The sequence below is a fragment of the Lynx canadensis genome, chromosome D3, assembly GCF_007474595.2.
Source record: "Lynx canadensis isolate LIC74 chromosome D3, mLynCan4.pri.v2, whole genome shotgun sequence".
Taxonomy (NCBI): Eukaryota; Metazoa; Chordata; class Mammalia; order Carnivora; family Felidae; genus Lynx; species Lynx canadensis.
In genome coordinates, this window is record NC_044314.2 from 18,174,596 (window position 1) to 18,301,579 (window position 126,984).

General features: G+C 43.9%; 1 protein-coding gene across 2 annotated transcripts; it reads right to left on the minus strand.

Annotated features, from left to right (window-relative positions):
- Positions 1-7,191: 7,191 nt before the first annotated feature.
- Positions 7,192-76,802, minus strand: ONECUT2 (one cut homeobox 2). Of its 2 annotated transcripts, none has more exons than XR_003973163.1 (2): positions 75,575-75,632; positions 7,192-7,343 (listed from the first exon to the last, which is right to left on the minus strand). XR_003973163.1 is itself a non-coding variant. In XM_030336063.1 (2 exons), the coding sequence occupies exons 1-2, from the start codon at positions 76,800-76,802 to the stop codon at positions 32,029-32,031; spliced, it is 1,515 nt and encodes a 504-aa protein (XP_030191923.1). In that variant the 3' UTR covers positions 31,388-32,028. The 2 variants fall into 2 exon arrangements, 1 of the variants encoding a protein (XP_030191923.1); XM_030336063.1 differs by lacking the exon at positions 7,192-7,343 and adding an exon at positions 31,388-32,315 and having other exon boundaries at positions 75,575-76,802.
- Between the last annotated feature and the right edge of the window lie 50,182 nt (positions 76,803-126,984).

Genomic DNA, 126,984 nt, shown 5'->3' on the forward strand with positions numbered 1-126,984 from the left:
GAAGATTGGAAGGCATGTGCCTGGGCTCAGCTTAAAATTTTTTAATTTATTTTTGAGCGAGAGAGCACAAGCAGGGGAGAGACAGAGAGAGAGGGGGACATGGAATATGAAGCAGGCTTCAGGCTCTGAGCTAGCTGTCAGCATAGAGCCCGACGCAGGGCTCGAACCCATGAACTGTGAGATCATGACCTGAGCCAAAGTCAGACACTTAACTGAGCCACCCAGGCGCCGCTGCCTGGGCTCAGTTTAGACTTCCATTGGGTCAGATCGTCATTTGTCAGTGTAAAAACCTATGCTTTGCCTAACAAAAGTTCCACCATGAAAATCAAATTCAAAAGTCAAACCTTTGCTCATTATCTTTTGGGCAACAGTGGCTTTGGAAGAGGAGGGATATTTCCCTTAAAGATAATTGGTCTTTTTATTCAAGATGGCAGCTGAACACAACATCCCAGCATAATGACAGTGAAGATGTCCAAAAATGAATAAATCCCATAACGGCACTGAGAATGGAAGTGGGGAAGGTACCAGCAGCCCCGAGATTCTAATTTCTGTCAGAGATTCAATTAATACACCAAAACAGAGATATATGCAGAAATGATCTGAGCTGTCTGGAGAAGGCTAGGGCTCCTCATGTGTATGCTGGTGCTTTATAATAAGACCCTTTAAAAACATTGGTGGTGAGTGGGGAAGGGGTATAGGGAGGTGCCAGCTCTCAAGAACTGAGCTCAGCATCAGCTGCCACCATTGCCCTGATTCAGGTGAGAGGCCAGGTCATGTGTGGAAGTGCACGCCTTCTTAGAGGAAACCCATCACCCTCCTGTATCAGTCAACTGAGCATTTTGTGCATAAATATGAGTGGGCAATCCAAGACTGTGAAGGAAAGAAACAAGCACTACACAAGAGAAGACAGACATGAAGAAAAAGGAAAAAAAATACATTTGGAATGAAAACAATTTTTTTAATTGAAGTATAATTGATGAGAGAAATTTTAAGACTCTCATGAGAGTCCTTAGAGAGATACAAGATCTCGTACCCATAAAGAAAGAACAGGCTGCTACGAAAAAAGCCTACAGAAAACAAAAAGAATTCGTAGAAATGAAAAATATGACTGCCAACAGAAAAATCAAATAAAATGGCTGCAGATGAGTTTCATGAACTCTCTCAGAGCCCTGAGTAATATGGTGAAAAGATGAAAAATAATAGAGGAAAATGAAGAGATAAAATATCAGTCTAAGAGCACTAATTTCAAGTAATGAGAGGTCTGGGAAGAAAGAACAGGAGAGAGGAAATTATGACATAAATTATAGCCCGAGCATTCTAACAATTAAAGAAAAACACGAGTTTTAAAATTTAAAAGTCATACTGATTTCTGAGCAGGAAAGTGAAAAAATACTCATATCTTTTTTTTAATGTTTATTTATTTTGGGGGGGAGAGAGAGAGAGATTGATTGTGAGCAGGGAAGGAGCAGAGAGAGAGAGAGAGAGAGAGAGAGAGAGAGAGAGAGAGACAGAATCTCTCTGGAGCAGGCTCCAGGCTCTAAGCTGTCAGCACATAGCCCGACGTGGAGCCCAAACTCAACCCGTTAGATAGTGACCTGAGCTGAAGTCCGACCCTTAACCGACTGAGCCACCCAGGCACCCCACTCATATCTTTAGGTGAAGCAATAAAGCACAAAGATAAAGAGAAGGTTCTAGACCTGCACTGTCCAATAGAGTAGCCAGATGCCATATGTGGCTATTGAGCACTTGAAATGTAGCTAGTCTAGGTTGAGATGTGCCATAGTTATAAAATATACGCTAGATTTCAAAGACTTAGTATGAGAAAAGTAATGTGAAATATCGAATTAATAACTTTAACTTTTTTAATGTGGCTCCTAGAAAAATTTTAAATTATATATGTATGAAGGTAAAATAAACACTTTTCCAGCCGTCTGGGTTCAGAATGAATCAGAATCTTTTATCTACCAAGAAAACTTTCTTTAATACATTTATTTGAGGATGTCCTCTACCATGAGTACAGGAGAGAGATAAGCAGCTAAGGGCCCAGGAAACAGTGATAAAATTCTAGGTTTGAAATGGAAGCCATCCCAGGGTGATACCTCTGCAGCAGACCTAAAAGCCCAGCTCATATTAAAACATAAAGAGAACCCTAAAAAACTGCTCCAAGAATAGAATGGGGATCATTTAATAGGCAGCACGATTAAGAAGCTGGGAGCTGTTGACCTCATGAGGAAGAGTTAGATGGTTTGTTTTGTTTTGTTTTTTTGTTTTTTGTTTGTTTGTTTCTTCTCTCAGCAAGATAAAAGCACGGTTAGAAATGCCAAGAAAACGACTGGGAAACTAGAGAAGAAACTTTTAGTTCAAATACAAATGAGCAAAAATGTGGCCTGATCTTGAGCACTTGATGGAATACAAGAGAATCCATTTGACCTTAACCCTTGGACCATCCTCCTTTGAGGAGAATCAGTGACAATCATATTTCTTTTTCAATGGATGTAATCACACGACTTCTGCAGTGACTAATAGTCATATAATCACATTCATATAATTGTAGTTAAATGGTTACTAATTTTAATTTTTATTATCAAAACAGAAGTCTCAACTACAATTATAGAAAAGCACGTATGCACAATCATTGACCCGGTAAAGGTAATGCTCCAGCTGACAGAGGTCAACTTGTCAAAGGGGGAGGGAAGGTGAGTGCAGGGGTGGAGCCTTTCTCATTATATTTGGGGATGAGGCGAGAGATACTGTGTAGGGAAGGTGGAGCAAACAGAGGATCAGTTAAAAGTGTAAAAGCGCTTTAATACGCCTGCGTGACTGACCAAACTCAGAAAAGGGAGAATCCAGTGGAAACGTAAGCTAAATTCTTCCTCTCTCAAAGAGAAAGGAGATAACTTGTTGTTGTTTACCACCGCTAAATCAAGACATTGAGATCTGTGCATACTGTTTAGAATTATGGCAGTTAACGTAGAAGAATGAAAAACAAAAGATTGACAGGGGTTGCCTCCAGAGTGTGGGACTTGGGTTGGGGATGGGGGAGAGAGATGGAGAGATGTACTTTTCTTTTTTTTTTTCTTAATTTTTTAAATGTTTATTTATTTGAGAATGAGAGAGAGACGGCGGGGGGGGGGGGATGGAGGGGCAGAGAGAGAAGAGGACAGAGGATCGGGAGCAGGCTTTGTGCTGACAGCAGGGAGCCCGATGTGAGGCTTGAACGCATAAACTGTGAGATCGTGACTTGAGCCGAAGTTGGGCGCTTAACCAGCTGAGCCACCCAGGCGTCCCTATACTTTTCATTTAATGCCAGCCTGTGCTGTTGAAAGTTTCAAACTTTATGCTTGTATTATTTTATAATACTTTATATCTATCTATCATCTATCTATCATCTATCTATCTATCTATCTATCTATCTATCTATCTATAAAACATTGGTGTTAACAATAGGTGTAAAGAAAGCCCTAATTAAAGAATTGCTTTTCCCTGCTGGTGACATTTGCTAGCTTGAGTCTTTAGGTAATGATGTATCTACTTGTCCTTTGGGGGGGTCCCTACTCTGGCTGAGTTCCTGTTCTTTGCGTGGACACTCTCCATCATTCTAAATCAACTCATGCACTTAACAGTGCTCTTTAAGCCTTAGTAAATATTGTATTAGTATTCACAGGGGATGGTATGGAAAGATGGGAGTTCATGAGAGAGGGGCTCTTGTCATGGCCATTGTGTGTGTATTTGGCACAGAGAGGAAACAGATTTTCCCCGAGACTCTGGAAAACCTGACAGAGAAACTTACAGGGTCCTTATACATTTCCTCGGGATTGGCAGAAGAACCAAGGGCTCTTTGGGCTGCCCAAGGCTCATTCTCCTGGCCCCAAGGAAATGTGCCTTAATCTGTCTCTTCCATCTGGCTTGTAGGCCCTGAATGTTCTGGTAGTGTGGTCATCAGAGGCCGTCGTATCTGGGCACTTCCCACGGGAAGTGGAGCCCCTGGGCTTCCAGGCTACTCTGGTACTCGCCTGAGCCATGGAATCGTGTGCTCCCCTAGCAGCTGGCGCTTCATTGGCTCCAATCTGAGGCACAGGGCCCTACCTCTCAACAGAGCACTGCTCGTGCCTGCTCTCTGCTTCCATCAGTCCTCTACCAATCAGTGTGCTGCTAACACTCAGCTGGTTCTTGACCTCACTTCTCTTGCTTTGTTGGTTGGCTCTTGGCTCCTCTCCCCACGTGGCCTGACCCTTCCCATTCTTACCATTACCCACCGGCCTCTAGATCTCATGTCCCACCATGTAAAGGATAAGATACTGGTGATACAAAAATGAGTAAGAGTCAGCCTTACTGCCAAGCACCTAAGGATAGGGGCTAATTGCCAGAAGAAGCAATCATGAATAGAGGGTTGAACTTTGATTTCCACCCCCAGACCTCCTGGGAGGTAAGAGGAGCTGGAGAGTAACTTCAGTCACCAGCAGATGGTGATTTAGTCAATCATGGCTGTGTAATGAAGCCTCCATAAAAACCCACAAGGAGAGAGTTCAGAGAGTTTCCATGTTGCTGAACACAGGAGATTCAGGGAGAGTGGCTTGCTTGGAGAGGGCACTGATGCTCCACGCCCTTTCCCCATACCTCGCCCTGTGTACCTCTTCTGCAGAAGTTCTAGGAAGTAAAAAGTTTCTCTGAGTTCTGTGAGCCGCTCTAACAAATTAATCAAACCTGAGGAGGGAGTTGGGGGAACGTCCCGTCGATGGCTAGTTGGTTAGAAGCACAGGTGGAAACTGGCGTCTGAAGGGAGGGCAGTCATATAGGACTGAGCCCTTCATCTGGGGGGTCTGATGCTGCCTTTGGGATGATAGTGTCAGAAATTAGTTTAATTGTAGGATGCCCAGCTGGTGTGCAAGATTTGCTTGCTTTTGGATGTGTGGGGACCCCCCACCACCGCATTGGAATTTGGGCATAGAAGCCCATTAGTACATCTTAGAGCATTTGTTTAAAACACATTCACCTTACTTTATAATGTTATTTAACCATGTTATGTACATACCTTGACTTTCAATTGGATTATGAACTTCTGGAGGGAAATGGACCATTTTACACTTTGTGTATGCTGTGGTTACTAACACAAATGCTGGGCCCAAATAAAGAGTGTTCCTACTTATTCGTAAAAGGAATAAGGAGACGGTGTACTTGTGAGAGTAAATAGACAGTAAATGCTGTGTTGTCTGGACTTTTACAAGCAGGAGATCTCCGGGAATAGGCATTTTTGATATCCTCTCTTGTAAATCACTGAACACGATCATTGAAATTCAGCTATAGTGCCAGCACATTTGAAAGATGTCTGATCAAAATGCAAAGTCTATGTGGTCTCCAATGACTTCAGCTAAGTAAAAATAAGCCTAGAGGGGGAAATAAACCTTTTCCTGAAACTTCACACAGTGAGAAAGCAGAAAGTTTCCCAAGTTTCTGAGAAATGACTAGTATATTCAAAGTGGGGTTTGGTTAGGAACGTAACAAAGCCAAAGGTGGTTTCGAGCAATAAGGGAGCAATTGGGAAGCGTTGGTACCTGAGTCAGGCTTGGGGAGGGAGTGATAGAAATGCAAATCCGATGCTGCTCCCGGATCCCCTGTGACATAGAAACACCTGGAGGCAGAATCAATTTCTCACCCTTAAATGATGCCTGCGCTTTCTGTAGGTTGAGAGCACACAGATAGGTAACTTTCAAAAGTTCTCAGGAAATGACAGTTAATTGACTTAAAAATCATTGCTTCTGCCAAATCATTCTCTCCTGGCCTCTTTCCTCTCCTGGAGAAGGTTTGGTATCTCTATCTATCCTTCCTGTCCGGGCTCCAGTTTTGCAAGCCCAACTATTGGTTTGTGATGGAGTCCTGGCTTAGGAGAGAGGGGGTCGCCAGAGATCTAGGGCCAGTGGGGAGCAGGTCTGGAGGGAGCTCTCAGTGTGAGGACCCCGGCAACCTCCTGGAAGAGACTGAAAAAGCAGAGAAAACTGCATCTGCTTTAGAATTTAGCTGGAGGCCTGGGGCGGTTGGGTGGCTCAGTCGGTTGAGCATCAACTCTTGATTTTGGCTCAGGTCATGAGCTCACGGTTCGTGAGTTCGAGCCCTGCATTGGGTTTAGTACTGAACGCGTGGAGCCTGGTTGGGATTCTCTCCCTCTCTTTCTGCCCCTCCTCCCCCTCTCTGTCTCTCTCTCTCTAAATAACTTAAAAAAAAAAAAGAATTCTGCTGAAGGCTTGCTGTGCATACACAATGTGTGTGTGTGTGTGTGTGTGTGTGTGTGTGTGTGTATGTGTGTGTGTGTTATTGATCCGATGAATGTTTTCTGTTTGCTTGTTTGTTTTTTCGTGCGTTGAGAACTAAAGCATATTTAGGGGATGCTGTGCCAAACTGCTAAGATTGGAGCTTTGTAGGCCCATCGTAGTGGTTTATGTGTGCGAGTTTTTGCTTATTGAACATGGAGCACAGTACCTGCCTCTGACCTGGACTCCTATGGGCTGCCCATCAGGATCTCCAGGGCTCAGTTCAGTTGTCTAAAGACATGTGGGAGCGGATAAAAAGGGATAGTCTATTGGTTATCCCTTATTTTGAGGGAAAAACTCACTAGAAAGTAATTTGAAGTTTTCACAAAATCCTTTCTCTTACCTGAAGGGGCTATTATTCTAAAGAAGATTTTGTCCCTACCCACTTTTGAGAACATTTGGCACTCAAGAGCACTGCTGTTGGGGGCGTAATCCCCTCTTGGGGGCTCTCTGCTGTCTGGCCAGCCCCTCTGACACCACTAGGTGTCCTTCTGGGCTGCTTAGTCCTGTCTGTTTGGCAGTCAGGGCCCATTGTCCACTACTCATGAACTCTGCAGGAATGGACTTTAGCTTTAGGACATTGGAGATGGCCATCTTCAGTGTGGAATGTTACTGAATCTTCTTTATTTAAAATTTTTTAATATTTATTTTTGAGAGAGAGAGAGCATGAGTGGGGGAGGACAGAGAGAGACACACACAGAATCCGAAGCAGGCTCCAGGCTCTGAGCTGTCAGCACAGAGCCTGATGTGGGGCTTGAGCCCACGAACTGTGGAATCATGACCCGAGCCGAAGTGGGACGCTTAACTGACTGAACTACCCAGGTGCCCCTGAATCTTCTTTAAAAGTTTCCTCTTATACCACTGATAGGCATCTGTTATTTGTGGTTATATTGCTTTATTGATCTCCATGTCCCATGAGCAAACCGAATGACTTAAGCATGAGTAATATCACAAAGGAGCACAAGCACCTCTCAGAAGAGTCTGGTCTCCAACACGCTTCTGTTTCTCTAGGTGGTTCCTCTTGATTTATGCTTGAAGCTGTTTTTGGAAAAAGGAAACATCCTTCAAGTTAAAATTATCTTAGAAGTTAAGAAAACAAATTTAATAGAAAGTGACACCCAACGGCCCACCCAAATGGATGGTAGCCCATTATAAGTGAAGGAAATTCTCCTGGGTAGAAGTCTATCTTTGGGTTCCCCCCCACCATCTCCTCTTTTTGCTTTGAGCCATTTCATTCATGGCACTCAGGCCAGTGAAGTTACCTCCTGTAAGGAAGATGGCCTGCTGAAATGAGTTCATCCTGAATGTGATGGTGATTTAATATGCTAATCTTAACATGGGTGTGTTTTCAAAGAGAATACCTTTCAAATGAAGGGCTCTGAGAAGACCCACATGCTGCTGATGTGAGTGTAGACGGGGGTAGCCCTTCTGGAGAGTAGTCTGTCATACTCAGTCTAATGAACTGTATACACCTACCTTATGCCCGGCAATTCCACTCCTGGTATTGACCCCACAGACATTCTCACATGGGCAGTATGCGGCCATTCCCAAGGATACTCCCTGAAGTAGTGTTTATGGTGGCTGGGAGTGGGAATCAATCTGGGGGGGGGGGCGGTGGATGGGTAAAATGTGGTGATGCCCTCTGCGGGTTACCATGTAACAAAGCCAGTGGATCGGAGTATACACAGCAACATAAATGACCTTAAAAATTGGGTGATGAATGAAAACTATAAGAAACAGAACAAGAGCTCTAATGCAGTATCATTTACATAAATTGAAAATGCATGCCCCCAAAATACACATTTTTTGAGACAGAGAGAGAGAGAGAGAGAAAGGGAGAGAATCCCACAAGGAGCGAGTGGGAGAGGGAGAGAAGTGGGGCTCACCCAGGGCTCACCCAGCACAAGTGGGCCTTGTGCTCACCAGAAGTGGCGCTCAGGCTCACCCAGTGTGGGACTCGAACTCATGAACTATGAGATCATGACCTGAGCCAAAGTCAGATGCTTAATGACTGAGCCACCCAGGCGCCCAACAGTACACATTTTATATGAACAACTACCAACAACAACAACAAAAAAAATCAAAAAACAAAAAACCCACATAGTGTTGCTATGGGAACAGACTGGAGTGTGTCCCTCTTGACACTGCTGACATTTCAGACTGGAGGATTCTTTGCTGTGCAGGGCTGCCTGGTAACTCGTAGGATGTTTCGCCGCATCCCTGGCCTCCCCGCTGGATGCCAGTAGCGAGACCCGACAACGTTCCTGGACGTTGCCAAATGCCTCCTGGTGGGGAAAACCACCCAGGCTGAGAACCACTGGCACAGCGAGCAAAGATAAATGAATGAAAGAATATATGCAGGACATGGGCTTTATGGGAAAAGTGAATAAACTCAAATTGAGGATGCAAAGAGGGCAATAGTTAACGCAAAAGAGGACCTTGGGCACGGTGGGGTTTCAGGCATTGGCATCAGAGTGGTTAGCACTTCCCGGTCACGCACCACAGAGGCATCTGTCCACTCCACTGTGCATGCAGGAGGGACAGACGTGTTCTTTGCTTCGTAGACCCTCAGCTTGACTTAATCCTGAGTTCTACGTGACTAGATTTGTTCTGGAAGATACGGCTACTTCTCTGAGGGGAGAGCGGCGGTGCCTCTGGTACAGTGGGTCATGGAGGACATGCCTTTCCTCAGCTCATGGAGGACAAGGACCCGGGGCCTCTTGTCTTCTGCTCTGCTCTGCTCTGCCCTGTCGGTGGATGCGGGCCACTCTCACCCCGTGGAGCAGAAGTGCCACAAGACCTACACTCTTGACCTTCCTCTCGCTGTAGGATGCTGAGCAGGCCGAGGTCCGGCTAGGAGAGAGGCAGCGGAGGGGTGGTGGCCAGCCATGAGTAAGTGTGGGCAGAAAATGGTTTTGGAAGCTGCCCATGGCTCTGGATTTGACCTCACAGCGGATCGTAGAGAACACCGATATTTTACCTTGGGCGATTTTTCAAGGAAAGCAGTGTCTCTAATTGTAGATGGGGCAGGTTGGGGGGGAAAGAGGCCTGTTCAGCCTTCATTTGCCATAAAACCCACGGGCAGAGTATTTTAGATCTTGTGAAATTTAGCTCTTGACAAACATATAATGTCATACAATTTAATCCATATGGGATCCAGGCCCTACAGTATTACAGCAAGTGACACCCTATCCCTCTCCTCACTCGCTTCTCTTTTTCCCTTCCTCCTTCTCCTTCCTCGCTTCCTGTTTCTCCTCTTATCTTTCTCCTTTCTTCTCTTTCTGCAAAATGTTAAGAGCAAATTACAATATCTAAACTGAAGCAGAAAAAGTATAAATGACTAATTAATTAACCATGGAACCAAGAGGTCTTGATCAAAGTTCAGCTGTCAAATGACTCATACTGAGTGTTAGGGGTTGAATTGTATCCTCCAAAAAGTCATATGTTGAAGCCCTAAATACTGGTACCCCACATATGACCTTATTGGGAAATAGAGTCATTGCAGATGCAATTAGTTAAGATCAGTTCATACAAGAATAAGGTAGGCAGGCCCCTAATGCAATATGACTGGTGTCCTTATAAGAAAAGGGGGTTTTTGGACCCATACACACAGAGATAACATCCTGGGAACATGTGAAAGTAGATATTACAGCCATGTGTGTCTAAAAACCAAGAAATGAAAAGATTGCCCCAAACCGCCAGAAGCTAAGAGAGCAGCCTGGAACAGGTCCTTTCCTAGCACCATCCAAGGGAACATGGCCCTGCCTATACCTTTGGACTGCTGGCCTCCGGAAGATAATAAGTGTTGTTTTAAGCTGCTAAGTTTGCCCTAATTAGTTATGCAGCAGTAGAATACTAATTCACACCCCAAATCTCCACTCCCAGGGGACCGGTCATATTCCAACAGCCGGGTGAGGAGGGAGCAAGGCTAAGCAGGATGGGGTGGCCTGAGCCATTATCATTGGGAGTGTGAGCATGTGAAAAGGGGGCTACTTCCTTTGCTGATGTTGTCTCTTGTTTCATGATTTGCTTTCACGCTACTTTTAACATCTGTTCATTGCGGTCATAACCATCGTGTTAACGTATTGCCTTAGAAAATTATTGGAAAGATACTAGTTTTGTAAGATATGCTCAAGAACAGCAACGATTTCCCAACTTTCTCTCCACCGTCAGCAGTTCATACGCTGTTTCCATCCCCAACATCCGCACACAGGCTGAGGACAGCTGTGTCCTTCTCTTGGGAGATGTCCTGGCCCACAGCAATGCCTCCCACGCTGCTAGGTGGCCTCAAGCACCCAGAACCTTCAGCCTTTGTCCAATTTGGATCCCCCTTCAGTTTTAGTTCAGCTTACATCTTACATGTTTAAAAAGGATAGAGCCTCTTAATTTTCTATTTCTAATCTTCAGGAGCCCTTTCCAGTTGTTTTGGGGAACATGTTAGGAACTTAGTTTTACCATTTCATAATATCTCAGTCTCTTGTTTAAACAGTCTGCTTTAGGAAATAGTTGAGTCTCTTAGATTTCCTCCCCTTTCCTTCCTCCTCGCCAAGTTTGTGTGTTTTATTTAGGGGAGGGGAGGGGAGGGGAGGGGAGGGGAGGGGAGGGGAGGGGAGAGTGGAGTGAAGGAAGGCATATAAGCAGGTGTGTTCGATTAGGTTCTCTGGGAGGTAGACCCAGAGACCCAAGATCCACATGCAGGTTTACCGGGAGGTGCTTTGGGGAGCAACCCCCATGAGGAGTGAGGAAAGCGGGACTGAAAAGAGGGAAAGGTTGGCCGGCAGTTTGGGGGGGTAAGTTCAGTTCAGGAGGATTACATTAGGAAACCCCTTTGGTCACAAATCCAATGCATGTTCTCCAATCCATATCTACCAATGAAATGGATTTTTAAAAAAGACTTTAATTTCTATGTCTCTTTCTCAATCCGTTCCGAATTCGGGAGAAGACGGGAGGATTTTTTACTGGTCTGAAAATCGAGCCAGAGTGGTACAGGTGAAGGTAGTGGTGACAATATCAATGATGGTAACGGTGAGGACCATTGAAAGCTCAGACGAGGTGATTCCAAAATAGTTCTGGTAGGAGATGTATTTGTAGCCACTGCTTCATCCCAACGCCAGCTGCTTTCTTTGTGGTTTCAGTTTTGCAGCTCTATTAGTATCCTTTAAAAATTCGCTCTCGTGGGTTCTCCGTGTACCCACAGCCGAGAGTGAACTCTTATTCCCGCTCTGTCTGCTTGTCGGTGGTTGGGAAGTCCCACATCATCGGCGTCAGCTCCCCAGAGTTCTAGACACATGTTCTGGATGGAGTTCCCCAAGGGTGAAGTGAAGACACAGAAATGGGAGCAGAAATGGGAACAGCTTCTGAATGGCCATCAACTATAACATCAAGCTGCGAACACATTTTGTAGAGATGTTGGAAGGGCGTTTGAACTACCTTCACTTCTACAGACGTCTGCTTCTTAGCAATCAGGATTTCCTGTGGAAAGAACGCGGGAGTAGGAGTCCCCAGCTGTGAGTACTAATCTAAGTTCTGCTCGAAACTGAAGGAAACTACAGGGATAAGAGCTTAGCCCTGGAGTCAGGCTGCTTCGCGGTGACCTGTAGCAAGTTACTTCATCTCTATGCACCAGTTCCTTCATCTGTGATGTAGGAGATAATTACAGTACTTGCCTCATAAGTAGTTGGGAGAACAAAAGACAAACCATGTAAAGTGTTCAGCACAATGTCCAGCACATAGTAAATATTCGTCCACCTCAACTGTGATTAGATGAGTGTGAAGAAGGTGATTTAAACTCTTGGCACCTAATTATTCAATGGGGATAATAATATGCGTGCTCCAGGTTGTGGAGGAAAATGAGATGAATAAATGCGATATAAAGGATTGTAACTTATATTGAAATTAACGTATGCTCTCCAGTCTTTTCTAACATAGGATGTGGATAAAACCTGGACTTTGGGGGGCGCCTGGGTGGCTCAGTTGGTTAAGCGTCCAACTTCAGCTCAGGTCATGATCTCACGGTTCGTGGGTTCGAGCCCCGCGTCGGGCTCTGTGTGGACAGCTCGGAGCCTGGAGCCTGCTTGGGATTCTGTGTCTCCCTCTCTCTCTGCCCCTCCCCCACTCACGCTCTGTCTCTCTCTGTCTCAAAAATAAATAAAAACATTAAAAATTAAAAAAAAAAACATGGACTTTGGTTGTAATGACTGTGACTCATTTTAAGAGACATTAGCACGGATAGTTCAGTAATGTGTGTCAGCTTGTTCACGCTTCAGTCTGGGGGCAGTAAATCGTCCTCGTCAAGGGTGCGCAGCCTTGGATGGTGAGTGACCAGCGTTTCTGAAGGGCAGGACAGCCACCACTCACACCAGTACTCTTCAGCCACCATCTCAGTCAGCACCCGTTCTGCTCATTAGCATAATGAATGCAGAGGTGGCGTTTTAATGGTGAAAATAGTAGACCATTGATTATCATGAGAAGTGTGACAAATGGACCCTGGTGTGAGAGATTAAAGGTATTTAAGGTAATTGGGTTGGAGAGCCCCTCCCACCCTCCTTTGCGTGCATAGGGTGTAAGAGTCCAGTGGCACCTTCAGCGTGCACTGTTGGGGAATATGCAGGAGGTCTGATGCCTAGAAGACCTGTGTTCCATCCTTGGTTGAGGAAGTTGCTTTTTGTCTGATGCTGCCCAAGGGCTAATGAAAGCCTGCCTCTGGAATGTTGCTGGGTCTGTCTAGAATATGGATAGAGGTCCCTGTAGGACAGAGAACTCAGACTTCATTGAGGTTATACAGCAGGTAATATACGTAGCGTAGTGACTAATTTGCTCAATAGAATTGGTTAAATTCTCCTATGTGGCAGTATTTGGTCTTAGACTCACTTTCTTTACAATCTGACAGGGAGTTTGGGGGATGTAGATAACTTTTGCCCATCTCAGAGACTTTGGGTGGCTATGATTAGCAACCACAAAGAACCCAAATTTTGTATAGGACCAAATTGGCTTAGTCAATTCATGACAATTTTTATGAATAGTTCTTGCAGGGCAGAACAAGTGAGTTTAGGGGCTCAGTCAAGTGTCCAACTCGTGGTTTCGGCTCAGGTCAGGATTTTGTGAGTTCAAGCCCCGTGTTGGGCTCTGAGCCAGCAGGGCGGAGCTTGCTTGGGATTCTCTGTCTCCCTCTCTCTCTGCCCTCCCCCACTTGCACCATCTCTGTCTTTCTCAAAAAAAAAAAAAAAAAAAAAAAACCGAATGTATTCTTCTACCAGTTACACTTCTATTGTCGGGGCTAATTGTTAAGTAACATCTTATGACATGGTATTTACAGGTATGCACTTGTACAGATGCCACAACATGGCTCTCCTTTCCTTGGGGAATCTACGTTTAAATAGGCATTTTCAGGTGGGCTTTGAAACGGATAGTCCTGGGCTCAAATATCCTAGCTCCACTAGTGTTGTCCAGGGCAAGTTACCTAACCTCTCTGAGCCTCAGACTTCTATTTTTATGAAATGATAGCTATCTTCAATAGCTCACATCCATACCTATCACGCTGCCTGATGTTTGCAATAACTTTGCCAACTAGGCAGGACAGTAGCATATTGTCATATTCTTATGCCCAGTAGATAGGAAAATTGAAGATCAGAGAATTTAAGTGACTTGCCTATGTTAGCAAGAGGTGGACCTGGCGCCTAAGTTCAGATCTTCTGACTCAAAACCCTGGTTTCCCTCCCATGCGAGAGCTAAAGTAAAAATGGAAACATGATGCAGACATCTAAATATTAATCATGTGAAGAACATACTGTGCATTTGAGGTTGGTTATGTGGGGAGAGGGATGTTATCTCTTCCTCCAAATCCAGATTACTTGGCCACGCTTGAGTGGTGCTCAGCTGAATGTGTTAAGAAAATGTAGTACTTAGAAACCTACATGAGGCGAGAGAGGCCTTTTTTTGAGCGGCCCAGTTTGGGGTGATCCCCATTTCTTCTGAATTCTGGGCAGTTTTTGATTGTTTGTGCCATTTATTTGGCATCTAGCAGAGATGACTCCATAGACATAGTGATTTCATGGCTGCAACCAGAGAAAGCGTGCCACGCGAATCTCCGGTCCCTGTGGTACATACGACACTGAATGACTAGGTCCAAGGGGGTCAGTTCTGACGTCTGGGTCCGAATGCTGGTGTTACCACTTACTCTGGTTCTACCCATGTAGCCTCATGTAGCATGACGGTCCCTGCCCCAGCCTACTGCACAAGGTTGCCATGTACTGCAAGGAAGGAGGGTTATGGAGGTGACGGCATAGTGAGTGCTTCCAGGGTTGGCTGCCACCATTATTTTTACTTCCAGAAATAATTATTCTCCATGAACAGTTGTGGACTGACCAGTGTTTCCTCCTGCTTGATAGGTCTCCAGAAATTTGTTCCTGCTTTTTCTTTTCCTTTCACAAGTACTTTCCCTTCTTAAAAATCGCCCCATTAAAGAGTCCAGGGAACAGATAAAAGTAAGAGAAGGGATTTGTAAGGACTGTGGCTAATACTTTTGGGTATTTTGGCGGCCCCTGGGTGGTTCATTCGGGGTTTTGGCTCAGGTCATGATCTCACAGTTTCGTGGGTTCAAGCCCCGTATTGGGCTCGGCACTGACAGTGTGGAGCTTGCTTGGGATTCTCTCTCTCTCCCTCTCTCTCTGCCCCTCCCTTGCTTGCACTGTCTCTGTCTCTTTCAAAAATAAATAAACTTAAAAAAATAATTTTGGGTATTTGACTTAAGGATACCCTTTCCCATCAAATGACTCCAACCAAAGTCTCGACAGATGGCCTCATGTCAACAAGCTTCCCAAAACAGAAAGTATTTCCCTCCAATGAGTCCAATCCAAAGGGTCAATCAAAGGGTCCACCTACATTACAAATTTCTTTTGTTTCTGTTGTCCTGATGAGGCTAAAGTGAGACCAGACATCTCTGAGACTTGAAACTTTCCAGCTTTAGCCACTGTTTAACTTTCTGAGTAACAGTGATGGATTATTCAAGGCAGAAGATAGCAGAGGTAGAAGAGGTTTTGGTGATCATCTAGTTTAGACATGTTTATTGTTCTCTAAGATGGTCTTCTTTGTCCAGAAGCCTGAATAAATAAGGACATGCCATTTGGGGAAGAAAGATGCCGATAGCAGATAGGAAGGATTCCATCTTAGAACCAAAGGCCATGCTATTTCAAGATCTCCATGATTGGCCCCAAGGTCGTGCTTGGCCCAGTGCTCTTCCCTGCATGTGCCTGAGGTAGCCCAGAATTCCTCCAGAGTATTCTAGCAGGAAGAGCTCCGTGCACAGCTCCTGCCTTCCCAGGGCCTCCCACCAGCCCTGCACATGGAATAGTGGGCAGATACCAGTAGCTGAGGCTGGTAGTTCATTTACCAACAAAACAAGCATCTAAATCATTGTGTTTGGGCAGATTTTTTCAATCCTGTAAAGTCAGCCTACAGGTGATAACCTGCACTACAAGTTTGGAAGTTGTAAATAGTTTTCTTATAAAATGAGTCCAAGCTATACAGTAAAGGTATTTGAAAGAGTGGGCACAGATTAGGGTTGGAGTTGTGAAAAAATAAAAAAAAAGGAGAACCAGTAGGCTTTACAGTAGTGTTTTACAAATTTGGCTGGGCCTTCGTTTAGAGTCTCTAGGAGAACTTTAAAACGTATAGGTTATAGAAGATTGCAAAAAAAAAAAAAAAAAGTGCATGTTTTTCACTCCTCCTTTGGCAATGTGATTGTGCACCTCTTCCCATCAAGATCTAGAGTCTCTTTTCACTCTTCTCCCTGTGAATCTGGGCGGGACCGAGCCGGTCCCCCTGGGGAGCTGACGGGCAGATACATGAGCCAGCCAAGACAAGAAGAGACACCCAGTTGAGACCAGTCCAAATTGACAGCCAACATGGTGGCTTCTTTGAGTGTGTATGTGTGTTTGAACATGTTTTGTTTTTTTTTTTTTAATTTTTTAAAATGTTTATTCTTGAGAGAGAAAGAGAAACAGAGCATGAGTGGGGGAGGGGCAGAGAGAGAGAGAGAGAGACAGAGAGACAGAGAGAGCCAGAATCTGAAGCCGGCTTCAGGCTCCAAGCTGTCAGCACAAAACCCGATGCAGGTCTCAGACCCACAAATGGCCAGATCATGACCTGAGCCAAAGTCAGACGCTTAACCAGCTGAGCTACCCAGGCGTCCCATGAACGTGGTTGTTTTTTTTTTTTTTTTTTTTTTTTAAGTCATTGTGTTTCAGAGCGGTTTGTTATATGACAAAAGCTAACTGATACATAAGTATTTGGGGTCCACCCCATCAAATCTGATTGGTCTGGGATGAACCTCAGTATCAGTATATTTTAAAAGTTCTCTAGGTCATTCTAATGTATCCAGAATTAAAAACCACTAGCCTAGATAAAGGCACTAACTGCTTCATGGGCTGGGTTATAAGTGGGTTTTTCATTTAGACCAAAGGTCCAGTGGAACTCCTTTGCCACTTGGGGATATTTAAGTTTAAAATGGATTAAAGAACTCTGTAACTCATTAAATTTAAAAAATAATATGCCAAGATATGACCTATGCCAAAAATATAAATATCTTCAAAAGCTCTTGACAGAGATGTAAAGGGCTTCAGATATAACCTATCCTAACCTTAACCTTGTTGGAGAAATTGAAGCCCAGAGAGTGTAAGTGACTTCCTGAAAACTATATAATTTATGTCAGAGCCTAAATTCCATATGAGGTCTCTGGCTCCAAATTTGTTTGTTTTCATTCTTCCATATGGTGACAATAAAGGGATCCCCTTTTTAATTCACCACATGCAACCTCAAATGCAATCTGTATAAGGACAGGGTTAGGATAGGTCATCTGTAATGTTTTAATGGGTTAAGAATAAGACAGTCTTTACAGGGCATCCCCAAACCTTTATGGTTGATAACACGGTTGGCAGATTTGTTAATTCTGAAATGTGTCTTGCGTCCTGTCAGAGGTAAAGAAGTTGCAATCTTTAAAGCAGAGCAACTTTACTGTTCTTTATGAAACCATGATGGGATGCAATAGGGGAAGGATGCTTAATCCTTTCCATGGAAAGAGAAAGAAGCCAACTGAGCCATGGTCAATGAATGAAAGCAGTTTATTTGACATTAATTGCAGAATTTACAGCACTACCATTTAATGATAGGAATAAAAATAGAAAGAATCCAGTGTAAGCAATGTCGTGGACAAAACATCAGAGTGGGAAATGAGCAAAATTGAAAATGCAGTTAACATTCAAAGAAATCTTTCAAAGGATTGGGAGCTTATCAAGGGGTGAGCAGCCCCTCGATAATGGTGTGTGATCCTCACCCCCACCAGGATTTCAGGGCAGCCACTGAACATATACCCTGTTGACCATCCCTGGAAAATCTTGCAGCACATTCCGACTTAACATGTCTGAGATGGGGCAAAATCGGGGATAGAATATGCTTTGGAAATATAGCTCAGGGTGTAAAGAAAATAAGAATGTGGATTAACTAGTGTGTGGGTTTTCTTTTTCAAAATAAAAAGGAGTGCAAGTTTTAGGGGTATGTTTTACCGATTTTAAATCTGAGAAGCGATGTCAAAAGGATTGACCAATAAAGTGTAAAGCTTTCCTCTGTGATTTTCTTGGAGATAATATCTGAAAAATCAGGAAAACAGAACAAGAGGTGTGCACATGACTCTTTGATTTCTTGTCATCTTGGATCTGGATAGAGGTCTATGAAAGGTAGCTGGGTTTCTACAACAAGGCTGGATTTCTAGAAGAGCTGACCTGTGAGTCGTGTGGCAGAACACGGCTCCGAATAAGGGAGGGGAGTGTTAACCCTCTACAGCCATTTTCCCATGGCTTAACAAGTCTCTTTACATTTTAAAACTTTAAATAGAGCTGGGGCAAATTCTTCTCTCTTTTCCTCTTCCTCCCTTCCCTCATCTTAGTCACCTTTAAAACCACAAAGCAACCAACAGATTGCAAGAAAGGATTCAAGCTCCACAGGCCAGCATGTGATACTAAGACGTGTTTTTAGTACCCAAAATAAACACATTTGAGATCAGGGCCTAAAGTGAGAAAACAGCCAGGACTCACTCAATCCTGAGAACAAAAGCCCATGAAATAAAAGACATTGGAACTTGTTCTCAGTCACTTTGGGGGAAGGATAGCTTCTCTAATAAGAATTCATTGACCAAGAAAGAATCTATTGTACCTGTACTAATAAAATGTTAATTTGGGTAGAAATATGCGAATAGGAAAGATGAAAAAAATTGGCCAGGCTCTTTCTCGGCAGTCCAGGAAAACACTTTCTTGGAGAAAAGCAAAGGATGAAGTCTCAAGAGAACTAATTGAAACGTTGGTCAGTCCCTATTATTGTTGCCCATAAAATTATTTGGCATCCTAGACTGGGAGAGAAAAGCCTGAACTGCTCCAGGATGAAGGGGGGAAAATAAGATCTGGATGTTGGCGATCTAGATTAGAAGAAAACCCAGCACCAAGAATGTGCCTGCATTATCTCAGTCCTTGCCTGCCAAACTTAGATGTTCTTTACCATTTCGTTAATGTGAAAGTTGTCTTCTTTTTTCAGGAATTCCAATTTGGCAGACGTCTTACAACCTTGTGTGGTGAAAAGCTTGCCTGCCGGCACCATTTAGACACAAAGTGGCATAGTCAAGAAAGGAAATAATATTCTGTCTTCAAGGAAGTATCTGTTCCGGGTATGACTCCCTACCCAATAGCTAGCTAGCCTTTGAATACTTCACCTCTCTTCCTAGGTAGCAGGCTCCCTGTCGTAATCTGAAAAAAACTTCCCTAGAGAGCAAACTGACTCTGAAACTAAATGCCAAACTGAGTCAAAGCAAGGAAGATGGAGGAAACTCCAAGCTGTACAGCTTCTTAAATAGGACTTCCAAGCAGAGATAAACTACGTGTTGGCGGGCCGTGTCCTGGTTGGTTTGACTGCTGTGGTTCCGCCGGCCCCTTAAGAAAGATCAATAGCACAGGGCATGTGCATGGCCCCCTCAGAGAGCAGCAAGGCACAAAGAGGCAGTGAGGGGTTCTTTTCTCTCTGGTATTTTTCCAGATCAAAGAACTGGGACTAGCTGAAGTACGAATTAGAAACAAAATGACAGAAAAACCCATTCATACCTTTCTTTGTTTTCCACATAACTGTCGGCAAGTGGACAAAAGTGGATGGCATAACTAAACCAGGACGCGGAGGAAGAGTGGTAAGGGGGATTCTAGTTGGAAAGAGCCCGACTGGACTGTGGGACCTGTATGCTTTGCAGTAGTTAAGGTGGGGAAGCCAACCAGATGGGCCACCCACATCCTTGGCTGGCAGAGCCCCACCTGGGGAAAGATGGGTGCTTGGTGAGCCATTGAAGATTGGGGATTGCTATTCTTTCTTCCTTGCCTTTCCTGTAAGAATTGGGGTCTGCTTTCATGCTGGCATGTGCTCAAGGACAAGGGATCTCAGAGAAGTGCTGGCATTGAGAGAGAGAGAGAGAGAGAAAGAGAGAGTATAAAGTTAGCAAGCTTGGCCCAGCTCTCTTTAAAGTGACACTCAAGGAGATCTCTTCCTAGAGCCCAAATCTACCTTCTTGCCCAGGACCTTAATTTTCCAGGCCATGGCCTCGTTCCCCCATGAGAGCAGGAGCAGAATCCAGGCCAAGCTGAGGAAATTCCATAGTTCTGTGTCTCCAAGGAAAGGACGTCCACGGGCACAAAGCATTGAGTAAAAACCTTTTAATAACAAAATAACATTCACGATGTAGCTACTTCAGTTGTCTGGAAAACTCAGCTTACACTTGATTCAACATATCACTTTCCACAAAGTTTTTTTTTTTTTTTTAAAAAAAAAGGACATAAAATGGCATAACAAAATATACCTCGAGTTTCGTAAGACAAGTCTTCTTGGCAAATCCTAGTGAGCAAGACCCATGCGTTGCTTGTAATACAAAGGGCTGGGCACGCTCATGTCTCAGACACTCCTCTGTTTACTTTGGATCGAAAATGCATTTGAACTTTGTAGATGTTACAAAATCTGCACCAAGATATCTGTGGGTTTGCGCATGTGAGGAGAACTTCACTGAAACAAACAATTGATTCGGTTTATTGCAGAAGAACATATAAAGCTTTCTGGAAGGTTGAACACTATTACAATCATTAACTGTCTTACAAAAGCCAACTGAAAATTCTTCTATCCATTCCCATCTTTGGCAAATTAATACGGGGAAAAAATTAAAAAGACTATATATTACAAAGCTTTTATTATCACAAGCTACTTTATAAGGCCAAATAAAAAATATGCTTGTTTCTATTGGTGATGAAAGCGCGTTCCCCCAAATTCTCGTTGACCAATAATAGGAATGTTCCACTGTTGGTGATTTCCGATATTTTGCATAGCAGATGGCTGTTTTCCCACCACTGTTTCCCTAACTGCACTCTCCTACGCAGAATAAAGTGTGCTTGGCAGTTGGTTTGGCTTTATGTCAAGCATACTGATTTGGGAAATAGGTATGAAACTTGAGAATGAGTTTCAGACCCCAAATGTAAGGAAGAACAAGTCTGCCCGACCCACTGCAACTGTAAAATACTTTTTGAGATACAGCGGCCTCAGATAATTGGGGAGTTTAAACCAAGATGGTTTCCCAAAACTGTGTTTCAAAACTTCTTATACTCCCTTTAGGACAAACATAAAATTGTTGGGCAGGAAACAGAGTCACCTCTGACTCTTGGGAGCAAGAAGCATGATTTGGCTGCACAGGTGGTGTTTTGAGAAATGGCCATTTTGGCCTAAATCACTGGAACAGTTGGTGGGGTTGTCCGGGAGAATGGACAACAAAGCCAGAGAGTAATTGCCGATATTGACTCCATTTGAGTTGCTACTGAGAACTGACCTGACCACAAAATACCAGAAGAAACCAAGCAGAAAGTGGCCATTCCCAGGCAGAGATCTAGGAGAGGCGAGGGCTGGATGAATTCACATCTCCAAATACACAGGCCAGTTAGGTCCGAGGTCATGAACATAAAGCCAAAGTGACTCCTTTCCGAGGACATTAAAAATGCAGAGTTGTTTTTCAGCGCTTGTTTCCAGACCCCTCTCAAATACAGTGATACTGCTGGGTCATGAGGATCCCAATTTGTGGAATGCAAGTTGGTAACTCAAACTTGGAATGACCTTTCTCGCAAAATTGGAACTTGATTCCATCTGACTCATTTTGAAATCCCAACAGATGTAAGTGTATTTTTGAGGTGAGACATCTCCCAATAAAAGCAATATTACCAATGTCTGAGGCTGAACTGTGTACATTTTCACAGTTTAATGTATACACAACTGTTCCACAATTGCTAACAAACGATGGGCGCCCATGCATAAAAAAAGTCCATTGAACCAAAGGGGAAGATCTAGTTCAAAATGAAAAATGTTGCTATTAAGACCACAATGCATCACACTGCTAAAGTTTTAGCCTCATGCATAAAATTATAGCACTGATTGGCAGTTGCTAATTATAATACTACACTGTTAACACAGAACAATTAATTGTTCAGACCAAGTAGCACAAATGTAGAAAATAATTTTTTTTTTCAACAGAGCAAATGAACACAGATTGTTTCTTCAGCAAAATATGAAACTGTAAACTTTGGGCTCATTCTGCAACTTTCCCCAATCCAGAATAAATAAAATCCAAAGGGGGAACAAAAAAGAACATACATTTTTTTTAAGCGCACCTTTTTGTCTATTACAAAAGCACAACCTAAAACGTATAAAGCTTTTTTTTCTTTTTTTCTTTTTTTAAATCACAGTTACCAAAAGAAACAGTGAATAATTTATTACATACGCTATAATAACATTACTCTAAACACTATTATCTATGAGGTATATCTGAGAAAATTCGGTAAGGAATTGCGCGGTCTGCATTGCCAACATGCCCAGGTTCATAGTAAAGCTTTGGAACCATGAAGGACTAGAAAAGGGACAAGAACGGGGGAGGCAGAAGGAGGAGACAGAGAGAAAGAACCTTTGGTATTAGTACAAATCGTGTTCTTTGCAGGGTTGCGTTGCAAAGCACCACAGTACAATAAGCCCACCAATTTACCGTATGGAGGCCCAGTTGAAGCTGAGGTATTCACAGGAAGGATTAAAAAAAGCACAGAGAGGTCCAGACTGGCTAAATCGTTGCTTTGGTTCAAGCAAGGCACTCGTCCCGTGGTTATGTCACACTTTGCAAGTGAAGAATGAGGCTGGGGTTGGGGGCGGGGGCGGGGGTGTTGCTGAGGAGGGGTCTGCCAATCGAGGGATGTTTTCTGTGTTCAGGCTGCAGTCGCTCTCTCTAGGTTCCCTCTTGTGGGGTTTGGTGGTAGGAAGGCTGGGGAAGAAGGTGTTTGCTTCTAGGGGAGCACCCTTGCTCAACCGTCGGATCTTCTTTCTTAGGTCTCCCCGGTATTCTGAGGATTCTATTTTTAATAGGAATTGGGGAAGAAAACCAAATGGAAGGAAGGCCTTACGAGTTTGCCTTGTATGGGGGAAGATGGAGCTTGGAGCTTGTCTGGACGGGAGAGGACTTTCGAATAGATCTGTATTGGAAACTGCAGAAAGGGGTAAGCGGCTCCTAGCCTGCCAGTCTGCTTTCTACTAGCTACAGTCTTTTGATGCATGGGACACATGAGCCGATCGGTCTTTTCCCTTCTTAGCTTCTTTGCCTAGTGGTCTTTTTAAAAGCTCAAAGATAACTCTATTATGTGAAGTGGGAAATACTAGTACTCAATAAAGAGCCATAAAGACTAGAGGGGGATCTTTGCCTATGTCTAAAACCCATTTGGTCAAAAGCTGCGAATGATTCATTGGCTAACATACAAATCACTCTGATGAATGGATCTTAATGGTGATTTAATCATTGAATGGACCCAAAAGAAAATTTAAAAAGACCAATTCATTTTATGAGTAAGAAGGGAAGAGAGAAGCAACTTCAAGTCAATTGTTTCTTAAAGTGGCCTGTCTATTCCTGTGAACTTTTAGGGTCATCTTTCATTTACAATGAATAATCCTTAAGGATCCAAGGATGTGAGGCTTAAACTTCTCAGAAATACAGAGCTGGCCTAGAAACAAAGTATACACACCTACAAATCAAGAGGAAGAGGCCAAAAGCCGAACCCCTTCCGTGTCACACGTGTACTGCTCAAATTCCCTTTCCTGATAAATATGACCTAAAAATATCCATAATCATTAAACTCAGCAGACCAAGAATGAACTTTCTCTTCTCGCTGAATTCAATGCTTATATATACAACATTTTGTAACGCAGAGGTTCAACGGTGGTCACCCGGATCAACGCACACTGCCAGGGTGAAAACCCCTCTGTGAGCTTTAATATCGCAAGACCGACCACCTTTACAAGCGACTGATCATAGGTGACGTCACGTTGAGATTTTAACTGGACAAACGCTGTAATACCTGTGGCTTCTTCCACAGCGTGAAAACATTAAGTGACAAGCCCCAGGCTCCGCTCGTGGCTACGGGATTGCCACCTTCCTCTCTGCTGCCATGTGGCCCGTCTCATGCAGAGGTGGCACTGAGCCGGGGGTGCAGCTCTGGAACAGGAGGGCGGGAGGCCCGTCTGGGCTTTGCCTCCAGACAGCTGTTGGACTTGGGTAAATATTTCACTCCTCCAGGCCCCTGGGGGTTGGACCACGTGATTTCTAAGGTCCCTTCCAGCTCTTCCCCTCAATGATTAGAATTTCTATGGTTCAGGAATTAGAAATCTTTACTGTGACAGCTCCAAAGCGGGGACAGAGGTCGTGGCTAGCACTGAAGGCCACTTCCATCCAGCCTTCTTCACCAATTTGAAACTGGGATTTAAGGAATCCAATTACAGCAGCATCTGAACATGTGCAGGGGACAGCGAACAAATGAGAGAAACACAGAAAATATCCCTTTCCAAATTAGCAGCCACCGTCACATAGATAATTATTTCTTTGGGGTATCTGAGCCGCTGTAAATACCATATGTCAGAGAGAATAGTTAAAATTATAAAAGAGCACAAGCAAAATGCAGACCGCACAGAGAAAGAAATCTTTGGTATCTTTGGTGTCTTCAACACGATTAAAATTACAAATGGAAAAAGTCAGTGAGGTAGCCTTCTTTGGTTCTCACTAGAAATAGAAAGTTTTTCCTTTTTTTTTTCCTTTTTTTTCTGCTTTTTTTTTTCCCTTTTTTGTTTTGTTGTTTTACACACACACACACACACACACACAGAGTTCATTCTTGGAAGCAGCTAGTGTAAGGGTTTTCTCTCTTTTTGCTGTTACGACCTTTTCAATTTATTTTTTCCAGTTTCTGTGAAGCCGCCCTGAAATCCAGGCTGGTGAAGCAGGGTCTGAATGTACAGGTTCGGGTTGAATAGTCATCTGCTTGTCCACACACTTTGCTCTGTTGTTCTGACAGCAAACAAGCTGCAGTGCTCTCTATTGTTTTAAATAAAAAATATAAACTATACGGCGCACCTTTTGTAGATGCTGAATAAGTTAAATAAATAAGTTACGATAGGAAGGCTCTGAGGGCCCCAATAATTAAAAGGTGAAGTTTGCCTGCTACCAGGTGGGGCTGCAAACTTAAATTAAATAATTTAATAATCACTATTTAAACTATTTCCAGAGTTAATTCAAGAAGGAAAAATACCTTGATTTTTTTTTTCTTTCTTTCCTTTTTTTTTTTTTTTTTTTTTTTGGTAACCTGTATTTCTTCCCTGTCTGTAACAGAATTTCACTGCTTTATAAAGCAAACTACCTTTCAAGAGAATTCTAAATGAAAGCTTGCATCTCTGATGCACCGTTGGTCTATAGTTTGATAAATAAGTACAAGGAGTAAAATCAAAGTAAGACGATTAAATAATTACCCAAATCCTACACGTTTGTGTGCTAGAAACTAATTTAAATAAATTAATTACATGAATGGTACATAGCTTGTTGGGTCATAACCCAAAGAGACAAGGGGGAGAAAAAAGTTTCTTTTAACTGTCTTCATTCTCTTGATGGACAAAATGTATAGCCTCTTTCGAAAGTCTAAATGAAAATAAAGCAGGAAATCATAACCTCTCAAGCTTTCTCATGTTCATAAAGACCACTGAGATGTGACAAGCACAAAGAAAAAAATCCCCGCTTTCCCCCTGTAGCTGGTGCAGCCCCCACAACACCACAGCACATTGTCTCAACCCTGGAAACCAGAGCTCATTTTTCTCCTATTAGTTTGCACTTTGTTTTGCTATTTTTTTTCTTTTTGTTTTTTTTTTCTTTTTTTTTTCTTTCTTGTCTTTTTCCAGGTCTTTGGATTTAGCCGTAGTTATGAGAGATCCAGAATAAAGCTATTCAACCGAAGTCATCAAGCATATGTGTCATTCTTCCTCAGATGATTAAACAATATCCAAGGTTTCTTGAAAGTTGAGTTTATCTTGGATGTGCCCAAATGAAAGTAATTCCGAGTGTACACCACGAGGATGCTGGGATACTTTTCTTTCCTGCACTTCAGTTTTTTTCAACGTTATAATAAATACAGCAAGGTACATCGTAGAAGGCTCACGTAGATGTTAAATGATCACTTAAATTCATTTATTGTAACAGATGACAGAAGCTATGTATGGAGATGTCTGTGCACACATGTCTGCACAGTATGGACACCCACAGGTAATATGTGCTGCTACGGGGATACATAGGGATGTCGAGAGACATCCCTAAATCCGTATACATCCACGCCGACGGACTGTATAAGCTTTAGGCAAACTGATCTACCAAGGTTTATGTTCTGTGAAGTGTCTGTGAAATGGAAGGCTTCCATGGAATGAACACCCCTGTAGCAATCTGTTTTTTCCTATACACATTTTCTCTGCTACAAAGGTCTTAGCTGATTAATTCCAGTCAACCAAATTCAAAACCCTATAAGGAATTCTGGGGTTGTAGCTTTAACTTGCCTCAGACTGTCAGAGTCATTTTGGTATCTGAGAACCATGAGCCTTTCTGGTCCCGGTGGGATTCATGCGATAGCCCATCGGCCTCAATTACAGGCTTTGTGTCTACCCATATGTAAGGCCTTATATTATTTTAATAATTATTTTTGTATTTTATAACACATTCTGAGGCTTTCTAAAACAACCACCCCTCCCTACCCCCCCCCCCCTTGGAAGGAAATAAATCATGGATGGAAAATAAGCTTTGGAACGTCCTTATTTAAAGCCAATGTCATTAATTTATGGGACTTCTTCCTTTAGGAAGGATTTTGTGGCCTTACTTGAAAGCTAGAATCTCCTGTTGTTTTTACAGGTGACTTGGTCTTAGCTAAGTGTACAAAATTATGAAGCTACCAGTCTTGCACGTGAATATTAGAAAGTTCTAGGCACACCACCTCCATCTATCATTGCGTACTCACTCCCCCCGGTTAGGCTAACAGGTCTGAATCACACAGCATCAGCAGCAACAACAACAAAAAACCATCTCTGATCCGTTAAGAATCATGACTGTTATTTTCACAGTATTCATGTTGGGGCCTTCGGGTCGACCTTAACCACATGATCATCTCTTTTTCTCTGCTTTTTAATATAGTCCATTATTCTTCAACAATATTGGGGCTCAGGCTGTTCTTTTTATATTTTTAAAAATTCCTACTGTACAACCTCCTGAAAATCAGAGTTCACCACCAAGGTATATTCTTATGACACTTTGGTAATGGTAATCAGACACTTCAGTAATTCTGCCAGCATTTTCAAAAGTGGGAAAGTGTCCCCGCCTGTACCGGGTGGTAGTGATTTTTTTAAATATTTGTTCAGCTTTAATGGATTGGCATTAAAAGGTAGGTGCCTGGCATAGGTAAGATTAAGTGATTGATTATATTTGGCTTTGAAATACACTGTTGGAATTACAAAAATGAATATGAATATATATATATGTGTGTGTGTGTGTGTGTGTGTGAGAGAGAGTCAGGTTTACCTTCCTAGTTTTGATTTCCTTTTAGCTAGAATGAAAAATTGCTTAAATTCCCTAAGCCCACAATTGCCAAGAGCCTGTGGGAAAAAACGCAGAGGTGATGCTCTGATGTATCCGGAGACAGAGTCATGCTGGGTCCTTCATTTCTTTTTCTCTCCTCTACCTTCAAGGGGTACAACCTACCATTTTACATTTTGGAAAAGTCTTTAAATATCAGGGTTGAGCTTTTATTGTTGTTGCTGTTTTCCTTTAAGAAAGAAATGAGCTGGCTCTGTTAAACAATTCCCTGAAATGAAAGACTTATATCCCCAGTACCAAAATCACGTTAAAAACAAAAGAGTGAGCCAATTTCCCTACAGGAATAAAGAAAAGTAGTTTTCCACTCAATAGCCTTTAGGTTTCTGTTGCCTCAAGAATGTGAATTTTGGTTCAGAACTGTCCCTTCATACTGTCCCCTTTGTTGCTAATGGCTGAGGCATGCTTGGAATTTTTCTTGTCTTGAAGAAACAGACGCTAAAGTAGAAGTCCAAGCCCAAATGGTTATGTTCTCTGAGATCATTAACTTAAAGTAAATTTTAAAATGCTTGAGGAAACCCACTGAGTCAAATTCCATTACCTTTCAATTAGCAGGGTTGTTTTTTTTTTTTTTCTTTCAGAACTTTTACAAGTTGAAATTCTGTCGGGCTTAAAATTTTGATACATAAATATATGAATACGCTCATGTATTTATATATGTATGTAACTCGTTTCTTAAGGCAAGCGCTTCTCTCCGGTATGACATTATCCAGTAGGGGACACTTAACAGAAGTCCTTGGAGGGAAGTTCTTGCCTTTTTTACATGATGACATCTTCCTCAGGTCACCAGGAACACTGAGGGGGTGTATGTGGCTACACCAGATTTTACCAGTATGGAAATCTCAGGCCTCAGAGGCAGCCTCTTTTGGTCTTGACCTCTTCAGAGGATGCCAGAACCCAAACAGTGAGGTTAGCCTGCCAAGGATCACTAACCAAACCGAGCAGGCTTGGTCCCCAATCCAGTCTCCAGAACGTTGGCCGCAAGTCACAAGGATTTCATTCAGAAATAGCCAAGTTGAAATTCATTTTTCTCAACCCATACGGAGCATTCCCCTGCTGAAATACACTCTTTCCTAGGTCATTTGACAAAGGGGAAATGGGGTATGAGCAAGAGACAAAAGGATACAGGGGAAAGTCCCGGAACATCCGAGGTAGGAGGAAGTACAAAAGCCTTGGAGGGTCGCGTTCCTTCACGGCTCCGTGGCGGCTGCCCCTGCAAAGGGAGACTCACATGGCGGGAGCAAGGAGGTGGCACAACGGATGGTGGGGCTCCCAGGGGCAGGACTCTGGGATCCTCCCTGCACCCTGCTTTGCATTTTCTCTCCGGGATCAAGACAAGCCCCCAGTCAGCACCACTGCCTCACTCCAGCGCCCGCTGTGGTTGCACACAGGCTTGTCAATACAAATTGGTAATTACCACCCTGAGGAAACTGATCAACCCATTGCAACAGGAGTTGGACCTCCCCTTTGAGAATTCCCTTTGGTGAATCTGCTCACTGAGGGGATCTGGAACACCCTGACGGGACAGAGTAGCTCCTGGAGAACAGATTTCTGGGCTGGCCTCATCTCCATAGCCAGTGGGAATGGCCCACTGAGCCTTCCCAGCAGTTACAGAAGATGAGCGCCCCACTGGCCCTGCCCCACTTGCGCACTGGGTCTCACGGACAGACCTCACTCGCCACCTTGATCGTGGTTGAGGCGTAGAATAGAGACGACCCCAAGTACAAGTAAAACTCATTTGCACCATGAATCCATTGATCAACAGGTTAAATGTTGAAATGCTTGAATTGGACTTTCAACCCTTCCTGGGAATTTCCACAGAAATCTGAATACTCCAAATCACCCACAGTGGAAGATGGACTCTGGGATGTCATGAGAGATGAGCAAAATTCTGAACCGAATGCTTAATAAATGAAGCACTTGACCAAAACAAGACATGGATTTGGACGGCAATAATTTTGGGTTATCACCAAATGTCAAGTTGAATCTATATATGTATTCATATATTATATATATATATCTTTCTTTAGAAATGCAACTTTACAGCTGATTTTTAAAAAGCTAATAGAAAAGTAGAAACTGGCAATTATTTTTACATGTTTCCCCCCACCCCCAAATGAAGCCATTATGATGTAGCAATCACATGAACATGAGGCTGTTGATTCCTCTATAAACTCTTTGGTTCTGTGGTTCAGGAGAGGATGTGTCACCAAGACCCCTAACCCTGACCCTCACTCCCCTTCCCTCCCCTGATGCTGAGACTCTGAACATAGAAGGAGCCAAGTCTAAGGGATAAGCAAAGAACATTCAAGTGACATTATTCCCCGTACTCTGAGGAGTAGAGAGAATAGTTCAGTATCCCAACATCTTAAACTTGGAGTCCATGGAAGCTTTTGAGAGATTCCATGTTGGGGTAGAAAAGCCATAAAACAAAATTAAAGGGAAACAATCAAATCAAATCAATGACCCTTTCCTTTTGTTGCTCAGAAACAAAATTGATTACCTTTACACAGATCAATGACGCTATTAGTATTTTAGCCAGACAAGAGGAGATAATGAATTGAAACAAAAGATGTGAGAAATCCTCATCTTTGGTATTGTAGCTGTTGAGGTTTCTGTTGCTCTGTTCCGTGTTCTTTTGAAAAACTGCATAGGCACAAATTAAAGACAATCTTCAACTTTAAGATTACCGCGTGAGTTGTCAAATGAAGCAGCAGCCGCTGAGGCTTTTCCTTAGATCTGTTCTTGTCTCAACCCTTTCTTTACAATCTGCTTCCAAAAAATGTCCCAAGAGGTCTGTTTAAACACAGTGTGTCTCGCTCTTTTTTTTTTGTTTTTGTTTTTGTTTTTTTTCTGGCGTGCTTCCTTCTTGGTGGTGGTGATTTTCATTGATTTACGTATTTATTTATTTATTCATTTTAATGGAACAGTCTTGTTTGTTGCAGAAGTAGGTGCAGAAAAAGTTTCTTTGGTTTCGATTAAGTAATTCATAAAAAAGTCAGTCTCAAGTGTCTGTAAAGAATCATTGCAGCGTTTGGCTTGCTTTGAACACCCCCATGGTGCCCCCCTGGGGCCATTCACTGGTAAGTATGCACATCGTGACCTTCGCAATCTCCCAGAGTTCTGTGGGCGCTCTTCCCCTCGCTGTGGGAAGGTGACAGCCGGGAACCAGAGCTGGCTCGGCAAAGCCGCTCCCTGGGTGGCTTGGCTAGCCGCTTCGCTGAGCCCGATGGTGAGCCAGATGCAAGAGCTGAATGCCATTCGGAGTCGCAGAGGTTTTCTGATTTCTAAAAGTAATCACAGTATTTTTAGGCTAGAAAATGGCAAGTAATAAATGTCTTTGGTTTGCAGTATTCTGCTTCTTTGGTGTGCTGTGTTTTCTCCAGATTTACTCAGCTGTTTTGCGAGGATGATTCGACAATGGAAGAGGTTTGGGACTAGATGACCCTCATGAGTAACACGTACGGTGGTTTGAATTACTTCTTTTTTTTTTTCTTGCTAGAAAACACTGAAAAACGTCCCTACCAATGGGATGGATGTGGAAATAACTGAAGTCTGAAAGAGTGAGAATGAATTACGTGGTGGTTACAATGCACAATAGGAGGAACCAGGTGACTGATAACTGAGAAGGAACATTAATGATCTAAAAAAATCTAGATCTTTTAAAATGCTGCATTTGCTCCATGTACCGTAACAGTTAAATTGGCCTCCTGAGTGTGCGTGTCTGCATTATGTACAAACAGAATTTGTAGCAAACTGCAAAATGTGCTTGAAGCCATATTCCCAACGGTTCCCTCATGACTTCACAATCAGCGTCTTGAAAATCCAGATGTGGTGAATCCAGAACCTTCCTTACTTCTCTGTTTATCTACGTTGTGCTTGATACGTTGAGCTCGAGAGAACTGATTTTTTTTTTTTTTGATGGATCCAAGACCACGTGAGATTTCCAGGAGGTAAGGAAAAGAAAATTGTAAACTGGATCAACTTAAAGCTCTCTAAACCATTCAATGGAACGATGCCTGAGTTGGAAAAACAGGTCCTTGGATTTTTTTTTTTTAATTTCCATATTTAAAAGTTGTGCTCAGTAATTATCATTCTGATGTTTTGGGGGTTTTTTGCCTTTTTTTTTTTTTTTTCTATGTTATGGCTGTGAACTTTGGTGTACTGTGGTGTGATGAGGCCAAGCACTCAGAAAGCAAATGAGGTCATTCTTGTTGCCAGAAGAATCTCTCATAGTAGCGTCTTGGGAGCCCAATCTCAGAATCCTTCCACAGGCCGAATTCCCACTGTGACACGGGGGAACCCTGACTGAAACGGGCCCCAAAGCGAGATCGTTGACACTGGAAGTGATCCTGAGCTTGGCTGACACCACACTGAAACTAACTCGCTCCAGGAAGGCCCCATTTGGGTTTCTGGGACGCTTAGCATGCTCGGAGGACAATGTCCGGTTCAAAGAGATGAATTTTCAGCTTGCACTTGGACTCCATCGCCATTACAAAAGAAAACAAAAAAAGAACACCTGGCCTATGATTACAGCTAGAATAGTTTCTTTTCGAGAGAATTGTGCTTTCAAATCACCAGTGAAGGGCCCCAGCTAAGAATCCGGTGTCTTTTTCCTTTGCGTTCTCTTTTGGTGTCGGTTGTCCTCATCCGGAGGCGACCTGTGCCCGCCCGAGAGTCCTTCCATCACGCTTTGGTACAAGTGCTGGAGGTGGACGAGGAGGCCCCTGTGCTCAGATCATCCTGCCACTTCTCCAGGCTGCGGCGCCGGGCGTTCATGAAGAAGTTACTGACGGTCGTCAGCTCCAGGCCCAGCTGCTGGGAAATGGTGATCTGCATCTCTTTGGACGGGCGTTTGTTCTCCTTGAAGATGGCGAAGAGCGTTCGGCGTTGGAGGTCGGTGAACACCAGGCGCGATTTCTTCTGGGAATTGTTCCTGTCTTTGTTTGGTTCTTGCTCTTTGCGTTTGCACGCTTGAAGGGAAAGAGAAGAAGGAGCGAGTCAGTACGAGCGTGAGAACCAGCACCTGAGAAGATGATCCGTTGAAAACATTGACAGAGTCCTACAAGGGGATGTAAGCCGTTAAACTTTATTGTGCAAATTGCCCAGCTGTCAATAACCAGCCTTCCCGGTTCATCTCCCGGTGATGGAAGGCACCAGTTAGTGGCAGAAGGGAGGAACGAGAGAACGCCAGGACTGTTCTGCACTGTGTGGTTTTAAACCAACTGCAGTTGCTTTCTTTTTTACCCCCTGCCTCCCGGCACACCCTTAAACTTCCTGATCTCTGGAAATCAGGCACCGTGAAGGGGGCGATGCCTCCAGCTCCCCAGGGGAAGCCTGGGCAGGCAGTTCCTCTTTCAGATTCAGCTTCTAGAAGTGTTTACAGCTGAGCTGACATGACTTTCTGGAATCAAAACTTGAAAGTGCGTAATTTCTCAACCTCAAAGCTTCTACTCACGTGATTCAAAAAATTGTTAACGAAATTAGAAGTAACAGAATGGGAGTACCATCCCCATTCCTGCAGCCTTTTGAAAAACTAAGGAAACACAAAACAACAACACAACAAGGAGGGAAAGACTGAAACAAGAGAAGTTGGTTTGGCCCACTCCACTTTGGGTAGTTTGAAGTGAAGCAAGTACAAAAAGACCAGGGCTGAGGGTGTCAAGCAGCCCAGACTTAGGGGGACATTAACGTATGTCACCCTGTCTGCCTTACCCTATACAACTTCCTAGAAGGCAGGGAGCAAGTCTGCGTAATCTTCCCGACTGGCTCTTTTTGGAGCCATGGGTGTAAATGAATGGTCGGCACGCCAATGACACATGGTGCCCAGACACTTCCGGGGGATTTGTGCATTTCACAGATGGACTTGGTCTCAGAAAAGTGACTTGTAAGGGGTAAACAACACAGTGAATACAAATCAGGAATTGAAACGTGAGATCTGGCCCAGGTTGAGAATTTCTGTGTACTGGACTGACACTCCCCCAAAGCTAGCAGCTTCGGAGGCTGCATGGAGGTTTTCCCACATTCCTCAAAGCCCAGGTTTGCCAGTTTCGCTTCTGAGCCCTGGGTCAGGGCATTGCCTTCTGCAGGGAGCATCTTGTGCTGGGGAGCCGCTACAGTGTGAGTATCAGGGGACCCTCCTTCGATGGGTCTTAGGATTTAACCTAAGGACCAGCATGTATAGAGAAGATCTTCAGGACCCTGAGCACACCCTCCCCCGCCCTCCCCACCCCCCCCCCCCAACTGACCATCCTCCCTGGTGGGTACTATCTGCTATAAAGGAGTCACTTCTGAAATGCATGAAAAGTGATGACACTTCGCTAAACGCTTTCTTCCTGATTTTTTCGTCTTTCTTTTTTAAAATAGAAGTAATCCTATTATCTTTGAAAATTAAATATACACACACCTATAAAAACAATTTGTGTCCATCTTAAAACCCATTCTCCTGGAGGCCCAGACTTTCTTAGATAAGGCATACTTCCCTGGTAACAGAAGCTCAGACAGAAAGGCTGAAATGGTCCACGCCTGTTCACTCCTCACGGGAGCCTCCTAGTAAAGGCGGCCTCCTTGCTCATCCCTGTGAGCATTTTTGTTTACCACACTGTGATCTTCAGACTTACTCTCTCTTGTCCAATCCCAAGTCTTCCCCAACAGTGCTTCTCAACCTTAAGGTGCCCAGGAATCACTGGAGAGCTTGCTAAAATGCACATTCTGATGCAGTCAGCCTGGGGTGGGGCCTGAGAACCTGCATTTCTAATGAGCTCCCAGGCAAATGCTGCTGGTTCACATGCCTCAGCCGACCGCTAAGCATACGCCTGATCTCTAAAATCTCAGAGGAGCACCTTGATGGGAAGGAAAGGTCTGGAACCAGACATACCTGGATTCAAAGCCGGGCTTCTTCACCTACAGGGACTTGGGACCTCGGAAGACTGCTTCACCTATCAGAACGTTCCTCATCCAGTGGATGTAGTGACGCTGACCTCTGCAGAGGCCCAGGAGAGCATTGTACAAGGGCTCCCTTCCCACCCCCCCTCTCAGGAATCCTGATGCAAGTAAACTGGCAGAATTATTTTCATTTTAATTTTTTTTTAACATTTATTTATTTTTTGAGACAGCATGAACAGGGGAGGGTCAGAGAGAGAGGGAGACACAGAATCTGAAACAGGCTCCAGGCTCTGAGCCGTCAGCACAGAGCCCAGTGCGGGGCTCGAACTCACGGACCGCGAGATCATGACCTGAGCCGAAGTCAGACGTTTAACCGACTGAGCCACCCAGGCGCCTCTATTTTCATTTTAAAATGAAGAAAATTGAGGCCTAGAGGGGGTGAGCGATAGGTTTGGGGTAGGTACCATTCCAAGTCTGCTCCAAACCCAGGGTAAGAATCCTGTCTTCCGGCTCTCCGTCTTTCTCCTGTACCGAAACAGCATCCGTGACACTGGCCCATAAGGGGGGGATCTGTTTGCAGGGCAGTCTCTGGGGCCCCACCCTCAGAGATTCTGATTTTCACTGTGTGGGGCAGGGTACTGGAATCTGTGCTTTTATAAACCTCCTTGGACGCCTCCGCGACACGGGGAGCCAGCATGCTTGACTACACTGTCACTTCAGATCCCCCACTTTAAGAGAAAGATGTTCAAGGCACAACGTTCAGCAAACGCAGAGAAAGAACAGACCGACAGATCCTGTGTGTCCCTTTCCAGCATCTTTCTAAATCTACCGGGTTCACACCAACCAACGCAAAGATGCAGCGTGCGGTCTGCAAAGGTACGGCAAGTCCAAAAGCCCCAAATACCGAGGCAGTAGGCACATAACCGGCTCAGAGTCCCTACACCTGGCAGCTGGCACCCCACACTTCTGTTTTGGTGCCGTAAGTTTTTTACTTCTTCACGGTTCCAAGAGGCAGGTTTGCTTTCCACCCCCGACAGTTACGGAAATAACAAAAACACCACTGACAGCATTCACCCCACGATTCTTACAAAAGCAGTTGATCTGCAGCTGAAGGGAACTAAAAACAAGAGGGAGAACACCTGTTTTGAAAATCTAAGCCCAAATGATGCCTGGAAGCTGGTAGGTGCGAAGCCAGCTATCCCCACAGGCACAAGTCGAGTGTGAATGGCTTTGGTGTGAACATATTACACTGTGGTCAAATACCCATTTCTAAACAGCTAGGAACAAGCCACGTAGCTCCCTATGACCCAGGAATGTGTCAGAAACCCAACAGCAGGTGTTCATCAGCGGTGAGGGCGGGTTGAGTCTCATATTTCTGGAAGGTCTGAGGTTAGCCCAGGCTCCTGCAGACCACTTGGGTCTGCTGCTTCTCCCTCCTCTAGGAGAAAAGCAGAGGCGGGGGTGGAGGGCACGCCAGGGGTTGGTCACACGGGCACCATCGTGTGTGGTCAGGGCACGCAGCAAGGTGACAAAGCCAGAGGTGATTCACATCAGGAGGGTGTTCAGAGGGAGGTGAGACAAGGTGAGGGTCAATACCAGGGATTAGAGAAGATTAAGGAAGCCAAGGGGCACCTGGGTGGCTCAGTTGGTCAAGTGTTGTGACTCTTGATTTCGGTTCAGGTCATGATCTCATGGTTGGTGGGTTTGAGCCCTGTGCTGGGCTCTGTGCTGACAGCACGGGGCCTGCTTGGGATTCTTTCTCCTTCTCTCAGCTCCTCCCCCACATGCTTGCTTTCTCGCGCGCGTGCGCATGCCCGCTCTCTCTCTCTGTCAAAATACATTTAAAGAAAGATTAAAGAGGCCAAGAACAGCCCTGAATCATCTGTGCTTTCCTTTTCCTCCTGGTGGAGGAGGGGCCCTGGTGCCACAAAGGTCAGTGACCACACAGTTTCTCCCGACAGAAAAGTTGGTTTGCACCCACCACTGATTTTCCTTCCTGTGACAAAGGTCTCTTGGTATCTGCATGCAAAGAGATAAAGGGTTGTGGGAAGCCAGGGCCTCTGTGGGGAGGGAAGACCGAATGTTAGGGAGAAGCAAAGTAGGGGCAGGCCCAGGGCTCCCACCTGCCTGACACTTGCCGCCTGCTTGTTTTCCCTTTCATTCTTTCCTGGCAGGGCCCGGTGTCCCAGGTGAGTGACCTCAGCTGCGTGTGCATGTGTGTGTGTGCGTGTGTGCGCTTACACGTGGAGAGTCGGGGGGCGGGGGAGGAACTCGGTTCTGCGAGGCAGACACAGGCCACAGTCGTCCTGGAACCACACTTCATCGTGACACCGGGTCCCACAGGTGCCGTGGTGGCAGCTGTTCATGGCACCTGCACATCTTCCGCCACAGGTGGCGCTTCATCACTGAGCTGCGGAACGTGAGGGCTCTTGTCTGGCCCGGGGCTGTCGACGTCCACGTGGGGAGCTGGAGCTAAAAGCTGAACCCCCATCAGAACTTCTTTGCCACAACATCTTTGAGAGGAACGTGGGGTGGGGGTGCGGCTTCTCATCCAACAGTTGGTGAAGGTTCGGGGACTTGCTCAGGGTGACATAACTAAGCACTGGAGCTACGACGTAGGCCCAGAGACCCCTTCCCAGCCCGCCTGGTCCCTGGGGAAGCTGTGAAGGAAGAGGAACCCAATTCCGGACCAGACTCTTCGGCCACGCCTGCTCTGGAGCTGAAACTTCTCACCCTGGTGGGGGGGGGGGGGTTGGCCTGTGAATTCAGGCCCCTATTAAGCAACCCCTTCTGTTGAGCCGGAACACTCTTCTTTGCGGAATTCAGCCTGACAGTTTGCTACAGAATTTGTGCCGGGAGGTTCTTTGGGCTCCTGTATACCAGCCTCAATGGACAGGAAAGGAAAATGTCTCACGGAAATGAGTTACACTCCCAAGACTTGAGACACAGTTTTATTTTTCTTGAGCAGCCGACAGGGGGAGGAGACAGAGACGGATGAGGGCTTGGCAGTTCGTGCTGACCTAAGTACAAAGCCCAGCCCTGCCATCCCCTGGCTGTGTGGTCCCCGGGCCTCCCTGTGCCTCCCTTTCCTGGTGCTCACTGGACCGGACATGGCTGCCTAGGGCCTTCCCCCCTTTGCTGTGGATTAACCTTCACGGGCCTCTCCCTCCGCCACTTATTTTCCCAAACCAAAGGCAAATGCTGCCTTTCTCAGTGACATCATCTGTCCATCTCCCCTCTGGTGGTCAGAAGAATTACGGAACTTTTGCAAGCTTAATATACACAATTGTGTTAATATACACAATCCGTTCTGCCTGGAAAGTCCCAAATTGGGCAGGTGCCTCTTTGGGGGCTATTTACACCACATACCTAGTGAAAAGTGGAATCAGGAGCTTCTCTTCCCTCCCAGACTAGAAGCTTCAGAGTTTGGCCTCTGGGACCACTTCGCGAGGGTCCCAGGGGGCGCTCATGAGTTACCTGCTGGTGGAAGGCATTGAGTGTGAGTTAGCAGGGCAAGTGTGGCCTGATTTGGTCTCCAGGTTGTGCATGGCTTCTTCCTCTTATCTCTGCTCTTTCAGAGATAAGGATTTTTAAACTCCTGCCTCTCCAGTTTCCTCTCAAAGTGTCGTTTCTTTCTCATGAGCTTCCTGGCCTGGCCCGTCCCTGTCCTCCTGGAACCCAGCTGTGCCTGCCACCTCTGCTCCAGCACTTACTTTCCCCTCCTCCGTCCACTGAGCACCTGCCCGCCATCCAACATCACTTCCTATGTGGGCCCGGCTGGCCCTGGAGCCCTGCGGAAATGGATTTGTCCTTCCAACCTTCCTGGAAACCACAAGCACGTGGGCCAGAGAGGTCCTTGCAGAGGCCGGTGGGAAGGTGAACTGCTGAGTTCCTGGAGAGGAGGGGCATCCTGGCTCCACCAGCAAAACGCGATGCTTGGGGCTGGGCAAGGGGGAGCCAGTTCCTAAGGGGAATCTGCAAGAAGCAACAATCTGAGGCGTAGGTGGAGAAGGATCTAGCTATGTGGTTTCCAAGAGCTCTGGAAGTTCTGTCCCCACTCCCCCAGAATCCCCTCTGCATGCTGGCCGATGCCAGGGCGCCTGCTTTAGCTTAATCAGATGAGTTGAAGACTTAACCCCTGCCAGACTGCCCTCCTTCCTCTTGGGAAGGGAGTCATTTTAAATTCTCCACAGCACTGTCATCCTGCCCCTTAGTGTGAGTGAGGAGAGGCTCCTAGAGCAGGCTTTGAGGGGGGAGTGGAGGCTTACGGGAAGCAGGTGCCCCCAAGGGGGCAGAGCAGCCCCACAGTGGGAACTGAGGCAGACTAATTGCAAAATTGGCCCCAATTCTTCCCTTCCCAATCTCTGTACCCACTTGCAACGTGACTCTGTAGCTCCTCCCAGCACGGGATGGTGTTTGCCTGCCTTTCCTGGGAATCTGGGCTGGCCGGATGATTTGCTTCAGCCAAACGAATGTGGCAGTTCTGAGCCCAGGCCTCAAGAAGCCACGTGCTTTGTTCACGTTCTTGGAACTCTGCCTGGCTGTCATGTGACGGCCCAGGCAAGCCTGGGCCAACCGACCCTGGTGGCCCCAGCAGCTGACTGCAGGTGCATGGGTGAGCCCAGCTGAGACCACCCAAGCGTGGCTTGGAGCAGAATTGCTCAGCGGACCCACAGACTCCTGAGCAAAAACGAATGTTTATGGCTTTATGCCACTGGTTTTGTGGTTCTGTGCTACATAGCATTACGGTGGTGACAGATACAGAAGCCAAGAAAAACCTTTGCCTTCCTGCCCAGGGAAAGTCAACTGTAGGACAAGAAGAGTCAGCTTGAAACAGTCCTGGTTATCAGCTGCATGACCTTGAGTCTCAGTAACCTAATCCATAACATGGGGATACCAATGCCCATCTCTCCAGACACCAAGATGCTAGCTGTGACACTCGGCACATAGTAGGTGCTTAACAAATGTAAATATTCTTTCTACTTTCATAGAGAAAGAGGAGAAGAGGTGTGTTAGAAGGTAAGGTTAGGAATTCATAATTTGAGATGGTTTTCCAAGATTTACTCAACGGTAGATGAAGTGCTCAGGGGGCTAATGGCAAATAAAAGGTTAAAGAAATTTGTTTTCATTGTGAGGTTGTCTCACAGCCAATTCCCAGCCTTGTAGAAAAGGTAAGACTGTGATGTGTTTTCATATATGTGTCAGAGATCCTAATAGGTTTGGGACCACTGGTGCTTCCTAACATCACTAATTTATGTCCAAATACATTCTACATATGATGGGTATTGTTAGCCCCTAATAAATAATGCAGAAACGCCATATTCTCCTTGCATTCAGTAAATACTTTCCCTCAATAGTTGAGTGTGATCTTGCCAAGGCACAGGGTGGGGTGGGGGTGGGGGTGGGGAGGAAGTCATGGGGGGGGGGGCGGTGTGTGCATTTGTCAGCGGTCACTTCACCTCCAAGTATACCGGTTTGGAAAATATGCTAAGGAGAAGTGCTGCATCTTTCAGTTGGAGAGCCCGAAGCTGCCCTCTTCCAAGGGCTCGTGCAAAGCGGGAGTATGGCCCCTCTCCGGCACGGAGGGCACGCACACCAGGGCTAGAGCACTGTGCCGGAAAGATCAACTGGGTTGTGTTGGAAAAACCAATTACAAAAGTTCGTATTTATAGCTCGAACCTAGTTCTGAGAAACCGAGGGTTGTTTTTAAAGTTTTATTTGAATTCTAGTTAACGTACCGTGTAATATTAGTTTCAGGGGTACAATGTAGTGATTCACCACTTCCATACTGCACCTGTGCTCATCACAAGTGCACTCCTTGATCCCCATCACTTATTTAACTCATCTCCCTCCCACCTGCCCTCTGGTGACCATCAGTTCTCTAGTTAAGAGTCTGTTTCTTGGTTTGCCCTCCCTCCCCCACCTTGTCCCTTTGCTCATTTGTTTTATTTCTTAAATTCCACATACAAGTGAAATCAGACACACAAAAGGATGCTCAACATCACTGATGGTCAGGGAAATGCAAATCTCATGCCAACTGCGATGAGATACCACCTCACACCTGGCAGAATGGCTGAAATCAACAACACAAGAAACAACAAGGTTGGCGAGGATATGGAGAAAGGGGAACCCTCTTGGCACCGTTTGTGGGAGTGCAAACTGGTACAGCCACTCTGGAGAACAGTAGGTTCTTCAAGAAGTTAAAAACAGAACTACCCTACACTGTGAGGTGTTTGCCCAAAGACCACAAAAATACCAATTCAAGGGGCGCCTGGGTGGCGCAGTCGGTTAAGCGTCCGACTTCAGCCAGGTCACGATCTCGCGGTCCGTGAGCTCGAGCCCCGCGTCGGGCTCTGGGCTGATGGCTCGGAGCCTGGAGCCTGTTTCCGATTCTGTGTCTCCCTCTCTCTCTGCCCCTCCCCCGTTCATGCTCTGTCTCTCTCTGTCCCAAAAATAAATAAAAACGTTGAAAAAAAAATTTAAAAAAAAATACCAATTCAAAGGGATAAATGCACCCTGATGTTTATAGCAGAATTATGTACAATGGCCAAATTATGGAAAGAGCCCAACTGTCCATTGGCTAGAATGGATAAGATATGTGTGTGTGTGCATACACATATATACAATGAAATATTAGTCATAAAAAAGAATGAAAACTTGCCATTTGCCAAGACCTAGATGGTGCTAGAGAGTACTGCTATGTTAAGCGAAATAGGTAGGTCAGTCAGAGAAACCTGTGGGGTGTTGAAGTAAGGAGAAGCGAAATAAAGTCCCTCTGTTTCCTGCTCTGAAGAGGGGGCCCTTTGGCGGGTGACACAAAAGCAGGCCCATGGAAGAGGGGATGGTGTCCTGGGAGGCTGCCCTTCCTCAGGAACGAATCTGCATATTCACGAGCTTTTAAAACAATGACAAGATCCCCTGCATTCAAATAGGGAAGCAAGAATAGAGGAGTTGCATACTCTGATGGTACATATTTAATGCTAGGAAGCCATCAATGCTGATAAGTCTTAGCCAGTGCAGGCTCCTCGGCAGCACAGGAATTATGTGCTGGCACACTGCTACAGGAACATGGTGCTGGGGGGTCTGACACAAGACGTAGGGCTCCAGCTCTAAGCGCCGGCCCCTGAGGGCCAGGCCTGACAGGGGCAGTGATCACCCACCTGGGATGTGGGAGGGCTTGATGAAGGGGGAGGTGCTGCAAGGGACTCGATCTTTTCAAATCATTATTGAATTGCCTTGTGCTGTCTGAGATTTGGAAGCTGTAGGGGCACCTGGGTGGCTCGGTTAAGCATCCGACTTTGGCTCAGGTCATGATCTCGCAGTCTGTGAATTCGAGCCCCACGTCAGGCTTTGTGCTGACAGCTCAGAGCCCGGAGCCTGCTTCGGATTCTGTGTCTCCCTCTCTCTCTGCCCCTCCCCCACTTGCTCGCGCGCGCGCGCTCTCTCTCTCTCTCTCTGTCTCTCAAAAATAAACATTAAAAAATAAAAATAAATAAAATTTGGAAGCTATAGTTTGCAGTTAAATGCTTGGCAATTTTCCCTGCTTCTCTCCGATTCCTGACCTTATTATCAAAGGCCAGATTACCAGGGAGCCAGTGCAGTGAACTTGGCCCCTGAGAGCCAAACCCTCACTTCACTCTGGTTTCTGCAAATGTCTCTGGCCTGAATAAGACGGGAAACTTAATGGCTTTGTCTCCAGGTTGGGAGCTGTCTTCCCTCACGGAACAGAGGCCAATGCACTCTGGCAGTGGGGCCAGTGACATCCAGACCCACATCCATGGGAGAGGCCAAGAGCAGAGACAGGGAGGGCGCACCGCATAGATGGACTTGGAGGCAATCTTGGTTGTTGGGTTTCATCCTTCCTTCGTTCCCTTCTGTGAGTGCAGACAAAGCCCTGGCGAGAGAGACCTCTAAACCATTTGTCAAGTCATCCCGGACAGCCAAGCACTCCGGGGTGAAGAGCTTACACAGTGACAGAGCTGCTGCCTGGCTTATTAGAGCAAAACTGAGCTGGGGGCTGGGGAAGCAGGAGGGAAAGGGGAGAGGGAGAGAGAGAGAGAGGAGGGAGAAGGATCGAGAAAGCACGGGCCATGCACACGCATATACCCCTCATTCTGGAGACGCTGGAAGGGGGTCATGTCCAAAGTGCAGAGGTGCCAGCAGCCCCAGGAGGCTTGGTGTCTCCCTTGAGCGCCTGAGCCACACCTCAGCCTTCCCTTCCGACATGGGGCAAACTCCGGGCCATCCAGGTAACCCTGCAGTACCCTCTTCCCGTCTGACGGCTGATAAATCTCTGCTCCTCCTGTGTCCTGCCCCTGCCTTTGCTGGGGTGTTGGGGGCGGGGAGGGGATTCCAAGCAGGCTGGTCCTGAGAAACCTTACAGCAACTCCCGGATGTCCATTTACTGTCAAATAAAAGGCAGCCAGCCAGCCACTATTCTCGGTTCCCGTGCCTCACAGACATTCTCTGCAGAAAACAAATTTTATTTCCCGTCTTTATTTTTACCGCCAATACAAAGTCACTGAAGGGGACTTGGGAAATGAGGACCCTTGGATGCCTGACAACTTTAAGGAGAGGCAGATCCAGAAAAAGGCCCAGGTGGCCCCAGAGGGCGAATCTTCCAAAAGAGGGCACAGACCTCAGCACCACATGCTGTCCAGCGCTCCTCCTGCTGCCCCCACCCCCACAACCCCCAGCAGGTTCTGCCCATGGCTGGAGCTTTGCACACCCAGTGCGGATGTGCCTTCAGTCTCTGCTTCCCTTTCAGCAGAAGCTCTGACCGCAGGAGGGACAGGTTGCTAAACAGCAGATGTTCCAGGACAGCTGGTAAAATCCCCGAGTCTCAGAATGGCAGGACATTAGAGACCATTTGGTCCAATCCTTCATTTTGGGTATAGGAGTCTGAGGCGTTTAGAGGTGCCACGAGTAGCCCACGACTGATCACAGCTAGTCCGTTACAGAGCCCTGAGAACCCAGATGCCCTCACTCCTAGTCCAGGGGGCTTTTACTTCCTATCTTCCTATTAGAATAAGTCTTTTGGGGGCATTCAGCCTTTGAAATGACAATTTCTGGTTCTTAATTCTGCCTATACTGAAGTCTGGCAAAGACTTTTTTTTTTTTTTTTTTTTTTGAGACAGGGCATAAGTGAGCGAGGGGCAGAGAGAGGGAGAAGGAGGGAGAGAGAGAGAAGCAGGGCTCACCCAAAGCGGGGCTCGAGCTCACCCAAAGTGAGGCTTGAACTCACGAACCATGAGACCGTGACCTGAGCCGAAGCCAGATGCCTAACGACTGAGCCCCCCAGGCGCCCAAAGAAAGATCTTTCATTCTGTGGCATAGCTGCTTGTCCTGCAAGCTATCCAGGAAGTCGTGAATTGCTAAAACAAGTATTTAATTCTGGATGCAAATGTCTGGCTTAAAATGGTGAAGACAGCCAGCTAACTTCCCACTTAAAATCATCTCAAAAACCTAGAAGATAAAACTCACCAAACTGAAAGCTAGGACTTCGGTCAACCTGTGTGAGGGCAATTTCTGAGGCACTTGCCCCTCAAACACAAGGCCGATGGAACTAGGTTGAAAAATAGTATCCGAATTGAAAAAATAGCACCTGAGTCCTCCAGCTGCTCAGCAAGAGGACGGCAAGACGGCTGTAAGCAACCGTCCCTTGTCTTGGTAGGTCTCTGTTGAGACGGCCAGCGTGCTTGCCACACCTACCTACTTAATGCAGAACTGCAACTCTCAGAAAATAATGAGGAAAAAAAAAATTGAGGGCTGGGGCGTGGAAGAGGAACACCAGCAGTGGTAGACCACAGCGTGGAAGGCTCAGTTTCCAAAAAGTGCTCTAGGTGAACGCGGGGCAAGGGGAGGCTTCGGTGTGCAGTGTGTGGGGACTGATGCGTCTACCCCCTTTGACCGGCTTGTCTGCATGCAGCCCGGGGGTGCGTGTGGGCCACGAGTCTTTGCCGGTCCAGATGGGTTAGATGGGTTAGATGCATCGATTGGCAACTCAGAGCAGGGCCGAGGGGGTGAATGCACCGACACCCAGAAATGAGTGGTAAGGAAAACACACACCTTTTTTGTCGACCGCATCAGGCCCGATCGGGGTTTTCTCGTCTGAGAATGAATCAGAGGAAATTCTTCTGAAAACATCTTACAGAAACTTCAAGAATATTTTAGAGAATCGGGTGGTATCTCTCAAGACAATGCCCAAGGAGATGGCTTCTATGAAACAGGAATGGAAAATGATTAAGAAAACAGAAGTCCCTAAGTAATAGTGTGTAATAAAAAACAGTAAGACGAGATGAGATAGAAACTTGCAGGAGAAAAATACACAGCATTGGAGGAAATAAAGGGCAAAATGGGCACAATGGCTGTAACGCTAGAATTTCTGCAGTTCAGGGGGTCTTTCCTACTGGGAGGCATTCTTGGCTACATGATGACTCAGAAAAGCGTTATCTATAGACTCTTTATGAAAAGAAAAATAACCGAACACATAAGGTCAAGAATGTTATGTTGTCCTAGAAAAGAACTGGTCAGCCGCCCCATGTGGCTGTGGATACCCCCGAGCCCATCCCGAACATCCAAAGGAGTATCCAAAGGAGGGTACGTTAACAAACACCACCTCTTTGGAAAGCCTACGGCAATGACTCTGTAAGAAGGTAGGACAGTTGATGCCTCCTTTTGCAACAGGATCTCAGTGATGTTTAAAAACAAATAATTCCGGGGCGCCTGGGTGGCGCAGTCGGTTAGGCGTCCGACTTCAGCCAGGTCACGATCTCGCGGTCCGTGAGTTCGAGCCCCGCGTCGGGCTCTGGGCTGATGGCTCGGAGCCTGGAGCCTGCTTCCGATTCTGTCTCCCCCTCTCTCTGCCCCTCCCCCGTTCATGCTCTGTCTCTCTCTGTCTTAAAAATAAATAAACGTTGGAAAAAAAAATTAAAAAAAAAATAAAAACAAATAATTCCATTACTAATGTTTCACATCATTATGTGAAGTATACGGCTGGGGAAAAAAAAATCCTCTGGGAAAGTATCTCCCTCTTCCAGAGTGAAACATCAGATTCGTAAATCCAAGTAAAGATGATTTCATGTATGTGAAACAGATGAAAAAGAAAACAATTATGCCTACAACAACAAGAAAAAGAAGGAAATATTCCAAAGAGTTCGGTTTCAGGAGAGGCATGAAGGCACCACTACTCTTCAACATTATGTTGGCAAAGTTGTCAATGCAATAAAAATAAGAAAAAAACAAATAAGTGAAAATTTAGAAAGGAATGACACTGGTAAAATGACAGAAGTCTACATAAGCTGAGTGCTCATTATTTGATAGACATTATTTGCTAGGTATTAACTCACTTAATTTTTACAATCAACCCAAGAGTTGATGATTAATGATAATGATACTGAGTCACAGAGGAGTGAGCAAATTACTTAAGGTTACCTAGTGAGTAATGGGACTGGGATGCAAACTCAGGTGGTCTGCTTCCAAACTCCTTGTACCCAACAGCTACCCTGTACTGCTTCTCCAGGCAGAAACAGAACACTCATAATTACGAGTTAATATGATTTTTTTCAACCTAGAAAACCCAAAAACCTCAATACTCAAATTACTAGAACCAATAGGAAAATTCAGGAAGGTGCTCAGGTACACGATGAACATGTAAAAATCAAGATTGATTGTGTACACATAGAAAATCCAAGATAATAAACAGATAAAACTATTAGAATTAATATGAGAATTATCAGTAGACAAAAATCCGATATCACACAACAAACAGAAAAGGAAAAGGCCACCACTTATATAATAGGATCAAAACATCAAGCATGTAGAAATAAATTTCAAAATAGGCATGCAATATTTTGACAGAGTAAACTATACACTTTGTTAGAGAAATTAAAGAATATCTAAATAAAGGGATTGGAAGATTCAGTATGATAAGAGTTCAATTCTCTCCATGTTGACGTATAGACCCAATCAAATCTCTAATGAAAATCCCAGCAGATTTCTCTCCATCCCTCCTTTTCTTCTTTCTTGCCTTTCCGATTTTGGGGGGATTTGACAAGCTGGTTCTAAAACCTTTATGAGAATGCAAAAAAAATCAAAGAATAGTCAAGCTAGTCTTCATAAAAAGAAAGAGATAGGAAGACTCGCTATATCGGCCATCAAGACCTTTAGTAAGACTACCATGGTGTAGTACTGGGATAAGGGTATAGAACTAGATGAGTGGAACAGAACAGAAAGCCCCCAAACAGATCCACACACATGGACATTTGATTTAGTGACAAGATCTAATGACACTTGATTTAATGACAAGTGTCATTTAATGACAGTGGCACTGGAGAACATGAAGACAGTGTGTTCTTTCTAATAATGGGGCTGGGGTAACTGGATAGGCATTGGGGCAGGGCTTAATTCTTAACCTCTACCTTCCTGTCGTACACACAAAATAAGTTCTGCATGGTCGACATAGACCTTCATGTTAACGGCAAACCAGTAAAGTTTATAAAAGTAATATAGGGTTGTATCTTTACAATCACGTGAAAGATTTCTTAAGACTCAAAGAAAAAAGATTTACAAATAGAAGCATATTGAAATTAAGGATTTCTGTATATCAAAAGACACCAATAAGAGGGTAAAAGGAAAAAAGGGAGAAAGGGAAAGTAAAAGGAGAGCCATGGATATTTGCAACATATATGATAGACAAAGGGTCTGAATCCAGAATACATAAAATCTCTTAGAAATCCATAAGAAAAAGTCAGACATCCCAATACAAAAACAGGCAAAGACTTGAACAGGCACTCACAGAAGAAGAAATCCAAATTTCCAGTAATTATATAAAAAGGCACCATTAGGGGCGTCTAGGTGGCTCGGTTGGTTAAGCGTCTGACTCTTGATTTTCAGCTCAGGTCACGATCTCATGGGTCGTGGGTTTGAGCCCCGTATCGGGTTCTGTGCTGACAGCATAGAGCCTACTTGGGACTCTCTCTCTCTCTTTGCCCCTCCCCCTCTCACTTGTGAGTGCGTGCATAGTCTCTCTCTCTCTCTCTCTTTCTCAAAAATAAACGTAAACAATATTTAGAAAGACACAATTATTAGTAATCTAGAAATTACAAATTAAAAACAATGTTACATACTCACCAAAATGGCTTAATTGTCAAAGTCTCTCAATAGCAAGTGCTGGCCGGGATAGGAGAGCTCTCCTATGCTGTTGGGGGAGTGTCAATTGGTACAATCGTTTGGGAAACTATTTGGGAGTATCTGATAAAGCTGACTACGTGCATGCCCTATGACCCAGAAATTCTGCTCCTAGATAGACTGCCTTGTTGCAGACGCTCTCATGTGCTAGTACACTCCGCTGGCTGTCACCATGGTCGTGCATGCCCAACCCTCAGCCGCCAGCAACTTTATCGCTTTGTCAGATGGCTTTCTCTGGTTGCCAGACGCTGCTATGTCCCTACACAGGTCATGCCAGAAAGGCTGGGGAATTTATGTCCGCCTCCCCCAAGCTTCTCCCAATCAGCGAATGACGAGATCTGCCAGATAAATACCCCAACACCCTCGTTTTCCAGGTGGAAGGATTCTGAGGCGTGTTTTCTATGGACACACAGAGAATTACTCAGTAGGATTGAGCCCCGGTTGCCTGCTGTGGGAACGTCCTTGATACAACAGCACTTGCTGTGTTTCTTCCCTTCTTGGTCTTACTTCTCCACTCTTCTACCAGTGCTTTTTGGGATCCTCATTCAAATAAATGACCTGTACTAGAATCCTTGTTTCAGAGTCTGCTTTTGGGAGAACCCAAATGAAGAAAACCCTACAGAAATATATGCCATGTACATTAGGATACATGACTGGACAAGTTCAGAGCAGCTGTTTGTTCTAAAAAAACGGTCCAAGTGCCCACCAACAGGAGAATGGATAAATTATGGCATATTAATTTAATGGAATACTATACAGTTATGAAAAAGAAAGAACTCCTCCTCCTCCTGCTACATGTAACAAAGTGAAAAGAATGTTGAATAAAAGAAGCCAGGCATAAAGATATACATACTGAGTGAGTTTATTGATAATGAAATTTAAAAACCTGGCAAAACTAGTTAGGGATACATACATGAGTGTTAAGAACTATACAACAAAGCCAAGAGACAATTACCATAAAAGGCAGGTTACTACTTAAATTTTACGATTGAGGGATAGGTTTTTGACAAGGAAAGGGAATATGGAGGACTTACGGAGAGCTGGCAGTATTCAATTTGCTTTACAATAATTCATTAAGCAACCTATTTATTTTTCATGCACTCCCTGTGTATATGTTTTATTTTATAATAATACATTTTATTTTATTTTCATTTTCATTTTTAAAATTGTTTATTTATTTTGAGAGAGAGAGTTTGTGAGGGAGGGGCAGAGACAGAGACGGAGAGAGAGAATCCCAAGCAGGCTCCACATTGTCAGCATAGAGCCTGACATGGGGCTCGATCCCATGAACCACAAGACCGTATCCTGAACTGAAATCAAAGAGTTGGATACTTAAATGACTGAGCCACCCAGGCGCCCCTATAATAAGACATTTTTAAAAGCTATGGCTTTTCTTTACACCAGAAACGCCCTATTAGAAAATGCAACAGAAAAAAAATTCACAATGACACAAGTACTTAGGAATAACAACCGTTAGCAAAAAAATAGGAAGACCAAAGCTAAAACTTTTCTTAATGAAAATATAAACAAAAATTTGGCTAAGTGAACTCTATGCCCTATAAAATCAAAAAGGTCAAAATGATATATAAATTCAAGCTGACTCCATAATTCCTATGGAAGAATAAAAGTGCAAGAAAGGCTAAGAAAATTCACAACCAAAAGATGAAGAGGTAAAACATGCTTTGCCAGACCTCAAGACATTAAATAATTTAAATTGTGTGATGTTGACATGGGAATTAATAGATCAATAGAACAGAATGGAGTTCAGAAACAGACCCAAGTATATAAGTGAGTTTAATACACGATAAAATACTGTATTTCAAATCCTAAGAAAGGGATGAATTGTTCAGCAACTAGTGTGGATTGAGTAGTTATCCATTTGAGGAAAAAAAATAAATCCCAACCCACATCACTTATAAAAAGAAATCCTTGACAAATGAAAGAATAGATTAAATCTAACAACATACTCAATGGTAGGAAACTTGAAGCTTTCCCACTAAGATCAGGTACAAGGCAAGAAACAGGACAAGTGGTTCCTCTCACCCACCCCCCTCTCTCTCTTCTCATGTTTATCCATTTTTGAGAGAGGGGTGGGGGCAGGGGTGGGGATAGAGGATCAAAGTGGGCTCCAGACTGACAGCAGAGAGCCCAATGTGGGGCTCAAACTCATGAACTGTGAGATCATCACCTGAACCAAAGTTGGATGCTTAACTGACTGAGCCACCCAGAGGCCCCTCACCACTCCCTTTCAACATTGTACTGGAAGTCCTTGCTAATGCAATAAGGCAAGAAAAGGAAGTAAAAGGTATACAGATTGAGAAGGAAGACATAAAACTTTGTTTACAGAGTTGTTTACAGTGTTGTTACACACACACACACACACACACACACACACACACACACACATATAAGATCCATGAGAAAAAGCACAAACTCTGATGAACAAACCCAAAGAACTGAATAAATGGACAGATATTCCATGTTCATGGATAGGAGGACTCAATACTGTCAAGATGTCAGTTCTTCTGGCTTGATACATAGATCCAGTTGCTATATCCCAGAAACTTATTTTATGGTTATAAACAAACTGATTCTAAAGTTTATATGGGGAGGCAGAATACCAAGACCATTATGAAGGAGAACAAAGTTGGAGAACTGACTGACACTCAAGACTTACTATAAAGCGACAGTAGCCCAGCCAGTGAAAGAATGACAAATAGATCAGTGGAACAGAATAGAGAGCCCACAAATGACCCCCATAAATATAGTCAGGTGATACAATGGAGCTAAGATAGTCTGTTCAACAAATAGGTTGGAACATCTGGACATCCACACGCAAAAAAAAAAAAACAAAAATGAATCTGGCCTCTGCAAAATGGATCAGAGATCTAGATGTAAAAAGCAAAGCTATAAAACTAAAAGATAACAAAGGAGAAAACCTGGACAATCTTGGGTGTGGTGATGCCTTTTTGGAGACAACACCAAAGACACAATCCATGAAAGAAACAGTTGGTAAGCTGGACTTCATGAAAATTAAAAATTCCTGCTCAGGGTGCCTGGGTGGCTCAGTCAGTTAAGCATCTGACTTCAGCTCAGGTCATCATCTCACGGTTCATGGGTTCGAGCCCCACGTTGGGCTCTGTGCTGACAGCTTGGAGCCTGGAGCCTGCTTTGGATTCTATGTCTCCCTCTCTCTCTGCCCCTCCCCTACCTGCACTCTGTCTCTGTCTTGCAAAAATAAATAAACGTTAAAAACAATTTTTAAAAAAAAATTTTTTTTTCAATGTTTATTTATTTTTGGGACAGAGAGAGACAGAGCATGAACAGGGGAGGGGCAGAGAGAGAGGGAGACACAGAATCGGAAACAGGCTCCAGGCTCCGAGCCATCAGCCCAGAGCCTGACGCAGGGCTCGAACTCACGGACCGCGAGATCGTGACCTGGCTGAAGTCGGACGCTTAACCGACTGCGCCACCCAGGCGCCCCTAGAAGACAAGCCACAAATTCGGAGAAAATGATTGCAAAAGACACATGTCATAAGGAATTTTTATCCAAAGTATACAAAAAACTCTTAAAACTCGACAATAAGTGGGGGGGGGGACCCTCAACAATAAGAAAACAAACATCTCAATTAAAAACTGGGCCAATGACGTTAACAGATACCTCACCAAAGAAGATACACAGATGGCAAATGGCAAACAAGTATATGCAAAAATGCCCCATATGCCAGCAGGGAAATGTGCAAATTAAAACAATAATATGATACCATTACAGACCCATTAGAAAGACCGAAATTCTAATGTCAGTCCAGAACACTGACTTCACATGCCGGCGAGGATGTGGGGCAACAGTGGCTCTCATACATTGCTATAGCAGGAATGCAAAGTTGTCGTTCCTTTGGAAGACAATTTGGCAGTTTCTCACGAAACTAAACATACTCTTAACATCTGATCCAGAAATTGCACTCCTTGGTATTTACCCAAAGGAAATGACAACTATGTTCACACAAACACTTGCACATAGATGTTCAGGGCAGTTTAATTCCTAACTGCCAAAACTCAAGCAACCAAGATGTCCTTCAGCAGGTGAATGGATAAATAAGCTGTGGTAGATTCAGACAATGGGATATTTATTATTCAGCACTAAAAAGAAATGGGCTAGCAAGCCGTGAAAAGACACAGAGGACCTTAAATGCATATTACTAAGTGAAAGAAGTCAATCTGAAAAGAGTAGATACTGCATAACTCCAACTATATGACATTCTGGAAAAGGCAAGACTGTGGACACAATACAAAGATCAGTGATTGCCTGGAGGTAGAAAGGGGAAGAGATAAAGAGGCAGAGCAGAGAGGATTTTTAGGGCAGTGAAAATACTCTGTATGAGAATAATGGATACATGTCATACATTTGTCCAAACCCACAGAATGTACAACACCAACAGTGAACACTAAGGTAAACTATGAACTTGAGTGATTCTGATATGTCAAAAAACAAAAATGTATCGTTCTTGTGAGTGGTGTTGATAAAGGGGGAAGCAATGCATGTGTGGGGCAAGAGGTATACGGGAAATCCCTGTAGCTTCCTTCTCACTATGTTGTAAACCTAAAAGTTTGTAGAAAACATAAAGTCTTCAAAGAATAAACAGGCGAATGTTTAAAAGTTATCCAAGAAGCAAAACACATAAGATAAAAACACAAAAAGACTAATTTGCATGAAAGTTAAAAGAAACCTCATTAAGTTTCAAAAAAAAGCACGGGAAAAAAATGTTTGCAGTATATAAAACAAAGAATCACCATCATCCGGAATCAAAGAAGTACAAAAAAAGAAAAAGAAAAGACAAATCAGAAAAAAAAGGGCAAAGGACATGAACAGAACATTCTCAGAAAAGGAAATACATATAACCAGTAGGTCTATGGATATATTCAAGCTCACTAGAAATCAAGAAAATGTAAATTAAGACAACCGCAAAATGCCATTTTTTCCCATCAACTATGCAAAAAAATAAAAATAAAAAGGCGACGAATACTATATTAACGATTGGCAAGTGTGGGGGAAACAGGTGCTTCCCCACATTGCTGAGTTTGGTATCTATAAAAATTCAAACATGTGCTTCTCCACAACCCAGCAACCAACTTCTCAGTGTCTTCCCCAGGGAGTACTCGCTCACATACCCAGGGAGGCGCGTACAAGGCTGTTCGCTCAACATCGCCGAGCAAATACGGCAAAGAACAAAACAGGACGAACAGTCCAACGGTCCATCTGTAAGGGAATGGCTAACAAAATGAAAACAGCCATGCCATGGGATACATTGCAGCAGGTCTGGGTTGGGTGAATCTCAGTTATGTAGACAAACTGGGTGGACTTAGCCACTGAATGGAAGCAACGAGCTTCAGAATGCTGCGTGCTGTGCTACGGGACTCGCGTTAAGGCAGGACAATGTGCAGGCCTCTGAGATAAACGTTTCCGTGAGTACATGTATAGGTAAATGAATGCATCGGAAGCACTTGCGTTGGCGGACATCATCGAAGCCGTAAGAACGTCACTACTGGCAAGTGATAAAGAGACTGGGATTACAGGAGGTGGGCAAAGGAGACTTCCTCCTGATCATTAAGGTTGTGAGTCTTTATAAGGAGAATGTTTTATTTTTATTTATTTTTAATATTTATTTATCTGTTTTGAGAGAGAGAGAAAGCATGAGCATGGCAGGGACACAGAGGGAGAGAGAATCACACTGTCAGTGTAGAGCCTGACGCAGGTTCCACCTCACAGACTGTGAGATCATCACCTGAGTGGAAACCAAGAGTCAGATGCTTAACCGACTGAGCCACCCAGGCTCCCTGCACAAGAAGAATGTTTCAATGCATTACCTAAATAATTAGAAAATAAATTTAATAAAAGCGAAGTATTAATATGGTTGTCTTTGAGTGGCAGAAGAACATTTTTACTCTTCTATTTTTTCTATTTTCTCATTTTTAATAGTAAGCAAGCATTACAATATAAATGACAACTAATCTTTTTAAAAAATTATTGTTGGGGCGCCTGGGTGGCTCAGTTGGTTGAGCGTCCAGCTTGGGCTCGGGTCATGATCTCTCAGCTCATGGGTTCAAGCCCGCCATTGGGCTCTGTGCTGACAGCTCAGAGCCTGGAGCCTGCTTTGGATTCTGTGTCTCCCTCTCTCTCTGCCCCTCCCCTGCGCGCGCTCTCTCTCTCTCTCTCAGAAATAAACATTTAAAAAACTGTGCTGAAATACACATAACATAAAATTTGCCATCTTAACCATTTTTAAGTGCGCAGTTCTGTAGTGTCCAATGCATTCACATTATTGTCCAACCAATTGGCAAAACATTTTCATCTTGTAAGACAGAAAACTCTGTATCATTAAAACAACAAATTCTCGTTGCTCCTCTCCTGGTCCTTGGCAACCACCGTTTCTCCTACTGTTTTATGAATTTGACTACTCTAGACACCTCACATAAGTGAGATCACACAGTATCTTTTTGTGACTGGCTTATTTCGCTTAGTATAATGTCCTCAAGGTTCATCCATGTTGTAGCATATGTCAGAACTTCCCTCCTCTTTAAGGCCGAGTAATATCCCATTTTATGTACATACCACATCTTGTTTATCTATTCATCCATCGATGGACATTTGGTTGTGTCCACCTTTGGACTATTATGAATGATGCTGTCATGAACATGGGTGTACAAACTTCTCCTGGACCCCTGCTTTCCATTCTTTGGGTTATGTTCCCAGAAGTGGTATTGCTGGATCATACGGTGATTTAATTTTTAATTTTTTAAGGAACTGCCACATTCTTTTCATAGAGGTGGCATCATTTTACAGTGCAATCAACAGCGCACAAGGTTTCCAATTTCTCCGCATCTAACACTTGTTCTTTTCTGGGTTTTTTTGCTAGCTGCCATCCTAATGGCGGTGAGGTCAAATAAACTTTTAATGAGGAGAACTGGCATCAGAACTCTGAGCGGGAAGCAGGCTTCCAGAGTGTAGCTGGGGCCTGTCCACACATCTGCAAGAACTGAAGAGAATTTGCTTGCCTTATTCTCTTCCAAACACACCTTCTCAGGGCCGATTTCTCTTGGCGCTATCCTGTCCTTACCTCCATTCCAGAAGACGTTACAGTGACGCTCACTCCCACCAAGAAGCTCCGCTCCCACTTCATCCTCCTTAAACCCGTCCCTCCCCTTCAGAAGACCTGTCCTCCCTGCAGCCTTCCCTCCCTCCCTGCATCGAAGGGCAGGCCCAGGGTGCAGCTGTAACTAGACCCCATCGGAGCTGCCCAAGATGTGCCTGTGGATCAGAACTAATGGCATTAGGCGATCACTCAGGGAATAGAGCTGCAATTACCCCTTGGATGCTTTCTCCAAGATGACCACACACAGAACACCAAGAGGGAGAGAAAATGAATCACCAAGTGAATTAACTGGAAGCTGCTGTAATTAGCGTTATAATTTTTCATGAAAACACTAATGAATATGAAATAATGTGGCCATGAAACCACTAGGACAATTAATGTGTGGGAGTAATTTGGGGTCAGGAAAGGATTCTGGAGACTGTTTAAATAGACTCGTGTGTTGAGAATTCAGAGGCCCGTGGCTTCAAAATCTTTCATTAGCAAAAAAAGTTGCTACTTCAGAAAAAGCAACCGCAAGGTGTCTATGGGTTTTCTTTCCTTTTCTGTCTTTCTTTTTTTTTTTTTTTCTTGTTAAGCCTCCTGGCTTTGGGAGTAAAGATGATGGTGTGAACCACAACAAAAGTCATACAGGGAGTTACAGGCGCACCCATGGTAATGCACAAAGAGTAGATTTGAGGAACATGATAAAGAGGCAGGATCCAGACATACTGAAACCAGAAAAGATGCTAACAGGGAAACCATTCTCAGCACTCTTAGCCTTTTACCACCGGGATGTCTGAGAAAATAACTTTCTGATGTGACCCCCAAACCTGTGATCACGATGAGGACAAAGACAAGCTGAGCCTCGTTGGCTGAGCTGCAGTTTTTACATGTAAAATTCTAGCAAATCCAGACTTTGTGCTCAACATGTACCACACCAAAACAGACTTTATCCCGCTATAGGTTAGAGAGGGTTCAGTCAGGACCTACTTACATGCAAATTAGACTTCCATGTTCTAAGCATGAGCTTAGCAGAATGTCCATAATTGTTGAGTCTTAAAAGGACACGGTGGCGTGGGGCAGAGTAGGAGTAAATAACCCTGGGGCACGTCTGACCCGTTTGAAAGGACTGCATCCTGAGACCAACGTGGTGCCTGGCAATCTCTGTCATCACAAATTCCACCAGTGAAAATGATGCATACATTATGCTGAAGGACAGATGTGTCCATGTGAAACGGGGTGTCATCTGTGGTATCGAGGAGATAAGAGTTAAGTGTGCTAGGTGCAGCATTAAGCATCTGTGGTGGTATCTCATTTAGTCTGCACGCCAACTAGGTGATGTCAGACAGCAACCTTACCCCCATTCTACAGAGAAAGTAACGGAGTCTCTCTGAAGTCGATCACTCGCCTGAAGTCACATAGCTAACTAGTAGGTGGTGTAGCTGGGACACAAATTAGATCTGTCTAGCCCCAGAGCTCATGCTCTTGATGACAACACCGAGCAATACTCTTCATGTATAAAGATTGTGGGAGAGTTGGTCCCTTGGGCCAAATCTCCTGCTGATATACAGAGAACTTACAAAAGGTAGTATGAGTCAACAGGAATAACAATGATAGCAGCGAAATTAGCAAGCATTCATGATGTACCCATTGTTCTAAGCATCTATATGCATGGGGTCATTTAAGGCCCACGGTAACTTAATGATGTGCCTATAATCTGAGGCACAGAGTTTGCTATGGGCCGAATATGTGTGACCCCAAAATTCATATGTTTGAAATCCTTAGCCTCAAAGGTGATGGTATTAGTAGGTGGAGTCTTTGAAAACGGAGCCCTCACCAATGGGGTTAGTGCTTTTATGGAAGAGGCCCCAGGGAGAGCCCTAGTCCCTTCCTCCACGTGAGGACACAATGGGATGTCCACAACCCAGGAGGGGGTCCTCAGCCAACCATGCTGGTGCCCTGATCTCAAATTTCCAGCCCCGGGAACTCTGAGCAATAAGTTTCTGTTGTTTATAAACTACCTAGTTGCCAGTACTTTGTTATAGCAGCCTGAATGGACTAAGACCAGATAAGGATAAACCTTGAAGACCTTGAAGATTCTAATGAATTCTGAAATGCTGAAAGGCCAATTTACAGTGCAACAAAAAGCAGTTCTTTGGGACTATTTTTAAAAATATTAAAGCAGTGCCTACGGAGCGCCAGCTCTTCAATTACAGCTTTATTACCACAGGGTCCTTTGCCACAGAATTTAATGGAATGGCTGTCTCAAAGAGGGCTAGGATAAAAGATGAGGAGGGTCTGTTTTTCTTGTCTTCAGTAGCAGAGTGGGTGGAGTCAGAGATAAAGCCTTTCTCCTATTTCTTGCTTCCAAAGATACAAAACATTATCACACCTCTTCCACTGGGAATTAGCCCTCAGACAACTCACCCTTTTTGCTTTCAAACCCAGTCTGGAATTCTAAACTCTTGGCTAGGCAAATAAGATTGCGTGCCCCCCGAGGAAGCTAGCTGCCTCGAGCTGGGCTGTGAGCTTATATGTAAGAGTCCCAGGACTCCAGCTAATCCATGAAATAAGTTACAAATTTTGTTCGCAATGCTTAGCATCTGAATAAATCAGCCTGCCCAAACCACAGGCACAAAACTGCGAGGACTTTTTGGAATTACAGGGTAAACAAGTTCAGTAACCAGGGACAGCTTGTTATAATAACAGGAGACTACATTTGCCTAGTAAGGGTGTCATTTCTTCACATCTATGGGAAGTCTAAGCACTGGATATTGATTCATAGGATGCCATTTCATATATACGCAGAACGAATCCAGCCAAACAAAGTTATCTGCCCAATGGAACTCAAAAATATTTCTCAATTTAATTTTAAACAGACCTTGATGTGAAGGAAATTTAATTAGGTAAGTAATATAGAACACAATGAAATGTCCGTCAAAATTGCTTCCAAAGGTTTAAAATGTTTTCCTTTTCAGACAATGTAGTTAGAGCAGCTGAGATATCTATGTAAGTACAATGTCTTGAATAGTGGGACTCAGAAATCAATGGGATCACCTCTCTGAATTAAGTATGCACAAATGAGAGCAACTGAGATCCATATAAATCAGCTCAAGTAGCCTTCTGTGTACCAGACCATTAGGGGACAGGCAGAGAAAAGGAAGATGCAAATAAACACATTATCTGGGGCAGACTCACTAATGGAAAGCATCTCTTAACACCCACATTAAGAATCAGAACAAAACTGTCAGGTATTTTTAACGCTGCTTATGATTTAAAAAATAATGCCCCAGATGTAGAACCTAAGGTTAAAAACAAACAAATAAACAGAAACAAACTTTAAACATTGTCAGAGTCACATGAGAGTAAATCTTTTGATCTTGTTGATAGCATCTCCAAATTGCTTCTGTATTCATTAGCAAACTCTAAGCAAAGTGTTCACATTGTTTGGATTTTGTGGGCGTAGAATAACTGAGATCTGGATCGAATGGTTTAACTTCTGCAGGCATCAGATATTTGGTGATTATTTCAGTGGGAAAAAACAGAACCACTGAAAATAAAGCCTTTTTATAAATACAGGGAGAGCTATATGTGGTCAGCCAGAGGGGATCTCCTAATAGGACACTAGAGCTATGTCACCCTGGGGATCATTTGGCATTCTGTATTTATTGAGTGCCAACTACATGTTAAGCCCTGTACTAGCACTAAAGGGAAGATGAAGGAGAGCAAAGCTCAGGAGGCCTGCCTGCTATGATCTAGAAGGACAGGTCAGGCATGTCCACTGATAGACATAGCACAAAGAAATATGGCTCCCATCAAGTTGGCCATACATTTATTACTGGTATAAAGTATAAAATAACAAAGTATATTGAGATACTTCCACATTTATTTTCTATTTGTTGCCAAATTGCTTATCCTGTCCTATCCCTACCATAGAAATGGATGGCTTCTTGCAAAATTAAAAGGGAGCTAAAATATATGGCATTACATAGATTGCAAAAAGAAAAGAAAAAAGAAAAAGTTCCAATTCACCCTTCTACTCTGTCTCTGGGCTCAGCCATGTGACTCGCTTTCCCCAACGGTATGTTGCAGAGTATGTTATTGCTTGGGCTTTCCCCTTTGCCATTGTTATGCAAAGGACATGCTCAGGCCACTACAGTGGTCCCAGAAAAGGATGGGAAGTGTGGAGCAGAGTCACCCAAAGACACATGATCAAGCCTAGCAGGGACCAGCCTAGATCAACTGAATCCCACAAATTTGTGAGAAAAAAAAATGTTTATTGTCGAATGCCATGAGTTTGGGAGATGGTTTGTTACTTGGCATTGTTACGGCAGTAGGTAACTGATACATAGCATATAATAGAATTTCAATAAAATCCTTTTGCAACCCCTCTCCAACATCCAAAGTCATCTTGTCCCTCAGGTCACCACTCCAAGTAAGTGATTCTGTGGGGAAGTCCTGTAGACAGTCCATCAGCCTATTACTTGACAGCTACTTTATACAGATCCTCTCTGATACTTACATCTGCTCTCCAAGGTAGATAACTGCTCTGAGACTCAGAGCAGTTAGGTTAGAGCTAGTAAATGGCAGAGTTAGAATCAATACTCAAGCCTGTCTGACTCCAAAGCAAAGACCATTCATTCCACTGTACTAACTTGCTCCTACCTCTGTAAGATCAGCTGGGTGAAGGTGTGGTGAAAAAAGAATTTTTGGTGCCTCCAACCCCTTCCCAATAGCTCAGGAGAGAAGGATCTGGGTAGTACAGACACTGTTCTCAGGACCTGCCATGGACTCCCACTCTTCTTAGCTTGAGGCTCTTCCCCAACCTGAGATAGGGATTTGCCTATCCTAGGGAATTTCAGAGCTCTAAGGAGGCAGAACACTTGGGCTCCTCAGTTGGTATGAGTTATAGCAGAAAAGCCCACCTATTTATCCTGTTGATTTTCATTCCTTTCCCCTCCAATCCAATCACCTACCTACTCCCCACTCTGCCCTTTTTAATGGAATTTCCAGAATCTGCCTATGGAAGCCTGAGTCCAAAGCTCTTGGTGGAAAACAGGTCAGGGAGGGGTGAGCTCAGCAGTTCTGATTCCTCTGGGTCCAACCTGATTCCTTTGGGAGGATGGCAGGGGAGGAGGCTGAAGCACCAGGCAGAAGAAATAAAGGACAATGTGTGGTCTTTGGTGCCAGGTCATAGTGCTCCAGCCAGAGAAGAGGTTGGCCCCTACTGGGAGGTCTTCAGACAGGCCCCAGAGCTTCCTCTTGCTCTGCCCAACCTGTCTATCTCTGCCTCTGTGTCAACAGAAACTTGGTTGGGCTATGCAAGGCACATGAATGACAGTCACTTAAGTCAACTGTTTACTGAGGATCCCTAATTATCATGCAGCACAGCAATGCATTCAATTAAAGTCATCAGGAAAAAAAAAAGTCTGGAATGTTTTAATTTTAACACTAAATTCTGTTTATACATGTTTGGTCTTCTTAGTTTTTTATTCATGTAATATGAATGTCAAAACATAGCTGTAAAAAAGATAAAACATCTCAAGGCAATAAATAAGTTCCACATAAGATATATAGCAAATTATCTTACTTTCAATTTCCCACTAAACTTGAGATAACAATAAAATTTCTTTTCACTCAATCCTATATGGATATTGTAAAGGTAAATGAGGATTTGCTCACTTAAATCCTAAAAATCCAGTAAAATGAAAGATTAAGCAAGTTATTTTTGTCCCCCTTCTTAACTACTTAGTTCAGTACGGTGTAGGCAGAACTGTTACATCTGGAAATTTTTGAACGACTAAGTTGCAAAGATCTCAGGTAATTTTGCTTATGTACACATTTGCCAAAAGATAAGGAAATGAGAAAGGAAAAGGATAAACTTATGAATACAAAAATGTTGACCTCTGGCTTTTTTCTTTATAGGTAAATTTAAATCAATAATCTAAGAATTTGCAGTATTATCAGATAATGGCCATTTTAACTCAAGTTTAGTTTACTGGCAATTAAAATGACTGAATAGAGGAAACCAGTCCCTATGATTTGCTGATGTGTTTGCAGATGTAAATGTTCTAAAATGTTTGGCTTTGTCTGGAAGTAGAACAACCTTTGGTATTAACTGACCCATCATGAGCACTGTTTCCTCCGTATTTAGCTTATCTCTCATTTTGGGTTGACATAGGAATCTATTTTTGGTTATGTAAGCAAGAATTTCTGTCAACAATCAAAACCTTTATAGAAAAGAATATTCATTTTTGAAGAGTGGAGGCTAGAAAAGAATGCCAAATATAAGTCAATCTACACAACCCATTCCCTGCAAGAGTGACCGAAATTAGGGGATTCCATAAAGATAGGCAGGATTCCATCAAATGATTCACTTGGGAAAAAAAAATGCCTACTATGGGGTCAGCTGTGGACCAGTAGCTGTGGGAGGCACAGGATGTAATATCTCCTCTCCAGAGTTGGAGGGAGACATAGAAGAGGTCTAGAGAGTGGGGTAAGACCATAGCTAAGAAGCTGCTATGCAGTTTGGAATGGATGACTGCAGCCAGAATTTAGAAAAGAAAGAGAAATGAAGAGACTGGAGTAGGCTGGGAACTTCTAGAGAAGGAAGATCAGAAGTGGCCGGGAAGGGACCGAAAGAGGCATAAAATGAAGCATTCCAAGTAGTGGGGAAAAGAGTGTGCAAAGACATAGTCATGGCAAAGAGGACAACATATGAGCAGAATAGCAAGAAAAATGACCTGACTGAAGCAGGTTACCTTGGAGTACCAGAGTCAACTGGTAAAAAAGGTCCCTATTCTAGTTGTCTGGTGACTGTCATTTTACATTCCTCACCTCATTGGTAATAATCTGAAGCTTTGGATAAGACTCAACCCCATTTCAAGATTCCTGTTACAACTCATATATACCTGTACTGTTTTAGCTTAGGAGAAAAATGACACTGATGAGAACTTGATACTGTGAAATATGAAATACTGCTCCAAAATGATGCACCAACACGGATGATTCTTTTTTTTTTAATGTTTATTTATTTTTGAGAGAGAGGGAGCAAGAGAGAGAGAGAGAGCACGTGTGTGTGCACACAAGTGAGGGAAAGGCAGAGAGAAAGGGAGACACAGAATCTGAAGCAGGCTCCAGGCTCTGAGCTGTCAGCACAGAGCTGGATGCAGGGCTCAAACTTACAGACCATGAGATCATGACCTGAGCCGAAGTCAGACACGTAACCAACTGAGCCACCCAGGCGCTCCCATGATGATTCTGTTTCAAAATGCCACCTACTAACTTGGGTGAGTAAGTGAGAAGAAACAGTGTCATATAAAAGAAAGGTATTTATTAGTTTATTCACAGATACTTATTGGCTGTCTATTATATAATACATCCAACCTTCGCTCTACTAGAACTTACAATCTTTGGCGGGAAGACACAAATCAGCAGGTGATACCTGTTTATGTTCTATGTGCAATGGGAGGGGTTGTCCAAGGGCATCCCAATTGAGGAGACTAGAGAAGACTTCCTAGAGGCAAGGACATCTAAACCAAGATCTGAAATTAAGTTCAAGTTAGTTGAGTAAGAAGTGTTTTTTGCCAAAGGAATGGCCTGATGTGTTTGAGTTGCTGGCAATAGTACAGTATGGCCAGAGCAGAGTGAAATGGAGACGACGTGAGATGAGACTATATGTGAGGAGGGGTCAATCCACATAGGCGCTGGTACATCTTGCTCAGGGTCTGGACCTTCATCCTATGGTCACAGGGAGCTAACAAAGAATTTTAAATAATGGTGTCATGTGGTCATATTTGGGTTCCAGAAAAACCACTCTGGCTTAAGTTGGAAAATGGGTGGGAGAAGTCAGGACTGGAGACAGGGAGACCAGTCAGGAGGCTGCTGAAGTTGGGATGGCTCCAATTAGGGCAGCAGCACAGGTAATGGAGAGAGACAGATAGATATTTAGGAAGTAAAATCCATGGGGCTAGTATGGTCGACTCAAGGGGAAAGAGGAAAAGGAAAGAGTCTGAGTTGATTTCCCAGTTTCTGGCATGAGATTCTGTGTACAAAGTAATATTACTGAAAGGGGATAAAAGAAGAGGTAAACTACATTTGAGGATGTTCAGGCAAAGATATTCAGATGTAGAAGGAAATAAGGACCTGGAGCTAAGAGACACATAGGGTTGGAGAGGCACCAAGAAGTCTTCCGCATAAAGAGATGGTAACTGGATGGGTGAGATCTTCCAGAGTGAGTATGTTGAGGGTAAAAATGGCCTAGGCCAGGATTCTGAGCTAGATGGACAAATCAAGGAGAGCCCAGAAAGGAGACCACAAAGAGTGGCCAGAATGCTAATAAGCAAAATGAGAGAGTATACAGTATTATTTCAGAAGTCAAGAGAAGAAAGGGTTTCAAGATGTGGGTGGTCAGCAGTGTGCCAAATGCTGAGGAGAGGCCCAGTGAAAATAAGAACTGAGAGGCGCCCATTGGGTTTGGCTACAAGAACCTCAACAGTGACACTGCTTAAGAGCTGGTTTAGTAAACAGGAGTGGCTAGAACCAGCCTGCACAAAGCTGGGCTGGGAGGAGGAGGTGAGAAACAGACACAGAGTTCATGCAACTCCAGGAGTGAAGAGAGGGAAGAGAAGCTAGGACAGGTGTGTGTGTGTGTGTGTGTGTGTGTGTGTGTGTGTTGGAAGGTGGGGGTGCGTTTTCTAAAAAGAGGAACAGGAGCACAAATATGCTGACCGGAAAATGGTAATGGAGAGGAAGAGGGTCTAAACACAGGTGAGTCTGGGATCCTGAGAGGACAGGAGGGACAAGGGCCCAGAATCAGGTTGAGGAATTGGCCTCGGGAAAACTGTCTCTTCCTTTGCAGAAGAATGAAAGAGAAATGAAGAGAGGTTACACATTGAGATGAACGAAGAATCCACTCTTGTGCCTTGACCATGAACTGAAGTGGACTCTGGTATACATTAAGGAGACCACTAAATCCAAGAAAAATATCATAGATTTGGGAATCTATTACATTGTTTCAGAAAAGCAAAAAAGTTCTTTACCCCACCCATTTTTTAGTATTTGGAATCAAAAGAGACTAGGAGAGGTCCTATTTTCATTGCAGTCTTGTGGAAACATCTTTGGAAAAGTTCACTTACTGAGTTCACTGTAAAAGAAATGCATTTGGCATAAGCCCTCACAGAATTTACTGTCTTATTTTAATAAAATGCAGTGATGCATATAAAATAGACTGAAAAAAAAAAGGTTTTGCTTACTGTCAAATCCATGTTTTACTGGAAAAGGTTTTGGTGGTGTAACCCAACAACTACTAAGAAATGCATGTCTGCAAATTCAAGGATCATGTGGCTTGAAGAAACTGCTTTAATCAATGTTTATCAAATAGATTTAAAACCAGTTCTTAGATATGATTTAAACATGTTCCTGTTCATTTTGACGGCAAAATTTGAACAAAGAAAATTATTTTCTATTTTAATACTGGCAGTGAATGCTCTACCAGATTTGTTCTGTTTTTTTGGACTGTATTTTCATGCAAGAGCCACTTGGAATTTGAAGATGAATTGTCATAAGGAAGACAGTCTCATATATCACATCCTTGACTTTCTTTTAAAGTGGATACACTTGTCTGTTCCTGTGCTTGACCTCCCTGAAACCACTTTAGCAATAAATTAGGCTTCAACTAAAATTCCTTGAAATAAAGCAAAAGTTTCATTTTAATTAGCTTTGAGAAGTCAAGGGCCATATTTTTACTAGAAATCCAAAGAGAGGTGAGTTGTGCCCTATTATAGACCATAAGGACCCATCTATCTGTCTCTTTTCTCTGGAATAAAAATACAAAGAAAGCAGAGCAAATGATTAAAAAATGGCCAGAGTCAGGGGTCTGTGCCTAATGTCAGTTCTCACCCTGGCTAGGCCCACCTGTCTCCACTGTGTGACCTAGAGGAAGTGACTCAACCCTTGGCCCACAGAGTGGTGCAGAGGTTCTTAAAGGGAGCCCATCAAAGATGGCTCTCAAGAAATCGAACCCAGTTTCAAGACTTATTGGAGGTAGTGATGTCCCTTAGTTGGCTCTCCCTGCAACATTAGTGCTGATACAACGTGAGAATATTGTTCAATATAATGAAAACCATGTTTTCAAAAATCAGCATGTTGGTAGGGGGAAAAAGCATCCATTTGTGTACACCTGTGTGGGGCAACTAGACTGTAAACCTGGAAAGAAAACCCAAATCTAAAATATCTTGTTGAGAGCTGTAATCAGTGTTTGCACAAGCTAGTAACATGGGGAAAAACAGTTCAATCCTTCAGCCCTCCCAACAGAGGTAATGTTCTTCCTCTTCCGAAGGAAAGGGTCGTTTAGCATCTTTTGTCCTCTGACTTGGCATCGCTTCCTCTCTCTCTATTATCGGTGACCTCACACAGAGAACGGAAGCCATGGGGCTCGAGAGGAAAATCTGAAGCCCTGTTCTGTCTGGGGCGCCAGAGAGATCTACAGAGCTGTAGCTACTGTTCAGGGTCCTGCCTGAATTTAACCCGAGTAGAGGAACCCATTTTTCTTCTCTGGGTTGAGATGGAAACTCGCTCAGACCGCAGCCCAGGCGGGCAGTCTCTGGGGCGCTCCGTGGCGCTGTTCGTGGTGCTGAACCCCGCGTCGGGCGCGGAGGCGGCAACCCACCCACAGGCGTTAGGCAGCCAGGGGCTCTGGGCCGAGATCGATGTGAGGCGAGTCTGGAAAAAGCTGCTGCCCACAGAGATACGGTCAGCTCCACAGTTTGGCTCCAAATCTAGCTCACTGGCTCACTTCTTTGCAATTGCAAAACGGCTGCTTCACTTTTCTTTCTTCCCAGGGGATTTCACAGGGCCCACCTCTGGCTCGCTGATTTGGCATATCTCTTTCCTGATGTCCTCCCTGCCAGTACTAATTTTCTCCCACTCCCCTCCTTTGTACAATATATTACCTTTCCAGAGCACCTTACAGTTGGTAGAGTTCTCACTGGCACCATCAACTGAGGCATTTCTCCTGCACACATAACCATTCCTCTTCTCTCCCACACATATTTTTTGCTTTCTCCGCCCCTTCTCTCCCAAGAAAGAGGAGACTATTACTTCAGTGTGCAGAGTGGGCAAATCACCTTACCCATCACAGCAGAACCAATGAATTAGGAGAGGCAGAGGCTAGAGTACCAGGGAAAAAGGAAAAAGTCCTGCAAGAAATTCCTAGGAAAATGTGGGTAGTGGTCTGGAGGGTGAGGAATGGGGACACAGATACTAGGAACAAAGTAAAGGAAGGGGCTTGAGCCTTGTGGGAGGTGCAAGACTTACTGCAGTTAGAAGACTCCCGGCAGGTGGCACTCTAGCTCAAGGTGCTCTCTGTAGAAGCCCTGACTATGCTGGGGCTCCATCTCAAACCTTCTTTCTGCTAAGAACTCCTCCACCCCACCCCCAGCCATGTTTGCAGGTCTGTCTTCCTCTTGATCCAAGCACTTATCCAGACTATATTCCTGCTAATAAGCACTGTTTGCACAATTCTATTTACTGTAATGCACAATGAACAAAACATAAATAGAAAAGAGAGGGTCAGTGGGAGGATTTTTTTTTTTTCTGGTGTGATTGATGGTGCTTAGATCAGAACTGTTTAATCATCAATAACATGATTCAGCAATTGGGAAATGTAAACAGATTGTGCAACTGCTTGCTGTGGTCAAAGCCCTGGAGGGGCCTATAGGGCTGGGCCAAGCTTGGGGAAGGCAATGCCAGCAGGATGCCCCCTCCCTCCCACCAGGGCAGAGCAGGCTCTGCCTACAGCCTGACTGGTGTGACCTTTGGCTTTTGCAGCACACACACGATTGGGCTGGGGTTAATGGCACTTTGCAGGGAGCTCCAATTGAGTAAACAAAAAATGCCTTGCCCTGTTCTAATGGAGCACATTATTATGAGGCCTAAGCCTTCATCCAGGCCCCTGCAGCTGCTCTGCAGGTCAGTGCTACCAATAAAGCAATTAGCCAATGAGAAAACTCTTCTTCCCCGAGGGGGACTCTGAGGGCTTGTTGCAGTTGCTGTGCTTTGCTTTGGGTTTTTAAACAGGCAATCCGAGTTGATCTGAGCCTCTTACATCAGACTCCACGATGAGGACAGTGAAATTGTGTGTTTGCTGAGTGTGATATTTTAAGGGACTGGTCCCTTGCTCAACACAGCCCGGAGAGCTCACTGCTTCCTGTTCAATTAACCTGAACCATAGCTGAACTCTGCCCTTTGAACTCAGTCAGCAGATAAATACATTAGCTCACCTAAGGAATCATTAATATTTTTCAATCACAGAAAACAAACATGAACGTCTGAACACAACCCAAAAGCTAGCCAATTAGGAATAATGCATGTACCATGTTGAAAATAAAATCAGACATGGATTATTTACAGAACAAAAAAGGGTCAAGGAAGAAATGAAATGGATTGTACCAACAGTTCTGGAAACAAAGGGGACTTTCATTTTCATATCTGCAAACATGAGGGATACTGATCAATAGTTAGCAACTCCTATTCCATCTATACTGCTCTGTAAAAAAAAAAAAAAAAAAGAAAAAGGAAAAAAAAGAAAGAAAGAAAAAAGAAAAAAAGTTTTACCTTATTATCAGTCTGTTTTCTACCCACTTCTATCAGAACACAAAACTCCAAGCGCTCTTTCTTCTGAAGTGACTTCAGTGTCCACGCTCAAATACATAGTCCAAAATATTGCATTTCTGGGGACAGTTCTATTGTATTCCTGATTTGCTACAAATGAAGCAAAATAATTTTTATGGAAGTATTAACTGCTTTTAAGTATGAGCTTGAATGAACCCAGCTAGTGGCTTGATTGAAATAATTTTACAGTAGAAAATGATGTTCTTGAAACACTGCTACTCTAGCATATAAACAGATTTTCTTTTGTGGAAGAGAGAGAGAGAGAGAGAGAGATGCTAAGTGCATCTATTTTGTTCTTAACCCTGCGTGTCATCTTAGAAGAATGAGAAAAACATCTCCAACCGAGTCATTACACATTTCAGTTTGGTTCAATTTCACTTCCCACAATTCTGCCTCCTGACCCCTCCCCTCCTACCCTCCTTTTCATTTTTGTTTGGTTTGGAGTGTGGGCTTAATGCCCAGCTATCCTAGATGAGAACACTTAAAGGAATATCACAAGCGCGAAGGGTAAATCTATTGAACGAGGGTCTTTAACTATGTGGTTTCCTTAAAGGGAAAGGTTGGATCAATAGGATCAATATGAAAGGTTTCCCTGGCCCTGCATAAAAGGGTAAGGGCTTCTCTTTTCACTGGTTTAACTTTACTCTCTGACAAATGCAAATCAATGGATCTGTGTTTACAACAGATTCCCTAACAGACTCAACTTGGGTAAAGCCCAAAGCCTCGCCCGGAGGGTGGGGAGTCCAGGATCGCTCCAGGAGGATGCTCTAGGGTAGGGCTTCATGCTCAAGGCCCTGTGGGTGGAGTAGGGAGTGGGCTGGCAATAGCTACCAATCACAGTTAAAGAAGGGGGCTGGCTGCCCACTGAGATCCTGCTGCTGCTGCTGCTGCCTGTGGAACATCGAATAGGGTCCTCCAAGGATGTTTCAGCCCAAAGATTCCCAGGATCTGGTGAGCCAGTCAACCCTGGTTCCTGCTATATAAATGTGGGAGGCTGACTACACAGAGGCAGCTGGCATGAAATATCTAAAATTGGAGCAGCCCTTTCTTAGGTGGTAACTGGCTCTCTTAGCAATGGCAAGGCAAACCACTACAACTGTGGGTTCTTTCCCCCTTAATTTTACCTTTCCCTTTAAAAGTGTGATGCTTTCCAGAGATTACATGACTTCAAGTCAATACCAGTTACAGAGAAATTATTTTTCTTCCTGCAGGAGAAAGTATATGTATATTTGATTACACGAGCCAAAGTCCAATGCTGATTAAATTACGTTGGAGGTGTGCTTCCAACCCAAACAAAGTCTGCTTTCTGCAGAAGAGTAATGGATCTTCAAATGGCAACAGAGGCATCAGGGTGGAATGCAGTGCCTCCCTTCCCTCCGGGGCAATTTGCGTGGGGACAGTTTTTCATAAAGAATGTACACAAGTTCTAGGAATCCTGCTTCCCAAGTAAGACCATCTCTATATGCATGTCGACAGCCTGCCTCTGTGCCTTGCCCATCCTGCACCTTGTCTGGCACCAGATGGGCTGATACAGAAACCTATGCACACTTTTCAGTTGTTGCCTTGAGTGAGACTTGGAAAACAAAAAGCCTTTCCCAAAAGCACGGCAGTGGGGTAGGGAAACAGACTGGGTGATGAGGGTACTGATGGGCTTCTGGCCTCTCTTGAGCAGGCTCTGCACCTGATAGCATAAATGACCCCAGTAGGCTTCTTCATAATGTTCTCTTTGTCCACCAAGAAACGTATCCCCTGGAGGAAATGACTTTCCCCAGGTGGGGGGGGGGGTGGGCAGAGCATCTCTGAGATGGTCAGGGGTGAGGATAATCCAGAGAGCCCACAGATAAAGTTTAAGGCCCGGGGTGTCTCAATACTCACCCTTTTCCTCAGGGTCCTTTATCCAGGCAATTATTTCTATTTATTCCCTTCTCACTTCCCTTCCTTTGGCAAGAACCCAGAAATTAAATCTCTCTGCTTTTCCTTTGAGGCTTTCATTCCTCCAGGGATTCCCCTTCATGATACCACTCTCCCTGAAGACAGTTTCTGCCAACACCAGCCACCAGCTGTAGTGTGGTGGGGTCCAGTACTTTCTTCCTTCAACCTCTTTCCTCTGATATTCCTTTAGAAACAGATTCTAAAGGCCAGAAAACCAAGAAGTGACCCGACAATAAAGTCTCAGATTGAAGATGAAAGCAAAACAGGCTCTCCTTCCCTCAGGGTTCAGACCCCTGTTACCGCTGGGCAGATGTGGCTCTAGAAGGAGGTAAAACATTTTTCCTCTTGGAGACAAAATCTGAGGCAATCAGTTTCCCCTCTGCCCTACCCTCACCATTCACCAGAATCCCTGCCCTATTCTTGGGATTCTAAGATGGGTATGGAGGAGAGTCTAAGCCTGCTCACCCCTCCCAGAACCTAGGAGCTCTTCACGTGGGGCCTCTGGGGAGGGGGGCAGTTGTCTTCCCGACCTGAAGGATGCCACTCAGGTATTCTTGTTTTCTGTATATGACCATGTGACCCACGTTAATGTGTTTGGGGGGGGGGTGCTGGTAAGATATATCCTGACTAGGAATCAGGTGCTATACCAAAGCTCCCTTCTTTAAGGAAGTCCACCGGTGAGAAGGTGAACCCCGTCTCTGGGAATGACAGAAAGAAATACCAGTTCACCCTCTGGCACACCTCAAAGCAGAACAATTAAAGATTTTTCTTCTTCTCTCTCCTTCTTCATTTCCCCCATTTCGTTCTTGGCAAAGGAAGGAAAACACTCCTTTCCTTCCAGATTGAGACCTCCTCTTGAAAGAAAAACTTAGCTTTCACCGGTTGGAGGATTGAGAATTTCAAAAAGCCAGAACAATTTAATTCCTATTGCACCCCTCCATTACCATCCAAGCTCTTTCACCCTGAATTTCAGTAAAATTCACCTTAGTGTTCCTTCTGAAATAAGCCACCACTTGGCAAGGGGAGCAGTGGGGCACAGCGTGGACATCTCCCAGGGGGGAAGGAAGGAAGAACTCAAAAGTTCTTTCTTTTTCAGTCACTGCAGGTGCCTCAGGGAAAACCTCTGACCCGAGTCTCAGAGCACAAGTTCTCTCCAGCTGGTGGGAAGGGGTGGGGTGGGGCTCCCCAGTCTGATTTTCTTACCTTCCTGCCCCAGCCGGTATAGGAGCTAAGGTTCTTCCCTGGTTGACCTAATTAGCCCAGGGCAGACCGTTCTGAGGGATGAAGCCCAAGCCTTTGTCACCGGGGCCGCATTTGAATGCCCAACTAATGCATCAGTGTAGAACGTCTGCGAATACGAACACTTCAGTGCGAATGTTCCCTTCTAATGAAAACAAGGAAGGGTGCGAAGGGATCCGAGGATCGGGAAGCTGCGCATTTAACAGGCAGCTTTAGAGACGTTTCCAGTTGGGCTTGGTCGTTTCCGCATATCGAGAGGGAGGTCGAATTTCCTGGGTGGGTTTAGATGGAAAGAAAGAAGTTGAGCCGGACAGTGTTCGATCCGCCGGGGGCCGCTACGGTCCCCCGAGAACGAGCGAGCGGGGAGGACTTCGGCGGCGCGTCTGGTGCAGTTCCTTCGCGGACTCAGCCACCTACAGAGCCCTCCGTAGAGAGCTCAGAACGCGGTGTGCGCGCGCGCGGGGACCACGGGGATGGCTAGCAGCTCCGCGACTGGAGAAAGCCTTGGGAAAGGGCTAGCTGGGGCTGCGCGGTGGAGAAGCCGCAGCCCGACCCGTGGGTCCGCCGGGAGCCCGGAAAGCGGCGCGGCGGGAGCGCCGGGGAGACGGGGCGCTGGGGAGCGGGGGCGCTGGCGAGCGCTCTGCTGGGAAGAGCGCGCCGTCGGGCTTACTGGAAACGCGCCGGATCAGGTTCCAGATCAATGAGATCTGGGTCCACACGTTTACGTTATTGTTGCCAGCATTAATGCTCTTTTAATCTTCTAAACATTATCAGCATCGATCTCCCTCCATATACACATTTGTTTGAGAAAGTGACATAACCACACGGTGGAAAGCCTGGAATAAAAATAAATGCACAGCCGCTCGCGTCGAGGGCGCCTGGCGGCCTGGGCTACTTCTCTCGCTCGGCTTCACTACCCTCCCTCGAGTCCTGCCTTTTCCTCCCGCTCCCGCTCCCCCTAACGCGTGTTAGAAAGGTGTTCTCCAGGCACCCGGGACTTGACCACACAAGAACAGTTGCTTTTCAATTATTAATCCGACGAGCCAGCAGGCGAAAACATCTTGTGTTCCGTACGGACGGACGGAGATTGCGCTCGGTCTCTCGAGCTCGGATCCGAGCTAAACTGCGGGGAGAAATGGGCTGAGCTGGGCCGGGAGTCGCACTAGCCGGAGGGAACTGGGGTGTGAGGCTCTTAAAATGAGGTCCCCGCCTCTCCGCTTAGAAGATGCCGGTCGGCCAGCATAGCCCAAGACTTCCCCGCGCCAAAGGAGACACGCATGCCCGTGGTGCTCCTGGCAAAAGCCGCTGGGGACTGTCCCGGCCATGCTCTGCCGCTGCGGGCATCAGGTGGCCCAGACGATGCGATAGCAGGTTGGTGAAAGGCATCGGCCGTTACAACAGAGTTGATTCTAGAGTGGCCGCTGGGAGTTGCTGTCTGAAGAAGGCCTTATGTCTGTCCGCCACCGGGAACTGTGGCAGGTTCCTAGCAGGCCGCCTTGCAAGGTGCAAACCTTAGTGCTCAGAGGCTCTGCTCTGTCTTCAGGGCGTTGGAGGAGACCACTCGCCTGCCAGGAAAGCCTCGATTTTCCTCTGAGAGGCGCCCGTCCAGTTTTTGCCTGGGTTTTTTCAGTCCCTCCTTTTTCATGTTTGTGTTTGGTTCAGAGGCTTCTTGGGCTCAAAGCCAGGGAATCTTTGGGTTCAAATCCGCGGGATTTTGTCCTTGCTGCATCTTGCTGGGGTAACACAAACTGCCTTTCAGGAGCCTGCCTCTGGAACCACTGCCAACGAGGCCCAAGTGGGTGCGATTACAACCACATGCTGCCTTGGCCACCCTTTCCCAACGAAACCGTTTACTTGGAGTCTGTTTCTCTGAAATGTAGTGCTGGGGCAGTTTGAGTTTCCCTGATGTCTTCTCCCTTACCTTTGAAATGCCACCCTCGGGTGTGGATACACCCAAGTAAGTTGGCAAGGAGGAGATAGACCTGTGGGAGGCAGGTACGTGTGGAGGGAGGACCTGCTTCCGTTGTGCCGGGTTTGCTTCACCTAAAGGTGAGATCTGCAGGAGCTGGTCCGAATCAGATACCTTAATTTTGAGGTCCCTCAAATCCCTGTATGCTTGGGCCTCTGGCAAGACCCAAAGGGGTCAAAAATGAGAAAATGAAAGGGAAACTAAAAGGAGATTATGGGAGACAAATGGGGCCTAGTTCTGGTGAGCTGGGGTGGGGGTGGGGAGGCAGGAGCCAGCTCTCCCAGGCTCTGGCCTGGCAGTGAGCCTCAGCAGCCCTGTGGAGCCACTGGGCTTGTTTAACCCCAGAGCCGAACCGTGTGGGCCCTCAGCGGCGTCCCTGCGGGGATTCCGATCGATATTCCTGGCGAGAAGGCCTCTGCTTTTCTTCTCCATTTGCTCCTGTCCCCTAGCGCTCCTGAGCACATAATACCTACTTACCAGTCCTAGCTTCTGCGTCGGTGTCTGAAGAGACTGATCTACTGACCCCAAACTGAAAAGCCTCCTATGTAATAATAACCACTCAACACACTTGTAGTTGCTGATCAAATGGCCAGATAAAAAGGCTAAAGCTCTTGTCCCTTTTCAACTCGGGGTAATAAAACAGACACACATTTGAATGCTTGAGCAAAGCGGGGTCCTCAGCAGGATTTCCCACTCGCCGAAGGAGGCTTTCAGTCTCCTGTGCAGGTGGCTTCAGGGCTCCTTCTCAGGAAAGCCTCCACGCTTCCGGAGTCCAGCCTCCGAGGAGTATGCCCGCACCGTGATTTTCCTAGGGTGGGTGGTGGGACTGGAGACCCCCAGGCATGCCACACTCTCTCTCACCCCAGCAATGCTTGAGCCATTGGAAAAGCTGAGGAGGGCTAACAGATAAAGCATGACTTGCCCCATCACTTTCAGACATACGTGGGCAAAAGGCACATGGTTTCTTTCTTTCTCCTTTTCTTTTTTTCCTCTTTCTTTCTTTCTTTCTTTCTTTCTTTCTTTCTTTCTCTTTCTAAAGCTCTGTCCTTTGCTGGACAGGCGTGAGGGGGCGGCAGCGCTCTGAGATGGTCTGGAATAGAATAGATGTCATCCTGCCTTTAACTGTATCCTCCACTCCAGCTGCCACGTTCCTTCTGGTCGCCTGTGCCCAGGAAGCCAGCCTATGCTAGACATTACCTGAGAGGGGCTAGGGGGGTGTTTTCGGGCCTAAGACAAAGGGGCACCACACTGTTCAGAAGTGTCAGTAAGCCTCCAGTATATTTCTCACCGCTGCTCTCTATTCACTGCTCAATCTTTCCCAGGAACCAAGAGCAAATAGGAGAAAATTGTAGGAGAGAATGAAGAGTAAGCTAAAAGAGAAAGATCAGTGAACCCACACAAAAGTATTAGGAGTCCACCGATTTAGGGAAGCTTTTGGGGGGATAGCTAGTTTTTTTGTTTGCTTCTTGTTTGTGTTTTTTTGCCTTTTCAGATCAGTACTGTGGGACGATTACTGCTTGAAGATCAGAATCCTCCAACAGCCGGCAAAGGCGGAGGCGGTCAGAGTGGAAACGCCCCCTCCCAAGCCTGGGTGAACACGCCCCCGGCCCCATCCGGCGTCGGTAGAGTGCACCCCATAAGTCAGGCTCAGTGGTGCGGGGAAAGCCCCAGGGAGCGGGAGAGGAAGCCTGAGCTTGCGGCTCCGGAAGCGCGTTGTATGTAGCTGGCTCCGAACCGTGCTGGCCGCACACAACGCACAAACCACCTCCCGCACCCATGTAAATCGCTGCCACTACGATTTGTCCCCTTTGGTGGCCCACCGATCTGGAGAGATGGGCCCAGTGCAAGAGAAACTGCCCATCCGGACTTGCAGTGGGGTACTCTGTGCCCTCCCCAGTGGGGCGCGGTGAACCTCTGCCTCTCTGGGACGGCGGCTAGGTCCTGGGGGGAGGGGGGCAGCGCAATTGCCACGCGCACCGCGCTGGGTCTGTGCGCACAAAAGCGCGCAACTCTGTGCCAGTCGCAGCCACTGCTGCGTCCTTCTCTCTCGCTCCCGCCGCCCACACAGGAGGTATCCTTGCTCCTAGAACAATAGAGGGCTGTACCTCGCGGCTCGGCCGCTAGAGGAGGCACAAAGAACCAAGCCCGCACCAGAACAATGTAACCAGCGCGTCGACCCGTCCCCTCCCGCGGGCCGCCAGCCCTCCCCGCAGCCGCGCTACAGCGCACAATCAGCGTCCGCTTAATGCAAAGGCGGAGCCTGTAGCCGGTGGCCAAGATGCATTAACTAACCTGCATCTTAATTTTTCAGCACCTCTCTTCGGAAGCGCCTAGCTTCTCTCCAAGCCAAGCCAAACCTTGGCAAATCCCAGCAAAAGCTGGGAGCCGGGCAACATTGGCCCGCGAGTTCGTCAGGGAGCTCTGCATTCTTGTTTTTTCTCCCAAATCCTGGTAGAGGCGAATGTGTTAGTCCCACCCTTCGTCCTTCCACCCTCCCCTTTCTGTAGGCAGAGACGTGGGAACTGGCCGAAGCCGGCTCTTTCGGTCACAAACTCCCCACGCCAACCCCAAGGCCTGAGCTGCGCTTGGGAAGCGCTGTTGTAACCTAGCCACCCGTTCCCCAGCGGTCAAGATCGTGACTCCTGCTAATAACTAAAGAAGTTTTCCTGCTATGATGGGTAGGACGAGAACGCAGACTTTTTTTCCATTCTGAAGAGCAAAACCCCTCAACTGCCTCCAAATAGGGAGACCGGGCAGCCTGGAAAACTGAAATGTATTGTCTCAACAAGAGTTCAAGTGCACAGGGCTTTGAAAAAGGCCAATCCTCAGTCTCTGTGAGTCTTGAAGGCTCCTAGTGAACACTGCACACCCCCCGTCCCTTGTCCCACAACTAGAGAAGGTCAGAAATGGAGGGTAAAATTGGCACATTCAGGGGAGGGTGAATGACACGTGGTGGTGGGGGGGGGTCGGTTAATGAAAGCTGGAAGACAGGAGGGGGAGAGAGAAGTTAAGAAAATGCACAAGAAAAAGAACAGAAATGGAAGAAGGGAGGAGAAAGAGGAAATGACAGTAGAAGAAAGAAATTCGAGAGAAAATAGGAAGTGCATAGTGAAGAGGAGGAAAGAACCGAGACTAGGCGCGCTGACTTGGGGCCACAAGAACCCCGGAGCCCTCTCCACAGCAGCCTGGCTCCAGGAGACCCTCTCTCTGTGCTTACCTGCCAGGCGTAAGGCAGACATACGCTGGAACTCGGGCTCCTGCAGCCACTTCCACATCCTGCGAAAGGTCTCCCTGCCAGATTTGAGTTTACTCCACGGTTTTGGGTTCCGGAGCAGGTCGGAGAGAGTCCCCTGAGACCGGCACAGCACCCTCTGCGCGAAGATCGCTTGTGGGATGCTGTAGCGCTTCAGCTCGGCGGTGATGCGCTGGGCCACCTCTTTGGTGTTGATCTCCTCCAGCTGACCCGATGTGGCAACCTGCGAGCCAGACGAGGACGAGGGTGGCCGCTCGCGGCTGGGCGCCAGCACCGGCCCGTGGGACTGAGCATGGCCGGGGTGGTGCAGGCCGTTGAGGTGCGACATCATGGCCGCAGGCGGGGTGCCCAGGCCGCGGGACAGGTGCTGCTCACCGCGGGTCAGCATGGCAGTGTGGTGCGCGTCGAAGTTGGGGCTGAGCATTTTGTCGTGGCCCGGCGGCCCGTAGTTGGGCAGGCTCTGCTGCGCGTTGTGGAGGCCGCCCAGCCCGTTGCCCAGCGGCGTGGCGGCCAGCGGGGACAGGCTCTGGCTCATGCCGGGCATCTCCTTGTAGGGGCTGTAGAGGTTGTTCATGGCCGGGAGCCCGCGCTCGTCGCGCATGAGGGTGAAGCTGCCGCTGACGTTGCCCGACAGGCGCTGGTGGTGGTGGTGGTGGTGGTGGTGCGGGTGGTGGTGCGGGTGCGGGTGGTGGAACTTGTCCGACACGGTGGAGATGGGCGGCAGCGGCTGGAGCGGCGTCAGCGTGGTGTAGGTGTTGCTCATGCCCATGCCGGGCGGGGACGAGTCGCAAGACATGCTCATGGCGTGATGGAGCGGGATGGAGAGCTCGGGCCGGTAGTCGCCGCCGTCCAGGATCGAGGCCATGCTAGTGACCATGGCCGAGCGCGATGCCGCCGCCGCTGCCGCTGCCGCCGTGCCCAGCTCCTGGTGCGCCGTTGGCGGCGGCGGCGGGCCCCGCAGCGAGCCAGCAGCGCCGCGGCCCGCGTGGTGGGGGCTGGGGCTGGCCAGCAGCTCCTGCTCATGGCTCGGGCCCCCGCCGCCGCCCCCGCCGCCCCCGCCACCGCCCCCGCCGCTGCCGCCGCCGGCCGGCCCGTGCAAAGTGCCCAGACTTTCCATTGTCAGCTCCGGGTTCATGGCGCAGCCTTCTAGGTCTTTGGTGAGGCATCGATAGGCGGTGTAGGCAGCCTTCATTCAGTCCATCGGGGCCCGGGGGCGGCGGGGGCGGCGGGGGCGGCCGGCGGGCTGGCAAGGCGCGCGTGGCGGAGCTCGGTCGCGGGAGCGGGGGGAGGGCGCGGGAGTGCGTGAGTGTGTGGAGGGGGAGCGTGCGTGCGGGTGTGCGCCCCGGGCTGCGGGCGGGCAGGCGGGCGCGCCCGGGGTGGGGGCGGGGTGGGGGCGGACGGGGCGTGCGTGCGGGAAGGGGGAGGGGGCGGGGAGGGAGGGAGGGATCACCGGGCCCCACCGCTCGGGCCGGCGCGCTGCCTCGCCATGTCCGAGCCCGCTCCGGCGCCGACGTCTTCTGTTTGGGTGAGCGGGAGCTGTCCAGAAGGGCTCTGCCGCTCGCCGGGGCAGCCAACCTAGCCTCTCGGACCCGGGGCGGGGCCGCGCCCGATGGGCGCGGCGAACAGCCACTCCAAGTACGCGGCTGCCCTGGGGGGCGGGCCTCCCGACTGCGGCTGCCAATGGCTGAAGAGGGGGCGGGGCTGTGCTTTTCAGGTTTGGCTGACGGCTCTGTGCCTTTTTTTCCTCCTTTGCCACTAGAATCGAACGTCAAGGAGAGGGAGGGAGGGGAAGAGGGGGTAGTGGGGAGAGAGAGGCGAGAGTGCGAGCGAGGGAGAGAAATTATGCTAAAGATGCTTCGCTGTGTCCCTCTTGAGCAGCTGCGATCTGGAGAAAAGGGCATTGCTTTAGTTCTCCTTGCCTCACCCCAAAGCTTTTCCGGAGGCTAGAAAGCCAGAACGTACTGGGTGAAAAACAAACCCAAGTCTCCCAGCAAGCCACTTCCTCAAGCGTCTCTAGCTGGGGGGCAGTAGTTTAGGCTTTCAAAATGCAGGCGCTTAAGTATTCTAATGCTGGGTAGATTCCCGAGACCGGGGCGTGCATAATCTACTGGGCTAAAGGAACCCCAGCGCCTTCGCCGCCTAGGAGCTGCGGTCAGCTTCGCGAGCCCACAGGCGGCGCGGGCCACCGTAATCCAAGCAAAGTTAACACAATAACATCATTTAATTACCCGGCGAGCCCATAAATCTCCCAGTTATGAGGCTTCAGAAGGGCCCTGTTAGATTGCAAAACAAAACTAGAACTCTAGGAGCTGAGGTTTCAAGGTGACCAAATGCTCCCCCCATTAGCGACTTGGAAAGAAGTGGGGGGGGGGCGGTGCGGCAAGATTGTTGCCGATGCCTATAGTGAGCAAACTCCTGGGAGCAGGGAGTACGTAAACCTTGCGGGACGACACCCGCAGATTTTTTTCCTAACGCGCGCGCGCGGGCGCGCGCGCGGGCGGACGGACACACACACACACACACACACACACACACACACACACACACACGATTCTCTCGAATCCCTAGAAAGGAACACCTCAGGTTACGGCTGTGGGTAGATGACACGGACTCTCGCCCGATATCTGTGTATCCAAAACTTGTTTCTGAAAAGACAAGAATCCTGGCGAGTTTTAAAACGCTCGAAAGCCGCAGCTTTCAAAAGTGCACCTTCGTCTATCCAGAATTTCCGTTGTTTGGTAATCCTGGGTCGGGGACTGGAAGTGGAGCTTCGGAGAAAGAAGGTGGAGATTTCTGATGCCTGGGTGGGGGTGGAGGGGTGGCTGAAGACAGGGAGCTACCCGGCATTGAAACCCTTAAAAGTAACAGATTCTTTTAAGGCAGGTTGCGCTCTGTTTGCCTCCGAAGATTCAAGCTAGCTGAGGTTGCGCAGATGTTGCCTTTGTTTAAAGAGACAGTAATTAAGGACAGGGTGGACATAAGTTTGAGAAGCGTGACCTATTTTCTTTTGATCAGCTGTCAAAAGAAGAGCAGGGGGTCTCCTTAAGACAGCCCCCTCCAACCACTTCCAGCTGTTAGAGAAAACTTGATAAGAAAACAAGGACACAGCCCGAGATACTGTATGTGTCTTCCTGGTACTAGAGAAAGGTTTGATTCATTTGGAAAATAGTTCTTAGTCTTGGTGACCTTTTGCGGCTGCCCTCCTTTCCCTTCTAGCTACAGAGCAAAAAAAAAAAAAAAAAAATCCACCCCCTCCCACACCATCCTGTCACATGAATGTACAGTGACGTTATTCATAGATCAACTTTATTGAGGTCTGTCCAATACCTTGCCCATCATTCTTTCAAGTAGCTTCTGCTCTGTGATATCAAAGCCTGGGTAAGAAAGTGGACGGTCCTCTACTTTGCTAGACATACTTTTCTAGCTGCTCACATCTTGAATGTCACGAATTTAGACAGGTAAAAATAACTGCTTTTTTTTTGTTTGTTTCTCTGTCTTTCCTCTCCCCCTCAGCCTTCTCTTACTGTCTCTCTTTTCACTCCCCAAATGGCAGCTGGACATTTGGGATTATTTGCAACAGTTAATGTTTGAAAACTTACCGAGTTGAACAAAAGTTCACAAGAGTGCAACCTCTTGTTGGTCTAGGAGTGCTCAGAGACTGAAATAGGGCAAGAGAGGAGCAAGGCTGGGGCAAGAGTCCGTCTGATGGGACCCAAAGCTGAACATAGCCTTCCCTGCCCCGGCTCCAAGCTCAAGGAGTGGCCAATGACCCCGGGCTGGGACCTCGAGTAGGCACTGCCTCCATACAGAAACCTGAATATGTAGATTTCCATTAAAATAATTTTTCAAAATGATAAACTCATTTACCAGGCTACCAAGATAAATCTGCTCCTGGGAATTGCATTTTGGTGTGCCTGGGAGCAGTCACGTGCTGGAGAGTTGAAAGGTGAGTTGCATATTCTCGCTGCCTTGTTCCCTGCCTCTCTCCCTCCTCCCTCTCTCCCACCATCCCTCCCCCTTCCCTCGATCAATATTGGCGATCTCAGGGAAATCATGAAATCGTATTGGCTTCTTTGTGTATAATTTCATTGGGCTAGATTAAAGCAGATTTTTCACGTTGTTTTTCTTAATGATGGTTTGAGGTTTTGTATTTCAACCTAAAACCCATTTAAAAGGAAAATTAATGTGCATGTTTAGTCAGCATCTTAATTTTTACTAAATTAGTCTTGCATGCCCTTTCACATTCTTTCTAAAAAGGAAAAAAAATTATTTTCTACCCGAAGATAATTTTAAGAATATCAGTTTTAATAAGATTTTCAAGCGTGTTTCAAAATATCTTTGATGTTTCTTTCTCTAATAAAAGGAAGAGTTGCTTTCTGACTGTCCCTTGTTTAGCACACGTACTCTAACCTTCAGAAGTTGTGTAACTCAGAATTTTTTTTTAATTTGAAGTTACGCTCCTCTTCCCTCCTCTCCTCAGCATTTGATTCACAAATAGACTGTGCAGAAATCTGGTAGCAGGAGTGCTAGTTCGTGACTATTAAAACGTGGACGGTTGTACCAGCCATTATATCAGGATTAGGATATCCATTTCTTAACATATCACATCCCTAGGTCCAATTTTCTTCAAAATCAGACACTTAAATGAGTAAGAAGAAGTCTGTAAATAAAATGCAGCTTTGACAACAAATGTAAGCTAGTGCGTTATAAAAGAAACAACTTTAGTTAACAATTATGGGAATAGACTGGACATTTTTACTGTCAGAGCTTTTCATATGTGTTTTCACATTAAAAAAATTTTTTTTAGGCTCTGAGAGGGAGAGAAAGGTGAACATTCAATTAAAAGAGACCCTATAAATTATTCACCAAAAAAACCCCACATTAAAATAAACAGACTACAAGTAAACCCAATCTGGACAAGGGGCCCAACAGCTTTGTATTTACTAAAAACAGTAACCACAGCCCAAATCCCAAGAAGAGGGGGGGGCTGTTTATTTCTACCCAAATGTTCAAAATGCTGAGGAAGGTTTTGTGTTGGGCAGAACACATTTGTGCTGCAACTAGGTTTATCAGAGCAATACAAAAAGACATAATGGTGGGTTGATTTGGACTATTTTATTTTTGTCCTTCCCCAAACCATCTGGCGTGTGAGTGTAGGGGTATTGATCAGGATCTGTGAGCTGCAGACCCCATGCCAATCCATAGCGTTTCTGGCAATCAGTGTCGCCCATGAATTGCAGCTGTCTGTGCAGCTCCCGAAAAGAAATCTTCAGAAAAGTCCCCCCCTTATCAAACACTTCATCCGTTCAGGGGTAAGTCAATATCATTTCTTTGTCATTCCGTGGGCGAGGATTATGCAGGAGAAAGTTTTTGTTGTCCGTGGTAGCTGCTGCTGAGCCTGTCTTTTTTTTTTTTTTTTTTAAAGGAAGGAGAGCAATTTTCTAGCCATTGAATGGTAATGGTTTTCCAGAAAGGCCTCAAGCGTTTGTATGAATCGTACAACAAATGCTGTCTCAATATTGTGGGAGAATTTTAAGAGGAGGGGGGAAATTCTTATGTTGCTATACACAAATCATAATGGTGATAATAGAGGGTTCCTTTTAACGACGGAGAAATTTCTCCTCCCCCCCCTTTTCTTCCGGAGCCTATAGTGATGAAGACACCGCAAGTCTCTGTGATTACACTTGCAGATGGACGGTGGGTGCTTGTGGCGGAAAAAGGAGCCTTCGGAATTGTGGCTCTGTTTGATATCTCCATTAGCTTCAATTTTATTCTGCCCGAAAGCGCAGGCTGGTTGAGCACAGGGAGAAGAAAACTAAAACCGAAGCCCAGCACCACTAACTCCCTTCTGCCTCTCAGCTCAGAAATTCTCTGACACTCTGCAGATTCCAGTTAAATCTAGGAAAGGTGTTTGTTTGTTTGTTTTTTCCCCCCTAAGTGTTTTAGGTGGTGAGGCAAAACGGGTCCTTTTTCTTGAACTCTCGTCTCCCCTGCGTCGATCTGGTTAAAAAAGGAAAAGCCAGTTTACTTGTAAGCTGCCAGGGACGGCCCTGAACTTTTTGGTCGACACTCTGCGCCGGGGTGGAGGAGCACTTGGAGTGTGTTAGTGTTCTTCCCACACTCAGCTGGCCTCTTAGGAAAAGAAAAATGAAGCCACAAGAGTTCTGGCAGCTGGGGGAGCGTTCTCTCGGGGCCCCCAGAGCAGTGCCTGGATTCGAGGGTGGGGAGCATGGCTGCGGGGCCAGTCCAGCGCGGTGGCTGGGCTGGGGCAAAACCCACCACAGCCTCAGTAGTCGGGCGCGGGGAGTGGGCGGGCTTGGGGGCGGGGAGAAGGAAGAGGAGACCCCCTAGCCGGAAGAGAGTTAGCACCTGCTCCCGGGGCTGCGGGTCTGGAAGAGCAGCGACAGCCAGAATCCCGAACTCCGCAGGTCTAAGTTGCTAGAGCGTCCACCTGCCTAGTTTTAAAGAAAGACTGGGACTAGGTCTGCAGACCTTGATCGTTCCCCCTCCATTCCCACAGACAGGAGATTGTGGGAGTTTTGTGCTCTCAAGGACACACACACACACACACACACACACACGCACACACACATTTCCGTCTTCCCTTCTTGCCCTCTCCCGGTTTCCCGACCCCTCGCGGGAGGAGTTTGGGCGGAAGTAAGAGCCTGGGCCTCTGAGACGGACAGAAGGTGACTGTCGCCTTAGTTGAGTGCTGGGATTGCCCAGGATATTTTTCTTCCCCCGAATTCGGGGCCCACCACACAACCTTCTCTGGGGCCACCCTTCGGTTCTGTTTTCGCGGCTGCTCCCAGTGCAGAAGCTGGTGGGAGATAAAAATTAACGATTGGGGAAAATGAAATTCCAAAAAGTGAAGGGGAATTTGAGGATTGGAAACTGCAGAGATCAGAGGGCTTCTTCTTCTTCTTCTTTTTTTTTTTTTTTCTGGGGGAATAGTGGGGAAGCGAGGAGCCTGGAGCACGGCTCTCACAGGAACACAGCTTCCTCTACAAGAACGTTGCGCTTGTATAAAGCAACTTGTTAGCCTGAGAACGAAGATGAGTTTTATGCTCACCGGCCTTCCTTCCGTACCTGTCCTATGATTTCTCTCCCCCAAAGCCCCGCAGCGTCGGTTTTGCGCTGTGTAGATCCGCAGTCGCGTTTTCTTTTAACAGTGGGTTTCCAAAAGTACAATTCGTGTATGCTTAAAATAAAGTTTTTCTCTCCTCCCGTTGTCACCCCACAAAAGAGAAACTGGCGTGAGGTCCTTTTGTTCAGGTCAAGTTGCGCGTGAAATCTTTTTGTTGTCCTTTCAAAGGGAAGGCAAAAGTTGCAGTTGACGGTAAAAAGGACAAATTTAACTCTCTGAAAGCGGAGCTGTTTTCAAGTTGCCCTGAGACACTAAACACGGGCATCGCTTTTTATTTATTACCTTCTTAAGACGATCATTTATTTGCTCTGGACAGAACCACTTTTGATTGAGGCTTCAATATTGTTTAGGCATTAATACAAATACCTAGCACTTCCTCTCTCTAGGAAAATAGGAGAGTTTAAAAATTTTTGTGTAAGTTCAGTTGTCTCGGTTACCATGTAATCAGAAAAAGGGCACAGAGTACTGAAAAATCAAGAGTTAGCCAGCTTTTAAACTTGAGAAATATTATTTCCGATTTCTAAAGATAATCTATTTGAAAACTAACAAAACCAATCGAGGGGTTTAAAATATTCATTCGAGTCAGGCTATCTCTTTTAAAAGAAATCACATGGTATGTATTTTTTAGTTTCCGTGCATATTAGCTTGGAAAGTAATTAAATGACCGAGTGAGTCTGAGCTGATCTTTCAAGGTAACACGATCAGAAGCAACTAGCACAGTCAGATTATTTCAGGAGCGTTTTATTTTGGAAAATCGCTTCGATGCTACTTTTTAGGAATTTTGAATTGTTTCGCTTCCAAACGTGTAAGAAAAAGCAACTCTGGCCGACCACAGGGTTCAGACGAGGCTGTTTAGTTACTGTGGGGGCCGTGGTGGCTCGAGGAGCGGGACACGGTCCCCGCGGGCCATTCGGACCCGCGCCGGGGGCCGGGCCTGGCCAGGCACAGGTGGTTTGGCCGCTTCTGGAGAGCTCGGGCTCCAAGGGCGTCCGGCTGCCCCGGCTGCGAGAGAGATGCGGCGACGCCCCTGACTCGGGAGACCTGTTGGCCGCGGCGAAGCGGTGCTCGCGCCGGCCGCTCCGGCGGCGCAGAGGCGGGCGTCGAGGCTGCGGGCGCGGGGTGGCGGCGCGGGAGGCTGCGAGCGGCTCCCCAGGCTGGCCGTGCCCTCGCGCGGGATCCGCCCGCCCTCGCCAGCCCCGCGGAGCCGGGCGGCCTCGGGCCGGAGGCGAGCGGCTTCTCGGGGAGGGGGCTGCGCGGCCCCGCGGCTCGGGAGGCGGAGGGAGCCGGCCAGGATTGATGTCTAAATCAATGCCGTTTCTAGGCGCTTCTCTCTGCTCCTCTCCATCTTCCTCAAAGGCAAATCGCCTCCCGAGGGTGATTTCCTCTCCCTTCGCAAAGTCAGCGTGAGGAGAGTGGAAAGCGCAGCCCCACGCGAGGCACTGCGGGCCAGGACGCTCTGGGATGAGCCCCCAAACGGAGCTCCGCGGCGGAGCGCCCTGCTTGTCCCCCGGCCACCCCCCCCCCCCCCCGCTTACTCCCCACGCCGGGATATTCCTTCCTCGCACGCAGCCGCTCTCCCAGCCGCGGCACGGGGCGAGGCCTGTCCCCTGGTTGCCCTCCTGGCTCCCAACTGCGCCCCCAGTTTGTTGGGATCTGGTAGGGGAGACCCCTAGTCTCCGACGCCAAACCCGGCTCTGCTCAAAGCAGGCCTGGCTGCTTCTGATTTAATTATTCGCTGATGAATTAGACAGCTGCAATTGTCGTGAAAAATCAGCGGTCACTATTGATTCCTGGAGCCAGCGGGAGCGGGGAGGCCGCGGGGGTGCGGGGAAGGGAGGGGAGTGGGCCCGGCCCACGGGGGCCCTCGAGCGGGTGCCCTGGCCTGACCCCCCGGCCCCGGCCCGGGTCGCGCACGCGGCAGGGTCGGGCCACCGGGACTCGGGCTCCTCTCCTCGAGCTAGGCCCGGCGGGGGGAGGGGGGGCGCGGGCTCGGGGTGGGGGCTGCGCTCGCCCCTTTGGGAGGAGGCCTTTGGGAGGCGAAGACGCAGGGCGGGAGGTGGCGAGATGCTCCCCCGGGGTCAACCGGGCCACCCCCCCCAGCAGGCGCCCCAGGCCTGGCGCCCGCGTTCTGGAGGCGGAAGGGCGGACCGCGGGCGCTTCCGGTCCCCGCTCTCGGGGCGCGGGTTTTGTAGGACCGCCGCCCGCTCCAGGCCCGGCCCCGCGAGGCGCACCGGCTCGCAGGGCCGCCGCGGGACGACGGGCCCGGGACGCCGGCTCCGAGCACAGGCCGTCCTCCTCGTGGGCAGGGCGCGCCGCACGCGGTCCGTAATGGTGAGTTCCCGCCGCCGGAGCAACAAGTCTGGGTGTCCTCGAGGCGGGACCCAGGAGCCCCGAGGGCAGCGCGTGCGCCTTGCTTCTCCTTCGCTCAGGATCGGGGCCAGGAATGTCGTCCTGAGGAGGAGTATCTGTGCGTTCTCAGAGCAAGGAGCGGACGCGGTTGTGTGGACCGTACGTGCTGAAGGAGCCATTATGGTTCTATTGACACGAAAATGTAGAGGGACTTGATACATCCAAGTAGTGTAGGAATAGCTCCCCCCTCCCCCAAATCTATATCAGAAAAGCAGTGGAAGCCAGGGGGTAGTCTTTCGGTGTGTAGATTTTGGGTTCTCCTCTCGGGTCGTCTTTACATCACAGTTTGAAATGACCACATTTTATAGGAATCACAAATTATACAGGAAATGCATAGGCCACGTGAAGCTGAAATAATGAGAGTTTCACAGTCCTCATTCCCGATGTTTCATTTTTCTCTTGGTCTCTTCTTAAAACTACTTTTAAGTGCTTACTACCTACTTTTCTTGGCGAAAGGTGTTCTTCAGACTTTATCCGGAAAGGAGTTGTGCCCAGGCTCCCTGGAGATCAGATATAGAGTCAAAACTACATTGCCTGCTTCAAAATCCATGGGGCTGAGTATAGGTCACTGAACACAAAATGGCCTTTCCTCTCTTGCTTACTGAGATGGTTTAATGGATTTTGTAATGGTATCAGACTGGGGAAACCTGGTCTCGGGGCTTTGTCCACATAAACCAAACAGAACGCACTGTGTTAAATTCCTTGCCTTATCAATGTAAATCTGTAACAAGGGAGTGGAATTTCTTAGGGCAATTCTGAAACGTCATGTTTTGATACACATGTTTCAAACATGGTTCCTGAGTCTAAATGTGAAAAGTCCTCAGAATTTTCCATTTAGTTGATTCTGGGCTTGAAAGATTTCTGAAAATCCTTTGAATAGTATTCTACATACATGTGCTACAAAACTATGATATTTAATTTTCAGTTTTTACTATTAGTCCTTCCCCTCCCCTTTTAAATCAGGGGGTTTTGTGTGGAAGGAGTGAGTTATGGTTGATTTCAGCTTTCAGGGGAGTAGAGGAGGGGTGAATGGAAACATTTTAAAGAATTCACAAACCAAGTAAGGTTAAATAGCTGATTAAAGCAAAGATTTTTTTGTGTTATAAGGGGACCTAGTTTTTGTCTTTGCAGACACAGCTCCTTCAAAGTCCCTGAACTTTTCCACCCACTGTGTGCCCCGTGAATGTCAGCTCATATCTGAAGTTTCAGTTGCCTTTTTTTTACACCTGTTTTTTGATGCCGTTTGCAAATCTAATTTCTTTTGAAAAAAATTATTTCACAGTTTTTATTTTTCGTGCTCATACTTAGTTTTTCTCCCTAGCTCTTATTTTAAAATTCTCTTTCAAAGACTTTTACTTCATCAAATTACTTATTACTTAAATGGCATTACTCATAGTGGTAACCGACACCATGAGGTATCATGGCCGACTTTGGTAAATGACGTCTAGTCCTAGTTTAGTTAAAATAATAATTTTTTTGTACTTGACTCTTGCATCAAGAAGAATTTACCTTTGTTAAATATTGCAATTTAAATATTGGAGCATAAGTGGGGTAGCAACCAGATGCAATAATCAGAATATAGGCGAGTTCTTGAAAATTCTAAGTGTTATACAGAAAATTATGATGATGGTTAATTGATTTGTTAATTGATTTGTTCATTTAAAAAATATTTATTGAATGCCTACTATGTGCATGTTAGAGCTGTTGGTATAAACAAGAGAAGCTGCCTTAAACCAACTGAGTATTTAGAAAAGAATTTTCATGGAAGAAACCAGGTAGCTCACAGAAGCAACAGAAATGCAAGAGGTACAAGCTTGGAAAACACGTAAGGACCAGGGGAAAATAGGAGCTAGAGCAGGGTCAAGGTCACTCCATGCAACAGACAGCCTCTGCTGGTGCTGCTGTCTCTGTTGCTGCAGCCAAGAGTAACTTCTCTGCTATCCCTGTATTTTTACGTTGCCTCTACAAGAACCAGCTGGATGCCTCCCTAACTATGAGAAGGTGAGAAGAGGGTCATTGCATTCTACTTACACTGCATACTGTAGGGAGTTACTTTAAAATGAGAATGATATTTGGATCAAGGGCAGTAAAAAACCCCCAGAAAACAAACAAAAAGCACCCAGAAATATGTTACCACATAGGTAACTGGGGATAGAACAATAAACAAGTTAGATATGGACCCTACCCTCATGAATCCTGTATTTTAGTGGAATATTTTATTTCATATTTTAAAATATTCATATTTATAATACTTACTATTAAATAATATAATCTTTAAAATACATTTAAAGTATTTATACTTTAAGATGTTTTATACTTGCATGAATTTTTATATTCTTTGTATAAAAGAGGGGAAAAAACAGTTATTCAGATACCATCTCAAAGTAATGGGCTAACTTTCCTAATTTTCTTCTATTTTTTTTTTTTTAATAGAGAGCACTGAGTGGGAGAGAGAGGGGCAGAGGGACAGAAAGAGAGAGAGAGAGAATCTTGAATGGAAGCCAAAGTAACTTTGAGAGAGCGAGAATCTTAAGCAGTCTCCATGCTCAGTGTGGAACTTGACACGGGGCTTGACTAGGGGCTGGATCCTATGACTCTGGGCTCATGACCTAAGCTGACATTAAGAGTCGGTTGCTCAACCAACTGAGTCATCAAGGCGCCCCTATTTATTTTGTTGTTGTTGTCTTTTGGGTATGGTTGGATGTTGGTCAGGAGGCACAAGTCAGAAATTACTGATGTAGGAGGTGCTGTGTCAGGTCCATCACCCTCAGTCTCAAGGTCAAGAGTGTGGTAGAAACAAGTTCTGGAACTGGAGAAAGGGCCCTGTATTTCGGTCCCAGTCCTATTCTTGTCTCCTGTGTGATTGTGGTCTACATTCTGTAGATGCTCTTTGAGGTCCTCTCCATGCTTCCAGTCTGATTTAATATAGATCCCCTTTTATCAAAATGGGGTCTTTATGGTGATTGCCTTAATTTTCTGAGGGCTTTCTTTTAGCTATTCTAAAATTAGTTATGGAGCTTACCGCCTTAAAAAGCTATTTCTGATGGGATACATTTGTAATGATTAACTTCATATTCCAAAAAGCTTTTAGGATTTTCATTTTCATAAATGAATTTTCTTTTATTTCTAATTACAAGTGATTTAGTTCAGTGAATGGGCTTGTTGCTTTCGGTTTCAGATTACATTCTGGGTTTTTCCTATCTGTAACTAATTTTCAGACCAAGAAAGGCAGAAGGAATAGAAGACAAAGTGAGAGAACAGAAACTGTCATGATTTAAAGTAATTGGGGAGTCTAGAATTGCTTCAGAGATATGTTTTTTTATATATATTTACTTCAGATTGTTGACAGGTATTGCTTTTGAAGAGAATTTTAAGTTTTATGTGGACAAAATTACTTGATGGAGCAAAATCCTTGTTTAAACCCTATTTCTTCAAGGTGGAACCATGGTGATATTTACTATATCATCAAAGCGTCCTGACTGGAAAGATGTGGGAACAGTTTCAAGGGTCATGTTTAACATTAGGTTTGTTACACAATATAAGCAAACAGTGGCAACCCTGGATATTTTGTATTCTTGGTATTCTGAAAAAAAAACTGGGTGTCAAGCAAATGAACCCATATTAAACCAGGGTCAGTTGCTTTGTACATGAGCCCTATGTATGACCTATCTTATTTTATTTTAAGTTTTTTAGAGTAACCTCTACACCCAATGTGGGGCTTGATCTCACAACCCAGAGATCAAGAGTGTCATGCTCTATCGACCCACTGACTGAGCCAGGCAGACACCCTTGTATGACCCATTTTAAAAATGAATAATCCCTTGGCAAATCAGTCATTTAAAAACATACGTACTAAAAATATTGATTTTTGCATTTGGGGGTTGCTGACAGTAGTGGGTGTTTGGGGTGGGGTAGGTGGAGCCAAGTTGGCAGCATGAGGAGTTATATCTAATATCTATAGGAGTTTATTGATCCATAACAGGGTAAGATTTTTTTCCTCTGCTAATTACCCCTTTCCCTATGACATTTCAAATCCTGCTCAGCCTTTAATATTGTGTTTGTAAACTTTCTGGGTGAGATCCTTAGTAGGAAATGGATTTTATGTTGCAACCCTAGCACATATATATGCACATTTCAGGAATGAGAGACATCTTTTTCAATGCCCTATTGTAGTGAAACCTGTGAAATTAATTACTAAAACGTAGAGCCTGGTGTGATGGTTCTGAGATGTGTTATTTTCTTCTCTGTATAGCATTTGTTTTTCTTACTGCTCATTCCGTACCTGTCCGGTAAACCTTGGTATTATTATTTGTGTATGAAGTTTATTTCCTGTTTTAGATGTTAAGCACTTGAGGATGCCATCCAGGAGGGAAGTCTCCAGTGGCATGCCACAGGGCTCTTGATCCTAACTTGTTCAATATTTTTATTAAAGTCTTTACTGAAGGTGTCAAATTTGTAGGTGACACAAAGCTGTCAGCCGTAGCTAATATACTGAAAGGTGCAGTCGAGATTCAAAGTGAAATGTAAATGTTGGAATGAAAACCAACATGATGTAATTTAACAAAGAGCAGTACAAAAGCCCTTTACTGAGACTGACAAATATAAATCAAGGGAGGTCCTTGGATTGTGACAGCAGTGCAGTGTGAAAAGATGGGGAGATTAATTTACTATAAATGCAAAACAATCCAAAAGCATTATGCTGTGTGTGCGTGCGCGCGCACACACACACACACACACACACGCGCACGTAATCGTAGGATGTGTTACTAAAAACATGATATATAGCTTACAAGGAAGATAACAGGTCCCCTGCATTCTGGGCTGGAGATTTATCTAGCTCTAGCTGCCTTGCTTTATTTTACACATTGATAAGTTAGAGATTAGTATGGGCTCTCAGGATGGGAGGGAAGAGGAAACTATACTTTATGTGGAAGAGTTAGGGCAAATGTTTAGCCTAGAGAAGAGGCAAATGATGTGGTATGTGATTGCCACTTCAAATATTTGCCTAGCTGTCACATGGCAGACAGGGTAGAGAAGTTTTTCCTGCTCCCTGCGGCGGTGTTAGGACTAAAGGGTAAAAGTGACAGAAGTTCTGACTTTGATCCTAATAATTAAGGTTTTCCAAGAATGCAGGGAGTTGCCACATGAAGGGGTGAATTCTTCACCCATAGGTGTATTTTGCAAAGGCTGAGTGACTGTCTGGCTCGAATGCTTATTAGTAAGCATCAGCTGAATTAGGTGGCAGATTGAAATAGATGATCTCTCTGGTTGAATTCAAGAATTTGCTGAGTTGAATGTTAAAAAATTTTTTTGAAAGTGATTTTATATAGATTTAAAGAGAGAGAGTGTTACTGCTATTCAAGCTTGTACGATTTTCTATCGTAAGGCACTATAAGTCCATTTACCCTTTCATGAAAAATACAACTTTGTTTCTTATCTGCATTTTTAAAATCCAAAGAAAAGCTTTGAAAACCAAAAGTGTCTTTTGGTTAAAAATTTTTTTTGAAAGTGATTTTATATAGATTTAAAGAGAGAGAGTGTTACTGCTATTCAAGCTTTTCTATCGTAAGGCACTATAAGTCCATTTACCCTTTCGTGAAAAATACAACTTTGTTTCTTATCTGCATTTTTAAAATCCAAAGAAAAGCTTTGAAAACCAAAAGTGTCTTTTTAACATTCTTATTTTTTAATGTTTTTTTTAAATGTTTATTTATTTTTGAGAGAGAGGGAAAGAGAGAGAGGAGGGAGGGACAGAGAGAGAGAGAGAGAGAGAGAGAGAGAGAGAAAGAAACAGAAGGTCTGAAGCAGGCTCTGGGCTGGCAGCAGAGAGCCAGATGTGGGGCTTGAATTCACGAACTGTGAGATCATGGGCTAAGCCGGAAGTCGGTCGTTTAACCAACTGGGCCACCCAAACGCCCCCCAAAAGTGCTTTGAGTCTTATGTTGAAATCACCTTAACTAAATGGATGTGAGATTGTTTCAGTGTTTATTATACTCAGAATGAGCATTCATTCATATCTCTGCAGAAATATTTTGTGTTTGATTACAGGGTACTGACTCAGACCCTGCTAGTGGTTGTGTAATATACGATTTTTGCCACTAACGTCTTTCAAATATCTGAAAAATTTTCAATTCTAAATCTATCTCCAAAGAATTTGGGTAAGGGATTGTTATTATTAGCTATCCTACAATTAGATCTTGTTTCCTCAGGGTAACTTGAATCCATTGGCCAGAAATCTACTTAAGCTCTATTACTTCCCCATGCTAGCATGATTCTCAAGAACTATTATCTGATCTCTAAAACTTGTCACAGGAGGATTTTGCTCTATGAGCCAAATTTATACTATATAGTGAAACAATTAAGTTGATCTGCCATTTCCATATTTATTTTATTAAGAGGTTGGTGGCAGAAATTTTCAATGTCAGGGGTCTCCTCCCAAAGCATATTTGATATTACTTTAGTCTGGCACTGGGTGACAATATCACACTTTTCTGGTCTAGCTGGACGATATAGAAGGATCAGTTAATGGCTTTCATTTTACAAATCTTTTCTATAACTATTACTCATTCTGTAGACATTAATGGAACACCTACTCCCATCTAACCCTCGCTAGTCAACACTGTTACAAAGATGAAAGAGATCAAGATCGCAGCCTTAATATGCTCACACACTCATTCGATCCTCAAAACAAATCTGCTAGATAAGCAGGGCAGCTATTGTTGCACTCATGTTAAAGATGAAAAAATGGGAGTCTCAGGGAAGTTAAATGACTTGCTTAGGGTCACACGTCTAGTGAGTGCTAGAGTAGGACTTGAATGCAAGGCTTTCGTTCAGAGTCTACTTACTTTTCCAGACACAATGAGAATCTGTTGTTTGTGATACAAAATGTATCTTCTCCTCACCCAACCCTTAGGCTGCTCAGAATTTGTAGCCACTTCCGGTGTTTGGAAAATGCATTGTGAAATGAGTTTTTATGAAGGTGGGTCTCCACTTCTTACTATGAAAGCCAACATGCCAACTCTCCCTTTTGTCAGCCTGTGGCAGTTGGGACTCAGGAAAATCAACTAAGCTCAGCCAAGTAAATACACTTCTCTGGAGGGAAGACACCAAAGAACAAGAAAAAATGGGGACAGCCTAGAATAAGTGCAGGTGAAGCTGGGGTGGCAGCAGCAGCTTATCAATCAGGCTGGTTCTTTGGCTATGATTCCTTATATTTAAACTTCACTGATTTCAGACCGTTTTCTAGAGTTGGCATCCTCTTTGTTCTATTCTGTGACCCATCTGATTTCCTTTCACTAAATTTGTCGGCAAATTTAGCCCAAGTGAATTTCTGTTGTTTCCAGGCAAGAGCTTTGACCAGAAGAGATCCGTTTTGTAGATGTGGTGATGGACATTGGTCCTATTTTGGATGTATTTTGAAAAGAGACTTGACAGGATTTGTTGAGGGACTGGATATGGAATGTGAGAGAGAGGAGTCAAGGGTGACTTCATAAGTTTTGGTCTGAGTTATTGAAAGAATAAGCCTGCCATCAGTCTCAGCTCTTTATTAACTACAAACCACCCCTAAAATAGCGGACTAAACCAACTACCATTTTGTTATCTTTTAAACATTTTATTGGTTTGGGCTTTTTACAGTATAATGGCTGTGCGTTTTGAAAGGGGGAGCTTCCTGAGAGTGAACATTTCAGAACCAGAAGGGAGCTGCATGAGCTTTTCTGACTGAGCCTCAGAACTCACATAGTGTCACTTCCACCATATTCTGTGGCTAGAATTATGCACAGGCTCATCCAGGTTAAAAGAGATGGGGACAATGAGGTGTCAAAGAACTTGAAGCCATGATTTAAAACTGTCATGCCATTTACTAGGGAGTTAGTTCTAAGAAAGCTTTCTTTCTTTTTCTTAAAGATCCTAGGGAAAGACAAGGAGAGGAACAAGCTGAGGCGGGGAGATCATGTGTTCGAATATTGTAAGTAGAGATGTCTATTAGGTGTTCAAGAGGAGATATTTGATAGGTTAATTGGATAAGTCAGGAGTTCAGGTAAAAAAAATTGAGGCTAAAGTTATAAATTTAAGAGTTGTATATATAAAAATGGTTTGTCCAGTCATGAGACTGGTTGAGAAAGATCGTCTAGAGATGTAGCTTTATAATGTTTTGAAACCAGGGAGTGTAACGCCGCTAGCTTTGTTGTTCTTGCTCAAAATTGCTTTGGTCATTCAGGGTCTTTTGTGGTTCTAAATGAATTTTAGGATTATTATTATCATTATTATTTTTGAGAGAGAGAGAATGAGAGAGAGAGAGAGAGAGAGAGAGAGAGAGAGAGAGAGAAAGCAGGAGGGGCAGAGAGAGAGGGAGACACAAAATCCGAAGCAGGCTTCAGGCTCTGAGCTATCAGCACAGAGCCCAATGTGGGGCTTGAACCCATGAACCATGCGATCATGACCTGAGTTGAAGTCAGATGCTTAACCTACTGAGTCACCCAGGTGCCCGTTTTCTATTTCAGTAAAAAATGCCATTGGGATTTTGATGAGAATTGTGTTGAATCTATAGATCACTTTGGTAAGTATGGATATTTAAAAAATATCAGTTCTTTCATTGCATGAACATGGAACGTCCTTCTATTTATTTGTGACTTTTAAAATTTCTTTTGTCATTGTTTTATAATTTTCATTGTACAGTCTTTCAACTCTTCTGTTAAGCTTATTCCTAAGTATTTTACTTTTTTGATGCTATTGCAAATGGAATTTTTTCTTAATTTCCTTTTCAGATAGGTTGTCAGTGAACAGAAACATAACTAATTTTTGTATGTTGATTTTGTATTTTGTTACTTTACTGAATTTGCTTACTCTAACAGTTTTTGTTTTCTATGTACAAAATCATATCATCTGCAAGCAGAGATAGTTTTACTTCTTTCTTTCTAATTTATATGGCTTTATTTCTTTTTCTTGCCTAATCGCTCTGGCAGGATGTCTGGTACTATGTTGAACAGGAGAAATGAGAGCGGGCATCCTTGCCTTGTTCTGGATCTCAGAGAGAAAGCTTTCAACTTTTCATTGCTGAGTATGAGCTTTTTATAAGTGGATTTTATTGTATTGAGGTAAGCTTCTTCTATACCTAATTTGTGGAGAGTTTTTTATCGTGAAAGGGTATTAAATATTGCCAAATACTTTCTTTGCATCTATTGCAATGATTGTGTGGTTTTTAGCCTTCATTTTGTGAGTGTGGTGTATTACATTGATTGATTTGCATGTGTTGAACCATCCTTGAATCCCAGGGATAAATTCTACTTGGTCATGGTGTGTGATTCTTCTAATATGCTGTTATATTCAGTTTGCCAGTATTTTGTTGAGAATTTTTGCATCAATGTTTACCAGGAATATTGGCCTATAGTTTTCTTTTCTCGTGCTTTTTCTGGCTGTGGTATCAGTTTGAAGCTTTCCTCATAGAATGAATTTGGAAGTGTTTCTTCTAATTTTGGAAGACTTTAAGAAGGATTGGTATTAATTATTTCTTTCTTTTAAAAAATTTTTTTAACGTTTATTTATTTTTGAGACAGAGAGAGACAGAGCATGAACAGGGGGGAGGGTCAGAGAGAGAGGGAGACACAGGCTCCAGACTCTGAGCTGTCAGCACAGAGCCCGATGCAGGGCTCAAACTTGTGAACCATGAGATCATGACCTGAGCTGAAGTCAGACACTTAACCAACTGAGCCACCCAGGTGCCCCAAATTCTTTAAATGTTTGGTAGAATTCACCCATTAAACCATCTAGTCCTGGGCTTTTCTCTGTTGGGAGGTTTTTGATTACTTTTTTTAATCTCTTCATTTGTTTTTGGTATGTTCAGATTTTCTATTTTTTCTTGATTCAGTTTTGGTAGGTTGTATGTGTCTAGGAATTTCTGTATTTCCTCTAGATTGTCCAGTTTGTTGGTGTATACTTGTTCATAATACCCACTTATGAACTTTTTATTTCTGTGGGATCAGTTATAATGTCTCCTCTTTCATTTCTGATTTTGAGTCTTCTCTCTCTCTCTTTTTTAGTCTAGCTAAGATTTTGTTGATTTTGTTTTTCTTTTCAAAATGCCAAATCATAGTTTCATCAATTAAAAAAACATTTTTCTATTCTCTGTTCCATTTATTTCTTCTCTAATATTTATTATTTCCTTCTTTCTGCTAATTTTGGGTTTAGTTTGTTCTTCTTTTTCTAGTTCCTTGAGTTGTAAATGTAGGTTTTTTATTTGAAATCTTGCTTCTTTTTCAGTATAGGTGTTTATTGCTATGAACTTCCCTTTTAGTACTGCTTTTGCTGCATCTTCTAAGTTTCGGTATGTTGTGTTTCATTTGTCTTGACATATTTTACAATTTCCTTTTTTATTTCTACCTAGCTCCAATAGTTATTTGAGTATGTTGTTTAATTTTCATGTGTTTGTGAATTTTCCTATTTTCTTTCTATTGTTGACATCTGGTTTCAGTGCATTGTGATTGGAAAAGATACTTCAAATTTCCTCCATATTTTTAAGTTTGTTAAGACTTATTTTGTGATCTGCCATGTGCTCTATCCTAGAGAATGTTCCATATGCACATGGAAATAGTTTTTTTTGGTGGTTACCATTTTATATTAAAGCAATCTGTTTTAAGCTGGTAACAACTCCAGTCACATACAAACACCCTACACTTTACCCTCTGACACATTCACACTTTATGTCATTGTTATTAGATTTTGCTTCTTTCTATATTGTGTTGAATTGACAAATTTCTGTTGTTGTAATTATTCTTACTATATCTACCTTTTAATTCATATAACTAGGGTTAAAAATGATTTGCATGCCTCCATTACAGTATTGGAATATTCTCTTTGTCTATTTATATTTACCTTTAGCATTGAAATTTTTACTTTCATATGCTTTCATGTTGTTGTTTAACATATTTTTATTCAACTTGAAGAACTCTCTTTAGCGCTTCTTGTAAGCCACATCTAGTGGAGATGAACCCCCTTAGTTTTTGTTTATCTCCTACATTCTTAAAGGACAGTTTTCCTGGGTACAATATTCTTGGTTGGCAGTTTTTTTTTCTTTCTGTACCTTGAATATATCATCCCATTCACTCCTGGTTTGCAAGGTTTCTGCTGAACAATCTGCCTTATGGGGTGGGGAGAGTTTCCCTTGTATGTGACAAGTTGCTTTTTTCTTGTGGCTATCAAAATTTTTTTTTTTTTTTACTTTTGACAGTTTACAATATGTTGATTAACAGTTTACAGTGTTTTTGTCTTTGGCTTCAACTTATTTGGGAACTTTTGGGCTTTATTTATCTGGATGTCCTTTTCCTTCTGTAGATTTGGGAGGTTTTTAGTCATTACTTCTTTAAATAATTGTTCTGCCTCTTTCTCTTTCTCTTTTGGGAATCCCATAATGCATATATTGATTCATTCAGTGGTTTACTATAAGTACCATAGGCCTTCTTCATTCTTCTTTTCCTCCTCCCCTCCTACTCCTCCCCCTCCTCCTCCCCCCCTCCTCCTCCTCCTCCTCCTCCTCCTCCTCCTCCTCCTCCTTCTTCTTCTTCTTCTTCTTCTTCTTCTTCTTCTTCTTCTTCTACTTCTGTTCCTCTTATGAGATAATTTCAAATAACCAGTCTGTGAGTTCACTGATCTTTCTTCTGCTTGGTTGAATCTGTTGTTGAAGTTCTCTATTGAATTTTTCAGTTCAGTCACTGTGTACTTCAGCTCCAGAACTTCTGTTTGGTTCTTTTTTATGGTTTCTGTCTCTTTTTTCAATTTCTTATTTTGTTCATATATTGTTTTCCTGATTTGTTTAGTTGTCTATCTCTATCTCCTTGTAACCCACTGAGCTTTTTAAGGATTATCATTTTGAATTTGTTAAGCAGTTCATGGACCTCTATTTCTTTAGGGTCAGTTACTGGTTTATTAGTTTCTTTTGATGGTTTCCTGTTTACCTGATTCTTCATGATCCTTGTAGCCTTGGGTTGATGTCTGTGCATTTAAAGAAGGAGTAACCTCTTCCCATCTTTGCAGACTGGTTTTTGCAGGTAAAGACCTTCTCCTGACAGGACCATGGATGCATGGGACTCCCTCCATAATCATAGCCTAGAAGCACTGCAAGCAAGCCATGGGGCTGTTTCTGAGTCTGTAGTTGGGTCTGTGGTTGGTGGACCTATTACTGGCGGTGTGGGATGGAAAGGCTGGTGACAGGACCTCACACAAGAAGGGTTGGAGTTGAGTCCATGGAGGAATAGGGCTGCTTCCAGGTCTGCAGCTGGGTCTTGGTTGGTCTGCAACCAGTGAATAGTCCTGTCTTCTCAAAGTGACATTCCTCAGTTTTGTGCTCCACTGGGATGTCAACCTCCTATCTGGATTACAAAGCTCTCACAAAGGTACCTTTTTGTCTATGGGTGGTTGCCAAGTAAGTGTTTCTGTGAGACGATGAATGCTGGGTATGTCCTATTCTGCTATTATGCTGACCTCCATTTTTTTTTAAGTCCTAGTACTCTTCTTGACCCTTGGAAACCACCAATTTATTCTTTATTTCTGTAGTTTTGTCATCTTAAGAATGTCTTGTAAGTAGAATCGTATGGTATACAACTTTTTGAGAATCGCTTTTCACTCAGCTTAATTCCTTGAAGGTATATGTAGATTGTATATCAATAATCTGTTCCTTTTTATTGTTGAATATTATTCCATGGCATGGTTGTATCAAAGTTCATTTAACTATGCAGCTGTTGAAGATTGTTTCCAGTTTTTGGCTATTTCATGAATAAAACTGCCATGAACTTTCATGTACAGGTTTTGTGTAAAGATATGTCTTCACAGTTCTGGGATAAATGTCCAATTATGCAGTTGGTGGGTTATCTGGTAGTTGTATGTTTCACTTTTTAAGAAACTACAAAATTTTTTCCAGAGTGAATGTATAATTTTATCTTCTCACCAGTAATGTGTGAGTGATTTAGTTTTTCTACATCTTCACCAGCTTAGGTGTTGTCCATATTTATGTAATAATGTCTCATTGTAGTTTTAATTTGTATTTCTTTAGTGGATATTAATGTAGAACATCTTTTCATGTACTTATTTGCCATTTGGTCATATGCTTCAGTGAAATGTCTATTCATGTCTTTTGCCCATTTTCTTTTTTTTCTCATTTTTTTTAAATTTATTTTTTTAATTTACATCCAAGTTGGTTGGCATATAGTGCAACAATGATTTCAGGAGTATATTCCTTAATACCCTTTACCCATTTAGCCCATCTCCCTCGCACAACCCCTCCAGCAACCCTCTGTTTGTTCTCTATATTTAAGTTTCTTATGTTATGTCCCCCTTACTGTTTTTATATTATTTTTGCTTCCCTTCCCTTATGTTCATCTGTTTTGTATCTTAAAGTCCTCATATGAGTGAAGTCATATGATCTTTGTCTTTCTTTGAATAATTTCGCTTAGCATAATACCCTCTAGTTCTATCCACATAAGTGCAAATGGCAAGATTTCATTCTTTTTGATTGCTGAGTAATACTCTATTGTATATATATATACCACATCTTCTTTATCCATTCATCCTTCGATGGACATTTTGGGCTCTTTCTATACTTTGACTATTGTTGATAGTGCTGCTATAAATATTGGGGTGCATGTGCCCCTTCAAAACATCATACCTGTATCCCTTGGATAAATACCTAGAAGTGCAATTGCCGGGTTGTAGGGTAGTTTTATTTTTAATTTTTTGAGGAACCTCTATACTGTTTTCCAGAGTGGCTGCACCAGTTTGCATTCCCACCAGCAGTGCAAAAGAGATCCTCTTTCTCCGCATCCTCGCCAACATCTGTCATTGCCTGAGTTGTTAATGTTAGCCATTCTGACAGGTGTGAGGTGGTATCTCATTGTGGTTTTGATTTGTATTTCCCTGATGAAGAGTGATGTTGAACATCTTTTCATGTGTTGGTTGGCCATCTGGATGTCTTCTTTGGAAAAGTGCCTATTCATGTCTTTTACCCATTTATTCACTGGATTATTTATTTTTCAGGTGTTGAGTTTGATAAAGTCTTTATAGATTTTGGATACTAACCCTTTATCTGATATATCGTTTGCAAATATCTTCTCCCAGTCTGTCAGTTGACTTTACTTTTGCTGATTGTTTCCTTCACTGTGCAGAAGCTTTTTATTTTGATGAGGTCCCAGTAGTTCATGTTTGCTTTTGTTTCCCTTGCCTCTGGAGACGTGTTGAGTAAGAAGTTGATGTGGCTGAGGTCAAAGAGGTTTTTGCCTGCTTTCTCCTCTAGGATTTGATGGCTTCCTGTCTTATGTTTAGGTCTTTCAACCATGTTGAGTTTATTTTTGTGTATGGTGTAAGACAGTGGTCCTGGTTCATGCTTCTGCATGTTGCTGTCCAGTTTTCCTGGCACCATTTGCTGAAGAGACTGTCTGTATTCCATCGGATATTCTTTCCTGCTTTGTCAAAGATTAGTTGGCCATACATTTGTGGGTCCATTTCTGGATTCTCTATTCTGTTCTATTGATCTGAGTGTCTGTTTTTGTGCCAGTACCATACTGCCTTGATGATTACAGGTTTGTAATACAGTTTGAAGTCCAGGATTGTGATGCCTCCAGCTTTGGTTTTCTTTTTCAAGATTGCTTTGGCCATTCGGGGTCTTTTCTGGTTCCATACAAATTTTAGGATTGTTTGTTCTGTGTGAAGAATGCTGGTGTTATTTTAATAGGGATTGCATTGAATATGTAGATTGCTTTGGGTAGTATTGACATTTTAACAATATTCTTCCTATCCAGGAGCATGGGCTATTTTTCTAGTTTTTTTTGTGTCGTCTTCAATTTCTTTCATAAGCTTTCTAGAATTTTCAGTGTATAGGTTTTTCACCTCTTTGGTTGGATTTATTCCTAGGTATTTTATATTTTTTGGTGCAATTGTAAATGGGATCAAATCCTTGTTTTCTCTTTCTGTTGCTTCATCATTGGTGTATAGGAATGCAACCTATTTCTGTGCATTGATTTTATATACTGCAACTTTGCTGAATTCATGGATCGGTTCTAGCAGTTTTTTGGTGGAATCTTTTGGGTTTTCCATATAGAATATCATGTCATCTGTGAGGAGTGAAAGTTTGACCTCCTCCTGGCCGATTTGGATGCCTTTTATTCCTTTGTGTTGTCTGATTGCTGAGGCTAAGGCTTCCAATACTATGTTGAATAACAGTGGTGAGAGTGGACATCCCTGTCTTGTTCCTGACCTCAGGGGGAAAGCTCTCAGTTTTTCCCCATTGAGGATGACATTAGCGTTGGGTCTTTCGTATATGGCTTTTATGATCTTGAGGGATGAACCCTCTGTCCCTCCTTTCTTGAGGGTTTTTATCAAGAAACGATGCTGTATTTTGTCAAATGCTTTTTCTGCATCTTTTGAGAGGATCATGTGGTTCTTATCCTTTCTTTTATTGCTGTGATGTATCACATTGATTGTTTTGCGGATATTGAACCAGCCCTGCATCTCAGGTATAATTCCCACTTGGTTATGGTGAATAATTTTTTTAATGTACTGTTGGATCTGGTTGGCTAGTATCATGTTGAGGATTTTGCATCCATGCTCATCAGGGAAATTGGTCTGTAGTTCTTTGTCTGGTTTTGGAATCAAGGTAATGCTGGCTTCCTAGAAAAAGTTTGGAAGTTTTCCTTCCATTTCTAATTTTTGGAGCAGCTTCAAGAGAATAGGTGTTAACTCTTCTTTAAATGTTTGGTAGATTTCCCCTGGAAAGCCATCTGGCCCTGGACTCTTGTTTTTTGGGGGAGATTTTTGGTTACTAATTTATTTCTTTACTGGTTATGGATCTATTCAAATTTTCTATTTCTTTCTGTTTCAGTTTTGGTAGTGTATATGTTTCTAGGAATTTGTCCATTTCTTCCAGATTGCTCATTTTATTGGCATATAATTGCTTGTAATATTCTCTTATTATTGTTTGTGTTTCTGCTTTGTTGGTTGTGATCTCTCCTCTTTCATTCTTGATTTTATTTACTTGGGTCCTTTCCTTTTTCTTTTTGATCAAACTGGCTAGGGGTTTATCAATTTTTTTAATTCTTTCAAAGAACCAGCTTCTGGTTTCATTGATCCGTTCTACTGTTTTTTGTTTGTTTGTTTTTTGTTTTGTTTGTTTCAATAGCATTGGTTTCTGCTCAGTGTTTATTATTTCCTGTCTTTCTGCTGGTTTTGGGTTTTATTTGCTGTTCTTTTTCCAGCTCTTTAAGGTGTAAGGTTAGGTTGTGTATGTGAGACCTTTCTTCCTTCTTTAGAAAGGCCTGCATTGCTATATACTTCCCTCTTATGACTGCCTTTGCTGTGTCCCAGAGGTTTTGGGCTGTGGTGTTATCATTTTCATTCACTTCCATGTACTTTTTAATTTCCTCTTTAACTTCTTGATTAGCCAATTCATTCTTTTGTAGGATGGTCTTCAGTTTCCAAGTATTTGTTATCTTTCCACATTTTTGTCTTGTGGTTGATTTTGAGTTTCATAGTGTTGTGGTCTGAAGATATGCACGGTATGATCTTGATATTTTTGTACTTGTTGAGAGATGATTTGTGTCCCAGTATGTGATCTATTCTGGAGAATGTTCCATGTGCACTGGAGAAGAATGTGTATTCTGCTGCTTTAGGATGAAATGTTCTGAATATATCTGTTAAGTCCATCCAGTCCAGTGTGTCATTCAAAACCATTGTTTCCTTGTTGATTTTCTGTTTAGATGATCTGTCTGTTGCTGTAAGTGGGGATGTTGAAGTCCCCTGCTATTATGGTGTTGTTATCAGTGAGTTTCTTTGTATTTGTGATTAATTGATTTATGTATTTGGGTGTTCCACATTTGGAGCATAAATGTTTACAGTTGCTAGATCTTCTTGGCAGATAGACCCCTTAATTATTCATTTCTTGTTACAGTCTTTATTTTAAGGTCTAGATTGCCTGAAATACGTATGGCTACTTTGGCTTTCTTCTGGCGACCATTAGCATGATAGATGACTCTCCATCCCCTTACTTTCAATCTGAAGGTGTCTTTAGGTCTAAAGTGGGTCTCTTGTAAATAGCATATAGATAGGTCTTGTTTTCTTATCCATTATGTTACCCTATATCTTTTGATTAGAGCATTTAGTCCATTGACATTTAGAATGAGTATTGAAAGATATGAATTTATTGCCATTACATTGCCTGTAGAGTTGGGGTTTCTGGTGGTGTTCTCTGGTCCTTTCTAGTCTTTGTTGCTTTTGTCTTTTTGGGTTTTTGTTTGTTTGTTGGGTTTTTTCCCGTCTTTCCTCCCCTCAGAGAGTCCTCCTTAAAATTTCTTGCACGGTTGGTTTAGTGGTCACCAGCTCCTTTAATTTTTGTTTGTCTGGGAAACTTTTTATCTCTCCTTTTATTTTGAATGACAGCCTTGCTGGATAAAGATTTCTTGGCTGCATATTTTTCTGATTCAGCACATTGAATATATCCTGCCACTCCTTTCTGGCCTGCCAAGTTTCTGTGGATAAGTCTGCTGTGAACCTGATCTGTCTTTCCTTGTAGGTTAAGGACTTTTTTTTCCCCATGCTGCTTTCATGATTCTTTCCTTGCCTGAGTGTTTTGTGAATTTGACTATGATACACCTTGTTGATGGTCGGTTTTTGTTGAATCTAATGGGAGTCCTCTATGCTTCCTAGATTTTGGTGTCTGTGTCTTTCCCCAGGTCAGGAAAGTTTTCTGCTGTGATTTGCTTACATATCCCTTCTACCCCGTTTTCTCTTTCTTCATCTTCTGGGACCCCTGTGATTCTGATGTTGTTCCTTTTTAATGAGTCACTGAGTTCTCTAATTCTTAAATTGTGTTCTTTTGCCTTAGTTTCTCTCTTTTTTTCTGCTTCATCGTTCTCCATAAGTTTGTCCTTTATATCACTGTTATGCTGCTATGCTTTATCCATCCTTGCCGCTGTGGCATCCATTTGAGATTGCAGCTCAGTTATAGCATTTTTTTTATTTCATCCTGACTAGCTTTTACTTCTTTTATCTCTGCAGAAAGGGATTCTAATCTATTTTCAACCCCAGCTAGTATTCTTATCATGATTCTAAATTATTTTTCAGACATCTTGTTTGTATCTGTGTTGATTAAGTCCCTGGCTGTCATTTCTTCCTGTTCTTTCTTTTGGGGTGAATTCCTTCATTTTGTCATTTTGAAGGAAGGAAAGGAATTAATAAGGTAAAAAAATTAAATTTAAAAAATTAAAACAACACAAAAAAAATCAAATAAAGGATGCTAGATCCTAGGTGTATTTTGGTCTGGTTGTTGAAAGGAGATTGATAGATTAGAGAAAGAAAGGGAAAGATAAGAAAGGGAAAAAAAAGAAAGAAAAGAGAAAGATAAGAAAAGAAAAACAAGGAAAACGTTTGCAAATTTGAAAAAATGAGTACAATGAACTAGAATAAAATGAAATGTTGGAAGTAAAATAGAATTTGAAAAATTTACAAATAAGTAAAAGATATAGTAGAAAAAATAAAGAAAAATATTTCTTTTTAAAAAAAGTTTTTTTTTGGGGTGCCTGGGTGGCGCAGTAGGTTAAGCGTCCGACTTCAGCCAGGTCACGATCTCGCGGTCCGTGAGTTCGAGCCCCACGTCGGGCTCTGGGCTGATGGCTCAGAGCCTGGAGCCTGGTTCTGATTCTGTGTCTCCCTCTCTCTCTGCCCCTCCCCCGTTCATGCTCTGTCTCTCTCTGTCCCAAAAATAAAAAAAAAAAAAAAAAAAATTTATAAAAAAAAAAAAAAAAGTTTTTTTTTTTCAACGTTTATTTATTTTTGGGACAGAGAGAGACAGAGCATGAATGGGGGAGGGGCAGAGAGAGAGGGAGACACAGAATCGGAAACAGGCTCCAGGCTCCGAGCCATCAGCCCAGAGCCTGACGCGGGGCTCGAACTCACGGACCGCGAGATCGTGACCTGGCTGAAGTCCGACGCTTAACCGACTGCGCCACCCAGGCGCCCCAAGAAAAATATTTCTAATAAAAATGGAAAATAATTTTTTTCTCTTTCTGTATTCAAGACTAAGAAAAGAAAAGAAAAAGAAAGAACAATTGAATAGATGGACTAGCGGACCGACTGAAATATGATTGAAATTACATTGGTTTCCCCTGGAAGTCAAACTATGAAGCATTTTATAGTTCGTAAACTAAGCAGGCGGAGAGACTTGTGGTGTTCCTCCTCAAGAGCGCGGTTGGTCCAGTTGGGCAGGGTTTAGTGTAACAGCTCCGTTCTCTACTAGATGGCGCTGCTTACCTTACTGAGGTGGGTTGTTGGGGTGTGTATGCGCATGTGCAGGAGGGGTGAAAATGGTATCACCCAGCTACCCAGTCTCTAGTATCGGGACTCTGTCCTCCCTGATCATCAGTCACGCAGCTGTCCTTTGTCTCTGGCTTCTGTCCACTCCGTGCTTTTACACTGTCCGTGACCAAGCTGTCAGAATGCCAGGCAGCACCTCCCTCGTGAGTTTTATCTCAGATTTGGCTGTGTTTCCCAACCCCTCACTTCTGAGGGACTGTGGCTTTGACCCATCCTGACTCTCTGTGGGAGAGTCTCACTGAGCAATGGCCAGGTACCGCCCACCCCCAGGAATGTTCATGGGACCGTGATGCTGCTGATGCCCAGAGACTGCAGCTGGGTGCCAGCCTGCCCCAGAAAAAGTTCACACGATTGTGTAGCTGCAGCATTTCAGGGATTATGGTAAATCACAACACACATCTGGCACCAGGCTTCCCCCTTAACGTCCTTGTTCCAGCACCAGTGAGTGTGGTTGTTCTCCAGGGCCCATTGGGAACTTTGCCTCTGGGGTTTCTGCACAGTCTCCACCAAATGTCCTCCCAGCAGGGGAACTGACTCTCCTGTGTGGCCCGAGTACCCCTTGGACCTTGCTCTCTGCTCCTGGGGATTTGCCCTTCCCACCAGAGTACTGCCAGGTATGGAGCTGCAGAGTTTCAGACTCTGTGCTCCCCCTGTTTATAGAGTCTTGATGGCATTTAAACTCTCTTCTTTCTCCTTTCTCCCTTTTTTGTTGAGTCCCTTGCGTACTCTTCCTTTTCTCTCCAGCTGCTTTTAGGCAGGGGGTGGGGGGATGCTTTCTCGTACTCTCCCCCCGTCTCTGTCCTCTCTCAGTCATCTCTCTGGAAGCAAAAGCAGCTCCCTGTCCTCTGAGGCTTCTCTCTCCTCCAGTTCACCTCTCTGTTCCACATACCTGCTGAGGTCTGTGGTTCAGGTTATGTAGATTGTTGTGTTAATCCTCAAATCAGTTTTCTAGGTGTGCAAGATGGTTTGGTGTTGATCTGGCTGCATTTCAGGAATGAGAGACACACAAAAAACTTTCATGCTGTTCTGCCATCTTGGCCCCTCCCCTGTCTTTTGCCCATTTTCTAATTGGATTGTTTGTTTTATTATTGAGTTTTGAGAGTTCTTTTTATATTCTAGATATTAGTTCTTTACCAGGCAGGTTGCTTGCGAATATTTTCTCTCAGTCTGTAGCTTCTCTTTTCACTTTCTTAAATAGGAAGTTTCACAGAGCAAGCACTAATTTTGATGAAACCAGTGTATCGATTTTTCCTTTTATGGACCATACTTTTGGTCTCAAGGCTAATAACACCTTGCTTAGCCCTACATCTATTTTCTCACATTAAAAAAATTATACTTTTATATTTAAGATTTAAGTTCATGACTCATTGTGAGTTAATTTTTGTTTAAAGTGTGATTTTTATTTTAATTTTTAAAAGTTTATTTACTTTGAAAGAGAGAGAGAGAAGAGAGAGAAAGAGTGGGAGTGTGGGGGAGGGGCAGAGAGAGAGGAAGAGAGAGAATCCCAAGCAGGCTCTGCACTGTCAATGCAGACCCCAATGGGGGGGCTTGAACCCATCAACCATGAGATCATGACCTGAGCTGAAATCTAGAGTCCAATGCTTAACTGACTGAGCCACCCAGGCACCCCTATAAAGTGTGAATTTTAGAACAAAGTTCTTTTTCTTTTTCTTTTTTGCCTGTGAATGTTCAATTTCTTCAGCTCCATTCATTGAAAATGCTATCTTTCTTCCTTTGAATTATGTTTCGACCTTTGTCAAAAATCAGTTGGGTGTAAATATATGAGTCTACTTTAGAGTTCATTCTTCTATCCCATTGATTTATGTGTCTGTCTTTCCACTAATATCACATCGTCTTGATTACTATAGCTATACAGTAAGCCTTGAAATCAAGTAGACTAAATTTTTCCCCTTTGTCTTTAATAAATGTTAAGCTATTTTAGTTCTTTTGCTTTTTCATATACATTTTAGGATAATCTTGTCTGTATCTACAAAAATCTTGCTGAAATTTTGCTAGGAATTGTATTAAACTTATGTATAAACTCAGGAGTAATTAAAAAAATAAATTCAGGAATAATTGACATCTTTACTACATTGAGTCTTCTAATCCATGAACATAGTATGTCATTCAATTTATATTTTATTTTATTTCTTTCATCTTGATGTGTAGTTTTCTACATACCAGTTCTGTTCACATTTTGTTATATTTTCCCTAAGAGTTTCATTTTGGTGGGTGATTGTAAATTATGTTGTATTTTTAGTTTTGGTATCCATGTGTTCATTGTTGTTTATAGGCATATGGTTATTTTATGTGTTTATCTTGTCTCCTGAAACCTTGTTGAGCTTACTTATTAGCTCTTTTCTTTAAATGGGGGAGAGTTCTTAGGATTTTCTATGTAGACATTCATTGTCATCTGCAAATAAGGAAAATTTCATGTCTTCCTTTATGATGTATAGAAGTTTTATTTCTTTTCTTTATGGCACTGGCTAGAACTTCTAGTACTGTGTCAAACAAAAATGGTGAGAATGGACATCCTGGCTTTGTCCACTTAGAGGGACACATTTAGCCTTTCATTATTTAGTATAACATTACATGTAGATGCTCTTTATCAAGTTGAGGAAGTTCCCCTATATTCCTGTTTTTATAAGAGTTTTATCATGAATGGGTGTTGAATTTTGTCAGATAATTTTCATGTATCGATTGATGTGATCATGTAATTTTTCTTCTTTTGTTTGTTAATATGGTGAATTACATTGATTTTCTAATACTGAACTTGGCTTGCATCTCTGGAATAAACATCGCATGGTCATTGTGATGCTTAGTTATATGTGTCAATACATGTGTCAACTTTACTGGACTAAGGGATGCCCAGATAGTTGACAAAACTTTATTTTTGGATGTGTCTGTGAGAGTGTTTCTAGAAGAGATCAGAATTTGAATTGGTGAAGTGAATAAAGTAGATAGTCCCCCTCAATATGTGTAAGCATCACCCAATCCATTAAGGGCCCAGATAGAAAAAAGAAGGCAGAGGAATGGTAAATACTTGTTTAAAATAAAACAAAGAGGGGCGCCTGGGTGGCGCAGTCGGTTAAGCGGCCGACTTCAGCCAGGTCACGATCTTGCGGTCCGTGAGTTCGAGCCCCGCGTCAGGCTCTGGGCTGATGGCTCGGAGCCTGGAGCCTGTTTCCGATTCTGTGTCTCCCTCTCTCTCTGCCCCTCCCCCATTCATGCTCTGTCTCTCTCTGTCCCAAAAATAAATAAAAACGTTGAAAAAAAAAATTAAAAAAAAAAATAAAATAAAATAAAACAAAGAAAGAGGGAAAAAGAAACATAGAACAGGTGGAACAAAGAGTAAACAGATAATAAGATGGATGATACAAGTAACATCAGTAATCGCTTAGATGTAAATGGAATTAATGCTTTAGCTAAAAGACAGCCATTATGAGACTGGATAAAAACATAACCCTATTAAATGCTACTCATAGATATACCCTGAACATAAAGATAGGAAGATTGAAAGAAAAAGAATGGGGAATATATAAGTAATATTCAACAAACTAGACTTCAGGGAAGAAATATTTTAATTTAGATAAGTAAGATTTTGTGAAGACAAAAGGGCCAATTTGGTAGAAACACAAAACAATATAGGGAAACTGCAACACGTCTCTGTTGATAACTGATAGTATAGACAGATAAAAAAAAATCAGAAAGCCTATGGAAGACCTAAACAATGTGATAAACAAACTCAACTTAATAGACATATATAGAACCCAGCATTCAATAATAAGAATTCATGTTATTTTCAAGTACACATTGAACATTTATCAAAATTAACTGTATGCTGGGACTTAAATCAGATCTCAACAGATATCAAAATTTTATTCATTCAGAGTAACTTCTCTGACCACAGAGGATCTAAGCCTGAAATCAATTATAAAGATAACTAGAGGGGTGCCTGGGTGGCTCAGTTGGTTAAGCATCTGACTCTGACTTCGGCTCAGGTCATGATCTCATGTTTCATGAGTTTGAGCCCCACTTCGGGCTCTGTGCTGACAGTGTGGAGCCTGCTTGGGATTCTCCCTCTCCCTCTCTCTCTGTTGCTCCCCCATTTGCATGCTCTCTCTCTCTCTCTCTCTCTCTCTCTCTCTCTCTCAAAAATAAACATTAAGAAATATAACTAGAAAATTCTTCAAAGTTTTGGAATTAGGCAGTGTGCTTTTAAATTACCTTGGATCAAAGAACACACAATATTTTGAATCAAATGTTAATGGAAATATGACTTAGCAAAACTTGGCAGATGCAACTAAAATTATGCTTAGAGATAAATTTATATCATTAAATGCAAATCTCAGAGAAGAAAGACTGAAAATAAGTGATGTAAACATCATCTTAAGATAGTAGAAACATAATAGAAAATTATGATCAAATAAAGGGGAAGGATTCAAATAATAAAAGAAGAAACCAACAAAATAGGATTCAGATTGGGCCTTCTAGGACATTTGCTATACCTAAATATACCTATTTGGGGGCAAGTTTACCTTTATATTTTCAAAAAGAAAAACAAGAGGTCAAGTTAGAGCACTTTGGCTTGATATAGTAGACAGACTCTGGCTTAGACATTAGCATGCCTGGGTTCTAGTCAAACCTTTGCCATGATTGAACCACATGACTTCTTCATGCCTCACTTTTATCTTTTTTGTCAAATAGGCCTATAATACCCAACTTATTTCATAAGGTTTTAGATCTTGTTGTATTGGAATAAATCAGAAAACGAGGTGGAGACTTGAGCCTTAGAATCCTGGGTTGTAGCCCTGCCTCTTTTGCTGACTTTCTGATATTAAGTCACTTACTCTAAGTGTTTCTTTTTATCTATAAAATAGGGGGTTGTACTCCTTTCTAGTTTTCTGCATTAGGAAGTAAGATAAAACTGTGTCAGTTTCACAAGTGGGGTATGTAAGATACAGAGAGGCTAAGTCACTTGTCTGAGGCCACATAGTTTATTGGTAGAGAGAGGACTAGAAATAGGTCTCCTGCTTTCTGAGCATTTGTCTCGCACTCTCTCTCTCTCCTCTTTGATCTATTCATTAATTTGATCAACATATAAGCATTTTTAAATTAATGCAGAACACGCTTGACAGAAAAGTGACAGTCTACATGGTATGATCTGAAGGACTGATGGTTTCTGAACTTTTTGCTGAAAAATGGCCCTTTCCTTAGCTTGCAATGGCATTTGAAATTTTCATCTCTTTTCATTTCTTTAAGTGCAACCACTGAAGACCTCGTGAAGAAAGCAGTATGCTGGAAAGACACATAAAATCCACCATCGAGACTTCAGCACTAAAGCTCCCATTGTATTGTTCCAGTACAGAGCAGCAGGTAAGAAAATGGAACACAGCAAGGATGCTTTCAGGTACTCTACCAAAGCCGATGTGACACATGGCCGCTGTGGTGGGAATCAGCGTCTTAACTTAGGTATGAGTGAGTCTTACAGTGTGATGTCAATGTAGATCATTAATGTGAAGAAATATTTTACGATAGAAATCGGGGCACCTGGGTGGCTCAGTCGGTTGAGTGTCTGATTTTGGGTCAGGTCGTGATCTCATGATTTGTGAATTTGAGCGCCGTCTTGGGGTCTGTGCGGATAGCTCAGAGCCTGGAGCCTAATTCAGATTCTGTGTCTCCCTCTCTGCCTTTTCTTGCTCACGCTCTGCCTCTCTTTCCTCTCTCTCATTCTCTCTCAAAAATAAACATTAAAAAATTATAATAGAAATGAATTTAAAAATTTTTGCAGTATGTTATTTTCGTGTCTTGTTCAAATAATGCAACTCAGTGTCCTTGGTAGTTATTACAACTGTTTACATGATGGCAAGTGGTGACTTATGCCTGGCTCTTAGTCCCGCGGAGAGGAACCAGTGGTGAACAGTTCCTGGCGTGGCCTCTGGAGCAGTTATTTGCATGCGGGGAATTCCAAGTTTCACAGAGGAGGCTGGGTTCTGGATATTAATGCATACTCAGAAGGCCTCACTGGGGAGTGAGATCTGAGATGGCTCTGGAAAAGAAAGCTGTTTGGCTGACTGATGCACTGGGGGTACTAACATAGATAAAGAGAAGGAGATGAAGGAAAAAAGTTTCAGTTACAGGAAAGGAATACAGGATCTGGGGCCGGTTAAAGAGGAGATTAGGGGCACCTGGGTGGCTCAGTCGGTTAAGCGTCCAGCTTCAGCTCAGGTCATGATCTGTGGTTCGCGGGTTTGAACCCCCCCATCAGGTTCTGTGCTGACAGCTCGGAGCCTGGAGCCTGCTTCAGATTCTGGGTCTCCTCTCTCTGCCCCTCTCTCACTCATGCTCCATCTCTCTGTCTCTGTCTCTGTCTCTCTCAAAAAAATAAACATTAAAAAATTTTTTTTTTAAACAGAGAGGAGGTTAAATGGGATGGATTGGATTGATGGAGTTTTTCCTAATCATTCTGATCTGGCATTTGTTTGAGTGTTCTGTGACTTTTAGTCATTGTGTTTCCTCATAATATATATGCCAACACTGAAGTGGTTCATGACCCCGGGGGCCAAATTCATAGAATCACTTTAAGAAGACAGATAGACAGGTTTCTAACCATGAAGCTATTTGGCAACATTCAGGTCCCACTTAAGAATATTACCCGGATTTAAGATAATCCTCAGAGGATTTTGGTTCCATTAAAAATTTTGAGCACAGGATAGATGTCATCCTTGATTCCTTATTTAACAAAAATAAAGATAAATTGGTGCACACACACCAGCGCCCTGAAATCAGAGATGATTAGAAATAACTTGATTGGAAATACATTCAGACAGATAGAAATGCATTTCAAATCATTGGGTGGCGTTTCAGGTGGTTTGGGGAAATGTAGTTTCCCCTCGTCTTTTACAGTCTGATACAAACAAAACAAAACCAAACCCTCCCTTAAACAGAGTCTTTCCGAAGCTTTTGTGCTTGCTGTGTTCACAGGGTGCCAAGGCACGGTTTCGCTCACTGGTTACGGTCTTGCAGGTCAGGGGAAAGATGCTAAGTACCAGTTGACAAACACTGTGCCAGTTGTTCTGAAGTTAAAGGAAGGAGAAGGACCCTGTTTTTGTTAAGGAAATGAGGCTAAACCTCTGAGAAGATGTAAAATAGTACCAATTAGATATATTAGGTTGTAATCAAACTGCCGGCATTTTTGCAGCATGTTACAGTTTCAGAATAGTTTTGCAAAGCATCTCTCTCTTCGTTTGATACCAGGTGTATAGGAAGTGTGTACTGTGTTCCAGACATCATAAAATATTAGAGTAAATGACTTCCATAGGTTATTTGAGACCTTATCGACTGAGTCTTCTTAACCCTTTCTCATGTGAACTTTCTGACATTAAACGTTTTTATGTATTTATTAAAAAGGTTTTTTTAAACATTTATTTATTTTTGAGAGACAGAGCAAGACAGAGCATGAATGTGGGAGGGATACAGAGAGGGGGTACACAGAATCCAAAGCAGGCTCCAGGCTCCGAGCTGTCAGCACAGAGCCTGATGCAGGGCTTGAACTCACGAACCATGAGATCTTGACCTGAGCCAAAGTCGAACGCCTAACCGACTGAGCCACCCAGGAGCCCCTGACATTAAACTTTTTTAATGTACTATCTTTTAACCCATTCTATTTTGATCTCTGTTTATATATGCAGTCGAACATTTTGTGTTGGAAGAAGCAGGATAATTTGCAACAGTTTTTTTTAATTTTTAAATTTTATTTATTTTGTGAGAAAGAGAGAGAGAGCAGGGGAGGGGCAGGGAGAGAGAACCCCTTCTAGATTAAAAAAAGAGACCAGTGGTCTCTTTTTATATAGCATCTATCATCTCTATATAGATTAAAACAAGAGACCAGTGGTTTTCACAGTCATATGCCCCCTGCCACAGTACCTCTGCTGCAAAGTGGGTCACCTGGTCTGAGGTAGTGTTTCGTGAAATCCCAAGTTGGTGGCACTCTTATAAGTCTTTGGATAGTGATAACTGTTCAGGGCTGTGCGCAGGGAAGGAAAACACACACCTGTAATAGGTATCTTTCTTAGTCAAGATGAATTGTGGCCTTTTCCAGGGTGGAAGAGGTCCAATGTAGTTGACTTGCCACCAAGTGACTGGTTGATCTCTTTGAGGGATGGTGTCATATGTTGGGTATGTGGTAGTATTTGGTGCTGGCACTTGGTAATTGAGAGCCTGTGCTATTAGACTCATTCATAGGCTTTATCCCTGCAATCGTGGCTGCTATGTTTATTCAGGCATTATCCCAGCACCGGGGTGGCTGATGACAAAGATAGGCCAATTCACTGTCAACTTTGTTGTTTAATCTCTTCCATCAGAGATGCTCTGTGGTGGGAATTAAAATGTACTACAAAGATCTTCTGTGTTCATGCCCTCTCCCATAGGTCATCCAAATGCCTCTTCTCAAACCTCCTTCTCCCCAAGCTCCCAAATTATCTCCCGCCAGGCCCTGACTAACTGGCTAGGCCATTGTCCCTGAGTTAACGTATATGTAACTTCCACTTACTTTCTGCACAAAGTGGAAGACGGGTGCATCACTGGCAGCCTTGCCTCCTGGAAAGATTGCTACCCCATGCAGGCTACCCCTGCGTGGGCTGTAGTGCGGCTCAGCTCTAGGCTGAAGCGGCTCAGCCTCTTCCCTCCCATGTCTCCCAGTCCTGAGAGGCTCCCTCATGCAGCTGTAGGCAACGGGCTGGTGCAGTCGTCCTGGAGGATTTGTGAGTTTGTGCCACCGGCTTATGCAGCCTTAGATGTTCTCTCTGCACCTGCTCATGACTGATCCCTGTTGGACCACTTCCATTTATAACCAGTTCTTCTTTTTTTTCATCTCAAAAAGATGATGGCACTATGCCGTCTAGGAAGGTTCAAGGACACCATCAGTTCTGCATTTCCTGGATTAAGGATTAAATAATAGTTGGCAAGAATAGATGCCAGGGCCAATTGCCCATAGTTGAGCTGCATCCAGGAAATTTGGTCAAGGACTAAAAAGAGTTTCAGAGAGAACCAAAATACCCCTAGTGTCCAAACAGCTAGGGCTGGCTGAGGCTGACTTAGGAAGGAGGCAAAGTTTGTTTTTCCTTTTTATACAGTTTGGTACTTGAATGTTTTTATAGTAAAAATTGGAAAGTATGTGGGTTTTGGTGTTCAGACGACCCAGATTAAAATCTTAGCTCCATTTCTGGGGCGCCTGTGTGGCTCAGTTGGTTAAGCATCTGACTCTTGATTTTGGCTCAGGTCATGATCTCATGGTTTGTGAGATCGAGCCCCACGTCAGCATGGAGCCTGCTTGGGATTCTCTCTCCCCCTCTCTCTCTGTCCCTCTCCTGCTTGTGCTCTCTCTCTCTCTTTCAGAATAAATAAACATTAAAAAAAGTCTTAGCTCCATTATCTTCCAGCTGTGTGAATTATTTTCTTTAGCGTTTGTTTGTTTATCTATGTATTTATTTATTTTAGTGATCTCTACACCCAGTGCAGGGCTAGGACTCACCACCCTGAGATCAAGAGTCACGGGCTCTGCTGACTGAGCCAGCCAGATGCCTCTCTCAGGCAAATGATTTAACCTGTCTGAAACTCAGTTTGCTAGCTAAAGATTGTAATTAGTAGTGTGTACCTCCCGGGGTTGTTGTGAGGGTTAAATGAGATCTTTGCCTGGCGTGTAGGAGTTTCCCATTACATGCTGAGCAAACGACTGGATAAATGACGGTTGTTTTGAGCTGGTGTGTGCAGAGTACCCTGTGCGGTACCTGTTGTGAAGGACAGGTGAAGGGGAGGAGGAGAAAGGATCAAGGTGAACTGGGGTGGCCTCAGGTGTCAGTCTCTGCAAGCCAGGAGGTGGCAGGTCCTGAGAATGTTCAGGTTCTCTGAGCCATCTAGAACTGTCACCCTAAATTCACTGAGCGATTACAGGGAGAGCTGGGGGTTTGTGCAGAGGGAGTGAGAATGACGGGTGAGGCTATTGTATGGGGTGATCCTGGTGACGTATTTATATACGTTCTTGAAACACCTTGAAACTCCTCCCCTCCTAAATCCTTTGTCTTGCTTTTGAGGTCCCACCCCTCTTCTACCTACTCATTCGTTTGCTTAAACTCATCTCCTCCCCATCGTCTTTTTTCCTGCACCTTTTCCAGTGTGTTTCCCCTGTTTGGATTGTCCTACACTTCACACTTCACCTCCTCCAGGCAGCCTCCTGGGGTGAATCCCTTCTCCTTGCTATTTTGAACCAAATGCCCTCCAGTCAGCACAGGATGGATCTCTGCTTACCTCATTTGTGTGCTTCTCATTTCTCTGTGGAGAATTGCATTTCTGGGGAACGGCTATCACAGTGCTCAAAAAAAAAAAAATACTAGCTCAATCCCTATCTGTTGGGTAATTATCATGTGTCTCTTTAGACCTTCCAACAAATAAACAGGGCAGTCCCCGTGTGGAGAACCCTGATTCATTTCCAGTGTGTGTGAAAACATCAGGTTACTTCCCTGAGCTTCAGTTTCATAAATTGAGAGTATTGGGTTTGATAACCGAGGTCTTCTCCAATAAGAAAAGTATATGATTCTATGAAATATGAGGCAGCAACATATGCTATCAGATCTTTGCATGGCTGGCTCCTCGTCATTCAGGTCACTTAGTCACTCTAACACATGACCCCAGCTTTTAATTTTAGGTGGCGATAAATGCAAAGAAGAAACTGCCTGCCTTTCTCCTGTCCTTCTTTTCCTTTTTTTCTTTCCATCCTTGTTTATTTGTTTATTGTCAATCTCTCTTCACTAAAGTGTGAGATGCAGGAGTTCAGGCCCATGTTTTAGTCATACTTGTTTCCCCAGCATCTGTAACGGTGTCTGGTGCATTGTAGGTGCTCTGTAAATACTTGTCCAATGAATGAACGAGGTCCCTTAAACTGGATAAATCCAACTGTATGTGAGCTGTTAGTAGCCAGACTCCTTACCATTAAACGGGAATTCTGCAGTTCATTCTGTATTCCATCTAGAACTACACATAAGTTGGGCTGAGTGTGTGGCTGTCCTCATTGCGTGCAAGTCTCAGGACAGCAGGGGCCCCAGCTGCTTAGGCGTTATGTTTGCCATGTTGTTCCTTTTGACTTTATACCATGCAGTGGCTTCTTACAGCCCTGGCTTTAGGAGCCATACATGATGACAGCTCCAGCCTCGTGGTGATGACCTGAGGATTTAATTTATGAGTTCTTTGGACCAGTCCTTTCTCCTTTTGAAATCAGCCTGGAACCATTACTTGGTAAACCGTGTTGATACGTTTTCATCTCCCACTGGTTTGTTCATGACACTGTCTGGTTTATGAGGTCTCCCCAGAGACTGTCGGCTCATTTGTGCAGTGGTTCATTGTTTTCAAGGAAAAATAGTATTCACCATCAAGCATGGCTGCAGACCTTGCCCTGCTGAGATTCTGGAGATAAAACAGCTCTGCAGATGAATACTTGCTTGAAGCCCAGGGCCCAGGGAGTTCAGTGCCTTTCTGAAACTGAGTGTTTTGGGTAGGGTCATTGTCTGCAACAGCTAGGACTTCCAGGATGGAAAAAAGAGTCAACTTTAGTTGAATTGTAGAGCAAGGGCAAGGGGAGGATGGGAAGATTGATGACTTTGCAGGGACTGTGTTGTGTGCAGTTATCTCAGTTAATCCCCTGGCAAAACAGGAGAAAACCAATGCTCATTGATTTAAGTACCTATATTTAATAGGCTGAGCTAGTCCCTCAACACAGACCTGGCTGACATCAAAGGCCATGACTTTTTTTATTATACTGGGCAGTGCCCAGAACAGTGCCTGATATATCAAGGAATCTACATTGAATGAATGAATGAATGAATGAATGGATAGATGAGTGAATGCGTATTGACCAAGCTTCATTTCACTTCTTTGCATTTTCTATTGTGAGGCTCTCGTTTTCATTCTACTCCAGAACTGCTGGCTACTTAACTCCCCTCTCTAACTTTGGTGCTCCCCGTGGGTCTGCCATTCTCTTAACATGCTGATCCATTTTTTACCATGTACACTGAGCTCTCCACCCTTCTAGACTTTCCAGTTTTGCTCCTACTCTTCTCAGGACCTTTGCTAGGAGGTTGGTAAAGTAATGGGTGCCTCAATGTTTATGGTGCTCCTTATGCCCTCCTTCTTGAAGAATTACTTTAACGCCAAGGTAGATCTCTATAGCAGCTGTTTTGGGGACAAGTTGCAGTTAGGTACAGGAGGTAGACTTTGGGTGGGAGGGAGTTTGAATGTCTTCCAAGTTGCTGCTTCTACTTGCGCTGATGAAGCAGAATTGAGAGGGAAACCTAGGCGCAAAGAGAGTGTGTGTTTGGGAGATAGAACAGGGGGTTGAAGGATATTCCAGCTATGAGGAGGGAACCATCAGCTGGCAGACCAAGACTGTTAAGTCTCTAATGTTGAAGAGTGAACACAAAATATCTTCTCCAGACTTCTTCCCTAGATTTTAATGAGTAGGATGGGGGATTTTGACGTCCTACCTTTAAAGAAAATGTGACTCTGCATGTTACAATCTATCCTATATAAGAACTGATCCGTCATAAACAGGGAGGTTTGGAAGCAGAGCTTTGACACCTTAAGGCCCCCAAACCACTGCATCAGCGGTGCTCAGTTCGCTCCACCGCCAAGCCTTCCAGGGGTGCCTGCTTACTAAAGTCCAGCCCCATGGTCTGAGGAGTCTAGAAGCTTAGAGGGCAGCCCCTTTGATTTTTCTCAGGTAGTAGGGTTAGGAAATCCTCCTCTGACTTCCATCCCTTAACCTGTGTGTGGCCCTCAGGAAGGGAACAGATTTAGTCCTCACCGGGAACAGCTCCAACAATCTCAGCCTGCAGAGGGTTAATTATGCATGCAGCTCTGCTTTGCACATTGAAAGGGACAAAAGGCAGGGTCGGATTAAAGTCACAGAAGCAGTGCTTTGCAGCTGATTGTCCTCTGCCCTATGTCCCTAAACACATACATGTGGGTAAAAGCTACGAAGGTGGATCACGGTTTTTCTGTTGACTGTGTGACAGCCTCTGCCTCTGGGTCTCTGTGTCCTCATTTGGAATTTCTGGCTCTATGTCAGTGATTCTAAGCACTATAGAAATAATCCCTGCTTTCTCTCTCTCTCTCTCTCTCTCTCTCTCTCTGTCTCTCTCACTCTCTGTCTCTGTCTCTTTCTCTGTATGTGCATGTGTGTGTGAGAGGAGGAGCAGGGTGGGGTAAGGTCTTTGGAGGGAAGAATCTCAGAGATCTAGGTTAATCTGTAATTGACAAAGGAGACCCTTCTGAAATTTGTGCACGGTCCTCAAGTAAAGTTGTTGAGCATACCATAGGCATCATCACTGAATTTGATTAATCATTGAAGATAGAGTCCAACTTTCAAATTCTCCCCCTCTGGGCACAGCATCATTCATATGTTTAGCTGGTATTTACTGAGTGTCTACTGAGTGGATAATTGTATTGCTGGTTTTGTGTGGAATGCATTATTTAAGCCACACGTGGGTTTGAGATTGACCAGCAAAGTCAGTGATATCAGTAAAATCATCATAATTGTAGCTACCATTTATTGACTACCTACTCATTAGACAGATATTGTATAATTCATGTAACCCTTGCTCTGACACCCCTCACTGTAGTAACATCCTCGCCAAGTGGGTGTTATCAGAGGTTTCGCAACAAGTATATGCCAGACCTGGGACTGAAGTCCAGGCTCTCCTGACTGTGTAGTCTTGGCTCTCTTCTGGAAGTCACATTGCCTCCCCATAGGGACAGAGGCAGGGACCAGTCACAAGGCGACAACAGCAACTTTGTGCTGAAAACACTGAATTCAGTCTAGTCCATACAGTCTCACTGAGCATGCAAACATCTGGTAGGGTAAGTTTAGTCTAGGCAGACATCATGGAGAAGGTGTCTCCTTAGCAAATCATACAAGGAAGGGAGAGTTCAGATTCATGGGGAAATCCACTTGGGCTTGCCTTGGTTTTGGTTCGCTTAGGGATCAAACACAACTGACAAGCGGAAAAGCTACTCTCCTTTCTGGCCTTCCCTTTTTCCTTCAGTAAGGAGAAAGTCTGACTTAAAGGAAAGGACCCTCTCCCTCTGGCCGTCTCTTTTTGCCAGTGCTGAGGTAGGAAAACCCATCTCTCCCTATTCATCTTCTTCTTCCCTCTCCCCTCAGACTGGAGTTCCCATCCTGTACTTTGTGCTTTTCACTTAACGAATGTTAATGAGACGGCATTGTAATCACCGGATTTTATAAATATCTCATCCACAAATTGGACCACAAAACCCAAATGAGCCAGCTGAGCATCTATATTCCATGAGCCTGTGTTTTCCCCACAGTCTTAACCAAAGGATGTAAAACGTGTTCTTGCTTTGAAGCTGCTCAGGCCCATGGGTGTTAGATGCGGAGGACAACTGCTGTGTGCCTGTCCCTAACTCAAGTGGCTTGTTGGGTATGAGCCTTTCACAGAGTCCTGGGTGATGTAAGGGATTTAGGCTTGATCAATTATACCCTTTTCAAGTTAACGCTAGAAAAATGAGAAATTGATTTTTTTGACGAAACAATATTTTAGAAATTCAGGATATAAAAATGGGATTTGACCTCTCTTATCAAGTCAGCTATCATCATGATGATTACAGTCTACAATTATGCCATATTTTGTATGTCACGGCCTAATGCGATCAGCTTGTCAGATTTGTTCGGGGAGAGGGTAGAGCGATGATAAAGCATCCGGCTGTGACTGCTTTGTGGTGTGAAGGGGAGAACCCGGAAGATCCATCTTGCTCAGCAAATTTGCTGGAGTGAGCGTCCTCAGACATGGGCATCAGAATCTAATAATCCTGTTTAATTCCTCTTCAGTGATCTAATAAACAAAAGCTGTATTGAATAACTTTTCTTGTGCTTCATATTTGTACGTGGTATTTTTTCGTGCCCCTATTATACCTAAATCGTAACAAACAGTAAGTGAGGTGATAATGTACATTGGAGACAGTGTGTTGACTCACTGATCGGTTAAATGGGATTTTGAAGGTAGGATTGAACTCTACGCGCTTTTGTATCCTCAGTGCTGCTCGGCTCACAGGAAGGATTCAATTCATGTTCACTGAGTATCTGTAAATAATAGCCCAGCCTTGGAACCATCTGAAGAATAGTCCCCAGGCTTCTCCACTGCAGTAATATAAAAGAAATCCCAATTCTTTAAAATTTGCCTGTAAAAAATGTTGCTCGCTTTGGTTAAGTGACTTTTTGCAAGGTGGTTGGTTAGTCCAAACATTTCACTGGTAAGTGAAACAAACAACAAATATAATGGAAGGAGCACATGGGAGATTTTGTTAAAAACCACCACCATCATCACCTCCCTTCCGATATGGACACCCGAACGGCCGTGACTTTAGCTTTCCTACTGTTCATTCCCAAGTACTTCCATATTTTTCTGCACCATTTATTAATTCACTAGTTTAAAATGTCATTATCGTCATACACTGAGTTCTGGAATCTGCTTTCAGAATTTCTGTTCCAGAACAGAATATATTGACTTTTTTGTCTACTTACTCACTAATAATACACTTTTAATTATCGTAACTCTTTTATATGTTTTCACATCCTCCAAGGCTTGTAATTCATTATTAATTGTTTTTCAATGATTTTTTTGGTTATTTTTGGGTAGCTATTTTTTAGGCCGAACTCAATAGACATTTTGTCAAGTTAACTTGTTCATGTTGTTGTTGTTGCTGTTATTGTTGTTGTTGTTTTTGCTTGCTCTCTGCCTTCTGTTCCCAAAGTCTGGTTGGAATTTTTATCACAACTCTTTTAAATGTATTTATTAATTTGCAGGAAAATTGACCAATTTATGATGTTACATCTCTCAATTTGATGTTGTATTTTCCGATATAGAGAAAACACTGTGTGGCAGGGAAACACCAGACTAAGAGTCAAAGCACGTGGATTTTAGTATCTGCCCAGTCATAGCTGTGTCCTGTTTATGTCACTCTTTTCTTGTCTCAGATGTTGAAAAACATAGATACATTTACATATATGAAGCTTTATGATTTATGGTTTTCAAAATGATTTATTATCCTTTGTTTGATAGAATTGGGGTATATCCTTTCCTCAATTCTAGGATTTTGTGTCAGATAAGTGGGATAATCACTGAACATATAGAGGAATTCTAATTCTGGTTGGGGGATAGGAAGGTACAAGAGACCATTGTTCCCCCCTAAAAAGGAGAATAAGCCATATAAGCTACAAAATCATAATTTTAAAAATTCATCAGGGGTGCCTGGGTGGCTCAGTTGGTTAAGCATCCAACTTTGGCTCAGGTCATGATCTCACAGTTCATGAGTTCGAACCCCGCGTCAGGCTCTGTGCTGATAGCTCAGAGCCTGGAGCCTGCTTCAGATTCTGTGTCTCCCTCTCTCTCTGCCCCTCCCCTGCTCACACTCTGTCTCTGTCTCTCTCTCTTAAAAATAAATAAACATCAAAAAAACCTCATCAGACACCATGGCAACCCAAGTGTCCATGGAGGGATGAATAGATAAACAAAATGTGGTGTCTACTACATATAGTGAAATATTCAGCCTTAAAAAGAAAGGAAATTCTGACACATGACGACCTGGATGAACTTTGAAGACATTATGGCAAGTGAAATAAGCTAGTTACAGAAGAATATATATCATTGATTCTGCTTGCACGAGGTGTACGGAGTAGTAAAATTCAGAGTCAGTACATAGAGCGGCGGTTGTCAGAGGCTGGGGAGAAGGAGAGTGGGGGGTTATTGTTTCACGGGTACAGAGTTTCAGTTTGGGGAGATGAAGACATTTTGGAGACGGATGATGGTGCTGGCTGGCCAACAATGTGGATGCACTTAATGCCCCTGAATAGTACACTTAAGACTGAACAAAATGGTAAATTCTATGTTATGTATATTTTGCCAGAATTAAAAAGAAACCCTCGGAGAACGGAGGACAGAAAGGAACTTGAAGGAAATACAACCCAGAAGTATTAAGCTAATTAAATAAATAAGCTATTTCTGGATGGGAAGAACAGAGTAGTGGGAGGGAGAAGAAGATGCCAGAGGCAGGGATAAGAAGTCAGCTGAGCTTCAGATAACTTAAAAAAAAAAAACTAAGTGTTTTATGAATCTATAATTGACATACAATACATATCAAATACTTAAAGTGTAAAATTGGATACATTTTGACATCATTATACATCCATGAAACTATCACCACAATCAAAATAATGAACATACTACCTCTGAAAATTTCCTTGTCTCCCCTCTGTAATCCTTCCTTCTCCTCAACCCTCTCCTGCCCACTACCCTCATCCTCAGGCAACCAATGATCTGCTTTTTTGTCACCATAGATTAGTTTGTATTTTCAAGAATTTTATATAAATGGAATCATGTAGTATTGACTCTTTTAGGCTTGGCTCTTTTCACTCAGCATAATTATGTTAAGATTCATTTACATTCCCGAGTGTATCAATAGTTCATTTCTTTTTCTTGTGGAGTAGTATTCCGTTGTGTGGCTCTACCACAATTTTTATCAATTCATCTGCTAATGGGCATTTTGATTATTTCCAGATTTTGGCTGCTACAAATAGAGCTGCTCTAAGTATTTGTGCATAAGTTTTTATATGGACATAGCTTTCTTGGGTAAATACCAAGGAGTGCAATAACTATATCACAGAGCAGATATATGTTTAACTTTGAAAGAAACCATTGGGGCACCCGGGTGGCTCAGTTGGTTAAGTGTCCAGCTTTGGCTCAGGTCATGATCTAGCGGTCCGTGAGTTCAAGCCCTGTGTGGGACTCTGGACTGAAAGCTTGGAGCCTGGAGCCTGCTTTGGATTCCGTGTCTCCCTCTCTCTCTTCCCCTCCCCCCTCAAAAATACATAGACATTGAAAAATTTTTAAAAAGTAAAGAAACCATCAAATCATTTTCCAAATGTGTATGAGAGTACCACTTTCTCCATGTTCCCACCAACACTTGATGGTGTCAGTCTTTTTATTTTAGTCATGTAAAAGAGTATGCAGTGGCATTTCATGTTTTAATTTGCATTTTGCTAATGACTGGTGATGGTGAGCATCTTTTCTGGTGCATATTTGCTGTCTGTTCAACTCTTTTGATGAGCTTCTAGTGGCCACATGTAGGTTGGCATGAGCAGTTAGTATCTTAAGGAACTCCAGCCACAAATCAGGTTTGAACCAACCCATGAATGCTTTATAGTGGGCTTCCCTAAGTACATGGAGATAGTATATACTCCATTAGTTTTCGAGGGCTGCCAGAACAAAGTGCCCCAAGCTGAGTGGCTTAAACAACAAAAAAGAGAACAGAAAAGATCTTAGATCAGTGCAAGAACACACACAAACAAACGCTCCATTACATGTGTAATTGGAAAAACAGAAGGAGAAGAGAGAGAAAATGGGACAGATGAAATAGTTGAAGAAATAAGGGCCAAGAATTTTAAACAATTGTTAAAAGACATTAACCTACAGATCAAAGAATCTTGAAGGACTCCAATTCAAAGGAAACCACTTCTAGGCGCATGGGAGTCAAGCTGCTGGAAACCAGAGATAAAAAATAATAATAATCTTAAACTATAGAAAACAATGAAAGAAGCACTTTAAACTACTAAAAGATAATACAAAAGCTGTCCATCTAGAATCCCGTTATCTAGTGACAATATCCTCCAAAAATTAAGGTAAGATAAAGACATTTTCAGATACTCTAAGACTGAGAGAATTAATCTTCAGCAGGGGACACGTGGGTGGCTCAGTCCATTAAACATCCAACTCTTGATCTCACGGCTTGTAGGATCAAGCCCTCACTGGGGACTCTGTGCTGACAGCACGAAGCCTGCTTGGGATTCTCTCTCCCTCTCTCTCTCTGCCCCTCCTCTGCTCATTCTCTCTCTCTCTCTCTCTCTCTCTCTCTCTCTCTCAAAATAAATAAATAAACATTAAAAAAATCTTCGGATCTGTACTAAAATAAATTCCAGAAGAAGTCCTCCAGGCTAAAGGAAAAAATGATGCCAAATGGAACCCTAGATCTTCAAGACAATTGAAGGCCACCAGAAAAGAGACTTATCCGGATAAATATAAAATACCTTTTCAAAATTATTCAATAGGTAGACACACCTATATATATATGTCTGTATGTGTGTTTACATTTCTTTAAAAGAATATGGACTGCTTAACACGAAACAATAACAATATATTCTGGGGTAATTAAACATGTTGAAGTAAGATATATGAGAATAAGCACACAGGTTAGGAGAAGGAACAACTGGGTTATACTGTTTTAATCTTACAATGTTAATGAAGCTATATTAATATTATTTGAAATGAGACCTTGATAAGTTATAGATACATATTACAGTTTCTAGGGCAACTACTAAAAAAAATAGTAGTAAGAAATATGGCTAAGAAGACAGTAGGGGATGTAAAATGAATTACTAAAAATACTTGATTAACTTGAAGCCTGGAAGGGAGGAATAGAAAACAAAGAAAAGAAGAAACAAAAAGAGGATAAATACCAAGATGGAGAACTGAAATAGATGCATATATATGCATTAAATGCAAATTATATGAATATCCCACATAAAAGGCAGTGGTTGTCAGGCTGAATAAAACTCCTCTCTCTCTCTCCCTCTTTTGTAATTTCATATAAATAACATATATAACAGCTTTTAAATATAAAGGCACAAACAGATCAAAAGTAGAAGGGTGGAAAAACATATACCATCCACATTCTAAGCATAAGAAAGTTGGTGTAGCTTAATATCATAAAAAGTGACTTCAAAGCAAGAGATTTACCGGAGATAAAGATATATTCTAATGATAAAGGGATCAATTCATCAAGATTTAATATTCCCCAATGTGCCTACATCTAATAAGAGAAGTTCAATATTATGACACAAAACCAATCTTCCTAAAGGGAGAAATAGACAGAGCTACACCCATAGTTGGTGATTTTACACCCTCTCAGTTGATAGAAAAAGTAGACCAATAATTAGTAACCCTGAGCATCTGGATCTGTGGCTTGGTGACATTGATTTTGGAAAGTTCATGGCCATTATTACTTTAGATATTTCTTCATTCTCTCTTCTCCTGATATTCTTCTTTCAATTATGCATATGTTGCACCTTTTGATACTGTCCTACAGTTCTTGGATTTTCTGGGTTTTGTGTTATTTTCTTCCCCCATTCTTTTTTCTCTTTGTATTTTGATTTTGGAAGTTTCCATTGTCGTATCTTCAAGCTCATGGATTCTTTCCTTGGCTGTGTCCAGTTTACTGATGGGCCCATCAAAACATTCTTTATTTTTGTTAATGTTTTTGATTTCTGGCATATCCTTTAGATTCTTTCTTTTGCTTCCATCTCTACCCATTAGCCATTTGTTCTTGAATGTTGTCTTCTTTTCCATTAGAGCTCTTAACATAATCATCATTGTTATTTAAAATTCCCTGTCTGGGGCACCTGGGTGGCTCAGTCAGTTGAACATCTGACTTCGGCTAAGGTCACGATCTCACGGTCCATGGGTTCATGCCCTGCGCGTCAGGCTCTGTGCTGACAGCTCAGAGCCTGGAGCCTGCTTTGGGTTCTGTGTTTCCCTCTCTCTGTGCCCCTCCCCTGCTCATGCTCTCTCTCTCTCTTAAAAATAAATAAACATTAACAAAATTTTTTTAAATAAAAAAATAGAAAATAAGTTTCCCTGTCTGATACTTTGGCATCTCTGTCACATCTGAGCCTGTTCTAATGATGGTTTGTTCAGACTTTGTTCCTTTTTTCATTTTTGCTTGCTTTGTAACTTTTTCTTGAAAGCCATGCATATTGTTTTGGGTACTAGGAACTGAAGTCAATAGGCCTTTAGATTTATGTTAATCTAAGATTTGGGCTGGGTTTAATATTTGCCATAATTCCAGGTACCAGAAGAGTCAGTTTCTTCTAGTGTCTTTGCTTTTGTGTCCTCTTGACTTGGGGCTTCCCTAAATACCCCTCTTCAGTGAGAGTCTGCCTTGCAGGTCTTTTAGCTGCAAGCCACTGTCATTGTACTGCTGTTCTCCTGGTGTGGTGGTAAGGTAGGGGAAGGAGGATCATTTTCTAGTCTAAATCTCAACCTTTTAGTGGGCCTGTGTCTCAAGGCTGCGACCTTCACAAGTGTTTCTTCAGTGGTATTCCTTTCTTCCTCTGGCCCCTGCCTCCCTCCCTGGATGCAGCATTTCCAATCTATTTTTTTGAAGCTCTGACCCCTTTGATTGCATTTTCCCCTCTTATGTGAAACAGGAAGGCTGTAGGGGGCTGGGGTGGGAAGAATTCTCTTCCTTCAGCTGGTACACGGTTCTGGCAAAATCTTTCCCTGGAAGGTGGACCTTTGTTATAGACAAGGCTCTGGCTGAGTGCATTTAAAATTTACTCTTCCTTTCCTCCTTCTAGAGCTGTAAGCTGTAGGATCCCTTTTATATGCAGTCTAAAAATGGGGAAAGTAATCTATGGGGATAGAAATCAAGATGTGTTTGCCTCTGGGTTGGGAGAATTGACTGGAAGGGAATAAATGGAAATTTCAGGATTGATTGAAATATTTTATATGCTGCTTTGGGTGTCAAAAGTGATAGAATCGAACACGTAATATTTGTGTACTTTGTTACATGTAGATTATACTTCAATAAGAAAAACAGAAAACTCTGGCCTCTAGATATGGAAAAGCACAGTAACGTTAGCAAAGGGCGTAGAACCATGAAGACACTGATAAGTGGAGATCCTAACACAGGCCTAGGTGAAGAGTTTGGGAGAGGCAAGTTGATGTCAACACTTTACTTTGTGAGCTTCTATCAGTCATTCACTTACCTGGGTTTGAGTTTCCTCCTATATGAAAAGAAGCAGCTAGACCAGATGATCAATAAGTAGGGTGATCTTATTATATATTGTCCACATCATGACATTTTTGAGAGGGAGATGCAGCTATCTTAATAATTATGCTATGAGAAGAGTCATAAAACCCCTCCTGTCCTGGGCTGCGGGGATGAACACTCATCTTGTCAATAAGGGTCTCTAAAATGTCTCAGACCATGGGATTGTGGCAGCCTGGGGATCGGCAGCAGTGTGGATCTAGGAGCTTGAACTCATGAGCTCACATAGGTTCCATTTGATCTGATGACGTGTCAGGACCTGTCACTGCCGCTGCTTGCAGGGCAGGGAGAGGGGTTTTAGAAAGGCCTCCAGCCCTTCCAGTTCAGTAGGCTACTGTCTCCCATTTCTGTGGAATAATAAAGACTTCCTAGTAGTAAGATGTTGACACTTGTAGGCTAAAACACAGTTGTTGAAATGAAATTAATTTCTCAATAGGATGAAACATGGATCCTCCTTTCACAGGTTCTGATGACATAAGAAGAAGGGGTCTCCTTTACAGATTACCCCTCCTTTAGGTTCTAT

What these genes read in the sequence shown, in the direction of transcription:
- ONECUT2 (XM_030336063.1), bottom strand. Translation starts at nt 76,802, where the DNA reads ATGAAGGCTGCCTACACCGCCTATCGATGCCTCACCAAAGACCTAGAA. An exon ending in GTCTGCCTTACGCCTGGCAG is followed by an intron (nt 32,316 to 75,574) that starts GTAAGCACAGAG and finishes TTTCCCTTCAAG; the next exon opens with CGTGCAAACGCAAAGAGCAA.